Below are 144,179 nucleotides of genomic sequence, written 5' to 3'. Positions count from 1 at the left end.
ATTTTTTTTATTTCATATGCATTTGAACTATTTGTAATAGATTTTTGATTGCCATTGTATTTCCATTGTGCAAAACATTAATGAACCAGAATGAAAGAGCACTTTTTGATAACTTTATAGCTGAAATTATAACGAGCAATGTTTATTTCTATCCTCATGAATTAAGAGAATTACAAAAGAGTTGAAAAGAAGAGTGTAAAAAATGTTTTGTCACACATTTCAGGTAAATATTTTCTTGTTGTTGTTTTCGTTGATTTTACTTCTTTTATTTTAAAATATGAAGATAACGCAGCGCAGAGTTTAAGTTTTGGTTGAAAAAGTAGAATAGAGGCTATTGATGATCAACTGAGGAAAATATGAAAATCGTCCCCACAAAATCATAGAACAGAAAAAACTAGGCGTTAATTGAACACATAGTAAAGCTTTCCAATAAAGAAAGTCACTATGGTGTTCTTATCTCGAAAAATTGTCTTAACTAATTTAAATATTAAAACAATATACGAGTTATACAAAGTTAATATCCGGATACCCAAATTTCATTACAACACATCTAAGCATTTTCATACTGAACACAAACTACGATTTGGTTTCCCCAAGAGGTGATATCCCTTGCAAAGGAGTTTGTGGCAAGTATTTTGATAGTGCCGCTAATGGAACGATTTGAAAATATTCAAAGTAGCGACAGCTCAGCACGAAACAAGCTTAGATAAAGCATATGCTCAACTTCGAGATAATTCAGCATGGCAAAATTCACCAAAATACCGTAGTCATATGTGTCGATATGCAGCAAGCGATTTTCACACCAGATCTCGCACATTTTCTGATGTATTTATCAGCGACAATATTCAATTATAATTTTGCTGTCCATAATATCTCAAAAATACGGTCGATATGTGCACGTGGCGCGAACGATTGCTAAAGAGGGCTGCTGAAATAACTTCATGTATATAAACACATTACATCCAAAATTCGGTATTCTGGAAGCTCATCAGAACAGAGAATTGATTATATGGTCCGATAGATGATGGGACAAAATAACAACTGGACTATGATTGCTTTGTGCCACAGCAACTACGACCAAATACTTTTCTGAAGTGAATCAAAATTTCTTACTAGGGGGCACAGCTTTCTGCCATGACCGGGATTTTTGCACTTATCGAAAAAAAACAGCTCAGCTTTATACGCAGCAGATGTGTCATTTTTTTATACTCTCGCAACAATGTTGCTAACGAGAGTATTATAGTTTTGTTCACATAACGGTTGTTTGTAAGTCCTAAAACTAAAAGAGTCAGATATGGGGTTATATATACCAAAGTGATCAGGGTGACGAGTAGAGTTGAAATCCGGATGTCTGTCTGTCCGTCCGTCTGTCCGTCCGTCCGTGCAAGCTGTAACTTGAGTAAAAATTGAGATATCGTAATGAAACTTGGTATACGTATTTATTGGCTCCATAAGAAGGTTATGTTCGAAGATGGGCAAAATCGGACCACTGCCACGCCCACAAAATGGCGGAAACCGAAAACCTATAAAGTGTCATAACTAAGCCATAAATAAAGTTATTAAAATGAAATTTGGCACAAACGATCACACTAGGGAGGGGCATGTTTGGACGTAATTTTTTGGAAAAGTGGGCGTGGCCCCGCCCCCTACTAAGTTTTTGTACATATCTCGGAAACTACTATAGCTATATCAACAAAACTCTATAGAGTCGATTCCTTCAAGCATTTCAATATACAGTTTAAAAATGGAAGAAATCGGATAATAACCACGCCCACCTCCCATACAAAGGTTATGTTGAAAATCACTAAAAGTGCGTTAACCGACTAACAAAAAGCGTTAGAAACACTAAATTTTACGGAAGAAATCACAGAAGGAAGCTGCACTCAAGCTTTTTTTTTAAATTGAAAATGGGCGTGGCGTCGCCCACTTATGGACCAAAAACCATATCCCAGGAACTACTCGACGGATTTCAATGAAATTCGGTATTTAATATTTTCTTAACACCCTGATGACATGTACGAAATATGGGTGAAATCGGTTCACAACCACGCCTTCTTCCAATATAACGCTATTTTGAATTCCATCTCATGCCTTCTCTATATAATATATACATTAGAAACCAATGATGATAGCGGAATAAAACTTTACACAAATACGGTATTTGAAAAATATGTAAATGCGAGAGTATAAAATGTTCGGTGACACCCGAACTTAGCCCTTCCTTACTTGTTTTTTATTAAAAAGAAAAAAAGAAGAAAATGAGTGCAAATCAATCAGGTATGTTATCAAATTTTTCTAAATTTTTAATTAAGTATTCTCTGTCTGAAACTTCCACCAGCCGCGGTGTACGTAGAAGTGCAACGAATGTTCTCACCGTTGCAGAACTAAAAGAAATGTGGAACATCATTCGAGTTCTGGAAACGTTTAGCACAAGGGAGAAGTTCATTGCATTTTCGGAAGAAGAGGACTTAATTTTAAGCAGTAAATTCTGCCGTAAACGTAAAACCCCCATGATCCCAACTCTAGCGGGGAATAATACGGTGGGCTCGTTTAGATGCCGTAAAGGTAATTGCCGTTCGCTGGCTGCTATATCGAAGGCCAAAGGTACCTGGTTTGAGAATGCGAACATACGATTGTCTTAAATATTTTACCTCATGTTCGCCTACGCTTCACACTGATGCCAAACGGAAGTGTGAAAAAATAGCTTTACAGCAATTTTATCAACAGTTACCATCTGTGATTGGTACAGCTATTGTCGGGAAGCCGTTGTCTTGTTCCAAATAGACCATAAAGAGATTGTCGGGAAAATTGGTGGTCCCGGAAAAATTTTCCATAACAAAGACAAAAACACTTACATAAGTATGTATATATATAAAATTTTACGTACTCACTTATTGTCTCATATTTCAGGCAGGAGAGTGAAAGGTCACTTTGTGCTGGGTATGGAGGAGGATGGGAGCGAGGACTTAACTTTGGAAGTGTGTCCCGAGAATGTCAGATGTGCTGAGGTGCTCATACCGATTATAAAGAAGCACGTGGCGCAAGGGTCAATTATATGTATCGACTTTTGGAGGGCATATAATTGCCTTTCCAATCATGGGTATGAGCACAGAAGGGTCAATCACAGTGATCCCGAAAATCCTTTTGTCGCACCAGACGGGACACGCACTCAAAGAATTGAATCGCAGTGGCGTGTTATTTAACGATTCTTTCTAAAAGACAATTATTGTAATCAGCAAAGTTTCGTATACTTATGCACATATAAGATATTATTGAATATCTGTGGCGTAAAACTATTAAAAAAAAACGTGAAGATCCATTTGTCAAGCTTTTACGAGGAATAAAGCATACGTATAAGCCTTGAATTTGTTTTTTGCAGAATTTTGCAGACATGATAAGTCAGCGTAGCTGCAGGTAAGGGGGTCCAGGAACTAAACCGAAGTTTGGCTTCCTTGACACCAGAGGAGCGGGCGCTGTTTAAGGAGTATGACAGTCAGGATGATGACGAGAAACCCTCATGCAGCGGCGCTCTGCAGGCAAAATCGACTACGGCCACTGAAAAAGTTGCAAGCACCACCAAGGCCAAGCAGTCTCAGCTGCTCGGACTCGGGGGAGTCACATCGAGTTAACACCGAAGGTGCTCGTCCGCTCTACCACCGGCAGGCAAACCCGGCGGGGACGATGAACCTCGTAATAAGGGCATGACTGGTGACAATGGTGGCGGAGTTCCGGCAAGGAACAAGAAGCAGTGTCTCCCCTGCGAAGGAGTGGAGAAACAAGACCGCGTCCACACGTGCGCGAAGCAGCGGGGTGCCAAGCCGCTGCCCCGCAACTCCGACCGCCCTGCAACCACCCAGACACAAACCATGAAGCGGAAAGCGGTCAGTTCAAACCGCAGTGGATCCCCAGTTCTAGAACGCTGGGAGGAGAGACGACGCAGATATGCGGATGCTCTAATACTCGTAGGCATCCAAATTGCGGTGCTGCCTCTCAGCGTAGTGCGTCCATCGCGACCACTGCGCGAACGCCACCCCCACAACCCCCTCGAGCAGGATCGACTGCGGAGAGGAGGGTGGTTTCACAAAAGTGGAATCAAGGGGCAAACGGAAACGGCAACGAGGGAACATCCCATGTACCCCGGAACCAGGACGCCCCGGAGGTCACGACGACCCACGAAGAGCGGGAATGAGTGGAGCCACTCTCAAGTGGTACCTCAGATTCCTTCAAGACGGCATGACACTGGGGACAGCTGAAAAGCGGGCTCTGAGTAGGAGCAGGGGGAGCAACCCCTCTCCAAACGAACGGTTCGCCTGTAACAAGACGCAGAAATCAGAGGCGGCGCCGAACCAAGCAGCCTCGTCAGAGGGACGGAGCGAAGTTAGGCCGGCACCCTAAGCTGTCCATACCAATGGGATGCTTCCCAAGTATCTTCCAGGCTGTAGTTTTTGCCATATGTCAGTGCGCTGAAGTCAACCACAGCCGCAACTATCGCAACCAGCGTATAGCTATTCTCAGTGATAGTCAAGCGGCACTAAAGGCGATCTCATCATCTGAGACCAAATCACTTTTAGAAAAGGAATGCAAAGAAAGGCTAAACCGCCTGTCCATGTGCAACCGGGTGCACCTAATTTGGGGGCCAGGACACAAGGGAATAGAAGGAAACGAGAGGGCGACGAACTGACCCACGCTGCGGCAGCGTCCAAGGTGATGGGACCAGAACCATACATAGCGGTAGGATCCCACACTGGAGTGGAGAGAGAACGGCATTGGCAACAGGCATCAAATATGCGCCACGCCAAGCTGCTCCTAGGAGGGTACAATCTCTCCAGGTTCAAGGAACTTATTCACCTCCCCCGTGACAAATTCCGTCTCCTCGTCGCGATCTACACAGGGCACTGCAGGCTCAGGAAACACTTGTCCAACATGAGCATAGTCTCCTTTGCTAACTGCCGGTTCTGCGACCTGGAACAGGAAACACCAGCACACCTACTCCTGGATTGCACAGAAATCTGTGGAAAAAGGCTTAAGGGCCTGCATTCCATTTATATCAGCAGGGATCAGCTCAGCAGCGCCCGGCAAACTCCTGGAACTATTCAGGTTGATGGGACTCTGGGAGGACATATGATATAGGAGAGGGCACAATAGACCTTAGGTCGCGGTGCATTACATCATAATACTATCTATCTATCTATCTAAGACTTAAAAATACAAAATAAAAATTAGAATGAATAAATTCTAAGTGAAAGTCCCCCACCAGCGGTAAGGTTTGTTAGAAACTACGTTGAGGTAATAACACCTTCCACCGGGAGCAGAGGAGCAAAGAAGATGTTCGTGGATGAGGTTGCCACTCAACTCAGCGATAGCATGGCAGAACAGGCTGCGACTGTTGTAACGTTTAATGCAGGACTATAGCTTCCCATTTTTCTTTAAGCGCTTCCTTAATAACTTCCTTGCTGGTAATAGTTCAATTGGATTGTGGTGAGGTGACTGAAGGGTATATGAAGTTATTTTAGAATATTATACAGCAACCACAGCTTTACAATTTCTGCTGTGTGCTTCGGGCGTTGTCCTGTTGGAAAATAAGCCGTTCACATAGTCCCAGTTTGACTGCACTTTCTTTCAAATTTGTTTCTAAATCATCAATATAATCATCATAACACCACCACCACCATGCATTACCATATGTACTAGATTTTGCTAATTAAATGCTATTCCACTTATCCTTCAAACAATCTTACGACCTTGCTACCAAAAATGCAGAATATCTCTCTCTGAAAATATAACGTATTTCTAAAACTCTGTGGTTTTTACTCAAGATCAGAACTATTTATGAAATTCGCTAAGTTCACTCATTAGCAGTTTTATTGAATTTTGTTGAGCTATGGCTGCGGAAGCAATCCCGCAGAAATCCCAGCCAGAGCATAGATTGTACATAACATTTCAGTAAGAATGATGAGATAAAGTGGTTTACTTTATATTTTATGGCAGTGCTGTTGTTGTTGTTGTTCTAACGGATATCTAATCCCCGTTAGGATGATAAGGATTATCTAGGTTGTCGTCGACGTCATCGGGAGGCCCAGGAAGCGTGCTGTTTCGATGTAGTCGGACCAAAAGAAAAAGGGTGTAAGATGAGTAGTATGTCAGGGTCTCTTTTGGACAAGTGGGAGTTTAACCTGCTACAATATCCAGAACGAAGCTGCGCAAGGTGCTTGGAGAGGAGTTCATTATGCTCCTTAACTGGGAGCATAAGCGACTCACTATGTAGATGTTCGATGGGAAATATCAAGGGCATCCCGTCGTGGTTCAAAGTGCAGTGTTCTGGCAGGTCTGAAGTTTCTTCATCTGCATATCACTGCATCCAGGCGATCATATTGGTGCGGCGTAATTGAGAACCGGCCGGCCGATTACCTTGTAAGTTGCAACAACGTTTCTTTGTCTTTTCCCGATGTCCTGCCGGCTAGCGACTTGAGGATTTTGTTGGGGCTCTGTACTTTGACGATAATCGCGGTCATTTGAGAAGGGTAGAAGCATAGGCTATCAAATGTTACACCTACAATCTTAGGATTATTGACAGTAGGAATCTTGACGCCATCGACAGCAATATTAAGCTCAAGTCTATACTCCTTTAGCTGTTTACCTTTGAAGACATGCCATCGATTCCATTGCCCGACGTCAATATTGTGCAATCATCTGCGTACGAGGTTATAGAAACTCTCTCTGGTGGCTGTGGGAGTTTCGAGATGTAGCAAATAAACAGTAGCGGGGAGAGGACACCACCCTGCGGAATCCCCATTTTATTTCTTCTCAGTTTAGATTTTTCACCTCGAAATAGTACCGATAACTGCCGACCGCTCAGATAGTTCATGGTTCACCTCTTCAGTCCTGGAGAGAGCGTAGTTTTTTCGATGTCCTGCAGTAGCGTTGTGTGATTGACAGTGTCAAAAGCTTTTGACAAGTCCAACGCTACGAGGATCGTTCTGTCACAGGGTGGTTTCTGGTTGAGGCCACGAACTATCTCAGCGTATATGACACTAAATACTATGATTGTTGAGGACCTTGATTAGGTAGCTTACTCCCGTGGAGCCTAGATGCTTTAGCATAACATGTTGATTCCATCAGGGCCAATGGATTTGGAAGATTTCGCTTTATTGATGACATCCTGAACCTACTCATCGGTGAAAGTAAGTGGCGCGCAGTCTTTTGGCATTTTTGTTTTGTCTACCGACAGGACTTCAATTACTCTATCCGTTTCGTCCGTTTGTGCTGGTTTACCAATCGTCGAATCACCAAATTGAGATCCCTTATTCGGAAATCCCCGGGATCGACATGGCGCAAGGTGTCGCGCTCATTAGCTAAGCCGGCTGCTTCGGCTGGGAAATTTGGGTGGAGTTCTGCTATTCTTCCAGCCGGAATGAAGCGAGCAGTAGCTGCTGCGGGTGTTCTCAGTAAATTCTGTGAAGCTGACCCAGTTAGCTTTGTTAAATTTAACGAAGGTACGGTTGTTCACAGAAACAAAATCGGGAGGTTTTTCGATCGAAATAATTATGGGCAGATGGTCTGATGCGAGAGTTAGTATAGGTCGCCAAGTTATGCTATTTATCAGACCACCACTAGCAATGGTAATATCGGGCGAGCTGTTACAAGTGCTCAAAACTCTGGCGGAGGCTTCGTCATTCATTGTGCAGAATGTCGAATCGTCAATCTGTTCCACCAGTTCCATCCCTCTACGATCGTTCCACAGACAGGAATGTCGTGGTGCGCGTTAAAGTTGCCTAGTACCAGTCGGTTTTCACCACCAAGTAGCGCACCAATATATGGGTGATATCCTGTAGGGCAACATGTAACGGGGGGGATGTATATATTAAATATTCCCATCCATTGCATGTGTTACACCTGACCGAGGTGGAGATTGGATGCAGCCTGCAGAAAATTCCACCGTGTACAATTTTTATTTAATGCATACTTCTCGGCTGAGAGTATTGAAGACATCCCATATTTTTCTCAAAAGATGACAGAAAATTATTAATATTAATAATTTTATTAAGTTATAGAAATACAATTTCGTCTCTATATTAAAAACAATAGAGGAAATAATTTCCATGACTTCCGGTTGTACGTTATTGGAATTGACCCAGATTTTATCCGGTCAAAGGCTGTTTTTCGGCTGGAGAGACCATTACTGTCAATGGAGTCAACGGAAAAAATACTCGAAAATTGGGTTCGTTTCTGCAAAAGAAGTCGTGGAAGCCATATGAATTATGTTATATTCAGAACTTAATTGTATCGATTGTACTTCACATTAAGAAAGCCTCTCCAAAAATCTATTCATAATAATTTTTTTTCATTGAGTTATAAAATTCATAAGAAATAAAAAAGTTTCCCAAAAATAATCAAACTTTAACTGTTAATATCTTTTAAACGTTTGGGTTTACGAAAAAGTCATAATAGACCTTTTTTGTAGAGCATTCAATTTCCTACAAAATCTAAGGAACAAGATATTTTTTTAAGTAGTCGGAAACGAGATATAAATTTTTCTATCTGATAATAAGAAAAAATAGAAAACTGTATGTAGGAGTACCTTCCCGTTACAATTAAAAACTCATGTTTGGAGAGGCTTTCTTAGAGGAGTCTAGGAACCTATTTTTCCCAGTACCAAACAAAAAAAAAAATTTTTTTTTTTTGAATCACTCTATTGTATGTATATACATATGTACATATACATACATGAAGGATGTAGTCATGTGTAGAAGTTCACGTAAGTCGGGAAAGCTCTTTGATAGTCATTCACTTAGAAGGCGAGCTAAAGTGAAAAGACGAACAATCCGTCCCCAGGGTTATGCGATGGATCTGGGACCCGCCAAGTAAAAACGCCCCAATGAAAATAGAACCGCAGCCACGGACGAGAGACCTCCGTTTGATGACGACCATGGCAAACGCATTAAGGATTACGATTTAAGGGCATGCACCTGGAAAGTCCGGTCCCTTAATTGGGAAGTTGGCGCTGCCCAGCTGGGTGATGACAGAGGGTGAGGGACAGAGACGAGTAGGTCAGTTATGATTAGTATTAAGATATGTATACATATATGTATATAGTATGTATAACAAAACTCTGCATGTGGTACATACATAATTCGTATAAGAAAAATATATAAATAAATAAGCTCTGGGCAACCAGAACCCAGTATTACTTGAACACCGAAACCCAACGCGTCTTATTTAACAAATTGGTGACTCCGATTTAGTTTGAACACGCGAGTAAAATCATAAAAGATTAGTGCGTAAAAGACACATAATAACAAAAAATACTATTATTATTATTTTTTGAAACATGCGAGTAAAATAAATAATAATTTATACAAAAAAAATACAAAAAATAATATCTACTGAAATTTCAAGGTAAGAAAATTTTTATTTTTTTCTTGTCTTAAATATAATCGTTTTTTTTTTTAATAAAAGTAAAAGAATGAAATGAAATTACCAGAAGAATTTAAAAACTTCTTTTTAGAGCCATGAGTATGGATCTAAATAATGAATTAATAAATTTAGAGAAACACCAGGAAAGTTTGGATAAAACATTTTCAGTAAAACAATTATTTTAAAAATAATGATGACATGGAAGGTACGCTTTATTTGACAGCGGAGTGCGGAGACAGCTAAGAGATCATAGCAATCCTTTGGCACTGTTGAATTAAGCGTAAATAAAAAAAAATTATGAAACCTCATTAACAACATTTTCTTTGCAGATTTTTAAACAGATTTCGTCTAACTAAAGAGGCTTTTGAATATGTCATACATAATATAGTATGTTTAACGCAATCTGACATCAGAGCGGTGCCTCCAGTGTTACAATTGGCAGCCTCACCGGAATCGGCCAAACGTTAGGAGATCAAATTAAGTATTCTTTATAAATTTTAATTTAAAAATGTATACATATGTCTTTAGCCTTGTAAATAGTTTTTTTTATTCTAAACTGAAATACAAACCAAGAACCAATTGAAAATTGTCATCGGATATGTCGATCTTAAAAGACGAAATATTCCTGTCGTATTTGAAGTTATATTTTCGGATGTCAGTATCGTCCGTTTTTGTTTTTACGAGATATAACATAAAATATCAACTGTAGTATCCGTAGCAAATCTTGAAATGAAAATTAACTTCTTTCGCAGTATCGAAAATAAATTTTTAGAAACAGACTTAGAGATTTTAAATGACCGTTATAACTTTCTCTGTATTCTGATCATGAGATGATGCAAGCTTGTCTCCTTTAGAACAAGGGGAAGAAAGATTAATAAGGTCAATATTGGGAGGCATTATCATTATCGTTATAGGACGTTTACGTTCAGAGGAAAATGTCGCATTATCTTCTTGATCATTAAGGGATGTAAATTATTGAAATAAAATACAAGCTTCGAATTCAGCTGCTTCAATAAAAGTTCTTCAGCAGTAGTGATTATCTTTTCGCTGTAGGGCCTTCCATCAGTCCAGTGTTTGGATGCCTTTTTGAAAGAAAGTTTTTTCTTCGTCTGATACTTCTGATCTGCAAAAATCTAAAAAAAATCATAAAGAATAAACATTCTTAAAAAAAAGTTTGCATATCATTTCTATTCACACTTTCCTCCACAACTTAGCTCCTTAAACTGGTGGCCCTACAGCATTAAGTTGTTTTTCCTCCCAAAGTTTATTCGACGCAGCTCTTCCTTGTAGACCAATGGCTCTTGGATCAGCAGGATGCCCAGATTATCCGATGTGAACCTGCTCGCGATGACAGCCGAGACTGACGTCGCGTGGTGCAGGTTCACCTAGGCAACTTCCACGGTGACGGCTACTACCGGATCGGTTCAACAAAGAGCCGGTCCATCCATCGGATCCCATATCCTCCCCCAAAGTTCCTGCTTGGAGGGTTACTCCCCTCCTTGAGCGCATGTCCTCATGTCAGGGAATTCCTGCTTTGACGTGCTAGTGCTAAGTTGAGTGGCAGCCTCACCCACCCGCATCTTTCCTGTTTCTCCGCTCTCGGTGGTATTTTTAGGTTTATAAGGCCTCAAGACCAACAAACTCAACCTGTAGTTCAGGTAGAAGCTTGCTATCTGAACGTATTTGCACGACTCGGGGCTCAGTACTGAGGGTTGGCCTCCAGCTACCTTCGTGCTATTTCTTTTAGAGCTGGGCATAATTTGCTTACTCTTCCACTTCGCGGTTTGTGTTTGGGTAGTCGAAGGCGCTGCCTTTCCGCTAGCTCGACAGGCTGTCGGGATTGCGAAAACGAGGCAGCGACTTCGAGCCTCGCTACCTCGGCCGCGAGCGGACTCAGGTTTACCTTTACGCTTCTTCGCAGTGGAGACACTACTTCCTCTTCTTCCACTCCCTCATGTCCACTTCATAATGGCACCGTCATGCTCTTCCTACGAGGATCATCGTCCCTGCCGGGTGTACCTGCTAGTAATAGAGGGGCCTCCGTTTAGTTCTTGTTTATCCCTTACCTGCAGCTACACCGGTTTTATCGTCCTTTTCATCTTCCATGGTTGTTCCTTGGGTCCGTTGCCTTCTTTTGACTCTTATCTCAACACGGTAAGCTGTTGGCTCTAGATGAGAGAGAACGAGTAAGATAATTACACCGACGTGTAGTGAAATAGGAGCGGCTACAACTAAATTTACCTATCGGATAACGAATTCATTACTTCAAGGGCACATCTTGCGAAAAATTTTATTTCGTTATATTAATTGCTTGACCACGTATGCTCGATTTCGCTCATTTTCGCACTGTGACATTATAATGTAAGAAGAATGTCAGGTACTAATTTTAGTCGAAATTGGTCGGTCGTTCCGTGATTTTACTTAAGTGGGCGGTGTCACGGCCATTGTACAATTTTGATCGGTAGAAGTTCCTATAGTATTTGCGGTAGGCGAATTTGGCTGTTGTAGCTTTAGTGGCTTATAATTATAAGGACTCGAGTTCACCTCATAACCAAAGAACTGAAAAATAAAACTCCCTTCTAAGAAATAGTATATGACTATTGAAGAAGTTGGGCAAAAACGGACTAAGGCAATGTAGAAAATGTAGACGCATGGACAAGCTATGGCAGATCGAAAAGAGCGATGCATAATGTTTGTCCTTTTTCCATCGAAGAACAAATAGAAAAATTACCAAAAGAGAGAGGTGCGATCGACTCGACCCAAATGACAAGGTTTAAAAGAATATAACCAAATACATTACTTTCACTACCAACAACATACAAGTGCTGAACACATAGAGCGCGACAGACTGCAAACGACATCTGTCATTAAAATACACACGTTCTTACGTACACAGTTATGTAGTTGTGCAGCTGTCCCTAAGAACTTGTGTATTTTAATATTTGACAGATGTCGTTTGCAGTCTGTCGCGCTCTATGTGTTCAGCACTACACTTTACTTTTCATAGTTGCTTTATCACACCTAATTATCTTCTCCCATTTCTTTCTCATTTCGTAATTTTCTTACTAGCTAACGGATTAAAACAACGGGACTAACCCATTAACCATGAGAGGGATCATAATCTTTAATTACAAACCATATTTTACCTCTTCCACTTACTTTTAAGATTGTTTTTGTTAGCCTCCCCTTAGTTGTAAGCATTGTAAAGTGTATCATGAATACAGTTAGGGCACTTGTTATTTCGTAACGATTGGCTATGCGAGGACTTTGTTGTAATTTATTATTTTCATTAAAATTAATTATTGACGATCATTCCTGTCGCGGTTTGAAATGTGTATCCAGCGTAATTTTATTCTTTATCTCAATTTTTTTATTTGAATACTGTCTATTTCAGAGCTTCTAACGCAGGATCTGAACGGTCGCCGGGCAGGTCAAGCATTAAGGGCGGTCGGATTTAATTTTTGTGGTGACGTACTCCCAGGAGGGTCTGTGCCAGCCGCAAACTTGGACAACCTCTCAGAATACTGCAGGATAAACAGGTTTACCTCCATTTGGGGTGCGATGCCTACGCACTTCATACAGAATGGGACAGCTCTAACACCAACGCGCGTTTCTTTTTGAATACATTTAGAATAATAACCTGAGTTTAGAAAACTTAAAGGGCATTCTAACTATCATGACGAGCATGCGGAAGGAAGTACTTTGACGACCGTGCGATTGGATTGATCTCATAATGAAGATTTCTTATCACAGGATCATAAGGTTCGCATTGGGAGATGAAGTGAAGAAGCCCACTCAAATGCGTAGCCCTAGGGATATTAACAGGATTATTTTAGAGACACTTTTGAACAAATTATTGTGTTTATGAGGTATCCAGGGCTTTGATTATGTCTGCCCACTTTGCCGTGTTGAACGCATTCTTGACATCCAGGGTGATCAGTGCGCAGTACTTTTTTGTGCCACCTTTCCTTCTTTGATCACTGTTTGTGTGCACAGCGAATCATTTTCAACCATAAGTCAATTATGGATCTTTTATTCCCGTTTTGATAAGTGTTTCGATTTCCGGTTTTCATTATTGTTAAAGCCGTTTGACTCAGATATTCATGAATTAACCGCAAGCGGTGGTTTGTACGTCTGCTGCCCCATGCAGTTGACCAAGCAAGCAGCCGCAGAAAGGTTGCTCCATATCCTCCTGACTCGTATTGAGTCCAACCCGGGCCCGGAGGAATTTTTCTGCTGCGTTTCTCCCAATTACATATTGCCCTACAGGATATCTCTCGAATATAGGTGCGCTAATTACGCGCATCATAATATTTTACTTTCCTGGCAGTCAAATGATCGCAGGGAAGGAGGCTACAGATAGACGATTCCGCATTCTGCACGATGAATGACGAAACCCCTACCAGATTTATGGGCACCTGTAAAAGCTCGACCGATATTACCATTGTTAGCTGTGATCTGATAAATAACTGGTGACCTATGCTAAATCGCGCATCAGACCATCTGGCCATAATTATCTCGATCGAGAAACTTTTCTGTGGACAACTGCACCTTCGTTAACTTTAACAAAGCTAACTGAGTCGGCTTCACAGAATTAACTGAAAACACCTTTACCGCTTTACCCATTTCTACGGACGAAATCGCAAGATAACGTCAATTCTTCATCCCGGCTGGGAGAGTTGCGGAACTCCACCTTAATTTCCCAGCCTAAGCAGCTGTTGTAGCTAACGGGCGCGAAACCTGACGCCATGCCGATCCCTGTGATCCCCGAATAAGGGATCTCAATATGGAGATTCGGAAAATGGTAAACCAACACAAGCCGACGAAATGGATAGAGCACTTGAAGTCCTGTAACCTCTCCACCCACGTGAGTGAGCTTTGGAATACTGTCAAGGTTTTTTTTTGATGACCGAGTTGAAATTCAATTCATTGGCCATGCCTGTTCGGACCCGAAGAAGTGCGCGAGCTATTTTAGTCGCCAATTTACACTGCACCTTCATCGTCAAAACCAAACGATGATAACTCTCCTCTCTGCAGTAGTGAAGACACTAAAGGCCTTGCTACTCCCGACGTTCACTCACCACGTGAGCCTAGCCAACCACCAGCATGGCCTCCGTGCCTATGTGCATAGTGCCACCACAGCACTTAGCGTAATAAACGCCCAGATGGTTCGTGGCCTTAACCAGAAACTGCCCTGTGAGAGAACGATCCTCGTAGCGTTGGACTAGTCAAGAGCCTTTGACAGAGTCAGTCACACAACCCTACTGCAGGACGTCGAAAAAACTTCGCTCCCTCCAGGATTGAGGAGGCGGACCATGAACTACTTGAGCGGTCGTCAATCATCCGTATAATTTCGAGGTAAAAACTCAAAACTGAGAAGAATTAAAAAGGGGCTCCAAAGGGTGGTGTCCTCTCCTCGCTATTGTTTAACCTCTATATTTCGGAAGTCCCAGAAGCACCAGAGGGAGTCTCTCTCATTTCGAACGGTGATGATTGCACGATGTTGATGTCGGGCAATGGAATCGATGGCTCTATGCACGGAACTTAACACTCTCCCCACTAAATCCACAGCGACCATGTTTACAAACTGAACGAAGGAGTACAGACTTGACCTTAATATTGGAGTCGATGACATTAAGATTCTCACTGTCAATAATCCTAAAATTTCAGATGTGACTTTTGACAGTCTGTGCTCCTTTACTCCCCATATTACCGCGATTATTGCCAAAGTACAGAGCCGCAACAAACCCTTAAGTCGCTAGCCGGCGGCAGATGGGAAAAGACAAATTTGGCAATATACAAGAAAATCTACTGGCCAGTCCTTAAATACGTCGCACCAATATGGTCGCCTAGATGCAGTGAAATGCAGACGAGGGCTACGACTTTATGCCTCTTGATGTGTTCCATCGAACAGTGCATAATGAACTCCTCTTCAAGCAATTTCAGCTGGAGTACTTTCGCAGAAATCTTCCTTGCAGTCATCTCCTTGGAGCGGAACCGCCTACTAGCAACATCAAGAGGCCATTCCTCAACTACGTCGACAACATCAGACAATACGCCGACCAGACTTCGGACGCAACTCACTTCCGACAAGCACTGACCGTCATTTACATTGGAGCTATCAACACCTTCAAGTTCACCGGCTTTCTTTGAGTGAATGGCGTACTTGGAGTCAAACCACATACAGTTGCAGACGAAACTATCCAGAATAAACCACGACATATCCAATATGTGTCCTGCGTGCAATAAGTCTCCGCATGACCACCTCTCATCTGTCCACCTCTTTGCATGCCCTACCAACCCCACTCATCTGACACGCCTCTCTCTTTGGTCCGACCCCGTCGAAACAGCACATTTCTTGGGTCTTCCCTTAGATGACGTCGACGACAACTTAACTAATACTTACCATCCTAACGAGGATTAGGTGTCCGTTAAAACAACAACAACCCTATGCAACATGTTACGAGAGTATAAATATCCAATTGCTTCCCAAATAGTTATTCTTTAAAGTTAAATGGCAGTTAAAAGTGTGACTCTTTCGTAATTGTGCCAGCGACCAATTGGTGAGTACATTTACATTTTTTAGTTATAATTTTTAAGAAATCGAATTATATGCTAATATTTTGTAATAAATTTTACTGAGAGTGACTGGAAACAAAATATTAACATGCATTTGAACACATACCTCATGTTATTCTTATTCTTCCCTTTATAGAGTTGCTCACATGCATTTTTGGGGCATATGCTGTTTTACCCACGCACCATCAGTCAAACTAAAAGGTCTGTCTAAGATTCAGATCTCAAAGGACGAAAGCCAGCGGAGCAAATTTACATACGGCGCTGTTAAAGCTAATTCTCGTTAAATATTTATTTCCGAAGCCGAGTAAATTGCTTGACAGTTAAGCCGAAGGAAGCGGAAAAGTTGTCCCTATATTTACTTTTCTGCCAGGAAAAGTTACTTTTATTTTCGAATTTTAGTTGTATGACCAAATTGAGGGGCGAATTGTTTGACGGGCGGATTGACGGTTGGAGTCTTAAATAAATTAGATGATTGACTCCGCACGCATAAGACAATAACAAGGGAAGTAAAGCGCACTACGGCATGGAATTAAATATCGGCATGGCGGTCTAAAAATGAAAATGAAAAAAATTAATCCAAACAAATGTAAATTTATTTTATTGATGGAAAAAGACGAATTTCAGCTATTTGCATAAATTTGTAAAGGAAGATTACTCAACTAGCGGGTACATTCGAGTTTAATACACAGTTACAATCTTTAAAAGAAGCTTAGTTTTCCATCTAAGATAACCAAAGCGAAGTTATTACGAATCGATATATTTAAAGCAATAAAAATAGAATAATAGTTTGGAAAAACATTTTGTATTTTACTTAACTTTATTGAGTTGAGAATTATTTCCATCTGGGTTTTATTTTGTTTTTCAAGTATTTGTATACAATTTCTTTAGAACTATTTTAACTAATTAAATGTATGTCTATGTTTGTATGCTAAATATATGATATAACAAATACAAACTTTTTTTGAATAGGGAAAGCATCAAAAGCGGACAGGACATTTAAGTCTCCTCTATTGTGCGGACTGACGGACGGATAATCTGTTGAAAAAGTCTCAGTTTTATCATTATGAAAGCAGACGCTTTCCATTTCTAAATCGACTGACACATGAGTGTCGTCAAATTTTCGACCGTAAAACAAACCCGAGTGTGGTTTTAAGTTTTTCCCTTGTATTAGAAAAGCGAAGGCAATAAAATAAATGGTCAGAGTCTTCTATATACTCTGTACACGTCGGACAAATGGCATTGTGGAATCTGTAAAGGTAGCTTTTAAAGCACCCTTGTCCACTAAATATTTGGGTCAGATGGACATCCAGGTCCCATGTCGTCTTTCTATTCACGAGTGGATGTTCGGTATAAGCCTGTGGGTCCAGCGCTCTTTGGATGAGGATTACCACCACTGCTGCCACATTTTGGTGCTCTTGTTCCTCTCCCATGTCTTTGGGTGGCATATTGGCTTCGGTTGATATAGTCAGGAAAGCACACATACAATGTACATATATTTTTTTTTACTTTTGTATCCACGAAGGCATCTCTAATTCGTACGTAAACATTTATTTCGCTTGATGATGATTCGATGTCTTTTGTAAATGAACTGAAAGTTCACCCTGTATACCCCAAATACGGTAATCAGAAATATAGTTAAAATAAAATATAAATTAATAATTCCAATTTAATAAAAGAGAACTGAATTTAACAAAGGGATCTGCGTGTATATACGCAATATTCTTTCGCCAAACATATTCAACCAATCAAACCAGCAAAGTTTTCCGGATTATTGTAGTTCTCTGGCAAAAAAAATGTTTTTTAGCCCTCACTGGGATTATATACCTTGCGTATGTGCTCCTCTGCGAATGGCAGGCACCTGCCAGGGTGTTATGCGACTCCCGTGTCCATTGGATGATTTGCAGGCAGGAGGTAAATTCGGCTGTATTCTAACGGAGCCTTCCCAACCCTGGGCCGCATTGGGAAATCACGGTGGTCTTATTGCGTCATGAAGCTCTGGCGCGACTGATGTCCTCCTTACCCTCAAACAGCATAGACCCGACAACTCACCGCGTTGAGCCAAGGACCGTACAAATAAGATGACAAAAGAACCCAACAACAATAGTACAACAACAACGACTATCACAACAAGACAACAAACACGGATAACGACAAGAATAACCGTGCAAGGGCTAAATAGAAGTTTAGCTTCCTGGATGCCCTTTCGCCAGAGAGCGAGCCCTGTTTGAGGAGCATTCCAACGACGACACGCCCGCATACAGCGGCTCTCAACAAGTGAAATAGACTGCAGTAACTGTAACTGTAGCATGTACTACCAAAACTCCTCACAGCAGGCCTAGCTGCTCAAATTCGGGGAGTCGCATTTGGAGGATACCCAAGGTGCCCACAAAAAGAAACGGAAAAGGGGGGCCGAATGCCCCATCTACCTCCCGGCAAGCATGATGACCCTCGCAGAAAGGGCATGATCGGTGCCTGCCTTAATTGTACGAAACAGGGTTGGAGGTAGTAGTGCTTCCCCTGCATCGAAAGAGCGTGAAGGTGACAAATCCGCTTCCGTTGGCACACAAAGTAGCGGGTCTCGGAGCCATTGCCCGATTAACGCAACGGAAAAGCGGATAAATAAGGTCACAGAATCCTTCTAACTCTAAAAGACTGGGGGGCAACTACCCACAGATGGCCGGCCAACCATTTGCACCAAATCCCTCGGGGAGAGGGGGGACAGCGTATATATTCGGATGCTCTTAAAGGTCACGGCTAAACAGGCTACGACTGCTGAGACCTTGAAAATTCCTGGCGAGAAGACAGGCGTACCAGGAGAGGTGCTCCAGTTCCTCATGGAACCGATCCTGTAATGGCCGTGAACGTGGAAGTTGCCCTGGTGAATCTTTACTGCGCGTCGTCTACAGAGACCTCAAGACCGTCACCAAGAAGTTAATATGTGATTTCTTTTGTATTTCAGAGTTCCTGACACGGAACATGGTTGCTATCCAAGCCAGTGAAGAAGGGGACTTTGTCGTGGCAGCTGCCAATTTTCCGGAAGAGGAATCCACCACAGAAGCTGTGGACAGCCTGGTAAACTATTGCAGGCGACAAAAGCTGCCGCTGATCCTGGGATGTGTTGTAAGCGCCCATCACTCGGAATGGAAAAGTATGGACTGCAACACTCTTCGAATATAAATATAGAAAATGTGGGTTGTGAACCCGCTTTGGATACAATAAGCAGGAGGGAGGTTGGACATCACTTTGACCAAGGAGCCAATGAACGGAATGATCTCAAAATGAAGGGTATCATCAGAGCTCTCCATGTCGGACCATAGAATCATAAGGTCGGCGCTAGAAGTAGTTGTCAATATTTGGTGTAACGATGTTTTCACGTGCTCTTACAAGTGCACATATTTAGAAAAATACATATTTTAAATAGTTGAAAACTATAGATTTCCCGCGACTTTATTTGTATACATTTTCGATTTGTAACCTCTATCCGCTCACACCCATTTTATAAACAAAATCCTGGGACAGGATTTTTACGATTTTTTTTTTAAATTTATTTCTTTCATAACAAATAAAGGGTGATCCATTTCGGGGTTTTTTACTTTTTAAAGAAAAACGCAGAAACTTCAAATTTAATGGCGAATGTTTATTATCATTCGAAAGAACATGTTTTGGCATTTATTGAGACCAATTTTCTATGACTCGTTCGAGCATTTCGACTGATAACTGGAGAATGACATGAGTGATGTTTTGTTCCAAGGTGTGAATCGAAACGGAGTTGTCCGCATAGACTTTAGAGATATGCTACAGAAAAAAGTCTAACGGTGTGATATCACACAAATTTGGTAGCCAATCGACCGGCCCAAAATGTGAAAATATCTGCTCACCGAAGTGTTCTCTCAATAAATCCATTGATTGATACGATGCGTGGAAAGTGGCGCTGTCTTGTTGAACCAAATATCGCCGAGATCACGAGCTTCAATTTTAAGCATCAAATAGTCGGTTATTATGGCGCGATAACAGTCGCCATTGACGGTTACGTTCTCACCGGCATCCTTTATGAAGAAATATGGACCGATGATTCCACCGACTCACAAACCACACCAAACTGTGTTTTTTTCTGGTTAAAATGTCAGCTCTTGAATCTTTTCAGGTTGCTCTTTGTCCAAAATGCGGCAATTTTGCTTGTTTACATACCCATTGAACCAAAAATGGGCATAACGCTGAACAAAATTTGGCTCGAAAACGTCGGATCTTCATGGAACTTTTCAAGACTCCATAATACAAAGCGATTTCGTTTGGGAAGGTCGAGCGGCTTCAGTTCTTAAATAAGGTAAATTGCTGGTGGTCTATTCGGTATTTGCTAAGAACAACCCACGGCAACTTTCATCCGCGTTTCGAATTTTAAAAAGACTTTTTTGCAAATCGGTTTTTTTGTTTGTTGCGCAGCCGCTGCGAGTTTATTAATTTTAAATCGGTTTCCACTTTTTGCATAGGTAATTTTTTAAAAATATCATTAGGCAATTAGTGTAGGTATGTATATGTATGATACATACATTTCTTGTGAAAAAAAATTCGAATCAAAATATTTTTGAACGCTAAAATAAGTTTTTCAAATGCAAAACTACTATCACCTTTGGTACAAACTATTATTAATTTCTTACAAGTATATTATCAGTTTATAGCTTTTTATAATTAGTATTTCAGCTGTTTTAAAGATAAAAGAATTCAAACTTATTAAAAAGAATATGACAACCAACCAAGTTTTCGATGCAAAAAATCTATGCTTACTATTTTCAATTTTTTTCAACACTTTGGTCGCGATTAACCTGCGTCATCGGTGATAGTCACAGCACAAGCTTGTTATTACCTCGAATATTCCTACAACTCTTTCCATATTTGCCAAATTGTACAGTGGTTTGTCGAGTCAAAACAATAGTACGCCTCATTCGGTATAAATGTTAAGGTAAAAGAAATAAGGAAGGGCTAAGTGCGGGTGTAACCGAAAATTTGGTATGCAATTTGTACGGATCAAAGCCAGAGAAATACTTTCAAAGTTTTTTAAAAAGCAAAAGGACATAATCTTATTCCTGTCACCATCCAGCTCCTGCAATGATTTAATAGGGATACAGCTCTTCACTTCTGAGAAAAAGGTGTACAAACTGAAGCAAAAGTGTAGCAGCAGAATGTTTCAAAAGGCGTAACAAAGCAATTAAGCAGTACTCTCGTCGATGAAGAGCATTGGGTCACTCGACAGTGGCTTAAAAGCAAGGTTCCTAGTTTCATGGCTGCAGATGATTGGCAGTCTGGAAACCCGGATTTGAATTCATTGGTTTGTGGTCAGAGTTGGAGAACAAAATCTATCAAACACACCACAGGAATTTGGAGAGTTTCAAGAAATCTTTTGTTCGAACAACATCATCAATACCAATAGAAATTGAGCGTGTGGCTATTGATCAATCCGCCGAGTTTTTTTAAGGGCTTGTGTGATAGCAAAAGTTTACTATTTCGAATAAAATTTTGCACATCGCGATTTTAACATGAGCATTATTAATTAACTTTTTTAAAAAACATATTGTAGTTTCATTTTCATAACGGTCGGAACCTGTAACAGACCTTATGGCAGAAGTTAGTATACAAGTATATGTATATGTATCTACCTTGATTAGTTTTAGGTAAAACAAACAGCTGGGTGAATACAACTATTATACTCTGCAGCGGCATGTTGCGAGACTGCAAGATTATTGAAAATATTTTACACTTTGGCAAAGTTATTACCATTGTTGTTGTAACGATTACAAGCCCGAAAACAATTTTTCACTTCAGCGGATGTTATGTTGTTTGCAGCATGCGAAAAGCCTGACAAGCTTTGCACACCAGGCGGCAATTGTCATTGGAAACAGCAGCAACAAGCGCCACAATAAAGGCATCAAAAAATGTCAGAAAAAAGGGAAGAAAAGTCAGTAGCCGCGACAAATATTCAAATTAGAATGTCAATTTAATCTCTGCATCACCGTATTGTGCCTAAACAATAGCGAATTTGGAAAAAGGATGAAAGGGGTTGTTTCAGATTTTTCAAGCTGACGTTGGGCAACTTCGCACTCGAACTCATATTACACATGTTTGTGCAAATGTATGTATATATGTTATTTAAAAACACCTAACAATTTCATAGAAAAAGTCTCAAAATTAGGCATTCAATTGGCTTTGATAAGATATCCTCAACATATGTTGGTGTTGGTGTTGTTGTAGCGAGTATCTAGGCGCTGCTAGGGGAAAGTAAGATGATAGCTATCATCGAAGTCACTTAATGGTAGGCCCAGGAAACGAGTTGTTTCGACGGGTTCGGTCCAAAAGGAAAAGGGGGTTAAGTGAGTTGTTTTCATAGAACAAGCAAAGAGATGATTATTATCATGCAGGGACTCATAGCATGCAGGACATAAGTTGAATATGTCGTGGTCTATTTTGGATAAGTAGGACCTGCTAGGATAGCCCGAACAAAGCTGCGCTAGGTGGTTGGGGGATTTTGGACTCCAAATACGCCATCACGCCAATGTTATTCCAAAAATTCTTAAAAGGGTTTACCTTCGGAATTTTGACCCCACCGAATAAGTAAAGAAGCACGAAAGTTCTAGGGATAGGCGTTCACTTTTGAACACCTACCATCATCATAATTTCCCGACGCCATTATCGTAGAATCATCTGCGTATGAGGTTACAGAGATTCCTTCCGGTGGTTGTGGGAGTTTCGATACATATTGATTAAATTGTAGCGGGGAGAGGACACCACCCTGTGGAATCCCCTGCTTAATTATCCTTAGTTTAGAAAGTTCACCTCGAAATAGAACCGATAATTGTCAACCGCTCAGATAGTTCATAGTCCACCTCTTAAGTCCTGAATAGAGTGGTTTGTTCGATGTCCGCAAGTAGCGTTGTATGGTTTACTGTGTCAAAGGCTTTCGACAAGCCCAAGCATTGGCTACTAAGACAGTCCTTTCACATGGTGCAGTGGTGGTGCTATGATGTTTCCGGAATTCAAGTAAGTGTTTGGTTAGGCTCAGTGTCAAGGCCGAGAGTAGCAAGGTGCTTGTCTAGACTCAGGTGGTGTGTGAAAGTCCGCCTTCAAGTATGTTCACAACTGTGAAAATAAGAGTTATCAGGTGATTAAACTCCCCTAGAATGGCAGACTCGCCGGTTTTAGTAGTGCTACTACCCTTCCGATTTTCCGCACATCGGGTATGTGGAGGATGGTCATTGAGATATTGAGGTTTTATATAGATATTTGTTACTGAGGTATTGCACCGCGACCTAGGGTCTATTGGGCCCTCTCCTATATCACATATGTATGTTCACCAAGGTCCAGCAACCTGAATAATACCAGGAGCCTGCTGGGCGCACTGAGGTGGCGTGTTCCAAGTCTATATAGATGGAACCCGGGACCTTAAGCCTTCTTCTGCAAATTGATGGAAAATCCGGAATTAAGTGTGCTGGTGCCGCAGAACCGGCAGTTAGGGCAAGAGACTATACCCATGTTGAACAACTGCTTCCTGAGCCTGCAGTGCCCTGTGTAAAGCGCGACGAAGAGGTGGAATTTGTCACGGGAGAGATTAATTAGTTCCTTGAACCTAGAGAGGTTGTACCCAGCATCTTGCCATGGCGCATTCCTGCTGCCTGCTGCCAGTGCTGATCTCTCCCCGCTCTCTCCTCCGTGATCCCAAATTAGGTGCACCCGGTTGCACAGTTCAACCTTTCTGGGCATTCCTCTACTAAAAGCAATTTGATCTCACATGCTGAGATCGCTTTTAGTGCCGCTTGACTGTCGCTAAGAATGGCGATGCGCTGGTTGCGATAGTTGCAGTGGAGGTTGATTTCTACGCACTGACTTAAAGCAAAACTTCTGCCTGAAATATACTTGGAAAGCGTCTCATTGGTATGGATAGCTTGGTAGGCGGTCCCGTAATGCCTGCTCCAACGCCTTCCGGTGTTTTTGAGCCGGCAGTGTACCACTGGGTAGTACTGTCCCTCAGCAGTATGTCAAGCGTGGAGTCATTCCACTCTGTCGCTCCATATGCGACAATAGACCTTACAATCATGGTATGCAGCCATCTAATGATACCTGGCTTGCATCCCCAAGATCTCCATCCCCCTGCGTCCAATTGTTAGGAGCCTCAAGCCCGGTAGAGATCTTCGCTTAGTAAAAGGGATCACCGTAGTTTTTTGGTAGGTTGATACTTAGCCCTGTGCTACACCATCCCTTTGCTAGGCTTGAGCCCCTTTGAACAATGTCAAATTTACCCCACGCCATTATGACAATGTCGTCCACGTACCCCTGACAACGAATTCCATTGCTAGTGAGCAACTCAAGGAGCTCATCTACTACCAGGCTCCATAGCCGGGGGGTAATGCTCCACTCTGTGGGCAGCCCCTTCTAGTGCCAAGACGAATCTTGCTCTCTCTCAACATCGCCATTCTACATCGAATTCTGCAGTTCAGATGTGAGTTGGCACAGAGCAGTGTTAGTGGATCTGCCTGCTCTGTACGTGTGCTGTCTGGCATGTAGGGGTGCGATTTCCAGCGCTTCCGAACAGATATGGTTCGAGTAGTCTCTCCTACCTACCTTGGGGATGAAGATTACCTTCGCAACTCTCCATGGCTCTGGGATATACGACATCGCCAGGCTATCTCTCATCAGCCCTAAGGCTGTGGAAAGAGAATTTGCATACCTTGCTGCAAAATAGCTGGAAAGATGCCATCCGCTCCTAGTGACTTATAGTTCGAGAAGGAGGCCAGGTGGGCACCCGATTAAGTCTGCAGTGAACAGATTCCTTGCAGTCAGCCAGTCCAGGCTATCTGTCTTGCTTGCTACCGATGGTGGAGTTTGGTCAGCCTGAACCGTCTCCGTGAAGTGCGCTTATAGGAGTGTCTCTGCCCTCTTACCCACACTAGTCGTATAAGTCCCGTCCTGTCTTTTGATGGATAATACCGTGGCCGTCTTGCCTCTTGACAACGCCTTGTGTAGCCTCTGGGATCGAGGAGACGCTGTCACAGAATTTCCTAAAGCTATTATACTGCGCACCGTTTGCCTAAGTACCGAGAGTTTGTTAGTTCACCAAGGACAGATTTGTTTCCTGGTGGCCACCTTTAGTGGACAAGTACAATGATAGGCGTTCATTATAGTCTGGTTTATAGCAGTCAGCCTGCTCTCCAGTCCTGTTACAGTGGACCTACTATCTGTCTGTCTCACTCAACTTATATTTTGCAATAGAATTTCATTGAAAACATTCCAGTGATTCTGTGATCAGACATTGAGATCTTTCGACACCCGCCACTGCGAGATCAAACCGGTCATGTTGTCATTGCTTAAGGTAATGTCAAGGACCTCCCTACGAGCACTGGTTACGAATATGGGTTCACAGCTACACAAGAACGGGGTCTCTCGCTACAGAGATCACAAATTACCTTGTTGTTTCTCGAATTGAGGCCTCGTACCTCTCCTCTGTAAACCCATGGTGTCCTGGATTAAGAGGATGTCCAGGTTATCCGAGATGAAGAGGCCAACTGGGCAACTTCTATGCCGGCGCTGGAGTTCACAGAATTGACTCGATGAGAGACAGGTCCTCGTCTCCACCATGCTCACCAATCTGCATGTCCAGCCCTTCCAGGAGCTTTTAAGTGGATGGTAGCGTCCCATCCTGCTCATTGGGAGCCTCGTGTCGTTTTCCCTCATCCGCAGCGGCAGTTGCAACCTGAGATGGTGTCGTTGAGGGACTCGTGCCGCTCTCCTGCAACCATAGCGGTAGTCGCAACCTGCACAACTGAGTTGGCGCCGGAATAGCCGGAACCCTTTCTGCCGAATAAACTTATTTGACTCATCGTCGATCGTGATGTTGAGATTCCACGCTGTCTTCTCAACGCTGCTCGCTACCACCTTCCACGCCGAGGTACTTAAGCCCTCAAACCAAGCGTGAAGTCGTATGGTTTGTCTGCACTCCGGGGAATGAATACCGTCATGCTGTCTGCTCTTCAAACCTCAAGACCTCTGCCGGGTAGTTGCGGGGCAGCACCGCCATCCGAATGCTTTTTAAGGCCTCCGAGTACCTGCGCTGTACCGGTCCCGCCGGCGGCGTACTTGGGGTGGAGCGTCTTCCTCCGACCTTCTGTGGTTTGTTTTCCTTGATCCTCTTTGACCGTGGTGGCTCCTGAGGAGTTATCTGGCCACTCTTCCTTTTTGCAGACCGACTTGTTGCATCCTGGGTTGACCTTTCGGTCGTCTCTCCGACGCGCATGGCGAATGAACGTCCAGGAATCTGAAGTTGCGTTTAGCCCCTGGGCCGCTCTTACCTTCGTTACTCATGTTGCAGCCAGTTCAAGTCATTGTTTTGATTGTTGTTGTCGACATGGTTGTTGCTGTAGTTGTTTTTGTGTCGTTCTTTTCCATCTGTTTCGTACGACCATTCGGTCCATATAAGTCGGTCTACTGGTCTATTCTTTTAAAGGGGAACACAAAGGTTCCGGCCCGATGTTGGGAAGGCTCCGTTCGAATACAGCCGAATTAACCTCCTGGCTGCAAATCATCCAATGGGCACGGGAATCGCATAACACCCTGGATTAAGAGATGGGAGCTCTTGGTCGCCGCATACATGCGTCTTCTGAAAACCCCCAGGAGAGATACCATTCAGCACCGCTCATGAAGATTGGGAGATGCCGTAAATGCATTGCAGTTTAAGCTCCTGCATCACGCCTACCATTCGCAGAGGCTATTACACTAGTGCGTTGGCAGCATAGGGCCACATACCCTATGAGTCTTAAGACCTGAACAGCTCTTAAAGAAGCTCCCACCATTGCATGAGTTACATCTAATCGAAGTGACGAATTAGGAGGATACGGAGCAACCCTGTTGATGACAGTGTTAAAATATTATTTATCGACCCAATAGGGTTAGATCGTCGAAATGGCAACAATTGGTCGTATAAAATCCGGGTCAATTCCAGTTTCGTAGAACCGGCTATCTTGGGAATTGATATACATATATTGTCTACTTACCAGTAGGTTTAAAATCTTATATTAAGCTAGAATTTGAATAAACCCAATTATACCTTTTTCGGCGCGAGGATAGACAATTATGATAAAAGATACTGGATTTCTTTCAAGTAACTCACATATTGAAATTTTTAAACATAGTTTATAACCTACGGGTATAAAAATATATAAGTCGTGAAAATAATATTCTCTATTAAAATGTCTCTTAATAACTTATAAAACTCAAGGCTCACGATGGAATGAATTAAATGTTCATTAAATCTTTGGATGAAAGAAAGAAAGTGAACCCATTCTCTTCAGCAAATGGCTATTACTTTTTTCTAACTTCTTTGCTTCCTCACTCCCGCTTACTTCAAATGAAATCAGTTCCTTTTGTTTGTCATCGCCTACTAATAAGTGGGCGTGTCATAAGCTGGAATTGGACGCAGTCGGAACATGGACACGTGTCAGTCGCGCAATGAAGCCAACAACAACAAATCATCATCAACTATTCAAGAGCAGTACAACCGCCGTTTCAGCCACCAAAGTCGTGTCGATAACCGAGCGGCGCTCGCCTAAATCATTTGCGTCAATTTTAACGCTTCCCTTTAATTTCAAATATGCTCAAAGGACCGCCAGTCTTGAAGCTTACATAATATACATATATACTTGTAGTATTCGCTGGCGCACCCACCGCGCCTTAAACGGCACCCTAAAGCAAAACATTTAAATAAACATACTTTCGCATTTGTGAACTTAACTCAACGAAAATGCTTCTTGCGCTGGCGCGTGTTGCCAATGATTTCTACTCAATCACTTCCGCTTCGCTGCATTTCAACTTCATGATTTTGTTGAAACACAGCGTCTCGTTTAAATCACTTTATAACATAAAATTGTTCCGCAAACATTTTGTCACCGTTGTTTTGACTGCTTAGCAGCGTGACGTGTAATACTAATCGTTCGCAAATGATGGCCAGTTAACTGGGCAAATCATGGGCCTTGTTTGGGAGAATTAATTCCAGCGTTTCTATATCAATTGCATGAAAACCTGTAAATGCAGGAAACTGGGTCACAAAACCATGGTGTTGTTCTAACGGCGCAATATGTAAAAGCATGGACGAACAAGCTCTCTACTCTTGTTGTCGACTGAAAATAAGAAAAAAGCATTAACTTTGAATGCACCAAGCTATAATACCCTTCGCAGCCACAAAAGTTTTCATACAAGAACTTGATTTTGATCGGTCAGCTATATGCAATATTGAACCGATCTGAACAAATTTGAAGATTACAACGTTGTCTTGGGCAATAATCTACATACATATGTCAAATTTTGTTAAGATATCTCGTAAAATGTATGGCAGCTTGAAGAAGAAGACATCTCATTTCATTTAGATTAGTTAAAAAAAATCATCTTTTAATTGATGGGCATACTTGCATTAAAAAAAGGAAATTTAATTTATCCTTAAAACAGGTATGGTAACAGTCTATTATAGTACATTTGAATTTGAGATTGGATTAGGTCATCCACTGAAGGCTACACTCCTACAAACCTCTTCCTTTGTAATAAAAAAACTATAAACCAGAGCAAGTATTTAACTTTGTTAATTTGTGAATTACCCTAAGCTTAATTTTAATCCTCATGTCAGTAAAAAAGTTTTTAAAGTTAATGTGCTTTCAGTTTTGTTAAACGATGGTTTCTTTTTTACAACTTTGGTTAGGCCTATATTGGAATCTAAGGTATGTATATTGGCTCTGTGAAATTGAAGTTTTCGATCTTGACGTTTAAAAACTTGCCTTTCATACTCGGCTATGTCGGCACACAGGCGGATGGTGGTTTTCATTGGGTTATTACTAAATGTCGTCAAAAAATAATAAGAGTCAATTATCCAACCCATTAAGATTCTAAGTAGTGCTAAAGTGGCTAAACTAATTTGACAATGTAATTTTGTTCTTACATAAATCAATTTATTTTATTCAAAATAGTCTCCTTCTGCTTCAATACAGCTTTTTGTACGGTCCAAAAGCATGTCGAACGAGTGTTTTAGTTCGTTGGCCGGTATGGCCGCCAGTATGCTGGTGCAAGCCTTTTGAATGGCCTCTACGTCTGCATAACTCTTTCCTTTCAAATGCAAATGCATTTTTCCGAAAAGGAAGAAGTCGCACGGTGCCATATCAGGTGAATACGGGGCGTAGTTAATGGTTAAAAATGTGATTTTTGGTCAAATAATCGGTCACAATCGTCCTTCAATTTTTGGTCGTCTGTCAATTTGTGCGGAACAAACCGTGCACACACCCAAATGTCCGGGCCAAATGTTCAGTCAAAATGCGATAAATCGATGTTTTAGAGATGTTCGATTCCATTTCCATGAATTTCAATGATGATTTCGGCTGATTTTTGATGAATTCATGCACAGTTTCGATGGAAATTCCGGTGATCACGAATTTTGATTGGTGCACATCTTGATCGTCATTTGAAACGTTCAAACCAATTGTGCACTCTGCTACAGGATAGGCCATATACTTGTTTCATCAATTGAAATGTTTCGGTAAAAGGCGCCGTCTTGTTGAAACCAAGTGTCGATGAGATAATGAGCTTCAATTTCAGCCATAAAATAGTCGACGGTTCAACCGGCCCACAAACCACACCTAAACGTTGGTTTTTTTTTTGGATGAAATGACAGCTCTTGAATCTCTTCAGGTTGCGGCAATTTTGCTTTTTGGGTATGCCATTGATCCAGAAATGGGCCAGAACGTTATCCAATAATGAATGCTGGGTCTCAAGATGGGTGACGGTGTTGCGGTAAATTGAGCAAAGCGCGCGAAACATATTGGGGGGATTCTCTTGCTCTTGCAAGTTTGCAGATTGCAAAAATCCTATACCGAAATATACAAGGGCACGAGACCACCCATTGCAGAATCTAGTGATATATGAAAGGTTGACTCGGTCAATTTATTGTAAATGACTATTGTGCATTGCTATTGTGAATTAGCGCACCTTCTGCATTCATTCTTAACAAAAAAACTGTAAAAAATCTTTATAATTTAAATAGAAATTATAAAATCTATTTAAAATTCACCTTTCTCAATAATTGAACGTCAAAATATGTATTTAAGTAAAATGACAGCTAGCACAGGGTTGCAATTATTTATTTACGTGTACACGAGAATAAACATAAGTTTTGGTCTAACATATTTCAAAGCTATTGCAAATAATTTTTTGCGTGTTTTTATTGTTGTACCAAGAGGAAATATCTACAAATCGTGCACCGTGCAAGGGTTTTGCAAGAGCAAGAGAATACCCCTATTCTTTACAGAATGGGAATTTTCGTAATAAAGTTGAACGATTAGTAAGCGTTGTTCAAGCGGAAGTCTTACTATGATGAAATGCCAAACAATACTGAACAAAAATTACAAGACAACACTAACGCGGTATCTCTCAAAAAAAAAAACCATTCAAAAAAGTAACTCTACTTAGTTAAAACAAAAAAAAATTTCGGCTTAGATTTTGAAAATTCAGTATTTTTCCCATGGGGAAAATTTTTGTATCAATCATTTTCATCTTTACATCTCATGTTCTATATTTTGGATCCTTATATTGTCAATACCACTTTCATCTTAAATAGTTTATTACAAAAATATTTGATGTATACAATAGCCACAGCAACGCGTGGCCGGATCATCTACTATGTATGTATATATCCTCCATTATTCGTTTCAACTGACCGACGAAATCCATCCCTACACATACGTCCCATATATTGTAAATTTATGCAAGCAAGTAGGTGTGTGCATTGCATTCATATCCATTCAACTTGGATACATTGCCTATATCATTGCTTTTGTTGATACTTTATTTATTACATATTAATAAATCGCATAATAATGAAGTGACAAACGTTACAAATCAAAACACACGCCACGCGCCGTTGCTACTTTGGCTGTCGCTAGCTCTGCTGGTAGCCTTCTGCTCAATGAACGCCAGCCACCACTACCTCCCTCGTGCGAACGCACTTCCATATGGACTTCTAGCTCAATGCCGACCATTCCACGAATAATCGGCACTATGCTTGTTACGATTTTTTAACGAAAGAAGTTTGTCCATCTCATAAATTACAGAGATGATTGCGCGATGACATTAAGCTAGCGGCAGATATTTGACAGTCAATCCCACCCCCACGCTTCGAGCCATAAGCATAGACATTCCACTCATACACACATGTTAGAGCTCTATTTTTTAGATGATAATACGAAATGGGTGTGCTTTTGTCAACCGCAACGGAAGCAGTCATGCTTTACTTTTTTCTTGCTTGGCCTTTAGTGAAATCGTTTCGATAGATGCTCGTAATTGCCATTTTTCTTTTTTGTATACACAAATATCGCACATATATGTATACATATGTAGTTGTAAAAGTATGGTAACGCTCCAAGTGTGGAAATGCTCCAAACTGGTATGTAAGACTTCTAAGTGGTGACAACGAAAAGATTATGAAAGAAGTATCAGTGTTATAGATTAAGCTAATTACTTTTTCTACTCTGTAAATCTCTTTAGTAGTATAAAAAAGAAGATATTGTTCTTCTGAGATGCTCTCTTGATAATTATCAGGCAGGTTCTGCGATTCACTTCCGAATGAATATTAAGCAAATTCACTTTCAATCCGACATTTGGTGTTCTATGTTCCACTTCCCCCGATTCATTTCCACATTTTCTTCAAAAATGAATTTCGAGTGAATATGCGTGTTCTGGAAAACGAATTCACAAGAAATTTTGTCGGTTTGCATTCACTTCAATTCAAACTTGGGAATTGGTTGCGCGAACATGTAAGTGTAATTAAATGTTTAAATTTTGCACAAAAAAGGATTAAAAATAGTTAATTTTGATTATAAAAAAAATTGTTAATTGAAATGTGATATTTTTAAAAGGGAAAACATAAGAATGCAGAGCAGGATGCAATAATTATCCAATTCATGGAAGCCCATAACGACATCGCCCGTGGCTTTGTAAAAGGCGATAAAGTCAAAAGCGATGCGCTTTGCAAGCAGTTTGCAGCGGAGCTTAACAAACATGGCCCACCAGAAGAAGATATTTCCGGCTGGAAAAAAGTGACACAATACATTTTCTAATTCTTAAGAACTTTTCTAAATCTAATATTTCATTAGGTTTGGATGGATTGGAAGTCCTTTATCAGGAAAAAAGTTGCCCACAATAATTCCGAAGCTAGAGCAACTGGGGGAGGGCCGTTTAACAAGCACACGTTAACAGCAACAGAAGATAAAATTGCCCAGTTGTGTGGCATATATACAGTTGTGGGCGGCATCGATAAAACGGCTGACTTTGGTGCTCCTCAAAATTCTGAAGAGATGACAAGCAATTCAAGCGAGGATGAAGACGCAGAATTGCCATACACAAGCAGTGCCGTCCTCGCAATGCCATCTTACAGACGCCCTTGTGCATGGGCTAGAGGGAAATGTTGTCGCCACGAGTGCGGGCCTTAAAAGCGTGTGCGATGCCGTGAAAGAATTGACCATAGCCGTTAAAGAAAGCACGGCCGAGAACATGCGTCACCACCTACAACTGGAAAGGCTTAGATAAGAGGAGAAAGAGAGGAAAATGAAGAAGTTTGAGCTGCAAGAGCTCAAAATGTGCTCAAAGTACAATCGCGGCAACAACAATTAATTTTTTTTTCAATGAATTTATGTGATTTTTATTTTGTTTAGTGAGCTAAATTCACTTTTTTTATTCAAACTGAACTACACTTAATGTGATATTTTTAATTTTAAATAAATGAAATATATTTACATATGTATGAACTTGAAATCCATTACTTAATATCTATTTGCATTATATCAACGCGCACTTTATTTTCAGGAATTCGTATGAAGTAGGTTGGCTATAGTATCTCGCATTATTGCAGCCTCTCCATCAAGCGTTGTTTCGTTTGTTATTTCTACATTAATACTGTGTTCGTTTTCATCATCTCCTGAGGCAAACTCTACCAATTCTTGCACTTTATAGTATTTGCAAATATTATGCAAAGCGCAGCAAACAGTTGTCATCTGCACTACTTTTTGAGGTTGGTACTGTAGGAGACGAGAAAGACATCTAAATCGGCTTTTTAAAACACCTATAGTTCTTTCTATAATATTCCTTGCCGAAGAGTGTCTTTGATTAAAAGTACGTTGTGATGTTGCAACACTTGGATCCCTAAACGGAGTTAGCAAATATGGTTGCAACGCGTAGCCAGCATCACCCAAAAGCCAACAGCCACGTTCACCGCCTTCGTAGTTGCGTTGGAAATACTCTTGAGCTCAGCTCACACTCCATATTAAAGCGTCATGGCTTGAACCAGGGCGACGGGCATCTATTGCTCTTATTGTCATATTATAGTCACAAATCTAGAAGAAAATTTAAAAAAATTGGTTACCAACAATAAAGTTACAAGTATGTAGTTATATTTGGTACTTACAATCATTGCGTTGATGCTGAAATATCCTTTTCGGTTGTAGAAAAGGCTTGGATCTTTATGTGGCTTTGTTATCCGAATATGTGTTCCGTCTACACATCCAACCACGCCAGGTATGCCGAAGTTTTGTAAAAAATGTTGATTTGATGCGGCTATTTCGGCCTCCGTCATATTAAGTTTAATCCATTGTGGACAAATGTATTTTTCCAAAACATTAAACAGCCGCTTAAGAACTTTCGCAATTGTACTGCGACCCATTGCAACAACAACATCCTTCCCTACTGATTTTTGAAAGCCACCTTCGGCTAAAAATCTTAGTGTCGCCTCCAACCGCAGTCGTGCCGGGATGCTACTTTCCTTGACATGCGGAGCTACGACGCTTACCAGCATTTCAAAAGCACTTTTGTTTACCCGGTAGCTTGCCACAAACCTTCAAAAGAGATTTTTTGCATGCACTCGTTAATATTTTTTAACCGTTACATTCTTACTTGAAATCCGGCACATCTAATGGATTTGAATGGTCACGTAAAATCCTCCTGCTAACAGCTTCCTCTGCATGTAATTCACTTTCTAAAATAATTGAGGAAAATATAACAAAAGCACTCATTTTTATTTCGCCCCGTTTTAATTTTTCTTGTTGACAAATAATTTGACAGCTATCAAGTTCATTTTTACATTTGACAGATGTAAAGTTCATTTATAGGGTGAATACAAAACGAGTTCTAAAATGAAAAAAAACTCGGATTTCAGAACACCAAAAGCAAATTCACTCGTTTTTGCATTAATTTTGATTTCCACTATCACTCGGATTCTAGAACCAGACTGTATATCATAAAGATCATCATATGAAAATATATAGGGTCTAATTCTTCACAGAAACTGAACTTCTTACAATAACTTCGCTGCTAGAACGGGTCACGCCTCACTGGAAAATGTAAGTGTCTAACATTTGATTTATTTTTCAGAGGTTCATGATGTGCCTATTGATTCACCCCTCTATGCAAAGCTTCAACGCTCTAATGAATTTATGAATTGCCCTCTGCACCTAGACTAATTTGAATATTAAAAATACTCATTGACACTGAGATCTACTATGTTCACGACATCGTTTTCTTATGTTCTTGTGCCACAAAATTTTGGTATCTTTAACAGCAAGTTCCTTTTAAAATTAGTGCCCTTGAGGAAATAGATTTCTTTTCAATTTGAGATTTGCTACTCGACTGTAATCAGCAAGACCCTCGCCTTCAGAGGGAGACCTATACCTCTTTGGGATAGTCACTCGTCATCCAAGGTAGTCCAGGATAGTCAGCTCTCCCAGTACGAAATAATGCTGTAGTACAAAGTACACCTCGTATTGACGCTGCCACGTATCTGTTGTTGTTGTAGCAGTTTTCTTACTGCAGTAGTGCTGGAAAAATTTCGTGGTTTGAGCGTACTACCGAAGAAGGCGGTTTATGTTCTTCAACTGGTGGATTTTGTCCTAATGGGTGGCTTGGAGGAAATGCGTGTGAACATTGACAGATTTCTGCCAGTCGTTAAGTCCCCATCGAGTGATCTAATCGCCATCGTGACCTCGCTCATTTGTCTACCAAGAACCATGTACAGCCTTGCCACTTCTCGTGTTGAGGAGCTGTTTTATATCTGCTTAAAATCTCTCATTCCAACATAAAGTCCTTATTATAGGATGTGAGATTACACCTGTATTGCTCCCAGTCACTCCCACACGGCTATTCCGGATAATGCCTTCCGTGACGCCTTCTTCTTCTTTACTATCGTAGATACCGCTAAAGCGATAATAGCCGAGTTAACAACAGTCGTTTCTTCTTTTCGCTACGTGGCGCCAATTGGATATTGCAAGCGAAGCCAGGTCCTTTTCCACCTGGTCTTTCCAGCGGAATGGAGGTCTTCCTCTTCCTCTGCTTCTCCCGGCGGGTACTGCATCGAATACTTTCAGAGCTGGAGTGTTTTCGTCCATTCGACAACATGACCTAGCCAGCGTAGCCGCTGTCTTTTAATTCGCTGAACTATGTATGTCGTTCCATCGAATGCGATATTCACCGTGGCCAACGCGCAAAGGACCATAAATCTTTCGCAGAACCTTTCTCTCGAAAACTTCCAACGTCGACTTATCAGTTGTTCTCATCGTCCAAGACTCTGCACCATATACATAGCAGGACGGGAATAATAAGCGACTTATGAGTTTGGTTTTTGTTCGTCGAGAAAGGACTTAACCTCTCAATTGCCTACTCAGTCCGAAGTAGCACCTGTTGGCAAGAGTTATCCGGCGGTGGATTTCCAGGCTGATCAATATTATCGGCATACGCCAGCAGCTGTACACTCTTATAAAAGATTGTACCTGCTCAATTAAGTTCTGCAGCTCGAATTATTTTCTCCCGCAGCAGATTGAAGAAGTCGCACGATAGGGAGTCGCCTTGTTTGAAACCTCGTTTGGTATTGAACGGCTCGGAGAGGTCCTTCCCGATCCTGATGGAGCTTTTGGTGTTGCGCAACGTCAGTTTACATAGCCGTATTAGTTTTGCGAGGATACCAAATTCAGACATCGCGGCATAAAAGCAGCTCCTTTTCGTGCTGTCGAAAGCAGGTGGTGTGTGTCGATTCTCCTTTCACGGGTCTTTTCCAAGATTTGGCGCATGGTGAATATCTAGTCGGTTGTTGATTTGCCATGTCTAAAGCCACACTTATAAGGTCCAATCAGTTTGTTGACGGTGGGCTTTAATCTTTCACACAATACGCTCGATAGAACCTCATACGCGATGTTGAGGAGGCTTATCCCACGGTAGTTGGCGCAGATTGTCGGGTCTCCCGTTTTGTGGATTGGGCAGAGCACACTTAAATTCCAATCGTTTAGCATGCTTTCGTCCGACCATATTTTACAAAGAAGCTGATGCATGACTTTATCAGTTCTTCGCCGCCGTGTTTGAATAGCTCGGCCCCCGCCGCTTTGTTGTTCTTAAGGCGGGTAATTGCTATTCGAACTTCTTCATGGTCGGGCAATGGAACGCCTGCTCCATCGTCATCGATTGGGAAATTGGGTTCGCCTTCTCCTGGCGTTGTACTTTCACTGGCATTCAGCAGGCTGGAGAAGTGTTCCCTCCATAATTTTAGTATGCTTTGGGCATCGATCACTAGACCACCTTTCTGAGTTCTACAAGAGTATGCTCCGGTCTTTAAACCTTCTATAAGCCGCCGCATCTTTTCGTAGAATTTTCGGGCATTACCGCTGTCGGCCAGCTTGTCGAGCTCTTCATACTCACACATTTCGGCCTCCTTCTTTTTCTGTCTGCAAATGCGTTTCGCTTCCCTCTTCTACTCTCGGTATCTATCCCATCTCGCACGTATTGTGGTCGATCGTAACGTTGCGAGGTAGGCAGCCTGTTTTTTCTCCGCTCCAACACGGCACTCCTCGTCATACCAGCTGTTCTTTTTCATTTTCCGAAAACCAATGGTTTCGGTTGCAGCTGTACGTAAGGAGTTTGAAATGCTGTCCCAAAGTTCTCTTAAACCGAGTTGTTGACGAGTGATCTCAGAGAGCAGGAGTGCAAGTCGAGTAGAAAATCGTTCTGCCATCTGTTGTGATTTCAGCTTCTCGACGTCGAACCTTCCTTGTGTTTGTTGAGGCGGGTACGCATCTTGGCTGCAAAAAGTTAGTTGTCCGAGTCGATGTTAGGACCTCGGAGCGCACGCACATCTAAAATACTGTACACGTGTCTTCCGTCTATCGTTTTTCGATCCGGAGACAGCCAGGTGGCTTGATGAATTTTCTTATGCTAGAATTTAGTACTACAGATAACCATATTTCGGGCCCCGGCGAAGTCGATCAGCCTCGATCCATTTGGGGATGTGACGTCTTCAATGCAGAGGGAGCCTATTTTGAAAGTTTTTAAAGAATTGTAACGATTGGTTCGTTTAAATGTTTTTTTAACCGACTCAGACCTATTACTTTATAATTTTTCAAAATGTTTTCAGTTTTACATGCCTTTGAACCAATCGTCGAAGCTCTTCTGTCTAATTGAGGTATCTTCGAAACATCCGTTCGGAACGCAACAGCCGCCTCTTCAGGTGTTGAAAAACGTTGACTACTTAGTTTATTTCTTCATACGGAAAAGAAATCATTCCGTACCTAGTCAGAACTATATGGCGGATGACAGCATCAATAGTTTCTGGAATACCAACTGATTTTGAACAACCTTCACGAAATTCGTCTTGGAATGATGTACGACCTCAAATGAATTCTCAATACCATTGAAAAATACTGTTCCTTGATGGAGCTTCATCGTGAAAAATTTAATTAAGTTCATCGATGTGCTGCTGCTGTGATAATCCACGGCGAAAGTTGTAAAAAGTAATAGAGCGAAAAAGTTAGCGTTTTAATTTCCTTTTTTTAGCCGAAAAAAATCTTTTAAGTTACTGTAAACAACACAAATAGCGGTGGTGTGTCAAAACGTTCTCAGTATGTGCAATATGAAAAATACTCACGATGAATTTGTGAGCTGCCAAATTCCAAATCCCATAATATAAAAAACAGTTTACCTTATACGAAATCGGATCACAAATTACACCAGCTCGAATATACTAGATATGTACATACCGGGTGATCCAAGTAGAGGTACTTTTTCTAAATAGACATTCTTGACAAATCACGCGTGAGTAGTGTCAAGCTGTCATGAACAAGTCAGTATTGTTTGGTATTTAATCATGGAAAGACTTACGCCCGGACAATGTTTACGAATCGTTCAACTTTATTATAATAGACCACGTCCAGAACGCATTGAAGAAAATACAGCAACCGTAGCTGAGAGTGTACAGAAAGACCGTGGAGAGTCAATTCGGCGCCGTTCGCAGCAACTCGGCCTAACGTATGGAACGACTTGGTGCAGGTTTTAAATTGAAGGTGTACAAAATAAAGCTAGAGTAACAACTGAAGCCACTTGACCTTCCCAAGCAACATCGCATCACTATATGGGCTCTTGAAATTTCCAAGAAGATCCGACGTTTTCGAGCCAAATTTTGTCCAGCGATGAGGTCCAATATTGGCTTAGTGGGTATGTAAACAGGCAAAATTGCCGCATTTGGGACGGAAAGCAACCTGAAGAGATGCAATAGCTACCATTTCATTTAGAAAAAAAGTGCTGGTGTGATTTTGGGCCGGAGAAACCATCGGCCCATATTTCTACAAAAATCACTTCACTTTGAATTCTGCCACCAGTGTATATTATCACAAGAAAAGTGGTAAACTGGTAAACACCTTCATTTTGTTACAAAGCCACTGGGCTAAATATAGATTTCACTTGTTTTTTGGTACGGTTCTCCGCTGGAGGTACAGTGCTTCCTAAACTGTTTAGCTGTGTCGCGCACCAATCATAATGTTTCCGGAATGTGTTTAAACTTGCTTCTACATTCACCCTCCCAGTGGCTCTGCAATGTCGTCAATGGATACCAACAATTGTGAGGACACGTAGAGTTCACCACAACTTTCGCCTAAAAACAATGAGAAGTTTTGCTTAAACTAAAATAAATCCGGCAATACATGTATTTTGATAAGGATTAAATTTCATAGAAACACCGAAATGTTTCCCTTACTTGTATATACTTAATTTAAATTTTTAACAATAAAAGAAAATCAAACATTCAGGTTGTAATTATAAACTGAATCGTATAGATTTCGTTTGGTCTCAGACTTTTCACTTATTTTAGATACATTATTCGCGTTATATGAATTTATCCGTTTTTACAGTCTTATATAATGATATGAATTTATTTATAAATGAATAATTTTAGTTTTCACTCAGTTCTATATAAAATTACGTGGGCTTATCAGACCGTACATTCTTGTAAACGGCTATTATCAAAATTTCATCGGCATTTTTTCGGCCGTATGTGGAAATGGATATGCTCAGGGATCTTTGAAAACAATAAATAAAAACAAAAACAACGCCGACGCCGACGCCGACGCCGACGCCGACGCCTTTCACAAATCAATAAGTTTATCATATAAGAAATTAATTTTGAACGGTAACTTTGTAGGGCAGATAATCTGATCTCAACAATTTGTTCGAAGATTGCACCAGTGCCGCTGAGCAATAATCCATGGCATTTTTTTAAGGATATCTTTGTCTTCCGACAAATGAGCAGTTCTTGGGGAGAAAAGGGCGTTTAAAAAATTTCACCTCAATATCTCAAAAACTGAGTTAGTGGGCGTATATACGGACAGTCTGACTGACATGGCATGTTTACTTACACTACTATGAGGAAAAAGGAATAAGATTTACTTCATAATTTTGAAGTTGTTAGTTTATTCTTCAAAATCTATGTCGTCCTCCTCAAAGTAAACCCCCTTTGCGCAAAACATAACCTCAATTTTTGACCTGCTTTGCGTGGTTTTTTCGGCTTCGACTCACCTTTGACACGATATTCGTGCGAGTGATCGTCTGTTTCCGGGTCGTAAGCATAGATCCAAAGATACAAGACTCATCGCCAGTAATAATAAGCTTCACGACATCCTGGTAGTCGTCAAATACGGCGGCGAAGAACTGATAAGGAGCATGCATCAGCTTCTTTGTAGAATATGGTCGTGCTCTGCCCAATCCACAAAAAGGGGACCACACAATCTACTACTGTGTGTCTATCGAGCGTATTGTGTGAAAGCTTAAAGCCCACCGTCAACAAACTGATTCGACCTTATCAGTATGGCTTTATGCCTGGAAAACCATTAACTGACCAGATACTCACTTGAAAAAGACCCGTTAAAAAGGATTGACACACACCACCTCTTCGTGAATTTCAAACTTTCTTTTGACAGCACGAAAGGGAGCTGCCTTTACGCCGCATGTATACGTATTGGTATCCTTGTAAAACTAATACGGCTGTGTCAGCTGACGTTGGGCAACGCCAAAAGCTCCGTCAGGATTGCGAATGACCTCTCAGAGCCATCCGATACCAAATGAGGTTTCAGACAAGGCGATTCCCTATCGTGCGACTTCTTCAATCTACTCCTAGAGAAAATAATTCAAGCTGCAGATCTGAATAGAGAAAGTACAACCTTCTACAAGAGTGTACAGCTGCTGGCGTATGCCGATGACATAATATCAATGGCCATAACAACCGCGCCTTTAGTTCTACTTTCTCCAAGTTCGAAATTATTTTATAAAAGTAATAGCAGAGCTTCTCTATCAGAAAAAGTATCTTCTATCATAGTTCAAGAAGTCAAATCAGCGAAAAATTATGCGATTATTGTAGATTCCACACCTGAAATATCTCATGTCGACCAACTTTTGTTTGTTATCAGATACGTGCAAAAAGATGGAACGCCTGTTGAACGTTTTCTGATGTTCATTGAAAATTCTGGGCATAAAACTGAATGATCTTGCAGAACATTGCTCCTTGTGCTGCTCATTCTATGAATTTAGGTGGAGTTCACGCAGTAGAATGCGCGCCAGAAGCTGCTTCTTTCTTTAATACTGCACAAACTTTATATAACTTCTTTATTGCATCGACGCACCGCTGGGAAGTTTTACAATTTCATGCTGGAAAAAGAATTGCGTTACAATCTTTATCTGCAACCACATGGTCAGCTCGTTATGAAGGTGTTCATGTACTCGTACTAAATCAACATTTCGACGAAATAATCGAGACTTTAATTATTATTGAAGAAAATATGGAAGAAAATGCAAATACAAGACAAGAAGCTAAAGGTTTACGAATTCAGTGGGATCGACTTGAAACAGCATTTATGCAGATACTTTGGCATTTTTTACTCTCACGATTCAATGCTGTTAGTCAAAGATTGCAGCATTGCTGATGTGATCGACGATTATCGTGGTTTGATCAAAGTTGTTGCAGATACGAGAAATGAATTCGAAATCTATAAAAAAACTGCTTTAAATATTTCAGAGATAAAAGAATATAAAGCGACAGTTTCTAGAAAAAGAAAGAGAAAATTACATGTTGATGAATCACGGGACGGAGAGGTACAACAGTCAGGTCGAGACCACTTTAGAGTCAACACTTTTAATGTAATTCTTGACAATCTAGATTCTGAATTGCGAAAAAGATGTGTTGCATATGAAAAGATTCATGAAAAGATTCATGAAAAGATTCATGAAAAGTTCTCAGTTATTATTGAATTTGGCAATTTGGATAATAGAGAGATTCGCTAAACGTTTACAAAATATTTATTCTTCAGATCTTGAGTCCTCATTGGAGGACGAATTTGGGCACTTCCATGCTTACTGCACTGAAAAAAAATGGAACAAAATTCACCTTCCGATATTCCGAAACTTTTGCGTGCAAACGACCTTTATACAGAGTTTCCGAACGTAGAAATTGCACATCGAATATTTATTACTTTAGCTGTAACAAACTGTAGCGCAGAACGATCGTTTTCTTATTTGAAAAGAGTTAAAAACTGCTTATGTACGTTCTACAATGAGTGCAAATAAACTCAATAGCTTCGCTATTCTATGCATCGAATCAGATGTACTTCAACGTTTAATTGTGAAGATTTAATCGACCAATTTGCAATTCAAAAAGTCCGGCCAGTTTAATTTTTTAAAAAACATAATATCAAATCTAAATAATTTTGAGTGATATTTCAGTGACAGGCGGCATTTTTTCCAGTGCCCTAGAGCGGCAAAAATTTAAATCCGGCCCTGTATATACAACAGATATTCCAACAGTTACTAACGTATTGACATCCACTTTCGGGGATGACACAGCTCTAGTAAGCCGTAACAAATGCTCCATCAGAGCATCAATAATATTGGAGCAGAACTTAACTTTTGTCGAAGAATGGCTAGCCAACTGGCGTATAAATATTATAAATACGTGTCGGACAGTTAAAATAAACAATGTTTTAGTACCCCAAGCGAGTGAAGCAACTTATCTTGGGATTCACCTGGATCGAAAGCTGACGTGGCGAAAGCATGAAGTGTAGCGAATAAAATAACTTGCATGAAGTTAAGAGCTGCAAATTCAAATTGGCTTTTAAACAAAAATTCTAAACTTAGCCTAGACAACAAAGTCCTGTTATACAATGCAATCATAAAACCAATTTGGATGCATGGCATTCAACTGTAGGATACGACCTGTGCAACTAACATTGATATAATACAAAGGTTCACAATCTAAAATGCTTAGAGCAATCACGGGTTCACCATGAAACATGCATAATGAAAACATTAATTACAAGAAAAAACGTTAACTTCGGTTGCACCGAAGCTAAATACCCTTCACAGGTGCATTTCTGTTAGTAACTATGTGTTCAGTTTGTATGGAAGCTACATGCTATAGCAATCCGACAATTTTTGGAGATTATATTGTTACCTTAAGCGGTAATCCATGCCAAATTTCGTGAAGATCCCACGTCAAATGTGAAAGTTTTCCATACAAGAACTTGATTACGATCGTTCAGTTTGTATGGCAGCTATATGTTATAGTGGTCCGATATCGGTCAGTTCCGACAAATGAGCAGCTTCTTGAAGAAAAAATGACGTTTGCAAAATTTCAAATATCTTAAAAACTGGGGACTAGTTCGTATATATACAGACAGACGGACATGGCTAAATCGACTTAGCTCGACTTACTGATCATTTATACATATGTATATATACTTTATATAATCAGGTGGTTCCGTGGGAGAGTCTGGAGTTGGGAGTAGGTTAGGTTTAGCGGATTAAAGTTCCGCACTCCGGCTTTTGATGCTTCCCCCTACTTTAAAAAAACAAAAAAAAAAATAGGGTCTCTGACCCTTCCTTCTGGGTGTTACAAACTTCGTGATAAATTTAATATACCCTGTTCAGGGTATTCCTATGATAAAGAAGGAGATAGAGGACAGAAGAATAGATATATCACAAAACTTCGCGAATATCCAAACCTATTGGCTAATGCCTTGGTAAATTCCTGCAATCAAACACGTTTAAAAAGAAGTGATCTACCAGCCTACTAGAGACCAACGTTCTACCAAAAAAGCTCGATCACATTGTTCAGCTTCTTTAGTTTTAAGATTTGAATACTTATTATTAGGCTTCACCAAGCAGATCCAATAAATAAGGAAATATAGAAAAAAAAAAGTAAATTACACAAAATATTCAGTGAATGGGGTAAAGTCATCAAAAACTTGCCTCATCTGTGTCGTCCATCCTTCTCTGTTAATGACGATAACATTGAAAAAGTTAAACAAGCAATGCTTGAAAACAGTCGTGTTCGCATCACAGATAGATAGCAGAGGATCTCAACATCTCTTACAGATCGACTCAACAAAACTTTGATGAACGATTTAGATATAAACTTGCCAATGCTAGGATTGTACCAAAGAACCTGACAAACCTGAGTCTTATAACAAGTGAATTTCATTAATCTTATACATGCTTGAATTGACTCAGGAGCATGTTTTTTCGGGCAAATTTGAGTCGCGTCAAGCTGTCATGTTATTTTTGTCAATATTGTTTGGCGTTTGATGATGGAAAGACTTACGACTGAACAACGTTTACAAATCGTTCAACTTTATTCACGTTCTGTAAAGAATGTATTTCGAGCTCTTCGCTAAACTTATGGTCAACATAATCGGCCTACTGAGCGTACTATTCGCAACACCATCACCCATCTTGAGACCCAGCTTTCATTATTGTTATAATATTCGAATGAAAAGACCATGTCCAGCACGAAGTGAATAAAATATAACAGCCGTGAGAGCGTACACGAAGACCGTGGAGAGTCGATTCTGCAACGTTCGCAGCAACTCGGACTGGCGCATTTTACTTCGAGATCTTAAATTGGAAGCTTACAAAATACAGCTTGTGCAAGAATTGAATCCGGTGGAACTTCCCTAGCGACATCGCTTCGCTATGGGATCTTGAAAAGTTCCAAGAAGATCGGACGTTTCAAGCCAAATTTTGTTCAGCAATGAGGCCCATTTCTGGCACAATGTGTATGTAAACAGAAAAGTTGTTGTGGACGAAGAACAACGTGAAAGATTCAAGAGCTGCTATTTTATGCAGAAATAAACACCCGTGAGCACGTAACTGCCAATGCCGACCGTTATCGCGTCATGATAACCGATTATTTGATGTCTGAAATTGAAGCTCGCGATCTCGGAGACATTTGGATTCAACAAGAAGGCGCCACTTCCCACACATCTCATCAATCAGTGGATTTATTGAGATAACAACCCGATGAGAACCGTTTGGGGACGGCCGATTGGCCGCCAAGATCGTGTTATATCACAACGGACAATCCCGCTTCGATTCAGACCTTGGAGCAAAACATCACGTGTGTCATTCGCCAGTTACCAGCGAAATGCTCGAACGAGTCATCCAAAAATGTACTAAACGGGTGGACCATCTGTGACGTAGCCGCGCTCAACATTTGAAGGAGATAATCTTCAAAAAATTAATGGCAAAAAACGTTCTTTCGAAACATAATAAACATTCCCCAATAAGTTAAATTTTTCTGTGTTTCTTCTTTAAAAAAGTAGGGAACCTCAAAATGGATCATCCTTTATTTCCTTATTCGATTACTTTGTGGTAGGCACAAACTCGTTTCAAAACCCAGCAAATAGACACTTAGCGTATTAGGTGTTAAAATCCTCAAAGCACGATTTTGACACTCATTCTAATTCCACTTTTAATTCTGAAAGGTGACTCGTTTCACGCATCGCGAATGCTGTAGAACCATGTTCAATGGCTTGCCTTCCATAATTGAATGCAAGGGAATTGGAGAACATGTGGTTCAGTTGGTTGATATCAAAATATAAACATCGAATGAATAGGAATCCAAAAAGAGACTGAAGTTGTTCATTTATAAATTTATGAATGTCCTAAAACGTATGCACATTTTCATTCCATTTTGTATATATGTACATACATACAAGAATATTTCAAGAGCTGTGAAATTGTCTCATTGTGATGGGTATCTTTACGGGCGGGTATTCGGACCAACGGAATTTGAAGTGTCAGCACATGAAAAGATAGTCAACGAAACAGTAATACCGTTGTACGCGGAACACTTTTGTAAAAATAGAAAAATCAATTTTATGCGACTGCACACCCGAACAGCAAATACTATGACAACGCCGACGCCGACGCTGGCGTTGACGCTGACACCGATGCCAACGACGATGAAAGCAACATTGGCACTACGAAAAAAAGATAACAATGAATTGGTGTTGGCGACAGTACAAGCGCCCAACTGCAGACAGGAGTCAGTTGCCAGTTGCCGACACAATAAGAGTATGAGAACATTTTAGAGAGCGAAACGAACTAAAGATTGTTGAATGAATAGAAATTTGAAAACGGCAAAGAAAGCTTTTAAGGCTGTTTCCGGAGCAACGAAATCAAAATACCGAAACCAGTCGCGTTCGCTTCAAAGCAGGCACTTGTGGACATCCCCATTTATTGCGTTTATCCCATGGTAGACTCTCGTCAGCTGCTGACGACTCATAGCTGGCCAAAAGCCGAACACATGCGCTCTCATTATTAAGGGTGGTGAGTTTCTATGACGTATAAAGCTTATTTTTGTTGTGAAGCTTCCGGATTTTCCTATGAAGAAACGAACCGTTCCATGCAAGCACGAATTGTTCAGTTTCGGTTAGATGCGCGTAGAAAAATACGGAGAAAAACGGCGCAGTGCATATTTCTTGCTAAAGGCGCGTGTGAAAATTGTGTAAAAATCCAATGAAAACCCAATGAAAATGCTAAATAAAATGCAGGAAATAGTAATAACAAGGATAATTACAAAATCGAACACAATCAGTGAATAACAATAATTGAAAATTTGCTTTTGAAAGTATTACGAAAAGTGTGAAAACCATGATACAAATTTCCAGCACTCGTTTATATTTTATATGATAGTGTGTGTGTATATGTGTTAGCATGTACATATGTGTGTATATATGTATGTATGTTAGGAATAAAAGCAAGTGGAAGAATAAGCATTAAGGGTATTTTAAAGTAGCAGTATTGGAATCGACGAAAGGAAGCAGGAAAAGCGTATACGCTAGTCCAATAAGCCAAAACGGGAGCTACAGGAAGTAATGGTGGATAGAGGAATGCAAAAGTTGAATATCTCTGGAAGTGGAAATTTTACAAAGGCGTGAAAAAATCGGCAACGAAGATCGAAGAATACTTTAAACTATAGACAACGGTTACCTAGATGGTGTTTGCCTACAGACTACTCACTACCTGGCCGCCATCTTTATATGAGCGATTGGTATTGACTGGCCAGCTCACCAACAGCTATAGCGTCGGCGTTCAAAAAGGAGACGCGCCCTGCTTTTGTCCCCAATAAATTTAATGTCATCGTCAATCGTGTTGCTTTCACCAATACTTCATTCCATTACACAGCATTTAGAAAGCGTATTTTTGAAGTTGTTGTTGTTAAGTTTATTGGCTACCGACGGCGACGACGACGACATTCCTTTAAACATAACAGGGTTCGTACCGCATACACCAACTGTGGTTGCTTCCCATGGGAATCGCGCTACACTTCATCAGACACTTTGACGCGTTTATATAAAGCATAAAAAATGGCGAATTCCGCACAATAAAAGTCGAAAATAAAAAACAAAAAACAAAAAATAACACACGGCACAGGTGTTGAATTTTCCATACGCCAACGCTAAAACAATTATGTGCGTGTTATGGAAATAATCAACAAATACAGCAACAACAAGCTAACAGAATAACAACAACGTTCATATATGTGTATATCAGCATACATACATGCATATGTATGTATGTATATAAAAGTGATGACTACAGCCAACGTCGCGATATATAGAACGATTCAATATTGGTGAATATCGGCATAAAAAATAGAAAATAAAAGTAATAATTGCATTTCGGCTGCACCCGTGTCAACTTTCACCTCAGCGGTAAATTAAACAAAAAAGGAAAAACAACCACCATCACCCAGCTGCAAAGCAGAAAAGAGGCGCCGCCGAGAGGGGCGGTATCAGCTGTCATTCAAGTATGTGTCATGTTCGCAAGCACATTACACTATATCGCCACAAATGTATGCAAATTGTGCGTAAATACCCAAAGACAAACATATGCATACACACTTGTCCATATTTATGTATAGATGTATATACTATATCACCTCCTATCACAGTTCATTATTGTTTTGATATTTTACAAGCATACATACATACATGTGCACTATATATTCACCTCATTGCTGCTTTCAAATATATCTATGGTATCTTAGGCATGAGCGTGGTGAAAAAATCGCCAAAACGTTCTAAACTAAACATATGCATGTCTGTAGATATGTATGTATGTGCATATGTATGTAGCAGATTAGTCTGATAGTGCGACGACCAGAACGGATAAAAAACACCGCCATGGCCTCTACAATTGTTCCTCGTCCCTCTAAACCAAAATATATTTTTCCACAACTACACCATCTATTTGTAAATACATACATATGTATATATTAGCATGTATGTATATAGCAGATACTTTAAAATATGTGTTTGTTAATTTGTATGTTCTTGCTTATGAATATTTGTGTATATGGTAAACTTTCTTGAATTAAAAGAGAAAGAGCAAAAATACATTGTTTATTAACGACACGAGTGTTTTTGCTCAAAGAAAGCTATGAATTGAGAGCAGAATGAACATACCTACATACATATGTACCTATTTGCTTTCTATATATGTATACTAATAAAAAAGTATATGCGTATGTAAAAATATGCACATAATTCATACCACACGTACACACATATTACATACATATATACATACATACATGCATATGTACCTACACATCATAGGGAAAACAAATAAAAATGCGAGAATGATTCCTTTGATTTTACGAGCAGATCTGTTAAAAGGATTATAGGCAACTTTTTGTAGTAGTTATTACAAGTAAATAAGTATACGAAAATTCTTAGTTAGTGTCCAAACATTAAACATTAAGAATTGTCTTTATAAGTGTTGGGAATGCAAAGAATTTTAAATTTGTTGAAAAGCTTGATCAATCTTTGCCATGATTATAATACAGTTTGACAAAAAAGTACCCGGAAATTGTAAATAAATCAAATAAAACACAAAATATACAAATACACTTATGGCAACGAACTTTCTAATCCTTGAAACACTTTTCATAAGCACTTTTTAGTACGGCCTTCAGGTCCTTCAGCGAATTTTGTTTTAACCCTTCGTTCAACTGAAAACGGGTTCCATGCCGATGATTGTTGACTTATTTGCATGCCAAACTCACAGACACATGACTCATCGCCAGGTATAGTGCTCTGCATGAAAGAGGGATCGGAATTCGAACGATCAAGCATGTCCAAATAGGACTGTTTACGGTAATCTTTTTGAAAAAAAAAAAAAACCAACTTTATCGGGACGAGTCGAGTAAGAACGCGTTTCATACCCAAAATATCCACCAAAAACATAGCCTGACGATTTTCAAGCAACATATCTTTCATTTTTTTAATATTTTCATCAGTTGAAGAGGTCGAAGGTCCCCCAGAACGAGGCATTCAACGATCTCTCGACCGCCTTTGAAGGCTCGTAAGCATAGTAATTAGGGACAGTCCCACCAATTTAGCAAAACACATTTTTTAATATCAAATACCCGTTGAATTTAATGACAATTTACGAGTGATTTTTATCGCATTGTAGCTTTGCTGATCTGTTTGTATTTTACATAGATCCATTAAAATTAAGCGAGTTAAGGCACTATCAGAAAGCTAATATTACAGATTGACGGCTGCAATATTTCCACGCCCACAAAATGCCGTTTATCAAAAACCTAGAGTATTAAATCTAACCCTGTAATTTGGCGCAGGAAGTCGCAGCAGTTAGCGGCCTCATTGGAAATTTTTAAATATATCTAGATATAGATATCTCTCAAACCACTAAGGCTAAGTCAAATAAACTTGCTGAGTACAAGTTCTTCTAGCACCTCTTTGTACACTGCGAAAACACAGACGTTAAATTTTAATAAAATCTATTGGACATTGGCTGCGGTAACGCCTACTTCTAAATGAAATTGTGTATCTCAGGAATTTTTCAACAAAATTCAAACAAATTTGATACGTAACATTATCCTGTACTTCTTAGGTTTTACTGTGAAGATGAACGAAATCGAACTACCTACTTTTCATATAATACAATTTTCATCTGATTCTTTCGCTTTACGCTATATAAATAGAGAGCCAATCACGTAATCAAAATAAAATAGAGCCCTTAAGACATGCCATCTTATATCTAAAACTTGCGAAAATCGTATCATAACTTTTCAAGCCCCCAGCTACGGAACATGTGGAAACCACTGCCTATGGCTGACTTTGTATCGAAAATATCGGACAATCCGCGAAATATATTATTGAAATACAGAGAAATCTTTGTTGGTTAATAGTGTATCCTTTTGTCAAAAATGGGTAAAATCGGGTCAATATTTCCCTAAGCGCCTATATACCTAATATAAGGATTGTGAAACATCCTGTTGACTTTATACCATATATATCGGTCAGTGTGTGGTTATATTAGAGAAATTCATAGGGCGTCTATTTCGTCTAACAGTGTATATTTGTACCTAAAATGGATAATATCGGGTCAATATTACTCCTAGCCCATATAGCTGATATAAGAATACATCCGATTGAATGAGTGAAATCGGTGCGTGAATTGTCCCAGTTCCCATATACATAGTAAAGAATGTAGTTTAGTAAGGTACCAAAAGATGTCAATGCATTCATCATTTCTTCGAATAACGAATATTTTATTTTTACGCAACAATTTTAAATAAACTCGTAAAGTTTTGGGAACACCTAAAGTTTTTCCTCAGCTTTGATCCTTGCAAATTGCGAAAGTACAACACTTTCGTTACACCCATTACATTCTAACTCTCTACGTTGTAAAAATATCACTATGGCATTTGAAATTAGGTTCACAATAGGCTAAAAATAAATTTTTAAATATGTTCCAAATATCTTGCTGACACAATCTCCTATTCTTCGTTGCTGAAGGCTGCCGAGTTGACAATAGGTTTTAGATATGGAATTTGTTGCGAGAGTCGTGGTCAGCAGACAGAAAATCCGAGAAATTAGAAGGAGAGTCCTTTTAGGATTGTTCACATTTCAAATACGACAATTACAGACAAAAAATATTTCTAAATCAATTTACACTACCTCATTCAGTTACAACCATTCTGTCGCAAAGAAGATTAAAAATAAGGTTCTTGAGATTCGACTCAACCCAAAAACTGTCCAAACCTGATAAGAGTAGTACAGAAACCTTTGAAACCTATAAAAAAAATAATAATAGTAGATTGAAAACCGTTGGAAACGAAAGAGAAAACAATAAGCGTTAAAGGAAGATCTGTGATCGGGAAAACGGAGAAATCTGACGTGGTTAAATTTTTTAGAATGTTTTTTTTTATCAATTTCAAGCAAAAAAGATGAATGAATTAAAAAACGCAGGTTTTAATCGATTTTAGTTTGAAATTTTTTACCAAATTATTTACTACAGTAAAGTTTATATTTTTTATACCATTCGAAATATATAGAACCTACTGACTTTTTTAAAAAGTCTGTAGTTTTGATTTGAGAATTTATAAATTCTCCGTAAATTATTTTTCCCTTAATGTGTGTTATTTTATCTTTTGTTTTCGATAGCTTTCATCCTACTATAATTTTTATTGTTTTAAATTTTAAAACTTCCAGTAGAGCGTTGTTGAACGCTCCTCGCCATTTAGAAAGGTACCAACTATGAATTATTTAACCTTGACGGCTTCTGCAACCAAGCCCCTATAGTATGCAAGGTGGTATCTACTGACCAGTGGCGTAGCTACAACTTCGGGCGCCCGGGGTCAAGGATGTTCTGCCTACCCCCTTTATCTACCTACCTACAAGTTTCATGAGGTGGTTCAAACAAAATTGAATTTTTACAAAATATCTTCGGTATTAAGTATATAAAACGTCGCTAGACAAAGCTAGAAAAGTGCACCTATTACTATTTTTAAGAAATATATAAGCCAAAAGATATAAGAAAAATTCAAAAACTGAAGAGTATTCGAGTAAAAATTAATATTTTTCATTGTTATTCAGATTATTACATTGTGAGTGTACAACTCTTTATCTTTTATAATAAATTTTGTAAAAAAATTTGTTGAATTTTTCTGAATATTAAAAAACAGCGAAGATCGTTTTGCCCCCAAGACGTTGCGCCCGGTGCAACGGCCTCCTTCTTCGCCCCCAAGCTACGCCACTGCTACTGACCTACCCTTACTTCGAGCGTACTGGGCTCCTAAGAAACAATTTCTCGGAATGCAACCTCTTATGTGCAAGTTAATTAGTCTCTCAATCAGTAGGAATAAGAATCGACTGGTTAGCCCAAATGTCCTTGATCTTACCGGCGTTCGGGATGAACGTAAATCTTACAAGCCTCCGGAATATATCTCAAACACATATAGTTCGCACAGATGCGCATCAGCCAGTTGCACGTTCCCTTAACTACTTGTTGTAGCTACCCTGGCATGAAGGGTTTGAATGAGTTGATCGCCACACATTCAGAAGGTCGACAATCTTCTTAAAATACTCGGAGCGGTTTTTTCCATCACCGTAGTGGTTGTATTTTTCGGAGCGGGAGCAACAAGTGACAGCTTAAGCGTATCTCTAACGCTCATACCCCACTTTTCACTTACTTAAATATGATAACTCATACAAATGGGGTTCCTGGTTCTGGTTTTGCTTCGCGTCGCCGAAGACAGGATAGCGTCTTCCTTCGCAATATCAGGGGTGGTTCTATCTTATTATCGCTTGTCATACAGCCAGAATTCTCCAACGTCGCTTTTTAACTATGCCGTAACGACATCACTTAGGTTAAAGAAATTATTTAAAACCCACAAACAGCTCTAGTTGTACCTGTAGAGTTGTCTGCTAACAGCTTAAGAATCCTTATAGCTTAAAGCTACCTTAATATCATTGAGAAGACCAAGTGACTCCGTAGTAAGCTTACCGATAAGGTTCTTTAGTTTTCTCTAGTCGTACTACCCTGAGGGCTTGTAAAACCTGATTATTTCCTAAAACAATACTGATTAAGAGGAATCTTCCAGGTACCAAACGCAAAACTTAGAACTTAGCGCAAGGTCCGTTTCGCCCACTGATTTAACCAACTCTTTTACCCATTAGACTCTTAATGATTTCACTAAAAGTTTGCCCGATCGTTGTCTTTTAAAAAGGGAGGCTTCACTCTCGTGCGACTTTTGTCTCCCGCTTTGTTGCAATAGCGGCCGATTTTACCCTTTTTTCATCACTCTCACTCAGCACCCTTTTGGTCCACTTTTGAATGTTAGTACTCCAATAGTTGACTAACTGAATTATCCCTTTTTATTCAGTAAAAAATTAATATTAATATGACTTATGTATTCATTTGAACCTTTCAGAAATCATAGGAAGGGTGAACAGGAAACAATAAGACCCAACAAACAGCCGGCTGCAAATTCTGTTTGAAGCAGATTAGAAAACAGAAGCAGCAAAAATAGCAACACCGGTAATAGCAGCAACGCTGCTACACGGATTATGGGCTGTGGACAAAGCAAAATCCATTTATATCCCAGAAAATCAAAGAGCAAAGCCAATGGAAAGAAAGGAGGTCACGGTAAGTGTCGGAGCTTCATATTAGATATAAGAAACGAGTATGCATATAGTATGTAAGTTAATGTATCGAATACATAAATATTTGGGGAAGCCCTCATTTGTGAAAATCCAACAACAAAACGATAACGATATGTTCTAGTTCCTTCCAAAAAATTTTAATAGTACAAAAAAAAACATACTAATTGTTAAGGAAAATCAAATGTTTTTTTTCATTTAATGTGAAGTATAATCTGTACAATTAAGTTCTGAATATAACAACATTCAAATGGCGTCCACCACCTCTTTTGCATGAACGAACTCGATTTACCCAATTTTCGAGTACTTTTTCACTACATCAAGTCGTATGTCATGAATGTCAATTTGTCAATATAGACTTCTAAAGCTTGAAAAGAATCTGCTTTATTGCTAAAGACCAATGACTTCAAATAATCCCATAAGAAATAATGGTGTCTAATGGAGTTAAATCACAACTTTTTGGAGGCCATACGGTGGCAGAATTTCTTGAAATAATAGAATCTCCATTCCTCGTAATAATTCGATTGTAGCACGTGTTCAGTGGCACGTAGCCTCTCTTGTTGGAACCAGTTGTTGTCAAGATCAACTTCTTCCTACTGCGGCCACAAAATCATGGTTATCATCGATCTATAGCACTCTCCAGTGACAGCTTCACTGCAAAAGAAGTACGGATCGATGATTCCACCTGACCAAAAACCACACCAAACTATCAATTTAGGTAAATGGTATGGCTTTTTATGAATAATTTGCCGATTTTCTTTCCAACAGAATCGACAGTTTGTTTTATTTACCGCACCACTCAAATAAAAGTGAGCCTCATCGGAGAAAATGATTTTCTTAAAAAAATCGTTATCGTTTTTAAGTTGTTTCAAGGTAAAATCAGCACAAAGCTTTTCTACCCATGGAACCCACCAACCAGTGACATTTTGAGGATATAACGGAATTCTTCAATAAAGGTTGTTGTTCACTCAAAATGTGACAATTTTGTTAATTAACGTACCCATTTAACCAAAAGTGAGCTTCATCCCTAAACAAACTTTCTTGTGAAAATCGAGATCGGCGGCCATCTCATTTTCGGCACATTCACCGAACTTGAAATTCGCTTGATAGCCATTCGGCTTCAATTCTTGCACGAGTTGGATTTTGTAAGCCCATTATACAAGATCCTTCTGAAAAATATTCTATAAATTGGATGGCCATAATTCCAATTGTTGCGAGCGATGGCGGATGAATTCAGTTGGGTCTTCTTCTATACTCTGAGCAATAGCGTTTACTGTGTGCGCATTGTACGACGCGTCTGAGGATGCGAATTATCCACTAGATTAAATGTGGTGCGATACCGGTCCATGGTTGCTCCAATTACCGATTCTGCGGAACGACTTGTCGACCGAATACCGGACCCATTCAAAAAATTTACCAGAGACTGAAATAAGTATTGGACCGAAGGTGCCAAGTATGGAGATAATGATTGGTATGGTAACACATCCCATTCAAGCAAAAGCTTTTGGCGTGTCATCAAACTTGTATGAGGCCTCTAATTTTCCTGGTGGAACATTACACCTTTTCTATTAATCAATTCTCGCCTCTTCTGTTTGAGTGCATCATTCAATTTGTTCAGGTGTTCACAATAGACTTCAAAATTATTCGTGGTATACTCGGGTAAAAGCTCAAAGGAAACGATCCTTTCGAAATCTTACCAAACCGACAGCATAACCTTTTTTGTTCACTATTGGCCTTCGAAGTAGTTTGAGCTTATTTGAAAATTTGGGACGACTAACGACTTGATTTTATTCACATCGGCTTCACGAGTGCATACAGGACGTGGTATATTCTCAAGGTCGAAATTGCCGGAAGGAAATTTTGCAAACCTATTGTGGCATTGGCGTTCGGTCAAGATATCTTCTCCGTACACTTCACTTAAGTTTCCTCTTGCTTGAACTGCATTTTTACCCTTTTTTCGATCGTCCATCTTCGATAGGGCACTGAACAAAATCTATTCCAAAAAATTTGTTCAAATATATGTATCCGAGTTAAATTTTCCAAAAGAATTTTACTAAAGCTATTCAATTATAAAGTTTGATGGAACTTTGAAAATTCATCATCTGTTTTCCAGTAGTGCTGAAAACTTAAAGGACTTTATGTTTGCCATAATTTACAGAGAGTCACATACGAGTATGTACACAACTATATATACATATGTATATTCTGATTACATTATATGGTCCAGCGTAGGAAAGTTGCAGTACCCATTGCAATGCCAATCAGCATCATTACCCCCCATCGCTAAGAGCGTTTCCAAACAATTTGCTTGCGTTCCTTCAGCCGTTATGACGCGGTAAACTTTCTTCAATAACTTGTGGTCATACATCTACAGAAGCATAAATACATACATATGTAGCTATATACAATATGTATAACTTCTGAACTAACTAAATCAAATCAATCAATTTGTCCACACATCTCTGCCACCTGTCTACAAGTACTCGTATATGCGCATTAGAGCGGGTTGATTTACAGGAAGCCAAAGAAACGGAAAAGTCGCGTGTGGTGGAAATATTATATGGACTATTCTGAAGAACTTTACCTAAGAAAATTTGTAAGATATTCAAATGAAATTTAATACGTAGGTGTATTGATCATTTATCGGAATCGGTCAGATCAGAAACGATTATTCAGTTTTTTTAAACTTCGCCTTAAAATTCCCTGGCTTGAAACCAGTTTTCAAACCATGGTTTCTTAGGCAAAGTTGTTCAGAATTATCCATAGCACATATGGTATCCGCATACGCGATTTTTTCGGAAAAACATAATCGGACCGCTCTAATGTACAGCAATATGCCAGTGCAATTTGTCTCAACATTATTGCAATAATAACACAATTAAGAAAGCACAACTTTATTTTGTGGTTTTGTATCTTGTCAAATAAAAATGATTACCATACAAAGGATTGATTCTATTGAATCAGTTTGTATGGTTCCGACAAAGGAACAGCTTCTTGCGGAGAAAATAGCGTGTTAAATTTCAGATCGATATCTCAAAATCTGAAGAACTAGTTTACGTATATATAGAGACAGGAGAAACGCTCGTTGGCTTTTCCCCCTGTGGGTAGGGGGACCCCCTTGGGTTCGGGGGAGAAATCGAATATACCCGTGGTAAGGCATGCCTGTCGTAAGAGGCGATTACGATCCTGGCCACCAGTCCAGAGCTGTATGAAAGCTCCACTGGTTGTAGCTTCGGTTACAAAGTCACACCAAAGACTTTAACCTGGTACCACGGGGAGCAGTTAGCCCTTGAAGGTAACTCCAATCTGCTTATTGGGTTTGGTCCTTTGTGGAGATTCGTGGTGGTTGTGGTTAAAACCCAAATGCGGAAGAACTGACCTTGTCAGTTGAATGTGGAGTTGCATTGCAACCGGGTGCCGGACCCAAAGTACGGCAGAGGTTTTAGATGGGTCTCGAACCCTACCAAAGTGGTTAATATGTCCATGCCACACTGCCAATTGGTACTGAAAATGCTTAGCATTCCCAGGGCGCTGATCAACGCATTATATTGATCCGCTGTGCTTTTGAGCGCCGTGGAGTAAGGCTGTCGTCAGCAAGTACCCACGTTAAACACACCAGACGTTGTCCGTCCGTCCATACAAGCGATAAATTTAGAAAAAATTGCGACATCTGAATGAAACTTGGTAGACTAGTTCCTTTGCTTTGCTACACTCTCAAAATTCTGTTAATCGAAACTTATAAGATGCAAAAACTAAACCACAAGATAAAATATAAAACTGTGATTGTGAGTTTCACCCTATAAAGTTTTATTTATTTTTTTAACATCCCATAAACCAATAAAGCTGTATTAAACATTTCTTTCCCTGGGAAATTCTCCTTCGATATTATATATATATATATGTACATAAATTTTATATTATATATATCATTATATTTTTAATAAGTAAGAAATATTGGTATATTTTTTCTCTCAGCTGACTCAGATGCAGAAACAGATGAGGATGAAGGTCATGTTGAAGATACTGAGAAGTGTCAAAATCGAGAACGTGAAAAGAATGACGAAAATGACGAGCAAAGCAATAAAGATGCACAAGATAGTGATGAGGATGTCTCAGTGTCACTACTACGAGCCAAAAATCTGTCTTTACTTCAAAGCCAGTAAGATATTAAAACAACAAACATTTTCTATACAGATGCCTTAATATCAATTCTAATTCTTACTTTCTACAGGGAAATTTCCACGAGCCAACAAAACTTTTTTCGAATGCTCGATAAAAAAATTGAAGAGGTAAGCACAAATTTTATATGGCTAGTAAAATTCTAATCAATTTAATATACTTTATTGCTAGGGACCCGACTACGATTCGTCCAGCGAGACAGAAATCGCACTCGAGGAGGCACGATTGAACGCTTTGGTGCAACATTGGGAATCAGCCAGTTTGACTGCCTCTATATGCTCCTCCGCTAGCCGCTCGCTGCAAACGACGCCGATTCGCCAAGCACCCATTAAACAGCTGACAATGCCCAGAGCCATGCTCCAGCCCACAGTCGCTGTGCCGGTACCAATATCAATGCCCATTCAGCAACCAGTGCTGGCAACTGACTACCTTGCGCATGGGTCATCACCGGCGGCGACTCAGTTGTCGACGGCAGCGGTGGCGGCCAGCGGTGCGTTGAAACATGCCCAAGCGTCCCAACAGATAGTTATTTCGCATATGAACACCAAAATGTTGCAGCAAATGACCGTATTGCCACAAATGCCCCTAAATATGATGCCTGAAACTTCCGCATCTTCCGCTAATTCGTCCAACGCTCTAACACTAATGCAGGCACCTAACCCAACACAGCAGGCGCAATTCACCCAACATTTACTTGTAAGTGGTTCACCGCAACTATTGAGTGGCATGAAGACGAATGTTAGCCCCAAACGCCTAATGGATGGGCGATTGCTTATGAATTCCAGTCCGCTTGCACAACAAATGCACACTGTATCAACTCCGCTATCCAACGCATACATGATTGGCACAGCACAGTCAACGGCAGTTGCAGCGGTGTCAGCTGCCAACACTTATGCAAACGGTGGCACCGGTAGTAGTTGCACGCCACAACCTACAATGCCCATACAAATGGCATATTATGGCCAACCAACGGGGCAGCAGCAATATCAACAACAGCATCAAGCAACTACTGCGGCGATGGCGATGGCCACAATGACAATGACGGCAGCGCAAAACGACCAACAGACTCCACAAGGCCAAAGTCAGCCGTATTACGGTGACCAAATGCAAATGCACACGATGCAGGTAATTAACATAAACTTAGCATAATATTAAAAAATTCTTATGGGCGTAATTTGATTAACCCTCAGGTTAGGTTATGAGGTCGATCATCACTTGAACATCCATTGTGTTAGTTAAAACTCCTATATAATAAATCATAAGACCCTTACAAATAGCCAAAGCTCTTTGAACCCATCACAAATATGTTGAGACGGCTAATGTCAGATTCGGCTATGTCTCTAGTTCGCCGAAGGTAAGGCTGCCAAGATGTTTCAACTTTAGTCTTGCAAGGGTTGAACAACAGTGGAGAAAGTGTCAGGATGTTTCTATCTCACTTTTCTCCATATAACTTGACAACTTGCGCCAAGATTTTTAGTTTTGCCGTTTGATTGCCTATTGGGCAATGTCCAGTGAGAACCTCTCAGATTGCGGCAAGATGAAATTTGCTCAGGGCAAGGCCAATCCATCCAGATAGCCCTCATCGGTAAGGAATCAAAAAAAAAAAAAACAGGTGCCACCAGTGGTCTATACGACCCAGTGATGCAAGCTTTCAAGAATGCAGTTCAAAGAAAATATAATTAGGTCTTTCTTTTTGGGACCCTTCATATGCCCAGCTTCACTGAGCCTTAACGCGCACTTCATGCATTGCTGCCGGTAATGCTTTTAAGCAAGTGTATCCTTTTCGAGAGCCCACCATAAGTCATTATTGGCTTAACTATGGTTTCGTAGAACCAAAACCAACCTTCGCCAGCGTAGGCTGTCAATCGACATCCTCATTCCTCGGATTCTTTAAGTAGGTCGTTAACCACCAAGATCCAAAGCAATTGAGAAAGTACCCGTCTTTGCAGAGTGCCCATGTTAAGATTTTAAGATGTCTTTACACTACCTCACTCCACTACTGTCGCTCCATCTTAAAATTTTCGAGGGCTTACTCACCGCCTCCAGCCGCATAGCAAATTCTTTGTACATAACAGCTCCGTTCAGCTATGACACTAAGTCGTGCAAAGTACTGTTGACCGACTACCATTTGATATAGGCATGCTGGGTCCTTAACAATTCACACCTCGGGGCTCCTAATGTACAGATTCATCATCGAAACATCCCCAAATGGGTTGAGGCTGATTGACTTCGCCGGGGCCCGAAATATGGTTATCTGTAGTACCAGACTCCTCAAGCTACCTAGCTGTCTCCGGATCGAAAAACTACCAACCAGATCGATCATGTTGTGATAGACGGAAGACACGTCTCCAGTGTTTGATAATGATATTGATATCATCGGCCTCAACACCCACGCCGTTAGTTCTGCTTTCTCCAGGCTGGAAAAGGAAGCACAGAAAATGGGTCTGGCAGTGAACGAGGGCAAAACGAAATATCTCCTGTCATCAAACAAACACTCGTCGCACTCGTGACTTGACTCCCATATCACTGTTGTTGTAGATAATTTCGTCTATCTTGGAACCAGCGTAAACACCACCAACAATGCCAGCCTGGAAATCCAACGCAGGATTGTTCTTGCCAACAGGTGCTACTTCGGACTGAGTATTCAATTGAAATGTAAAGTCCTCTCTCGACGAGCAAAAGCTAAACTCTATAAGTCACTCATAATTCCCGTCCTGCTATATGGTGCAGAGGCTTGGGCGATGACAGCAACCGATGAGTCGACGTTACGAGTTTTCGAGAGAAAAATTCTGCGAAAGATTTATGGTCCTTTGCGCATTGGCCACGGCGAATATCGCATTCGATGGAACGATGAGTAGTACGAGATATGCGACGACATTGACATAGTTCAGCGAATTAAAAGACAGCGGCTACGCTGGCTAGGTCATGTTGTCCGGATGGATGAAAACACTCCAGCTCTGAAAGTATTCGACGCAGTACCCGCCGGGGGAAGCAGAGGAAGACCTCCACTCCGTTGGAAGGACCAAGTGGAGAAGGACCTGGCTTCGCTTGGAATATCCAATTGGCCCCACGTAGCGAAAAGAAGAAACCACTGGCCCGCTGTTGTTAACTCGGCTATAATCGCGTAAGCGGTGTCTACGCCAATTAAGAAGAAGAATATAAACGACCAACCTTCAGACCATCGAAACTTGCCCTAATCTAACACCACAGATGAAGCCTAACAAACTATAATTAATTTCGAATACATAGCTGTTCTCCCTAAACTTATAAATATATGAGATTTTTCTAGTTGACCTAACGAAATGCAAGAATATTGTAAACGGTTAAGTAACCAATGCCCTCTATGAAAGTTCAGATGGTCCCAAGAAAGTTGTCAAGTTGTAAACTAGAACCCCCAACTAATGTGGTGATGAAGTCGAACAGATATTTTCAAATAATTGTCAAAATCAGCTTTAGACTCTCTTGCGAGAGTACTTTTGTGAAATTTTGCCATGGAGAAACAAACCAATGTATTTTCAGAATTCGAAAGCAAAGCAAGAGGCGATGAGGTTTATTTTTTTACCTGGAACAAAGCACAATAAATGGGATTGTAAATCGTTATATAGTATTAAAAGATTTGTTGATATTGAAAAGTATGAACAGAGCTGACTTAGAGCTCCAATTATTTATCCTTCCTTCGTGGATTCTTCATTCAGTGTAGAAATTATTACGTTTTACAATTTAAACCCTTTTGAAAGTCAATCCTCCAGAAAGGAGCATTTATAAACATCAGTATTTGTTCCTTCGTACGATCGTTTTCTTTTTTACGAAAAAAATCAATGTACAACCCGGTTCTTTGTGGTTGAAAAGGGATAATTTGAGATACCACTGCATCACGATTTTTTTTTTAGCTCAAGGTATTCTTTATATAGATTCTATTTGAAAAGTTGTACAGAATATTTAAAGATTCCTCAATCTTCCCATAGTCCATAGCTTTAATGATAGTCCACAGAAAAGAAACATAGCTCTCCACTCTTACTATAACGTATGGTACCATCATATTAACTCTCTTTGTGCCTTATATGTCAATTGTTATGAGTTTCTTTCAAGTTTTAGCATTTAACGCCAGAATTTTCTATATTTATTTAGTGTTGAAAATTCTACGGTCTACCAATTGACGGCTGACAAAATCTCTCGAATAAGTCTATTTGCGTTGTGACCAGTTTTTTCACGCACTCGCTAAAAAAAAACAAAAATAATTTTAAAAAATCGCCGATTCAGGATGAAACCAGGGAATCAGTGCCGAAGGTCAAAATTCCCTGACAAATCAGGGAATATGGTAACCCTACTCAAGGAGAAATGAAAGTTTCTCTAGGTATGAGAATAAGAATCTTGCACATAGTTTATGGGAGAAATTCACTCTTTTGCGTAGGCCGACTGATTTCGTTAATTTTTTTCTTCTTTAATGGCGTAGACACCGCTTACGCCTTTTTAGCCGAGCTAACAACAGCGCGCCAGTCGTCCTTCCTCTTCGTTATTTGGCGCTAATTCGAGATACCAAGTGCAGGCAGGTCCTTCTCCAGCCGATCTCTCAAATGGAGTAGAGGTCTTCCTCTGCTTCCACTGGTGGGTACTGAATCGAAAACATGGCTCTAAAACCATAAAGCCTTTCTCTCAAACACTCCTAAGGCCGACATGCCTCCACACCAAATAGTAGGACGGGAATAATGAAGGACTTGTAGAGTTTGGTCTTTGTTCGTCGAGAGAGAACTTTACTTCTCAATTGCCAACTCATTTCGAAGTAACACTGTTGGCAAGAGGTATTCTGCGTTGGATATCGAGGGTGACGTTTGTGTTGGTGTTGATGCTGGTTGGCTGGGAGGTGGTTCGTTTATTTAACTTATTATTTTTTCGGCAGCTAGCTTCCTGTGTATTTTCATCTTGCTAATAAATTGTTTATTGTCGCTGCCACCCGTAACTCTGAATTAGGTAAAAGATTGTCATTATTTGATGAAATATTATTGTCCTGCACACGCCTTAAACTTAAATTTTTTCATAGACAACCAAATGTATAATAATATTATATAGTTGATTAACATATTTACATATAGTTATATCAAAATAATTACATATACAAATATATAATTTTAGCCGCCGACGGAATACAAGTTCCCACCGGCTATCAGCGTTCAACGCCTAGCTCCACAAGTTCAGCGACAACTACGCGAAACACAAGAACTGATAAAAGACTCATGCCCACAATTGTTTGCAGCGGGTTATGGCGGCAGTCCCGGACCACCGATACGAAACCAAGCCAAAAATCCAAACCGAAGACCCACCCTGGAGACCCAATTCTCACAGGAAAGCTCGTGATATCTATCTAATTAAAAGAAACTCAGCGCCAAAATTAACGTAGACGTTCGCAGCAGCAGTTAAGCCCAGCATTCAGTGCCCCGAAACTACGCCACTTGGAAATCGTCCAAGCAGTCCAAAGAACTAAGATATATAATACATACTATATCAATAAGAATGATTAAGTAACAAACATAGTTATAATGGGCGGACTGCGGCGCCAACACAAAATGACTCTCACATTCTCATTTCGACGTTATTAATCCTATTCATAACCAAAAAAAACATACATACATACATATAAAAAGTAATGATATATTGAAAAATATATATAGAGATACATACATACATATATACAAATGTATAAGAAAAAGCTGAAAATAAATTTGAGAAAAATTTATTTGAGAGCAAGAACTACATGTATGCAAATCGAGTCAAATTCGAACAAATTAATAAAATATGAATAAAATAATAACAAATGTATGCTGGGATGCAAAAGAAGTAAAGTAATTTTTAAAAATATTTATTTTATGTATTGTATTGTACTTAGCATTATTTTAGTATATCATAATTTGGTGTATAATAGTTTTTCTTATAATAAAACTGATTACGTTTAGAGCAAAACAAACAACATACAAACAACACACAAAATAAATGCACTAGTTTTTTTTTTGTTTCACTCACCGGGAAGCGGATGTTTGTGTCGGAAATGACAAGCATGTTGAAACATAATAACATCTTCGGTTGTACGGAAGCTGTAATACTCATCACAAATAAAAAAGTTTCAATGCAAAAACATGATTTTAATGTATCAGTTCGTATGGCAGCTATGTACACGTTATAGTGATCCGAACTGAACAATTTCTTTAGAGATTACTGACATCGTCTGAATATCGGAGGGATTAGTGAAGACCATTTTGAAAGATCGTTTGGGCTTAAGAAAAGTGAAACAGAAAGAACGATTGCTTCCAAAATCACCAAATTTTTTCAAAAAATAGCGTTAAAGCCATGCTTCCGACTACTGGGAGGTCACGAAACGTATTATTACTGGCGATGAGTCTTGGATCTATGCTTACGACTCGCAAACAGACGATCAATCGGCCGCATATCGTGGCAAAGGTAAGCCGAAGGCGAAAATACCACGTCAAATCAAGCTAAAAATTAAGGCCATGTTGAAAGTTTTCCTCGATTATCGAGGTGTGGTCTTCCTTCCGACCGCAGACGATATACATAGATTTTGAAGAGATAATTAAGAATATTAAAATATGAACAAAAGTCTTACCATTTTTTACTCAAAACTCAATTTTTTTATAGATATTCAGTAACCCAGTTTTCCATGCAATAACGTGAGTCCGATCGTTCAGTTTGTATGGCAGCTATATACTGTAATAATTCGATATCAGCAGTTTCGACAAATGAGCAGCATCTTCTTCAGAAAAAAATTAATACAAATTATTTTTGATACCTATTCTTCCCAAGAATGGTACACATAGTTTATTGGTTATATTTACTTAACCTACGGCTGAGTGAACCTTAAAAGGACACTCAAGTTTCTTTGAATATATTGAAAGTTTTTCGGAGACAAAGTTTTTATTAGCTCCCGTATCTATAAGGAACTTGACGATATCCCCGGTTTTAAAAGTTAAAAATTTATTTCTTCGTCCTCTGTTTGGACATTAAATAATTTTTGAGTTTTTCTATGGATATTTGAAGAATAATTGGATGGCCTTACCATAGGCGTATTATTCGGTCGATTCATATAGTTTATTCTTTGTGAATGTATTGAAGGGTCCACCTGCATCGGGAATGGTGATTTAGGATTGGTTCCATTGGAACAAATATTGGTTTTGGTTTTTTTGCATATGATTTTAGTTACCTCTATTCTTAGCGCAGATTGAATAATTCCTTAGGTTAATGTTTTGAATTCCAAGGCAGGAAGCGTAGGCTTTGGCGATTGATTCTTGTGTAAAATTGCTCTTCTTCTTCTAAAGTCATAAGGTCGCGTTTGTCTGCATAGTGCAGTGACATACAGTTTTTGATTGTTCCCCAATCATCTTTAAATACATTGAAATTAAGGCCGTATTCGCAGGGTCTTTAATTTTCTGTTTAATATGTCGTAGGATGACTCTATACAATGGCATTGTTCTGACTACTTCGTAGTCCTGTAAGACAGATTCGACATTGTGGATCCAGGAAATGAATTGGATCGGATCTCCTTCGAATATTGAAATTCTTCACGCTGTCCGGTAATCTACTAATTTCTATTAAGTCTAACTCAGGACGTCATGAATAAGGTTATTTGAAATAAAACTTTCGTTATGGAGACTTATTCTACTTTCTAACTGGTTTATCCTATTGCTCAATATTTTGGATTGTTCGATCTGTGCATTAAGAGCACCTGTTAGTGTGTGTAATTGCTTCCTGAATTTGTTCTATTTCTGAGGTTGACTATGGTTTACAAAAAATTTTATTTTACCGACTATATTTATCGCTAATAACAATTTTTTAAGATTTTTTATATATCGGGTAGTTATAAATTTTATATTAACTTAAAATTAGCATACTTACAGGAGTGTCAGCTTCTGCTTTCTCTTCGGACTGTCCACTGGATCCTTTTTGAAGCGTTAGTCCTCTACTGGAGAGTGGGTAATGTCACTGTAGGCGTTGATTTGGTTATTTTTTTTTCTTTTGGTTGCCCACTTTATAAGTGTTTTAATGAAAATATTGATGTTTCTTTTGCGTTTGCCAATTAATAAAACATTTAATTTTTGGCTTTATTGCTTAAAAGAAGTTTTAAAATATGTCGCAACACTTAACGCGCCTTTGTTCTGCGGCGTGTTTTGTGTTTGCTTATTCAAAGTATACTTTTGTTGTAGGCAACTTCAAATTTTTGAATTCTCGGGTGCCAGTTAATGGTCGACCACCGTCCTATCGAAAACACGCTCTTTTAAATGCAAAGTTTAACTCAATTTTTTTTTATCGAAAAAATTTATTTTTATACAAAATTTTGTTTATTTACTATAAACTTACATATGCACGAATTCTTACTTACGAGTACTTATTTCAGTAATATTAACGTAAACAATAATCATAGCAAACCTCAGTTTCATCGAGAAACGGCTTACACAGCGGCGGCACGGCTTCCGCTTGATACTTGAACTTTATTGAGCAACAATGATATTGTTTATTTGCAGAATATTGCAGAATTGAGTTTCTGAGTATAGTTGCAACATTTTTGTCTGTATATTTTACTAGCTACAACAACTTTGTTGTTGGTATATTTTACTAGCTACAACAACTAGCCGTCAACAACAGCAAAACGTCGGCATTGGTGTTAGTATATTTTATTTGCTGTATTTGATGCTGGGAGTTGTCGTATCGACTATAGCCAAAATTATAATAGAAACATGTACAGCCTTTTGAAATGGTATATGTATATATTAGTATGTTGTTGTTGTTTTAACGGTTGTCAATCCCCGTTAGGATGGTAAGGGTTATCTGTGTTGTCATCGACGTCATCTAACGGGAGGCCCAGGAAACGTGCTGTTTCGTCGGGGTCGGACCAAAGGGAAAGGGTGCTAGATGAGTGGGGTTGGTAGGGCATGCAAAGAGGTGGTCAGTGTCATGCGGAGACTCGTTGCATGCAGGACATACATTGGGTATGTCAGGGTCTATTCTGGATAAGTATTAGTTTAACCTGATACAATATCCAGAACAAAGCTGCGCTAGGGTCACTCGCGTTTCTCCACGGCAACTCGTGCTCTTCGTCTGCGATGGGTAGTGGTTTGACTCCAAGAACGCTATTCACGGGAAGGGAGTCAGTGAAGGTATTAATGGCTCCACTGTGAATGGCTGTCAGTAACTGTCGAAAGTCAGTTGCGTCCGAAGTCCGGTCGGCGTACTGTGCAACGTCGTCGACGTAGTCAAGGGAAGAGATTTTGATGCTCCTAGCAGGCGGTTCCGCTCCAAGCAGATGGCTGCAAGGGTGATTTCCACGAAAACATCCTAGCAGGTACTGCTTGGAGAGGAGTTCATTATGCACCTTAACTGAGAGCTTAAGCGTCTCACTGTGAAGGTGTTCGATGGGAGACATCAAAAGGAATACCGTCGTGGTCCGGAGTGCAGTATTTTGGCAGGTCTGGAGTTTCCTCATCTGCATACCACTGCATCCAAGCGACCATATAGGCGTTGCGTAGTTGAGGACCGGCCGGCCGATTGCCTTGTGTGTTGCCAACAACGTTTCTGTCTTTTCCCCATGTGCTGCCGGCTAGCGACTTGAGGATTTTGTCGCGGCTCTGTACCTTGGCGATAATCGGAGTCGTATGAGGAGTGAAGGAGCATAGGCTACCAAAGTTACGCCTAAAATCTTAGGGTTATTGACAGTCCGAATTCTTACGCCATCGACTGCAATATTAAGTTCAAGTATATACTCCTTCGTCCAGTTCGCAAAAATGGTCGCTGTAGATTTGGTAGGGGAAGTGTGAGGTTCCGTGCAGTGAGGAAACGAGAAAGATCGGAGAGGTAGTTGTTTACTTTCGAACACATGCCATCGATTCCATTGCGGGAGTTTCGAGATGTAGAAGTTAAAGAGTAACGGGGAGAGGACACCACCCTGCGGAACCCCCTATTTAATTCTTCTCAGTTTAGATGTTTCATCTCTAAATAGTACGGATGATTGACGACCGTTCAATTAGTTCATGGTCCACCTCTTTAGCCTTGGAGGAAGCGTGGTTTTCTCAAGGACCTACAATAGCATTGTGTGGTTGACTGTGTCAAAAGCTTTTGACAAGTCCAATATTAGTATACACATTCTTGGTAAAACTAAACGAATATGACTAGCGGGAAATACCCAATTTATTTTATCTCAACACAGGAATGCCTCATGTTGTGGGAGCTTGCAAACACATGCAAAAGAAATGTCCACCAAATCCGGATCATAGTACTAGAATTACAAGCAATATTTCAAGATGGTGGAGTTTTAAGAGTCAATAGTTTCGGTAATAAAACGTTTATTGGAACAATGAATGTACCAGAAGCAGAAAATCTTCTATAGAGTTCGATAAAATTCCCATCTTATTATGTGGAAAACCCTACTTTTCCTTTGGCGAAACAATTGATTGATTTTTAGTTCCATCAAACAACTCTTTGATTGTTAAATTTGCTGCATCCGGTAGTAAAGCAAGCTCTTCAAAAAATAAGTGCATCCTAGATTTATTGCCGACACCCATCACCACATTTCCCGCTAAATTAGCAATCCGTTTACAACCGTGACTAGCGTTTTCAATAATGTCTAGTTTGCTGTTTGTGTTTCGCCAAAGAAACAAGTCATCTAGGCTTTTCATAAGTCCCTCATAATTACCGTGGGTGTTGAAAATATTAGCAATACATCTGTTGACTATATTAATATAAAATATCAAATATACTTTAAATTCTCCATATCTGCATCTTTTAAAACCACCTCCGCTTTCTATGTGACGACTCATCAACACTTTCGGATGATTTCTTTTTTTTGTGTCCTCGCAAAATATATATCTCAGAGTGCGCCAAAGAGCCTAAATTAACTTTCATAAATCTATGTACTTTGTGTCTCGGAATCGAAAAATCGGATCACTATCTTGTTATAGCGAAAATACTCGCCCACCCCTTTATAGGAAAGCACGCCCGTCAGCAAACACAGCTGTAATGAACACTTCAACCGCCTGCTGAACGGCAGTAAAAATGTAACATCTGGAGATGGGGAACAGATGTTCTATTGCCCGACTATAATGAGGTTCGAATAGGAATGACTCGCATAAAGAACAACAAAGCGGCTGAGCTATTCAAATAGCCCCCTTTTGCTGTACACAAAGTAAAAAATAGACGATAAAAATATTTTTCACATGTCGGCATTTTGATGGGTCACCAAATTGCACTTCGGTATTTTAAGTGTATCCCCTGAACAATGCCAAAAGTTAATGCAATTAGCCAAGACCTTTCTCCCAACATACCTAAAATAGCGATTTCCGACTTTTTACCTAACATTAAACCGGGGTTGGTGAAAATATGTGTATATTAAGGAAGTTGGAATTGGTCTATCCGTAATAAAATTTACAGTTTACGTTTTCTGCATAAACTCAATATATAGTATGTACTTATGTATATAAAAAATAGCTTCTTCAGTTGACTTTATATCATAAGTAAAGTAATATACAAATCTCCCTAATAGGGTTGTCCGCTTAATAGGTTGTCCTTAATAAACATCAAAAAATGTTGATCTCCGCTTAACAGAGCTTTCGCTGTATAGCAATAATAGTGAATCTATGACCTATAATATAACTTAATGAGGTATAACTTTGATTGTAGTCCATTTGGTTTTCTCGAATAATTAATGTTAAGTTCTCGCGCTACATTTAAAAAATAAAAGTTTTGCCAACACCCGAGAGTATTTTCCCGGCTTTGATTCTTGCACATCGCGAGAGTATAAAATGTTAGGTTACATTCGAACTTAGTTCTTCCTTGCTGGTTCTTTATTTTTCATTCCATTCCGATAGAATAAAACGGCATTTACTTTAGGGCTTTAAAATATACCCCATTTGGTTGCAGTATATTTAAAAGCATGAATGCAATTTCTTTATTTCACTTTTATATTTGTAAGTATGTATAAGTCCATTTAAAATTCAAGAAATACAATTCACTTCAGTTATGTTCTATTATTGTAATTGCTAATATTTATTTCCAAGTAGTGATGAATGTAAGAACTAATGATGGAATTTAGTGAATATATAGAAGTGGTGAGTGAACAAATTACTTATTTTAATTTGTATAATTTCCACAGGAACGCAAATCAGATAAGATTATATCAAAAAAATTTCTTAGGGAAACACAAGAAACATAATTAAATAAAATTATTCTTTTCAAGGGAGGATAGTTTTTAGTAACTATGACTAATGCCACCCGCGAGAACTGAAATATTGTATTTGCTGCATTAGCAATACAATTAAATAGAAAGAAATAAGAGAAATTTCAATGCTTAAAAGTACATGGAGGATTAATAAAGCAACAAAAGTATCAAACAAAGAGAACAGTATGGTGTTCGGTGCGTTTAAATGAAATAATGAATTGCAGCATTGCCTTGGCCTTTACATCCAAGCTTCGACCAGGCTACAGAATACTCGTAGTAATACGACACGATGGACATTACTACGCTACACTCTAAATGAACAAAAAAATTTAATCTAAACAAATGCCAAATGCAAAAGTTATTTCAATATGTTTTAAACTACTGATGATATTAATATTATATTAATGTTCTCTTAATTCTGCACGGGTAATGGGGGTGGAGGATAGGCAAACATGTTGCCCGATGCGGCACCAAATCCGGAGGGAACGGCATAGTGAGCGCCTACGGTCGAATGATGATGCGAAGGAGGTGCATGAGTATACATAGCTGAAGAGGCACCCGCAGCTCCACTTACTTGTGGTGGGCCACGATGGTTTGGAGGTGGTTGATGGTGGGCATTATGACTCGGGTGACTGTTTGCATTGGCCCCATAAGGTATGCGGGGTTGTTGCTGATAGGCCGAAGCTTGCTGTGGCGGTTGTTGCTGTGGGTTAAATCGTGGACGTTTGTCAACGCCATCAGCTCCGGCATTTGTATAGGGTTTATGTCCACCGGCTTGCTGATTACGATCATATGCGCCCTGAGGTGGTGCAGCTGAGAAACGAGATGGCGGTCCATTCGGACGTTGATACATTTGATTGCCACCATTCGGCGCTTGTTGTGGGCGCTGTTGATACGACTGTCCGCCGCCCATTCCTCCCATATTATTGTTACCATAACCACGATTGCCGCGATTACCATAACCGGTGCCACCAGCCATATGATTGCCACCGCGATTTTGATAGCCACCACGTGAGTTACGTTTATGGTTGTAGCCTGACGATGAAGCCATTTCAACTAGTCGCGGATTGATGACCTGTGGTTGTTAACAATCAGAAAGAAATTTACATTATTAAGTATTAAAAAATCACAATAAAACAGCAAATAATTTTATTGTATGCATAAGACTTGTACGCTTACCTGATTTGCTTCGCGCAGCACTTGTATCAAGTCATTAGCTTTGTTGGCATTTGAAGTGGTGAATAAGGTGTATGCCGTTCCCGTATTGTTCGAGCGTCCTGTGCGCCCAATACGATGTACATAATCCTCCGAATTCGAAGGATAATCGTAATTAATTACGAATTTCACATCATCAACATCTGTTTAGGTTGATGGGAGTTGTAATTTCACGTTCGTTCGTTGCAAACGTCGAAAATTAAAGATATTTAATTTAGAGATTGCACAATGGCACAATATAAATATAAGTACATTTTATCATACAAATTGAACAAAAATCTCTTCAACATTGCAAGTCAAGTTAGTTAAAATATTTTAAATTTTTTTAAATTAAGTAAATAATTTACTATTGGAGTTTTGCATTACGTTTAAGTGGACCTCGACCTTTAGCGATTTTTTCTTTATGTGTGTTCTTTTGTATTTTTATTAATTCTAAATATTTAGAAATGAAAATTTGATAAAATGCGTAGGCAGTAAGTCATACACGATGTTGGAAGCTTAATTCATATAGTATACTTAAGAGACTAACAAAAAATAAAAAAAAATATTGTTTTTTTCGAATGATTTTAATGAGAAGATAAAAGCAATGTACTTACCGCAATCCGGTACAGACCTGAACTGACAACTAATGGATGTGGGATCAACGCAAATTTTAGAGAAAAGAAATACGGAATAGATGAACAAGCAGACAAGCGAGCACATAACGTAAGTACAATGTATATGCCCTTACATACAGTTGCCTACATATACATACGAATTTTCTATTGATTTTAATGTGCAATACAAGAAAAGCTCCACCATCAAATATACAGCACGCGCATCGGTAGAAGCTAAACTTTAAAGCACAGCATTTGCTCGCATGTTTATGTATTTTTGTTGTCACGATCTCACTGCCATTTTAGCTTTAGTTGTTTGATTAATTCTTTATAACCTAAACATACTTATTACTACTTTATAAATACTAAATTTGAATTCAGCTTTTTTATCACGTATGATTAGTAATTCTTCCATCAAAAACAATCTGTAGAAACAGATTGAAGTTTTTGTCTTATACTCCATATTTTCGCATTTAACAAATATAAGAAAAAATCGAAGTCCATTTGAAAAAACGGTTGATATTTTTGTTCACACTTAAATTGTAATAAGAGCTAAAAAATTCAACTGCCAGTCAAAAATTATTTGGCGCAAATTCTGAACAATTCGTGGTATTTTCAAACCTAACCAAATGTAATTTTCTTCCTCCCTTCTACTTAAGTATACAAATATTATCTTTAGAAGACTTTAACCTTACAACGCTGTCAAGTTTAGTATCATATATAGAAATATAAAAGTCCATATTAAACACGATTAGTTTCTTCTTCGGATTTCCTTAAAGCCCGCACAAAAGAAACGTCATTAAAATCTAAAGCACTTTAAGTTTTTTAGACTTAAGATCGAATTCACTTTAAAAACTGTCTTAATGCTACAAAATAACAAGTGTATATGACAAAACTTTTCTTGCTCGACTATGTTGTACTTATATTTTGATTAAATTGAAACAAAAAGTCTGTAAAGAAATTTCCCCACTTTCTTTTTTCTTTTAAGCAATTGTTTATACGTTTGCTGTTCTATTCAGATTTTGCGGCCACAGTTTCCTTGACTGACACTAGTCTTTTTTGCATACATATATTATAAAATATAGTTTCAATCCTAAGTTAATTAACGTGAACCGTAACCTCTTAGTAATGTATGGAAACACAAATTCCTCATTATTTACCCACACCTTTTCAGTGAATCGTCCGCAAAATTGTTGCATAGTGTTTTCGAAATCTTATCTTAAATTTTAACTCAGAACTTCACCCGTTTTTTAAGTGAACTTATAATTACACCCCATGTTATCTTTAATTGGACGCATTCGAAACAATTTAATTAATAAGGCGTTGGGTTTCGCTGATTCGCATTATGACAAAAAATAATATTCGCCAACGAACCAACAAAATAATAATGAAAGAATATTCAGCATTTTGTCCACAGCATCACTCGCAGCTACGATCAAAAAGTCAAGTTACTGCCGTAGCCGCATCTATAAAGCGGCAGCGGCAGCGGCAAAATACGTATGGAAAATTAGTCTTACCTAGGCCGCGGGCAGCCACATCTGTCGCCACCAAAATTGAGTGGCGTCCATTACGGAAAGACGACAAAACAAAATCACGCTCTTGTTGCGATTTGTCGCCATGAATGGCACATACGCGCCAACCGTTACGTCCAATAACACGAGTTATTTCATCCACGCGTTTTTTGGTCTCAACAAATATTATGGTCTTAGTTTCTGATTCGGCCGAAATCTCAGATAAAAGCTTAATAAGCTTATTGTCTTTCTCATTTTCTTCACACACATCTACTATTTGAAGTATATTGTGATTGGCTGAAAGGGTTAATGAACCAATATTAATTTGTATATAATTATCAAGAAACTCTTCGGCCAGATTGCGCACTTCTTTTGGCCAAGTGGCCGACCACATCAAAACTTGTCGATCTGGGCGGATCTGCTTAATTATTCGTCGTATTTGTGGTTCAAATCCCATATCAAGCATACGATCAGCCTCATCTAGTACAAGGTAAGTGCAACGTCGCAGATTAGTAACACCCCTCTCTAAGAAGTCGAGCAAACGTCCTGGCGTAGCAATCACTATTTCAACGCCACGTTCCAAGTCACGAGCTTGGGGTTGTTTTGGTGCTCCGCCAAAGATGCACGTATTACGTACATGGGTCTTAGAACCAAAGTCGTTAGCGACTTGCTGTATTTGTTGAGCTAATTCACGAGTCGGCGCCAAAATCAGAGCAATAGGTCCATCGCCACGCTCCAAACGAGCCTGATGGCTGATATGTACTACAGCCGGTAGTACATAAGCAAGAGTCTTACCCGATCCAGTTTGTGCTACGCCGACCATATCTCGTCCGCTCAGAGCGATTGGCCAGCCTTGAGCTTGTATAGCAGTGGGCTTAGCAAATCCCATTTTCTTGATCTCAGCTAAAACGTGTTCTGGGAAACCAGGTTCACTAAACTCAATATTGGGCGATGGTATACCGTCACCTTTCAATGTTACTTCATTAGAAGTAAGAAACCCATCCACGTCATTCTTCGAGCGTTCCACAACAGTTGTACTTGGTTGATAAAAATTCTTTTGGAATGGCGTCAATTTTATTTCAGACCAAATTATAGTGGGCAAACGATCTCCGGGTGTGCCAGTATTATTGCCGCCATCCATTCGACGATCATTATTGCCAGCACGTGGAGGTCCGCCGCGAAATGGAGCACCATTACCACCAACCCCACCGCGAGCATAAGGTGCAGGACGTGGACGTGCAAGCCCATTGCCGCGCATCGGACCACCACGCTGCTGATCACGATACACACCACCGCTGCCGCCCATAGCGCCCATTCCACCAACTCCAGGTCCAGCACGATCACCGTTACGTCTATCGAACCTATAAATACGTAAAGGTTTTTGTAAATAAATTTTGTAATTTATGTACGGACGTTTAAAAGCAGAGCATAATATTGTCAAGTTTTCTTTTTAAAATATTATTATAGAACCCTCAAAAATATACTTTAGAAATATTCTTGGCATAATTTTTGTGTTGTAGCTGCAGAATCTCACTTTCATAAGTCCGTACCCACGACAGTCGGATCTACGTAATCGGAACGGACCCGGACTTTTTCATCTGGACAAGGACTGCCAACCGGGCAGAATTCTGCACCACAACAACAATAACTCATAAGTCCTCTTTGTTTCTGATTCATATTAAAGTCATCTATAAATTACTAATCTTCCTACTCTTAATCCGACTAAACTAAAAAACAAAAAAAAAACCTAATCTGAACTGTCTCAGTATATTCTGTTCTCGGAACTCTTATTTTGGGAATCTGCCACTACAATACAACTACAACTATGGACAATGGAACTCATTATACTATATATTCTAGGTCTTGGCAAGCTAATATACATACATATATGGATAAGTTATTAAAAAATGTACTCGTATAGCAATCCCTAGTATGTGGCTACAAATAATTAATATGGCATCTTTAAGTCTTTTATTACTTATGTGTTTGTTATAAAACTTTTCAGATTTTAAGTTTGTGGCTATCGAGTTTATTTGTGAAACCTTCTCCCTTTAATCAGAAAATTTCAAACTTTTTTCAATAATCTGTAACAATCTGGACCGTTTTGATGAAACATATTATTAAAAAGTTATTACAATATCTAACCTCATTACAGGTACATTTATCACAATTCAACCAATTCATAGCGTGTCAGTATGTGTATACTGTATGAGTGAAATCTAGAATCTAGAAGCTGTGTTTAGTAAAAATTTTAAGTCTTTTATTTAATTTACGCTCACACTATTTTATTTTATAACATATATTTTTTGTAATTTACATAAACTTAGTTTATCGTAATGCCATCGGATGTACAATATTTTTGGTTAATCCTTATGGCGTATAAACAAACAAATTCGATGGTTTTCCAACTCTGGAACATGCAACATATAATTGATCGTGAGAGTAACACGAATTTTCTAAATCTAAGCCACAAATTTTCATTGTTTGGCCTTGTGATTTATTTATAGTCTTAAGGTATTAGCAAGAAGACGTTGAGTACGTTGCCCTGAATTTTCATTTGCACGTGCAACTTGATTTCTTAAATTTATATTATCCGCCGATTGTTCTTCGACGGATCTATTAAATCGACGATCATGAACTAATTGCGCGTTCCGAGTACGTCGACCAATATTTCTTGCTCTTCCACGAAGACGTGGCATTTTTCTATAAAAAATAAGAAACTGTTAAATAATACACAACGAATATTAGTTACTTATTGAAGATAACATTTTATTTAATTAACTAAAAATATTTATTATAACAAATTTTGGGTAATTTTATTTATTTGGTTTTTTATTTAATATTTCCAAAAATGAATTTTAATAAAAACAATAATAAAAAATAAAAAATTCGTTATGATATCAATGAGCTACACAAATTAATTTGTAGGTTAGGGTGATTGTTAATGAACGCTCGTGTACATTTAATAAACAAATTTATAAGAAATAAACTCACTTCGACTCCGCACTAAATTCGCAAAATGTATAGTTTTTTCTGCACACTTCAAAACTTTTCGAACACTAATTATATTTTCATTAATCAATCTCACAATAATAACACAAAACTACGAAATATTTTTCTCAATTTGATCGCAGCACCAACTGTCGGGATAAACTAAGATTAAAATAGAATAATATTGAATATTCGATACTGCGATGGTAACGCAGTCTGCCGAATTACTTTTTCCAACGGTACATTCAGATCGCGGCGCAAAAGAACTCGGAATTGTGCCATTTCGGTATATACTTGTAATTTATGCACCTAAAGTTGTATTTTGTCAAAAATGCGTAATTTATTTTGATGCTTACCTCGTTATTACAATAATGTGCAGCAACAATAACCAAATAAAACTTCTGCTTTCCGATATTTCAACACTTCTTTAAATATATACTGATATTTAGCATAAAAGAAAACTTATCGCAACACAACTATTTAGGAGAACAGAAATTATTCGCTTTGCGGCTCACGCTATAATGAAGCTAACACATTTTTCTACACTAGTGATCGTCATGCCGTTGCTCTCTTGAGTCAGCAAACTCATCGGTTTTAAGGACAGTACCAAAAATGATCACAGCCGGCAAGCTAACCTGCGATGGCGCCGCCTGGCTAACGGCGGCTCGCACGAAAATAACGGTGCACTGGGTTATTGCGCGATTTTTAGATATGTATGTACATACACTCGCCGTCAACAGGTTAAATAGATAGATACTTGCGTTAGTATTTAGATAACAAATTTGATCAAATTGTGAATCTAAACCATCCTCGAATCTCCTTGAACACACACACACAAAAATTTCATCAAAATCGGTCCAGTCGTTTAACAGGAGTTTAGTGACATACACACGCACACAAGAAATATATACAGTGAAGAGCATAAGATACCCTTCTATTTTCCAGTTTATTATTAAGATATTTCACACAAGTTTAAATTTTTAAGCAACTTTCGCAATAATTTAAAAATGTAAGTACATTGTACTCATTCATAATCGAATGGAAACAGCAAAATTTTACGTCAATAGAAATAAACGGCTGCATTTTGCAAAAACGTATACTTAAAGGGTGGAGGAAGCCAAACGAAGAGTTAAAACCAAAAATACAATTAAGAAGGTCAAGCATGGAGGTGTCATGGTATGGGGCTTAATATCCACATCGGGTGTTTTTATCAATGAAATTATGACAAAAGAAGTGTATTTGAAAATTTTTCAAGAAAATGTATTACAAAATGCGGAAAAAAATCGGACTGTTTGGCGGATTGTATCTCCAGCATAACAACACATAGTGAAGATGTGATTAATACAGTACCCCATTTGTTATTAACACCTCCACAGAGTCCAGATCAAGCATTTTTGGGATCATTACGCCTTTTTATACATTTTCTCCTTTTTTGCAGGAGTATCAACACTTTGAGAATATCCTTGGTTTTTTGATTTTTTTTTTTTTTAATAATGAAAATACTTTTTATATCTAATTTTTTGTATTTGTCACATCAGAAAAAATGCATTTATTTAATTTTAATTAAAAAATGAAAATATTCAAAAATATTTTGTGATATATTTTATAAAATGTCTTCGAAGTGGCTGGGTATCACAACTTATATAAGATAGTTGCCGCTGACATATGGTTTTTGAGATATTTGCATTTAAAGTTCAATAAATCAACTATTTAAAATGCGTGTTTCTCCGATTTATAACAAATTTCACACTTATATTTTTAACTTTTATATACACTAACACTTCACTAATTCGTTTCTAACCATTTATTTTATATTAAATAGTGCAAAAATAACTTTAATTGTATATTAAACTTTATTTGAAATTCATTTATTCATACAATAAGAAAATGGTTGCAAACAAGCAAAAAATTAGTATTACCAACGCAACGTAAAAAGGACGCGCAGGTGTTGGTCCGACCAGGGTTATGTTTTTGAAGCGCGGCCGAAGGCCCCCAATGCAGAAGGGAATTCTTTGCGGAAAACTAATGTGTAATTTATTTCCTGTCATTGGGGTATTCTTTGTTTTCTTTATTTATTTTGGTTCTTCTGTAAAATATGTTAGTTAGAATGCAATCCTTTTGTTATTGTGAGAACAAAAATAATTGCACAAAAATTAAAAAATAAATATTGATTACAAGTTATTTTTTCACTATTTAATGTAAAATAAATAGTTAGAAACGAATAAGTGAAGTTTTAGTGGATATAAAAGGTAAATGTTATATTCATTATAAAAATTTTGAACTTTAAATGCAAATATCTCAAAACCCATAAACAGTGGCAAAAAAAAAAACTGTGTAAAACAAGAAGCGTTTCCTGTATTAAAATGCGGGAAACGTTCCATATCATCTCAAAGCCGTGTAAGATGAAATAAAGAACTATATTTACTTCGAAACACTGTATAAAAAATGTTGAAAACTATAAAATTTCAGACATGCATACAAATTGTATCTTCATATGTTTATTGAGCATTAGAACTTAAAATACATTCATACAGGTGAAAAAATGGTAGATTAAGCAGAAAACAAAAGAAATCTGTTAATCTAGAATTAAGAACAGAAAAATTTTAATAGAAATAAGAAAAAAATATTTACATATAATTCTTCGTCGCTACTTGATAACAAGCGCAATTGTTTGCGACGAACTGGACTTAAGACGGCATCATCTCTGGAGATATCCATTTCAGCAATGTAAATATCATGCGAGCAAAATGTGTAGGTAATGGTTATCAAATAAGTGGATTTCACAGTTACTGTCGGGATATGTATGTTCATTTTAGCAATGTTGCTAAGTGTGGTAAAAACAAACATAATTACAAAACAGTGATTTTGAAACCGTACTAGATTAAAAGTTTTTTACAAAAAAAAAAATTTTTTTCAACCATGTAACTTCAAATCCGTGTAAAAAGAAACCGTGTAAAAAAAAGAGTTGGCTGTATATACATATACATATATTTTCTTGATCTGGAGGACCTCCTCTATCCGTACATACCCATTTTAGCCCCGAAATCTGGGAATGCTATTCTGAAATTTACCCCGATTCTTCCAAAAATGTGTTTAAAAGCATTGAACAAGAGTTATTATGGTATTCTGAAAATTAACCCAACGTTTTTTCTGGTTGTTAACTCATTGACAGTTACATACTTGAAGTGGAAGTACTTACATACATATTTAAAAACTTTATTTCGTCAAAATAATAAAAGAGTAAGTTGAAATTAATTTTGATAATTAAATTGGTAAATTGAAATAGATTAAAAGGTAACAAAAATTTTTTCCTGATAATTAATTTGATAAAATTAAATAGAAATTCTAATAATTTTATTCCATAAAAAAATTCCATAACCACGCCCATTTTTACCTTTTTCAAACCTAATGCGCCATTTTCTGTATTTGTGCCATTTTTGACAACAAAATCGATCGATAATCATTTTCGAAGTTTCTTTTAGCCAATATGCGGATTACAATATTGTACATGAACTTATACGTATACATGGTGAGTCATCCAAACATATGTATACTTGATTTTTATTTTTTTTTTTCAAACAACTAAAAAATTAAATCATAAACTTTGATTAATATAAAACTACGTGGCACAATTAATAAAGTTGTACATAACCTCATAATTAATTTGATGCATATTCCTACAACGTTCCTAATAAATTCAATAAGGTACCAACAAAAATATTAAAAAAAGGACATAATTTCTATGTTATATTAAGATATTAACATCAGACATAAGTCAGTTCTTCACAGTCTTCATAAATCGCCGAGTAGACCATTTATTCGCAATTCCGAATAGATACACGACCACAACCAATTTATACGTAACTTATTGATTTTTAATAAAAAAAAAATAATAAAATTCGTTTATAACTACATTTTCACAAAATTTTTATCACATTAAGATACGAAAATAACAAATGGGTGAATACTTACATGTTTAAAAGGTTTTGATGTTGTTTTCAGCAAAAATAACTATAAATTACTTTGAAATTCTCCTGCGAAAAATTTTCTTGTTCCTCTCACAGAGAATATATATGCTGATTAAATATTTTTCGTGTAAGCAGTCGTAACTATAAGGAAATAATCGGTAATCAATTTATATTTTCCATCTCTTATAAAAGCAAAGCTGTCTACACTATCAATAATAATTATCTCAAGAATTTTAGTGGTCGTTCACACATTCCAGAAATAGTCCGAAAAACTCAACACACTCACATTTTATAGCCCTGACAGACGACAGCGCTAATTTGCATTAGCGGACTTAATTTATACTTACTTGCGCACTTGACCCACGTTAATGCAAGTTAGTAATGCACAAAAATTTTTGTGCATTTAGCTGAATTTACCAAATTTGAGTAGACAACACTGCCCATAAATGGTGAGTTTTTCCTCTAGTTTGGCAGATGTCGCTTGAAATCTGCCGCCTTCTTTGTGTTTACAGCATCAGATGCAAACTGGTTTTATATTGCTAATTAAATTATGTGCAATTATATTAACAAAAACAAATTTTAATATTTTTAGAGGGCAGAAAATTATCAACGCACTGCTTGCTATTCATTTTTCCAATATTCTTAACTTTTTCGCACACTTTTTTCGTTAAATTCATATTAGGGGTATTCTCTTGCTCTTGCAAACCCTTGCACGGTGCAAGAAATGCATATATTTCCTCTTGGTGCACCGGCACAACAACAAACTCACGCAGAAAATTATTTGCAATGGCTGGAAAATATATCAGACCAAAACCCATTTTTATCTTCGTGCAATCACGTAAAAATATAATTGCAACCCTGTTTTAGCTGTCATTTTTTTTAAAGACATATTGCGCAGTTAAATTGTTAAGGAAGGTAAGTTTTAAATAGATTTTATAATTTCTATTTCAATTATAAAGATTTGTTACAATTTTTTGTTAAGAATGAATACAGAATGTGCGCCAATTCGCAATAGTCGTGCACAATAGTTGTGCACAATAGTCATTCTCAATAAATTGACCGAATCAGCCGTTCATATATCACAAGTTTCTGCAATGGGTGCTCTCTTGGCCTTGCATATTTTGATATAGGATGTTTGCATTTCGTGTCATCGTACAATCTTGCAAGAGCAAGAGAATCCTACTATTCTTTACGTGACAGTTTTCAGTACATAACCTATTAAATTAAATATGTTAAAATCTTCTTTTCTCTCTTGTTAACATTTAAGCAATGGCAACAAAAGCAAGTTAAAATTTTTCATAATGTAAAAGATCAAAATTAATTTCCAACTAATAAAACTATTCTAGCTATTTATAAATAATAATAATATAAAGTTAGTTTACGAAAAATGATAAGCGCTGGTGAATGTCCATTTACATGGCATTTACAGAATATCAAAGATTTCGTATCCAAAAAATTTGTGAAAGATGTTCAAATATATAACTATAAAGCCTAGAAATTTCGCTTGAATCAATTATTTCTTTCCCTCCCAAAAAAATCCTCAAAAACATCGATTTTTTGAAGCCTCGAAAGCAGGCTCTCCCCTTAACACTTGCCATTGTCCGCGATCTTCACTGTTCGGCGACACGAGAGAAATGAGATTTTGTGCACCGACGACGCCATACGCGATAAACATGTTCGCGCACCGATCGTAAAAAATCAAACATTTTGGCGAACATGGATCGGTACGCGAACAAGCCCATACACGATAAACCGTAAGCGCACACATACCGATCGAACGCACTTGTGTGCTCGTGTATGGGCGCTTTAACTGAAACATAAATGACGCTCTGAACACATAGAAAGCGACACGACATGACAGTACGGCAGTGAACTGTAAATGGCGTCATGAATCATCGTACATGAACATTTGTAAGACATAACAATGGCCGTCATGTGGTCACTATTTCCCTTGAAACTTCGACAATATTTCGAATTCCAATCTATAATTTTGGGGAAATATTGTTAGATAATTTTTAAAGAGATTTAGCAAAAAAATCGATTGTTTGAATAAAGATTTCGTATCAGAATTTATTGATCTTATAAAAAATGAATTGACAATTTGGCAAACGAAAAGTGATAAATATAAAAATAAAACTGAGAAAAATAAAAGTTGGAATAACTTATTAACGAAATACAAATAAATAGATAAAAGTGCCACATTAGAAATAGATTCGATGAAATGTTCCGCTTGCTGTTTAAATAACTGTGTTCATAAGAATGTCTGTATTTTAATATTTGACAGATGTCGCTTGCAGTCTGTCGCGCTTAGCGTTAGCAACTGCGATCTTCTTATGGAAATGGCGGCTTCCAAATTTAGCATCCACAGGAGAAAGGTGTTTTCCTTGTATTTTATTTTAAATCTTAAGTTTATAACTTAAAAAAAAAATGTCATTCTAATAAATATTTACATGCTTTTTCACATATATTTTCCATTTGAGTCATTCTAAAATCAATTTAAATTATTTATCTAAAACAAAATTTGCAAGCATTGAGGATGGCGAGTTGTAGCCTTTGCAAATAATTAATTATTTAAAACAAGTTGTTTAACATTAAAGATGGTGAGTTCTACGCGCTTACTGTGTTATTGTCAACATATATGTACATGTACATTTTTGAAACCACAGTAGCAGTGAGCGGAAAAATAGTGTTTATAACATTTGATGAATATCCTCAAAATAATACAAACTATTCTGTCGTCTTTGAACACGCTACCCAGAGTTGCATTCCGGCTTTAACGTACATAATATTTTTAATAAGTTCAAACAGCCGATCATATATATTAATCAATTTCTACAAAAATTAAAATGCCCGTGTCCTCAAAAAGCGTACATTGCAGAACAAGGATGAAAAAACTGTTAATACAATAGGCAACAAAAAAGCATTTCCCCGATTACAAGCAACAAACGTTTCCGTGTGTAACCTCAGACTGAGAAATTTATCTGAAATTGGACATAACAAAAACAATAAAGAATGTGAGTGGCAAGAGGCAATTAGTCAACAGAAAACAAAGTGTGAAATCTCGACCAGAATTACGCCCAATAATGAATAATTTGGATAGCTGCGGTCAGGCTTTCCACAAATTGGAAAAAGAAACTTCCAATTTGTCTTTGTTAAAAGACCGTGTAGAAAAGTATCATGATTTGTCAACGCAAATGTCAAGCATTCTGACGGTTTTTGAACAACGCCTTGGAAAATTGGAAGAAACTATTCTACCGGTATACAAGGAAACGGAACAACTCCAAAAGCGACAACAGAGTAGGAGTGTACCATTTTAAGCTTTAGAGTAACATAATTTAGTATTGTTTTTATTTTATATCAGATTTGGACGCTACTTTAGGTTGCCTTGAAACTGTGCTCGCGCACTATGATGTTTCTCAAGAGGTGTGCAACCTTATCCATCAAGGACCAATAGAAGGTAATGTGAGTAGCTTTCTTGAAGCCTTGGGAAAGTTACGTGCTGCTATGGATTACTTTTTGCACCATAACTCTCAAAGTGTGGAGCTAGAAAATGTCACAAGCCTTTTTAATACGGGCTGTGAAGGTCTTAATCAACATTTCCGATTATTGTTAAAGAAACATAGTGTCCCGCTAAAACCAGTTGACCTATTAGATCTTATTTACATAGAGGATGATTCTAGTGATGAGTACACATCGTTCCGACAGTTGTCACAAAACACTAGAGAAGAACTTGCTACGATTGCCCATTGGTTGGAGCAAAATTTGCGGCGAGAGTACACAATAATTTATGCGGCAGAAAGAGGTGAAGTGGTTTTACGTTCACTCCAAAACTTAAAAGATCACCAGAAAAGTAGCAGTTGGGGTCACGAAGCTTTGGTGTGTTTATGATATAATTATTAAATTTATGGGTAAAATATATATATTCTACAGAAACCTCGACATAGCGGACGACCAGATGTGAAGAAAAATACGTCGGCACGACTGCAACAAATGTAAGGAAATCACCATAAAAAACGTTATTTCTTATCTATTGATAAACTTATTTTTTAGTTTCGAGCGAAAAGCTAATAAATTGTATCTGCGTGCGACTCAGACACTTGAACAGTCAACAGGAATATCGATAAAAAAGGCATCATCGCACTCTGAACACTTGTCCGCCGAAGAGTTCATGGATGGAGATCAAGAACTAGACAAATATCTTGTAATGCTATTGGGACTGCAACGCCTTCTAAATTGGGAACGCGCCCTAATGACTGAAATTGTGCCTGCCTCCAAACATGGAGAAGTTTTTTCCAAATTGGCTTACAATTCCATAGAACTTGTGGTTAAAGATGCAGAAGCAATTACAAATCGCATAATGCGTTGCATTTCACGAAAAGAGTGGACATCTGCTTTAGGCATATTTTCCGCACTTAAAAGGGTAATTTTGCTTCAACCAGACATTGAACGTACCTACGATCCACAACAACGCGAACAACTTACTAAGGTCCTAAATAAACTTCAAGTTACGGTATGAGAGAGCATTAATCTGCATATAACATATTCATAACACAAATTATTTAAGGGGGCGAAAGCTTTAGAACATTTTCTTGATGTGGTTAAAGGTGAATCTGGCACGAATATAGTTGGTATGAGTTCAAGTACACTTGGCTACGGTTACGTAAATGTCCCTAAAGATGCGACAGTGCATGAGCTCACTTCGAATACTATTTGGTTTATAGAACATCTTTATGAACATTACGATGTAATTGGAGCTATTCTACAACAGGATGTTCTTTACAGTACTCAATTGGATACAATTCTAATGAAAAAAGCTTTGCCAGGTGAAGAGCGCAATAAAGCATTGTTGGCGATTTATATCAGTAAGCAAATCTAGATGGTAAAAAAAAAAATTCATTATCTTATATAATAAATCCGATATTTTTTAAATAGAAAAGGCTTTAGCGGAATTGAACCTTTCCATAATGAATAAATGCGAGCAGTATAACGACCAAGCCACGAAACATCTGTTTCGTCTTAATAACATTCATTACATTCTTAAATCTCTACAGCAATCAAACCTAATTGATATTGTTACATTAGCGGAGCCCGAATGCGAACAAAGCTATTTAGACATGATCCGCGAACTAAAATTTTCTTACCAAAAGACTTGGTCGAAAATGCTAATAAGTATAGGTGTAGAGGAATTGCCTCGACCCTCTCATGGCAAGGTGAAGGATAAAGACCGCAGCATACTAAAGGAGCGATTTTCGGTGAGATAAGAAGGTTGTCATTTTCATTAAAATGGTTTCTTAATGGTTGTTTCATTTTAGACGTTCAACAAAGATTTTGAGGAAGCTTGCAAAGTGCAACGAGGAATTTCAATTCCAGATGTTATTTTGCGAGAGGGAATAAAGCGCGACAATGTAGAGCACATACTTCCAAAATATAATAAGTTTTATGAAATGTAAGAATTTTAAATGAACGTAACTAAACTCTAATATCAACATATATTTGTTTTAGGTATGCGTCCGTGCAGTTCAGCAAAAATCCTGATAAATACGTAAAATATCGTCCTCATGAAATCAATCAAATGCTAAGCAAACTTTTTGATGATTCTGCTTGAAGCAGCTTACTATAAGTATTACAATGATTCTTTAACTTACTTTGTTCTTTTTAATATTTTTTATTATTATTTTTATTTAAAAATATGCATATAAAAATTTAATAAATATAAACACAGTTTCTATTATATTTTCAACTACATTTTAGAACTACAAAAATCATAAATATTACGCATAACTGTTTGTGTAACACAAATAAATAAAATGAAATACATAAATATAAATGCAAAAACAAAATTACAAACTATGTTGAAACCGAAGCTAAGCGCTGCGAACGCGCGTCCCTTGTTAGTAAAGGTAGTTCGACGAAGGCGCCTCTGGCCGTCCGCAGGCTCCATAGTGACTAACTTTTACGGTGTTATTCGTTCGACAATTTTCGATTTCTAGGAAGCATTCATTCAGATATGTCATATCATCTGTTCCGCAGATCGGTTCAAATTCTCGTGGGCAAATACGAGAGCAGCCTTTAAACTGAATGTTACTGAGGCAACGCTTTAGCGGCACTACAAACACATGTTTACCGCAGTTTTCTTTTCGCATGTGACACTCGGATTTATAAAATTTATTGTCGGATCCACATACGAAATTCGGTGGCTGTGCATCACAGTCCGACTCACAGTCGGCAGTGAGTAAACAGTTCTTCAAAGATACGGGAACCACTCGCATGTGACAAGTTCGACGTTTAAAGTCACACATTGAAGGGAATGTATTACCATCTGAACCACACACCGGTCCACTTTCGATATCGCTGCGTGTACAACGCTCACCACAATCTTTACTTTGAGCTTTCAGGTCCGTGCATGGACCTATATGGGCCAGATTTACTCCACGCCTGAGAAGATCAAAAAGACAATAATACATAATTTAATTAATGCGCTTTTTATAAAAAAAAAACATAAGTATGTACATATGTTTAACCTATTTTTATTATTAGTATAACATGAGTTGACTAGTGTCAAAAACATGTCCTCACATTGTCTAAAGTATGCAGATATGAGAAGACGGTTGGGTTGATTGTGAATGGATTATAATCATGTTTGGCATCATCTTTTAGTTTTATTATTAAATTTTGCTTCATGCTTTATATAAAAACTTTATCTAACTAACCAAATTAATGAATTAATATACAAGGGATCTAAGTTGTTTGCCTTACTTGTAGTAGAATAACGAAGTCTTACGTAAAGGGTTAAGTCGTTAGATACCAAACGAGGTTTCAGACAAGGCGACTCCCTATCGTGCGACTTTCTCAATCTACGCCAGGAAAAAAAAATTCGAGCTGCAGAGTGGAATAGAGAAGGTACAATCTTCTACAAGAGTGTACAACTGCTGGCGAACGCCTATGGCATGAATATCATACCACACCATACCAAACATCATAGCTGGTTCTGCTTTTACCAGGTTGGACAAATAAGAAACGCAACGGAGTCTGACAGTGAACGAGGACAAGACGAAACATCTATATCCTGTTATCAAACAAATAGGCGTCGCACTCGCGACTTGGCTCCAACGTCACTACTGATAGGCATAACATCGAAGTCGTAGATAATTTCGTCTATCTTGGAACCAGCATTAACACCATCAGCCTCGAAATCCAACGCAGAATAACTCTTTCTAATAGGTGCTACTTCGGACTGAATAGGCATTTGAGAAGTAAAGTCCTCCATCGATAATCAAATACCTAATTCGACAAGTCACTCATCATCCCCGTCCTGCTGATAAGTCTACGCCAATAAAGCAGAAGAAGTCATGCAGCTACGGTCACCTAATTAACAACACTGCTGTGTGAATCATTGGTGAAATGAGCGATTTTGTACAATCGAACCTTCAATTTCAATTACTCTCAGAGATTCTCAGTGGGATTCAGGTCTGGACTGCATGAAGGCCAGTCTTATAAAGAAATCATATTTCCAGCCATACATTGTTTAGTTGATCCAGGCGGCATATTGAAGTATATTGGTGCTGATCCATATGGCTCTCAATTTTTGTTACACGTCCCACACAATGTCATGGAAGAGTGTTGGACGTGTAACAACCAACACACTTCCATGACATTGCGTGGGACGTGTGTATTTGGGGTCAAAGTCTTTACATCGCGGACGCTGAACGCAAGTTTTTCCATCTAATGACTAACTTATTTCGGCTCCATCCGAAAATAGCACACTTTTACACTTCTTTAGAATACAATTATTATATTTTGTGGTCAATTCGTTTTTTACGATTTCGCTCTGATGGCAGTGACTTCTTCCGAGAAACCCTCCTAGTGAGTATTTTTTCCCTTAAACGTCTTTTGACAGTTTAAACTGATGGTGTATGATAATTTTTCCTCAAAAATTGCTGACGAATTTTATTTGCTATTTTTTTGGGGATTTTTTTTTTGATTCGCGCACGATTCGCTCGTCATCTCTAGCGGTGGTATACAGGGTCTTTTCTTGAGTGGGTCTTTTTCTGGGGGGTTTGTGGTTTTTAAACGTTGAAAACCATTATTTAACGATTGCGAAATCTCAAAATAGGACCTTTCACCAATTCCCTTTCTAAATAGATCTCGAACTTTCGTCGTCATTTGCTTTTGACCGACGGCTTGCTTGAGATGATTTTAAAATTGAAATCAAGCAAAAAGTATTAATAGATTAAGGTATATGTAGTATGTATTTGTGTTGGGACAAAAATATAGTTGACCGTAGCTGTATATTGTGAAATAAAATAATCTGATGGAATCTAAAATTGTATTAACTGGAAAGTATAAGCGTTTGTATTCCTATTGCAATATAAATATGTCAACTATGCATCAGATGTGGTCGAAGAATTGCTACAGTCGTTCCTGATCCTATTATCCAATTTTTTTGTTAATGGCGTTGTGGTATAAACACTTGCACTTTTTTAGTTTTGACCGAATATCAACCATATTATCTAAAATTCTCATTTTTATATCATAGCACAAGGTGCTGAAATGCAATGTTTCCACTAACTAGATAGCTAAGCCATGTTTTAACGGGTGATCTAAGTAGCGGTACTTGAGTATGTTTTTGACACATCACGCGTGAGTCGTATCAAACTATTATGTTATTTTTGTTTAGCATTGTTTGGCATTTCATCATGGAAAGGCTTACGCCTATCAACGCTTACAAATCGTTCAACTTTATTACGAAAACTGACGTACTGTAAAGAATGTGTTTCGCGCGCTTCGCCCAACTTATGGTCAACATAATCGGGCCACAGAGTGTACTATTCGCATCACCCATCTTGAGATCCAGCATTCATTATTGGGTAATAATCGACCGAATAGACCATGTCGAGCACAATCCCCTTGGAGCGAAATATCCCGCGTGTCATTGGAGTGACCATCTGAGACGTAGCTGCGGCCAGATAATCTTTAAAGATAAATGCCGAAGAATATTCTTTCGAATGATAAGAAACAGTCCACATTTAATTTGAAGTTTATGTGTTCTTTCTGTGAAAAAAGTAGAAGACCTCGAAATGGATCATCCTTTATAAGCTTGGGATATACAAAGGTGATGTTATATGGGGAAATTGCTGCGCCGATTGTAATTATTTAATTTTATTTAATTTAAGTTTAAGTTTAAAGAACTAGAAAGCTATTCTTTACTAAAATTTAAAAATATATATTTTTTTTGAATTCTGATAATTGTGGACATTCGTTCGAGTAAACATTTGATTAATATAAGACATGTAGGCACAGATGTGTTTTTACGGCTTTGTTGTATCAGCTGAAGCAATTTATTATCAATTAGAAGATTGATTGTTGTTTTTTCACTTTTTTTTATGAATATTTTGATCTAAAAGACCAGCATGTTAAATTGTTTCACAAGGTGCAAAATCTTATTTGATGGACGCCTAATATAGTCCAGTCATTTAAGCTTAAATTAGGTAAGAATCTCGGAATTCGGTATACCCTACCATATGTAGGTTTTAAGACAACTTTAGGGTGTCAATATACAAGTATTTACAGACATATAAATGGGTTTATCGAATTCCGAGGTGAACTTACCATAATGACTGGACTAATATATGTTTTTCCATCAGAGATTTTACCATTTTGACCTAAGGTTTGACACTAAAAAAAAACTGTATTCAAGTAATGTTGGTATTTTCCAATAATTTCCATAACAACGTTCTTTTAAATTGTTTATTACACGTCCTGGTTCTTATGCATTAGGCTAGACTCCTATAAAAGTCGTCTTATCGTTTACTCTCTGAATCATGCGAAGAAAAAATTTAAATATTTCTGCGGATCCCACAGTAACCTGTAGATACTTTAAGCTTTCTTTTTACTCTGAGCTCTTTGGCTGGGGTTCCAGATTTCTTTGAAAGCTGAATTATCAAAAACATACTAACAACATAACTCTTCTAATAGTGATGATATTTATTTCTAAGCGACGTTTCGGCCATTTTTAATTTGTAATTATCAGGAATTTTTGTGTATTCAGCAATGTTTACAATTTCATGGAAAGATATACGCAAGAATAACTTTTAGAAATTAATTAATTTTATTAGCAAACTACACGTTCTCTAATTGTAACTTTTCGTGCAGTTTTGCCATTTTATGGTCGTAATAATCGTCCAACTGTGCTCGCTATTCGTCGAATTGTCATAATGTTCAAGTGCCAATAAGACAAAGAACCGCTCGAAGTAATGAAAATATTGCTGCCGTTGCAATTTCCATTTCCAAGACGTTTTCAAGAAATGGGGCTGTCGCAAACCACAACTCGGCGTATTTTGAGAAAATAATCGGGCTTGTATCCGTATAAAATTGTTCTCCTTCAAGAATAGAAACCATTGGACCACCGAAAACGTCGTGACTTTGCTGATTTTGCCTTAAAAACGACAACGATGTTTGTAAGAAAATTATGTTTTCCGATCTTTCCGACTTTCATCTGAGTGTTGCAGTAATTAAGCAATACTGACGATTCTGGTACTCAGTTGGATCATTGATCCGTACTTTTTTGGAAATGAAGCTGGTTACACCGTCACTGTCAATGGTCAGAGGTATAGATCGATGATAACCAAGTTTTTATGGCCGCAATTGGTAGAAGTTAATCTTGACAATATCTGGTTCCAACAAGGCGAGGCTACGTGCCAGATTCGGTTATTTCAAGTAATTGTGGCATTGAATGGCCTCCACGAAATTGTGATTTAACACCATTAGACTACTTATTGTGGAATTATTTGAAGTCATTGGTTTTGAACGTGCTATAACGTATGACTTGATTTAGTGGAAAAAGTGCTCGAAAATTGAGTTCATCGAATTCGTTCCTGTAAAAGAAGTCGTGGAAGCCATTTGAAGAATGATGTTATATTCAGAACTTAATTGTATCGATTGCACTTCTCATTTAATAAAGAAACACTTCCTTAACCAAATTTTTTTTTGTTTTTTTTTTTTTGAAAAGAAATCATATCGCTCTTATTGGATATGTACTACATATACAAGTAGTACATCGGTGTACAAAATTTCATGATGATCGGTTACGTGGTTCAGCGTGAAAACGTGACAAACAAACATGCGTTCACATTTATATTAGTATGGATTGGTGGATTATACATAACGTGATAAAGTTAATTGTTAGTTGTTAGACATTTATTATGGGGAGGGTGTAATAATTGACCTTGCATGCTACGGTTGGGTTGATATTGAATAATGTTATGGGCGGTAATATACTATTGAAATAGAGTGCCAAGTCCCACGAATTTTAATTCAAATTAAGGATGTCGGGAAATGTTAAAATTAATTCGTTTCACTAATCGAAATATATCGGCTGAGGCTTTTCATGAATACATTTATAATGTTATTTAGCTTCTCCTGAGGGGAACGAAGAAATAAAGTTGTTGTTACAACTTTAAAATTCGTTAAAATATTTCTTCCTGTCTGAACTTGGTTGCCATAGAAATGACAACGGTAAAAAGTGGTAAAATTTTGTTTCAGGTCGACCCATACATAGTATTTGTTAAGGATGTGGGTATGCACACATTTCTAAGCAAAAAGGAGGTGGTTCGTGACTACAAAATTAATTTCGGTTTCAAAAAGAAGATTGGTCAATAAGCGATTTTTATAAATTACTAGAGGACCGTCCACGCTTCACAGTGGCTGATATATAGATAATACTACTACTACCATCTATATGATTTCTATTAGTCGGATTATAACTATTAGTTAATAAGATATAGCAGTCCAATCGACTGTCATTCTAGTGAACTGCACATGATTAACCGGTTCTCAGACGTGGAAAGACGAAAAAGTCGGATGGAAAGGTTATGACATCAGTTTTTTGGGATGCACGTGGTATAATACACACTTAACGACTGATTACTGACCCATAATCCATTGCACTTATTTGGTTGCAGTTCTTTTCTACTATTAGATATACTTAGCAACTGTACTATTTTTGAGGAAGAATCTGTTTAAAATTGTACGCATATATTCAAATGATTCCTACAAACATGAATTTTGAACAAATGCTTATTATTTGAAATATAAATTTTGTATTTGTGAGTTGTATTAAATTTTGACATAATGAGATAAGAAGTATTCTATGTCCTTACCGTGGTTCAAAGCTACTTCTCCACCAATTTTCAGTCAAATAGGTTGTTATAAATGGTGTAACTAACACAACTTTCTTTTATATACATACATACAAGAAATATTATATGGAAATTCTGAAGAGAAATGTAAAAAAAAGTGCCGAAAAATTGAAATTGCCAGAGTCATTCACATTTCAACACGATAATGATCCGAAGCATACCGCTTATGATGTACACATGTGGCTGGCACATCACATAAAACATACATTACCACATCCCCCTCAATCTCCCGATCTTAACCCAATAGAACATTTGTGGGAAGAGGTAGATAGGCGCGTTAAGAAGCGAACAATATCAACAAAAGCTGAGTTGAAGGTGGCACTAATGGAGGAATGGCAGAATATTGGCACAGAAACGCCACAAAAATTAGTTTCATCAATGCCAAACCGGCTGGAAGCAGTCATCAAGCAAAAGGGCTTGGCCACAAAATATTAATTTTATATATAGTTTACTGCTTTGTTATTGTTTTTTTTTGTATTTATATGGAGTGTGCCAATACCTTTGTTTCGCTAAAATTAGCACTTTTTTCTTTTTATAATTACTATTAAATAAATATAAGAGATAATTAAATGAATTAAAGGAAATATATTTGATAATTACTCGTCCTAACTAAAGAATTTTGTTTTTATTCAAAATTTATTTTATAAGTGGTAAAGTCAAGGTATCTTGCTGTGCCAATACTTTTTGCTTTAAGATAAAGTTTACAAAACATCGCAACTGTTGTTTGAAAAGTTGTCCTCTGACATCGTGGCGATCGCTTGCTGATTGCCCGCGATCCATAATTTCATTCGTATGTCATCGCATCCTGGGAATACTCGGTCATGTGCCATGGGCTGTCAATATACATACTTATGCTGATGCCAAAACGAACGCGACCTCTTCGTGGCATCGTAACAAATTTCAATCTGTAATTGAGCACTTTGTGTGAAACACACATAACGTTTTCACGGAATAAATTTCAATAATTTTTTTTTGAATAACCGGAATAAAGAAAGCAAACGACAAATTTGACAATTGAAAAACAAAAGGAAAAAAGTTGTAAAAAAAATTTTGTATGAAAAAAGGTTATTTTTTTGGAATTGTCCAACTTTCCGACTTTTCCTCACGAAAAGCATACAGTTTTTTTTATTTCTAAACTTTCCTCGATCCACAGCGAATAATCTCTGATCAATTTCATCAAGATTTGTTCAGCTGTTCTCGAGCATTAGCGTTACTAACAGCATTCATTCGTTTGTATGGGAAAAAGAAAAGGGCTCTTTTTAGGGGTTTTTCGGCAATTATTCAAATTTTTTTCGCCATAAAAACCATCCTTGAGCCTCAACGAACATTTTAAAAAAAGAATTGGCAAAATTGGTCCAGGCGTTTTTGAGTTATGCGCCAGCATTTAAAATCATGCTCGTTTTTATTTCCTTTTTAAAATCGTATTTGAAAATTGATTTTCTTCATAATTTTTTTTTTCGGAAAATTTTCCAGAATTTTCTTAAGTATTCTCCTTGTTTGGGCGGAGGCCTGTCCGAATTGGTGCTAATCACCGAAATCGGTCCAGGCGTTTTCCAGTTATAAGCCTAGTAACTAACGTCACTTTCTTTTATATAAGTATATGTACATATATGTAGATTGAATATTCAGTACAGATACAAATTTATGTCATTTAGACTTACAAGCACGTTGCATGCGCAAGCTCACATTCATTGTTGTAGGTTTTTGCATCACTGCCACAGAGTTTGTCATTGCGATTTGAGGAAAATATGGATCCGAATAAATTATTAAAGTCTTTGCAAGGCGGCAGCTGTTTGCATCGATTCAAACGGGTTTTACACTTGTCCATGCTCATTTTCTGTATAGATTTTCGTTGAGGACTACAAGAAATAAGAAACATTAAAAAACACGAGAGAAATTATCGACATTATTTTCATTGCTTGTCTTATGTGCAGCACAATGAACCAATTACCGCCTACTTACCCACAGTTTAACATTTTCAATTCACAAAGCGATGAATAAATATTGCCATCGCTTCCGCAGACATATTGTGATGGCGCGTCCGAGGTAGGAGGACATTCGGTGGGACAGTTATCCGCTGATTTGCTGCCATTTGTATTTCGCTCTTGAGACATGCAAAATGCTAGCGGTACTTCGAAAATATGCTTGCCACAGTTGTATGCTCGCATCTTGCAGGGGCTGGCGTACAAACGCCCATCAGAACCGCAGGTGGGCCGCGCAACACGCCAGCAAGACTCACGGCACATGCGCGTCGATTGGCAGTGCTTCCGACTGGTCTTCACTACACCTTGGCTGCACGTCAGCAATTTCATCTCGCATGTCGAATTGTATACATTGCCATCGGAGGCGCAGATAGGACCGTCTTTGGGAGCACTTTTACAATCCACTGGACAAGATTCACGTATGGCACTGATGTTACTGCAGGCGCCCACATGCGACATGCTAACCGCAGCCAAACCAACACGACACGCTTGCACGCGCAACATACAGCGATTCAAGTAAGTATGGCCATCAGTGCCGCAAACTGGGTCTTTCTCTGTAGGACACCGATGCTTGCATTCGGAACCCCGCGCGCGTTCACAGCTGTCTTTAACTGCCTGTAAATTTGTACAAAACCTACATTTCAGTAAATATTTACATGCAAAGGTTTGAGAAGTGAAAAAGAATTTTATGTTTTCATATCTGCCCTTGATCTTACTATCGGCTTTGGTGTGTGTACTAATACACTGAAATTACCAATTTACAAGATAAAAAAGAAACTAAATATGGATTTATTTTCATTGTACATTCTCATATGCTTGTACACAATGGTCTTACCTTCACTGTGTTTGACCCATTTCGAGAGCAAGTCTTTTTCTTCATTTCGCAGAGATTCGCATAAATTAAACCATCAGAGGCGCAAACCGGTACAGCGCCCACAGTTGTGCTTGGCGGGCACGATCTAGGGCAGGAGTTGGCATTGCCTCGTTGCTGCCTTTGCACTGCATCCTCGTCCAAACTCATTGTATTCATAGCTGCGTTCATGTACTCGGAATAAAGCAAAGCAGCACGGCTAAGAATCGGCGTCGATGTTTCGTTTTCAATGATATCAGATGGAGTATGGTCCTTACTATTACGATAATTGATTATCGGCGAATCATCTTTGCTCTGGGTATAGTGGATTACTGGTGCTTGAGCTGGCAATTTAATGAACTTAATCGGTGAGTCTGTGGCTGCTTCTGAAAGAAGAAATGTGCACTAAATTATTATAATTATAAAGATATAAGAGAGGTATATACATTACTTTTATACTTAAGCGAAACTAGAAGAAATTATATGTAAACAAATCAAAAAACACGAAAAAGCCTTCACTTCGAATACTTCGGTTATATGTGAGGTATATGTTATAGTAGTCCGATTTCGAAAATGGTATATATATAACAAAATGCACATCTGTTTTAATTTTCATTCGGTCACCGAAAAACACATTTTTATAATCCCTAAGGACTAAACTTTGTCTTAAAAATCGCTGGGTCGAAACCATTCAAACTGATCCGTAGAACATTTTCCGCTAATGCGAATTCTCCGTTTTGAAAATATTCATTCTAATCTAAAATAAAAAATTGATGTACGCAAAATATCAAATTGATACCACAAAAACTGAATAACTGTTTCGCGTATACCATATAAAGGGTGATTCAAGTAGAGCTACTATATTATATAGCCTATTTTTGACAGCTCACTCGTGAGTCGTGTCAAGTTATCATGATATTTTTGTTCAGTATTGTTTGGCATTTCATCATGGAAAGACTTACGCTTGAATCGTTCAACTTTATTACGAAAATTCACGTTCTCTGACGTATGGAACGAGATCTTAAATTGAACGCATACAAAATACAGCTTGCGCAAGAACTGTAGCCGCTCGACTTTCCAAGCGACTTCGCTTCGCTCCATATGCTCTTGAAAAGTTTCAAGAAATTCCGACGTTTTCGAGGCAAATTTTGTTCAGCGATGATGTCCATTTTTGGCTCTGTGGGTATGTAAACAAGTAAAGAAAATATTCAAGAGCTGCCATTTCATCCAGAAAAAACAGCGGTTTGATGTGGTTTGTGTGCCGATGGAATCATTGGTTCATATTTCTTCAAAAATGATACTGGTGATAACCGACTATTTGGTGCACGAAATTGAAGCTCGTGATCACGGCGACATTTCAGCAAGACGGCACCACTTCCCATACAACGCATCAATCAATGGATTTATTGAGAAAACACTTCGGTAAGCAGATAATTTCACGTTTTGGCGCGGTCCATTGGCCACCAAAATCGTACAATATCACACCTTTAGACTTTTTCATGTGGAGATATGTAAACTCTAAAGTCTATGCAGACAATCCCACTTAGATTCAGGCCTTTGAGCAAAATATCACGCGTGTCATTTGCCAGTTATCAGTCAAAATACCCGAACTAGTCATCGAAAATTGGACTCAACGGATGGACCATCTGGCCGCAGCCTACATTTGAAAGAGATAATCTTCAAAAAGTACATGCCAAAGAATGTCATTTCGAGTGATAATAAACATTCCCCATTATATTTGAAGTTTCTGTGATTTTTTCTTTAAAAAAGTAGGAAGCCGCGAAATGGTTCACCGTTTATTGACAAACAGAAGGACATGGCTAAATAGACTCAGCTCGTCACGCTGATCATTTATATACTTGTATGTACATATGTACACATATGTAAATATTTCCTGGGATCGGTGGAAATTTCGTGGCAAACTTAATATAACCTGTTCAGGGTATAAAGACAACCTTTTTTTTTCAAATCATAATAGAATTTTAATTAAATGTCATTAATTGAAATCAACGAATTAAATAGCATTTTTATTTTTCGGCATATTCGCTTAAATTTATTGTTATAATTTTGGATTTAAAAAATTTTAGAAAGTAGTGAGTAAAAATATTCGAATACATGTACGCATTTTCATATAAAGTATCAGGTACCACGCCAGTATCAGCAAAAATGTTTTGCATTTGTTAATTTTTGAAATATCATAAACGAATTAGCCATAAAAAACTTACGACACATCTAAAAGTAAAAGTATGCAATTTTACTACTTATTTTACTGCGAAACTTTGGTGGAAATTTCACTATCATTGCTGCGAGCAATGAACCGGCTAACTAATAAAACGTATAATTTGCTAGTCAAGCGAGCTGCTTGCACCATAACTCTCCTCTTCGGTATGCTCAAAGTGTTACCAGGTTTTTAATTATTTCGTATGCCTGTGTGCAAAAGTAGCGGTTGTTTGGGAGATAAGCAGAACGAGTTGGCGTTGCAGATGATGACTTTGTGCATTGAATGCGAAGTGATTTTACGAAAAATTTCTATTGTATAATAAATATCAAAAATACAACAAAAGTTTTCCATTAACTCAACATAAAGATTACAGCTATTAACTGCGCGGGCAGTACTGCTGCAAATAGCTTTTGTTACTGTCTTTATTGATGTTTAAAATTAACAGAAAAATTATTATACAATGACTACAGTAGATGTTTAAATATTTTTCAGTTTCACCCACCAGACTTAAGGCTAATTTACTAATTTATTAACATATCTCTTGTTTTTAAGATACAACATTTGATACCAAAGGAATTATTTATAAGAGAGCAATTTTGCAACTCGCTAATTTTCTCTAAAAGAGGAACTTTTTAAATGATTTTAACCGTGTCCATAGCAGCGTGCCAGTCGTTTCTTCTGTCGCTAGAAGATGTCAATTTAAAACAACAAGAAATTAAACCAAATTTGGTTTAAGAGGAGAGTATGAATACTTCATGCAAAAATAGACATGTTTTTGAGAATTTTTATGACAAAAAGTTAAAATCTCTTTATTTAAAAAAATCTTATATGTATATAGAAATGAAACGCGCATTACGCCCGAATCACAGCACAGAAAGACGAGAAAATTTGCACGGGTATTCTTTTAGCCCTGAAAAAGTTCCTAACAGTGGCGTTTTTTGCAAAATCACCCTCGATTTCGCAATTTACGTCTATATTTATAACTCAAGAACGATTGATGATATTGATACCATCGGACTCAACACCCGCGCCGTTAGTTCTGCTTTCTCCAGGCTGGACAAGGAAGCACAGAAAATGGGTCTGGCAGAGAACGAGGGCAAAACGAAATATCTGCTGTCATCAAACAAACAGACGTCGCACTCGCAATTTGGCTCTCACGTCACTGTTGACAGTCATAACTTTGAAGTTGTAGATAATTTCGTCTATTTAGGAACCAGCATTAACGCCACCAACAATGTCAGCCTGGAAATCCAACGCAGGATTGCTCTTGCCAACAGGTGCTACTTTGGACTGAGTAGGCAATTGAAAAGTAAAGTCCTCCCTCGACGAACAAAAGCTAAACTATATAAGTCGCTCATAATTCCCGTCCTGCTATATGGTGCAGAGGCTTGGGCGATGACAACAACCGATGAGTCGACGTTACGAGTTTTCGAGAGAAAAATTCTGCGAAAGATTTATGGTCCTTTGCGCATTGGCCACGGCGAATATCGCATTCGATGGAACGAAGAGCTGTACGAGATATATGACGACATTGACATAGTTCAGCGAATTAAAAAAAGCGGCTACGCTGGTTAGGTCATGTTGTCCGAATGGATGAAAACACTCCAGCTCTGAACGTATTCGACGCAGTACCTGCCGGGGGAAGCAGAGGAAGACCTTCACTCCGTTGGAAGGACCAGGTGGAGAAGGACCTGGCTACGCTTGGAATATCCAATTGGCGCCACGTAGCAAAAAGAAGAAGCGACTGGCGCGCTGTTGTTAACTCGGCTATCATCGCGTAAGCGGTGTCTAGGACAATTAAGAAGAAGAAGAACGGCTGAACCTGTCAAAATCCGTGATCACCGGAAATTCCATCGAAACTGTAAGTGAAGTGATTCATCAAAAATCTGCCGAAATCATCATTGAAATTCATGGAAATGGAATTGAACATCTCCAAAACATGGATTTATCGCATTTTGACCGAACATTTGGGCTTACGAAAGATGTGTGCACGGTTTGTTCCGCACAAACTGACTGACGACCAAAAATTTTTCAGAATCCAACATTCGAAGGACAGCATTGTGACCGATTATTTGACCAAAAATCAATTTATTCCATCATCAATTTTAACCATTAACCACTCCTCGTACTCCTCTATGGCACCGTGCGACTTCTTCCTTTTCGGAAAAATGCGTTTGCTCCTGAAAGGAAAGCGTTATGCAAACGTAGAAGACATTCAAAAGGCTTACACCGGCATACTGGCGGCCATACCGGCCAACGAGCTGAAACACTCGTTCGACATGCTTTTGGACCGTGCAAAAAGCTATATTGAAGCAGAAGGAGATTATTTTGAATAAAATAAATTGATTTTGCCGAAAAAACATTTGTTCTGTTTTTTTTTTAAGTCCTGTTTACTTTGGAAAGCACTTAGTAGTTCTGAAGCCTTGCACAGAACAATGCAATATTTAAAAGCAACGATCAAGTCTGTGTTTTCTTACGAGTAGTGTCTGGGTTTTAGCCGTCGATTTTGCAATTACATTCGATGAATGTTAAACAATACATTACCATATGATTAAATATAGGGCGTGAGACCCTCTTCTACTTTGCTCCTGCACTGTTATTCGCTATAGAAAGTAGCATATACAAGTATGTATGTATGTAATGATATACGATGCAGATGCAGAGACTGTGAAGATGTTGTTACATCATACATATTTATGTATATACTATTCCTTAAGTGATTTACGATGTCAATAAAAAATGTAGATTGTCAATTTAACTGCTCTATTATATTGTTATCACGACAAAAAGGAGCGAGCGGAGCCGCGGGTTTAGACTAGTATTATATTAAAGTAAAACATTTGAAGAATGATACGTAAAATTTTTAGGAAGAAATGTTTAAAAAAAAATACGACATTGGCAGCAATTCTCCAATGTGTCTCGAAAAATGAGAATTGTGGGACGCTTCTTAAGTTGCTTCTGTATTATCCGATATCGATAACTCAAGGTCTATTCGTTAGATAGTTGTTTTTCACAGGTAACGTGGAGATGAAGTTTTTAATTTTAGTTTTCACTCTTTTGGAACAACTTGAAGAGAAAAACGCATTTTTACAAAAAACGGCCAATTCGTTATCTATAATATAAAATTGACTTTATCTTGAGCAACGTATGGTATATGAATATGGTGCTGTTAGATGCTGCATGTACTCTGCTGAGTTGCAAAAAAGAGGTTTACCGCACGCGCACATTCTTCTTTGGATGGTGGTTGGTGATTACACCAGATCAAATTGATGAAATCATTTCTGCGGAAATTCCTGATGCAGAGAAAGATCCAGTATTATAAAAGTGATGAAAACTAATATGATTCATGGACCTTGCGGACATCACAATCCCACTTCGGTTTGTATGTCTGACAATAAATGCACGAAACACTATCCACGTGCTTTTCTTTCGGAAACGCAAACTGGAAATGATGGATATCCACTCTATCGGCGTAGCTTACCAGACGACAATGGCAGAACATTTGGCATTCAACTTAGAGGAATGAATATCGAAGTCGACAACACATGGACGTACCATATTCGCCACTATTGTCTAATTCACATTTATAACTCATATCAATGTTGAGTATTGCTGTTTGGTGAAATCGATCAAATACGTTTGCAAGTACGTCATCAAAGAAAGCAACATGGCGGTTATTGGCCTTCAACGAGATGAGATAAGCAAGCGCTTTTTAGGATATTTACTTTTGCATTTGGAGAAGGCCAAAGAATATATTTCAACCCAGAGAATACTGTACAGCCAACGGAAATACCGCCAGCAACAAATTTGACATTAACGAGTATTTTCTCGAGTTGCGTCAGTGATCCGTTTGCGAGAAAATTGCTCTATTCGGAAATGCCTTGATATTATACATAGAATGCATCGTCGATGAAATGTTTACACAGAAAACAAAGCCAACCAGTAGATGGACATTCAGCTGTGTTCTCAAGTAATGCATTAGGATCAGTGGCGTAGCTACAACTTCAGGCGCCCGGGGCCAAGGATGTTCTGCCGCCCCCCTTTATCTACCTACCTAAATATCTTCGATATTAAGTATATAAAATTTAGGAAGGCCACGCAAATTCTAAAGTTCCAAAATTCTCACAATACGGTTTTGGAGAAATTGATAGTAAATTTATAAGACATCTTATTAAAACCATAAAAAAAACCATTTTCGCCCTATATCTTGTACACTTTTGACACAATTTTCAGGAATTTTTGCCGGAATTGGAGTTTTAAAAAATAGCGAAGATCGTTTTGCCGCCCCCAAGACGTTGCGCCCGGTGCACGCGCAATTTTAGCTGTCAAAAATACCGATGTTGTTGACTTAAACTGGAACATTCAAAGTCAAATGCCAGGAGACTTGCGCTCTTAAAAATCGATCGAATGTCTTGACAATGAAGACGACGCCGTGAATTATACAATGGAATTTCTAAAATCTTTGGAGAGGCTTGGAATGCCGCCGCATTATTTGTGTTTCAAATTTAGATCTGCCATTATTATGTTTTGCAATCCTCAGTTTCCAGTGAAAATTGGATTTGCGATGACAATCAACAAGACACAAGGATAGTCGCTAGAAATGTGTGGCATAAATCTGGAAATGCCATGTTTTTCACACGGCCAGTTATACGTGGCGTGTTCACGAGTTAAAAAGCCATCTTCTCTGTACATTTACGCAGCGGAACAGAAACAAAAAAATGTTCCATTTCGAGACTCTTTACTTTTATAAAGAAATAACACAGAAACTGCAATTTATTGGGAAATATTTATTATCATTCGAAATAACATTCTTTGGCATTTATTTTTTGAAGATTATCTTTTTTCAAATGTCAATTTTCGATGACTTGTTCGAGCATTTCGGCAAAGACAAGCGAAATGTTTTGCTCCAAGACCTGAATCGAAGCGGGATGGTCTGTATAAACTGTAGATATCCCCACAAGAAACCGTACACTCTCAGCTATGGCTGCTATATTTTCTTCACTGCGTGCTGGACGTAGTCTATTTGGTCGAATATTATCTAATAATGAATGATGGGTCTCGGAATGGGTGACGGTGTTGCGAATAGTACGCTCAGTAGGCCGATTAAGTTGACCACAAGTGGAGCAAAGCGCGCGAACCACATTCTTTCGAGAACTTGAGTTCTCGTAAAATCGTTGCACGATTCAAGCGTAAGTCTTTCCATGATGAAATGCCAAAGTATACTAAACAAAAATAACATGACAGCTGGACACGACTCACGTGTGATCTGTCAAAAAAGACTATTGAAAAGTATATCCACTTGGATCATCCGTTATATAGGTAAATAAAAAGCGCAAATCAGTTAAATACTAGTGAAGATGCACTTCCATGTTTATATAGCACTTATGGCTTAGAAGTAGCCTTCTGGCATATATGTATGTACATACATCGTTAAAGTTTCTTCCAGAATGTAGAAAAAATCTTATTGGGCACTTATAATATTGTATTTCGTTAACGTTACGACCTAAATTAGGTTTTATTGTAGGAACTTTGATATAAAAAAGTGAAAGGTAATTTTTAAGTGACTATGGAGATGCCTTTGGAAAACTGCGATGTAAAGCAGAAGGAAAGAGCAGAGTGGAAATGTAACAGTTCAAGATTATGCAGTAATATGCAGGTGTGTGTTCCAGCATACATATCTGAGGCTTTTGAGAAATAAGTGTAAATAATGTGGATATGATACTACAAAAAAAGAGAATAGGAAGCAAAAAATAATTAATATCGACATCAATATGAAATTCAAAAGTCGGTAATATGTATACCTTTTCTTACTAGGGGATCTAACGTACCGCAATACCACTTGTGTAGACATGTATGTGTTGTACATTCCTATGTGTCCCAAATACATACATATATGTACATACACACATTTGTGTTCATATACATATTTATATTCATATTTTTACGATATGATCTTGCAGCACGTTAATAAAATTTCTCCGTATAATTGCTGTGCAGTTGAATTGGAGCAGAGCAAAGTGGCGTAAAATGAAATACACATACTACATACAAAGATACTAGAAGACACCGTGACTTTGAATAAAGAAAAGCGGCTGTCATTAGCTCATATGGAGCAACAGCGTTTTTTGTCGCCTTCGAACACAATGTTCGATATTTTTTTGGACAACTTTGAATATAAAGCAATTCTAAACAATTAAAATTCAATTAAAGATTCTCAAATTCACAAATCAATAATTCATGAACACAAGTACAGCTATTGGCAATGGCTTTCTTCAAAATTGATAAATTGAAAAGAAGAATGAGTGAATATGGCAATCAATAGTATTCGTATACACGCTGCATGAAAATTTCAATCAGCGTAAGTGAGAGCCTTAGAAGACCTCTCACAATGCATTACAATGCGGTATGTTAGCAGTGGAAAAAATAATTATTTTGAGTAATAAAGAGATAAATGGAGAATGAAGTTTGATTTGAGGTGGATTTCTAGAATAATTGACAGAGTTTTTTGTGTATAAATCGTTGGTAAGGTCTTATATGCATCTTATGCCCTGTCGAAAATTTAATCCATGCATCCTGGTACAATAATTGTAAGTTTTCTTAAATATACTATGGGGAAAGAATAAAATTATTCAAAAAAAAGTTCCATTAAATTTTGTGTGCGGAATCAAATTTCTGGTGCCGATCATTCAAAATGTTGGAAAAGGCATTCGGTGATAATTATTTGTCGCGGGCAAGGGTTTCTAATTGGTAAAAATTATTCAAAGAGGGTGGAGAACGCGTTGACGACGAACCACATCCATCAACATCAACTGCATATCAACTCGACAATAGAATAAAGGAATTGGTGCTTGAGAATCGAAGATTATCAGTCAGATATCTTACTGCCATCGGTGGAATATCGGAAGGATCAGTGAAAACCATTTTGAAAGATCATTTGGGTCTAAGGAAGTGAAAGCAAGATTAGTTCCAAAATCTTTCAATTTTTTCGAAAACAGCGTCGTGTTGACGTTTGTGAAAAAATTCTTTACTTCCCAGGATGTCATGAAACTTATTATTACTGGCGATGAGTCTTAGATCTATGCTTACGAACCGAAAGCAGACGATCAATCGTCCGAATATCGTGGCAAAGGTTAATCAAAACCGAAAAAACCACATCAAAGCAGGACAAAAATCAAGATTATGTTGACAGTTTTATTTGTTTATCGAGGTTTGGTGCACGCCGGTCGGCCAAACTATCCACAAGGAATACTATGTGATTGTTATGCGTCGTTTGCGTGAAGGTATTCGTAAAAAGATGTCGAAATTATGGGCAACAATTCTTGGTTTTTGCACCACGATAATGCACCGTCACATACTGCATTGATTCTTCGTTAGTTTTTCGCCAAATTTTCAACCAACATCGTACCGCAACCACCGTATACGCCTAATTTAAGTAGCTCCTTGTGTCTTCTAGCTATTCAGCCAGAATTTGACATTAACAACTATCTCGAGGATTGGGAAAAACGTAGGCACACGGGGGCCAAAGGGTATTACTTTTCGGGGAACGACATAGATTCTGAGGAATAATTTAAGAACAAGTTTTATTATTTTTTTGCTCATGATCATTTGCGTTATATATAAACCAAATTTGCTAAGCTCGAATAGTATAAGAACTCCTACCGACGGCGTGAACACGGATGAAAAAAAAACTAAACAAAAAAAAACAAGAAAAAACGTAATCTTCGGTTGCACCGAAGCTAAATACCCTTCACAGGAGCATTTCTGTTAGTGTTCAGTTTGTTTGGAAGCTATATTCTATAGTTAACCGATCTGATCAATTTCTTCGGAGATTCCATTGTTGCTTTAGAAAATAATATATACCAAATTCCGTGAAGATACATTGTCAAATGTGAAAGTTTTCCATACAAGCCCTTGATTCCGATCGTTCGGTTTGTATGGAAGCTTTATGCTATAGTGAGGTGATCTGAACAATTTCTTCCGATATTACATTATTTCTAAGAACAATAACTCATACCAAATTTCGTGAAGATATATCTTCAAATGTGAAAGTTTTCCATACAAGCATTTGATTCCGATCGTTCAGTTTGTGTGGCAGCTATATGTTATAGTGGTCCGATACCGGCCGTTCCGACAAATGAGCAGCTTCTTGAAGAGAAATGACGTTTGCAAAATTTCAAAACGATATCTTAAAAACTGAGGGACTAGTTCGTATATATATATATATACAGACAGACGGACAGACAGACGGACATGGCTAAATCAACTCAGTTCGACATACTGGTCATTTATATATATACTTTATAGGGTCTCCGACGATTCCTTCGGGGTGTTACAAACTTCGTGACAAACTTAATATACCCTGTTCAGGGTATAAAAAAAATCAATAACTAATTACGCTAGATACATTAAATTAAATTGCTCCGTATGAGTGTTGCTTGTATGAGAGGTACCTTAATGAAACCCAAGGAACATGTGGCATAATTATAGTTAATGGATAAAATCGAGTTGATACTACCTCAGCTCCCATATACGACATATAATGATTTTTGTTTTTCTAACAAATATTACTTGTATATATAATGTATTTGTATATAAAATTACTTAAATTCCGATATCTTGCTGGTTGACATTTTTCATCGTAAGGTATTTCCCTGGGGTTGATTCCTGCAAATTGCGAGAGTATGAAATTTTCGGTGGCAACCGAACTTAAGCCTTCCTTACTTGTTATATATGCGCACGCGTATGTGCATCCACACGTACCGTTAGAACTAATCTTTGAATTATATGCTATAATTGTAGCTACCTTACGATCTCTTCAGTTCCGCTAATGAGTAATTCACCGGTTATGTAATTGACGCTTCGTAAGCAAAAAATAGTTTATGCTAATCCTTGCGTGTGTACTGAAATAACGGAATCCGCATGAAATCTCTTAAGAAGCATTCGGAGTTATGTTTCGACGATTTTTTTTTAAAACAGTTCCTCTTTAGGCACATTTAAATAAAATATTTCTAAAATCAATATCACAGGTACATGAGCTTGTGGGAGAGTTTGTCAACGACAAGCTTTAGAAGTGAGTACTGAATGAATGTTAGGCTAAGTTTATAAACTTTCAGTTTTCTCAAAAGAACATCTCGCAGCAAGATTCACTTAAACTTAAGAATGCTCCAGGACATGTTTGCTCGCGGTGAGAGATATTGCGTCGATTTACTAGAACAATATCACCGATCTACCATTTACAGTATATCCAAAATTATACACTCACTAAATTTTGCTAAGATATCTTACATATTGATCGATATATACCATTTAACATCAAGAGAAGGATTGTAATCATGTTTGGTATAGGTGGCTTGGGGTATTGACCTGTCTTTATTTGTTGGCGCCAGGAAACAATATTATGGATTGACCGATATTTTCGGTAAAATGTCAGCTATGGATACTGAGATTTACATATTCGCTATTTGTGGGTCTATTTCTACAAATTTTTATTCAATTATCTATAGTACATATATTGGTACTTAATTTACGTATCGCTAGAGGGTTTTTTGACGATGATTTTGAGGTTGCACAGCAAAACTTTTTTTATTGAGGAACTTTTTCAGAAGCACGTGGGGTACAGAGAGAAGACAATGGACCTGGTGAGAGGCCTCCTAACGCCTACGTTCGTCGCCAAATAACCTAGTATTTAAAATTAAATCGTACTGTGTACGATTTCTATGTTAATATTCCTAATGTACATATGTAAAGAGGAATTTTCATCATTTCCACATTTACTATACATACACAATTTGTCGAGAGAAACTCTGACTATGACGTGTTAATAAGGCCTAGAAGACATAAACAAACACTTACTGAATAGAGGTCAGGTTTCTACAAATATGCAAATGAATAAACGCTACGGATATTACAGCAAGACTATAATCTCGTTTTCACTTTTCAGTGAGTGACCGTTGCAATTGAAAATACTGTTATACTATATATGCAAATCTGGACACATAGGTATGTATGTACATACATATGTACATAAATGCCTTGCAGGAAAGTGCACTTGCTCCGGCTTTCTACAAGTACCAAATAGTTACAGACTACTGAACTTGCCAATAATATGAAACACTAGACTAAGCAAAGAGAAAGTCGTAACTTCCTTTATGATCGTGCTTTTAATTAACACTCTTCGTTAATTAAATTTTCAATTTTAAACTAAAAGGGCTTAAACCCGAAAGAGGGAGTTTTACAGCGTCTTTTACGACGCTATCTTTTTTCTTATTGAAACGTAAAAAATAGGAAATAAACTAACAAACATATTTTTCAAAATTTATAAGGTAAGAACTATACGCCTTTTTATGTGCTTTTTTTCAGAAAATTGTTTCTTATTTTGTTATGAGGTTGTGAAACGCTACTCGGGATTACAAAAAAAAAACACAATTTTTTATCGCCATATTTAATTCTACAACATTTCTGGAATACTGTTAGAAGTTCTTGAGTTGGTCCTAGCAATAGTTTTGAATATACAGCCTTGAAGACACTTATACATTTTCACCCAAAGTTTTCATTTTATTGAAAAAACGTCTGCCAAAAATACAAATTTCTTTTATTGTTTTTCCTTCGTCCAATACCTAGTTTATGGCCTTAGTTATTATTACTTATAACTTAAGTAAAAATTAAGATATCTGGATGAAATTTAGCGCACATGTTTCTTGGCGAAAAAATTATAAGTTCGCAGATGGGTGTAAAGGGAGCCGGGGAAAAATTTGCCGATGATTTTTGATGAAACACATAACTCGGGACCCGAGATACAATTTTACACTAGTAATTCCTTTAGAGTATGCCATCGTATTACCACAAATTTTCCAAATCCAACTAAAACTGTTCAAGTCCCTAAGTACCGAATATGTGGACATTGGCATCTATAGTTGATTTTTGACCTAAAATATCGGTCAATGTGTGAGATATACAATTGAAATTTAGAGAGAATACTTTGCTGACAATAGAAATTCTGGGTAACAAAAAGTGGTTGAATCGGATCAATACTTCTCTAAGCCAAAATATACATAATATAAAGATTTTTGCTGCTTCCAGGTGATTTTATGCTGCATATATCGGCCAATATTTGAGTTATCTCAATGAAAACAAGAAAAAACGTTAACTTCGGTTGCACCGAAGCTAAATACCCTTCACAGGTACATTTCTGTTAGTAACTATGTGTTCAGCTTGTATGGAAGCTATATACTATAGTAATCCGTTCTGAACAAGTTTTTTAGAGATTACATTGTTGCCTTAAAAAATAACATATACCAAATTTCGTGAATATATCTTGTCAAATGTGAAAGTTTTCCATACAAGAACTTGATTACGATCGTTCAGTTTGTATGGCAGCTATATGTTATAGTGGTTCGCTATCGGCCGTTCCGACAAATGAGCAGCTTCTTGAAGAGAAAATGACGTTTGCAAAATTTCAAAACGATATCTTAAAAACTGAAGGACTAGTTCGTATATATACAGACAGACGGACAGACGGACAGACAGACAGACGGACATAGGGAAATCGACTCAGCTCGACATACTGATCATTTATATATATATACTTTATAGGGTCTCCGACGATTCCTTCTGGGTGTTACAAACTTCGTGACAAACTTAATATACCCTGTTCAGGGTATAATTACAGAACATCTTTTATTCATAATAATAACTATTATCAGGATTTTTGAACATCCGGCTGACTTTACTCCATTTGATTGGTGATTGTATATATGTGAGGTACCTTTATGAAACCCAGGGTACATTTTTAGTATGAGGCATGATAATAGTTAGTTGATAAAATCGGTGCGATACTACCCCAACCGCCATTTACTACGTACGTATAAGGATTTTCGTTTTGCTAACAAACCTTGCGCTGAAAATGTCGTGTATGAGTTATATAGATATTATATGTATACTATATATAAAATTGCTTAGATTCCGATTTTCTGGCTAACGTTTTAGATCTTAGGTTTGATTGTATGAGTACATCACACATCACATGTTTTTGTTTAATTAATTTGTATGTATAATTATTACATAAAAACAAAATACAGAGATGCCATCTAATTTCATTAAATATAATTTTCCTGTTAAAAATATAAGAAAAAATCGATATGCTCTCCGTAAAGATAATAACGATAATTTTCAAAGCTAAAATACTATTAGTTACAAAATAGACGGCTCATTTACCAATTTCACGACTAATCTTCACAGTTATAAAGTCAGTTATATCTGTTTGTTGTTATTATTTTAATTTTTGTTTTTAGTTTGCTTGCGTGCTTAGTAGGTGAAAATTAACTATGATTGCGCCCTTTTATTAAATTATTAACTCTTTCAAACAAAATAGCTCAATTATCGATATCAGAACACAGGTTTCTAATTTGTGAGAGTCGATTGCATCAATATATAAGTATGTATGTATAATGGTTGTAATAACGAAACCTTCTATACAGTAATATATTTAATATTTTTCAAAAATATCAGGGACATACAATTTAGTCATAAGTAGCGAATTTGATGTTATGAATGAAATCTGTTCATCTCAGCCCTATGTGTCGAATATGGAATATAGTGTAAATAATTAAACGTGTGAGGTATATATCAGTAATTTTCTTTAAGATCATTCCGCATAGAGTTACATGGACGCAAACATTTATCAAATTAGTCCATAGCTTCTCCTAGCTTCAAATAATATAATGATTTTTTTCTTTTCAGTTAATCTTACATCATAAATATCAATTGTGAGATACCTAAAGAAATGAAGCCAGAAAAGTATAAATCGGTATATAATTATAAATATAAAGGTAAGTCCTCACAAAATCATACATTCTATGATTTTAGCCTTGGGTAAACTTTATATTTTATAGGTAGTGTCAACAACTTCGTCACCCTGGACTTTAACAAAAGTTGTCGTTCCGTTCGCAGAGTTGTCGATAACTTATTAATTCTTTATAAAAATACCTGTGATAATATTTAATGAAAATTTTCAATTTTGTAAATTAATAATTGGGTTTTGTTCATATTTCTCTATTTAATTTTCATTTTTCGTTTTTGCAGTGTTAGTTGAAGTATAATTTATTTGCAGATTAAATTTGATGAAAAATTGTATTGCATAGAACTTTTGGTGTATGTTTTTCTTCGGGAAAACAACAAAATGGCAAATTGGCATTCAGTGGCGTAGCTACAACTTCGGGCGCCCGGGGCCAAGGATGTTCTGCCGCCCCCCTTTATCTACCTACCTACACGTTTCATGAGGGGTTCGAACAAAAGTGAATTTTTACAAAATATCTTCGATATTAAGTATATAAAATTTAGGAACTAGAAGCCACGCAAATTCTGAAGTTACAAAATTCTCACAATACGGTTTTTGAGGAAATTGATAGAAAATTTACAAGACATCTTATTAAAAGCCATAGAAATATTTGTACACTTTTGACACAATTTGCAGGAATTTTTGCCCGAATTGGAGTTTTTAAATACCATTTTTGAAAATTTGGAGAAATAAAAGTATTTGTTACATTCAAAGCATAGGGTAACTGTGAGAGTGACACGTCGCTAGACAAAGCTAGAAAAGTGCATTTTTAAGTTCTATCACTACTTTTATGAAAGATATAAGCCAAGAGATATAAGACCAATTCAAAGACTGAAGAGTATTCGAGCAAAAATTAATATTTTTCATTGTTATTCAGATTATTACATTGTGAGTGTACAACTCTTTATCTTTTATAATAAATTTTGTAAAAAAATTTTTTGAAGTATTTTTTTGAATATTAAAAAAACAGCGAATATCGTTTTTCCGGCCCAAGACGTTGCGCCACCTATTAGAAGGCGAGGCTACGTCCAGTTTTTTTAAATTTTTCCCACCGGTGCACCTTGCTAGTGCAATCTTCTGTGACAAATTACAGTTCGATATTTTATTTTAATATTCAGTTATCGCGCTTTATAAGTTTTCCTTTAATGGCGTTTTGTGAACGTGGCAGTGGTTCGATTACGCCCTTCTTCGAACTCCACCTTACTTTTTTGCCAAAAAACATGTGCTAGTACCAACAAATGGACGGACAAACAGCAGTCACCCGGATTTCAACTTTTCTCGCTATCCTGATCATTTATATACATATATTTATATAACCCTATATCTATCTCGCTTAGTTTTAGGTGATACGTACAACCGTTAGGTGAACAAAACTATTATAATATGTAGCAACTGGTTGCAAGAGTATAAAAATGGCCTATGCTACTCCCGATTATATCAGCTGTCTGCCAGCGAAAGTCCTATCAAAATCGGTTCAACCACCTTAGAGATTAACCGGAACAAACAAACAGAGAAAAATTGTAAAAATGTTAGTTTGGTTAGTTGAGTTTATCACTATGCAGTTAACAAAAAAATGGATGTTCTAATATTACAAACAGATACTTCAATTTCATGTATCTATATACATAAAATCTGCGACATACACAAATGTGCGGGTGTGTTATTCCTAATGAAGGTACTTAGAAAATATTTAAGAAAGGCATTTTCAAATAGAAGCATAGATTTCTGTAACGACCGGTCTCTCACGAACCGAACTTTGCTTTATTTATGTTAATCATAAACACCTTTATACCCGTTACTACGGGGAAATAGATTGCTAACTCATTTAGGCACTTAGCTGTATATGCATGTACATACATACATATGCACTTACATATATGTATGTTTAAAGTACATATTCCACTGGAAAATGACTTTAGCTATTACTTTAAGAGCTCGCATAGGAAACCGAAAAATAAACTCTCTCAAATATATGAACATATAAGGCAATTAATAACTCGACTTCACTTACCAACTGTGTTTTCGCTCTGGCTAAGCGTCAGCAAAAGCAGCAGCATAGATAACAGTAACCGTTGCAGCATAGGCGATGTTGCTGCAGTCGCGTGGAACATCTGTTGTTGTCGGCGGCGTTGATAGCGGACCGGAGCGGTTATTGTAGGGGGCGGCGGCTGCGTGTTTCTGGCTTGTTGCCGTTTAATGGCTAGCTTGCGCAGCATTTTCACTACAATTCACTGTTTATTGTATACTTTCAGTTTGAATCTCTGATGTGTGTGTGTATATGTGTAAGCTTTTTGTGTGATTATGGGCAGTTTGCTTAACCTTTGATTTACAATTTTTACCTTTCTTTTGTTCGTAACGCTTTCGCTCGTTTGCAACAATCAAAGAGCAGCAGAAGTTCCGGCGACAACAAAAACTTTTGCTTTAATCGTATCTTCACAAGTCAAGTAAGCTAGAAGCATTTACAGTGGCAGTATTTTGATTGTATTACCAATAATGGGCGTGTACACACACATGTGCGGTAAAATGAGATTTCGAAACGTTTTTTTGTTTTCCGTTATAATGACACGGTGTGGCAAAAATTTACAAAGATTTCTTTCTTTCTTTTTCAAGGATTACAAGTTTGTATAATAGTTTCTCTTTAGATTTGTGTGTATGACATTGCTGTTAATAAGGTAGCAGTAGATTTACTGTTTCGGAGTTCAACCTTCCCCAGTGAAGTGACTATGACAGGGCGGCGTTACTAGCCTCGAGCTCACTAACCACGTAGCGCTGGTTAAGAAATGTTTAACCTCGTTATGAGTAGCATCGAGTCACTTTGTGATGAGACTAGTATGGATGCCAAGCCACAGCGGAATCGCAAACAACTATAAAGCTGATGGGCTGGCAAGTAGAATGGTGCGTACTGTCGCAAGATTCTTTTGGCCCAAGATTGATCATTAATCGCAAGAGACCAGTAACTTCTTTTCCCTCAGTAGGGCTAGCTTCAGTTCTGGAAATTCAAACAGGCCATTGACCTAATGGTATATACAATAAGGTAGGGATCTTATCGGTCGCCAGCTTCAGAAGTTGTATGGAAGAAGACGAGATAGAAACATTCCAGCACTTCCCTCTTCACATTTGCGGGATTTTCTGATATCTCACCGTTGCAGTGGGAATAAAAATTAAACTTTTGAACAAATTTTTAATGCTCTCTTAGGTACTTTACATGTTCGAATCACAGGAGTTCTACTTTAATGGCTTCACAAAGAACTGTATACAGTAGTGCGATCTCTGGATTAACCGTCAAACCTAATCAAACTCCTAACCTAAGTATATGACAGATGCTAAAAACGACCAAAGTTGGATCTCCGAAGAAAATAAAAATTTTATAAAAGCCTGACAGAAGATTATTATTATACCTCATTGAAATAAGAAACAAGAAAGATGTCTATATTTAACTTATTCTTTAACTAACATATTATAATTATTAAGGATGTTACCAATAAGCTAAATTTTGAACTTCAAAGGCAGATATTTCTATATCGAAAAATGTAGAAATTACTCTTTTACTTTAATTCTCGCAAAAATTAGTTTGGTTCAATGCCCAGAGATTTTTTTGTACAGTGTTATCATTTATATACATATGTACATAAGTATGTATTTTGTGTGAATGTGATTTTGAATATTGTCACGATTTGTATCAATAATCTTCGCATTAGATTTTGCTGTACTTTTCCTTTTATTTAAACACAAACAATGTATTGTTCGCTTACTCAACTTTATACATACATACATATGTAAAGAGTTACATACATATGTATGTATGTATGTATGTATATAGAGGAATGTGCATACATTTATGTTGCATGTGGATAATAATCGCTTGTTGGTTACCGTAATTTTGTTACCTTCGAACGGAAAATCGTTACTGCACATAATTTGTGCTGAATGATTCATTTGCTATTGTTTGCTCTTAAAAGTGCAAAAGAATGAATGAAGAACGGCGACTCTTTAAGTCGGCGCATAATGTTCCTCTGGCTTGAGTTTGCGGCACAAGCGACACAATTAGAGAATAAGTACCCTCAACAAGAGCAGAGAAGCTTTCTGCTACATATGTACTTACACATGCATGTATATATGTATGTATGTATATACACAACCCATGCATAAGCTATATGCCGTATGTAATATAATAGAGAGATTCAAAAACATTCTTCTTTTTAAGTGAAGTTTTCACCATTTATTTCGTGAGGTACTATATACCGAAGTATGATAGAATATCAAAGCACATCGTGGTATACTTGCCGAATCTTGCGCAATAAAAAAATAAAAGCTGATACTATTTGTGTTAAATTACGAAATAAATAATTTATCAACTTATGGCAATAAAGAACTGTAAATAAATACATATGTATATAGCGGACATATTGTATACAAAAGAAGTGATATTGCTGAAAAAATTGATATTCCCTTCTTTGCTCGGAATTAAGACAATTCAGCATGTAAAATTTCTGAATAAAGTTGGGTATGAGGTACTGCTTAGGGATAGTACAATCTAGTGGTACAACAACGGCTCGAAAATGTCGGAGGGAATTGGCGCGGGGGTCGCAGGACCACGCTCTAGGCTCTCCATACCTATCGGTAGTTTTCCGAGCATATTCCAAGCACAGGTCTTTACTATAAGTCGATGCGTAAAGATAAACATCCAACGCAACTATCGCAATGAACGTATAGTTGTATATACTAAGCGATTATCAAGCGGCACTCAAGGCGATCCGGTGCATGAGTGTATAAAACGACTGAACAGTCCATCAGATCGTAACCAAGTGCAACTTATTTGGGTGCCAGGTCACAAAGTTTGGATACCATCTCACAAAGGTATAGTCGGGAATGAACTGGCTGATGAGTCTTTCATTGCGGTTGGTCCCCATACCATTAGGGAGCTGCTCCGCAAGTATGAAGCAGTAGGTAGGGAGAAGTATTGGTAACAACACCTAGAGATGCATCATGCCAAGTTGCTAATGGGTGGTTACAACTTCACAAGGTTTAAATGAGTAATAAATCTCCAAAGGAAAAGACTCAGACTACAAGAAGCACTATTATAACAAGGGTCTTGGAGTCTGAAACTCCAAAACTCTTGCCAATTGACTGCACAGCAGTCTGTACGCGCAGCATAAAGGCCCTTGGATACATGTTTCCAAATAGGGATCACATGGCCTCAATATCACCTGGCAGTATACATGAATTTATCAATTTGCTGGGGCTAGTTGAGATGTTGTGACTTGGGAGAGGGCACAATAGACCCTAGGTCGTGGTGCAATCCTCACTTATTTATATAATCTAATCTAATCGAGTATGAACTATAAATATGTACAGGGATCCTCAGGGGTTTCACTCATTTATAATTAAAATAAAAACATTTTGTTGATTTCCCAAACTTAAAGAGTTACATACATGGGTTCGCCGAGCATAAAACGGTATATTTTCAATAATTTTTTCATATTTCAAAAAATTAAATATTTTATTAAAATTTTTTATTATTCTACAATTTTTGTTTGTCAATTTTTCAAAGAAAAATATAAAAGTTAAAATTGTATTATTTGCAAACGATTTTACAAAAAAAAATGCGTTTTTGGAAAAAATCTCTCGAAGACCTGTGTAAAATTTCATTAAGATCGGTTGGGTAGATTGCGAGAAATCTTGACAACCGACTTTGAAGACACAGTTTCAAGAAAAACGCATTTAAATTCTTAAGTGTCTGCATGTGATATAAACGCATTGGAGCAAAATAAATTCTTAAGTGTGCAGTTTATGGACCCGATACAGTTTCCATTTCCACCGCGCACAACGATGGTGTAGAGGTGCATGAAGATGCAATAAAAAAAATCAAACTTAAAGAAATAACGTTTTGTTCTGGTGTAGAGGTGGTCGAAGATAATATGTATAGATGAACTTAAAGCGCCTAACTTTTCGAGACTGTTGCTCCAAAACTATTACTCGGATCAACATGAGAACTTATGACAATATTCTAGAGATGTTATAGAATTAAATAAGACAATAATTTTTTGTTTATAGGCGTGAAACGCATGTAATACCTTAAATGTTGCAAGATATCGTGTTGAAGGAAATTATAAACAATAACAAGTTGCAGTGTAAGCAGACATATTTTTTAAATAATTATGTCAGGAAACAAAAGGTCACTTATTGAAGGAGTGCTGCACGAGTGGCCAAGTCCAATTTGTGTCTAATGCAGCGAATCTCTGGGTTTTTGACAACACCTCTAATGATATATTTCGACGAATAGTTTTTAGCGCTAAATTGAAATTAAAGTCTTATTATTTTTGCCTCTAGTAGTATGTGTGTATAATCATATCATTGTTGTTTTATGAGAAAAGTGAAACGTTGCCGTTATTTCCGTTTACTCTTTAGGCTAATCTATGCAAATACTACGAGTTCTATGAGTTTTTGGCACTTATGCTTAGCTAAAGCACTTGAATATCTGTAAAATGACAACTTGCATTCGAGAGGCGACCTATTTAGGAAAATCGTTTCCGATAATTTTGGATTACCCAAATTAACTATTGGTTACAAATTGCAAACACTTCTTAAGTATACAAAGGTGTGTATAATTGTTCTTTTTTAATATATTTGTATTCTAATTCATGAAAGTTAATGTTGTTGTGCCTGGAGCAGTGAGTTGAATTGACGTCTCGCACTTATTGAATTGAAATCCAAACAACACTGGATTATTTGCCGGACTGCTCCACTTCTTTTTGTCATTTCAACGGACTGAATGTTTAAATAATTACTTCAATAGCAGACATGCCACACACTAGGCACTTCAATTGGCACTGCCTTTCAGCAACTTGATCTTTCACATTTCTTCTTTTTGTACATACATACTTAGTTGTTGTAGGGAGTGACGATCAGATATATAGCACTTATTTTTTTATTTTTATTTAACACCTTTTGATTTGCACTATTTGCTTATGCTTTGAGAAATTGTAATTCAGACATGAAAGCATAAATCTACATCTGTATGTATGTATGTATGTATGTATAAATTGCATGTACACATAACGTACATTGAGACGTTCAGTTATGTAGCGATTGCATTTGTCTTCTAATACCGATAGAATAAAATTTTCACTGGACTAAAGTTAATTCATATACCGTTATTATTATTCACAACCTTAGTTTCCCGATAATAAAGAGACTTCACAGAACCAAAATCTTAAACAGCAAGAAATGCACTGGTTTTAGTATATTCTTGCACCGTTAAACGCAGACGGAATGTGTGCTTAATTGAGGTCTCACTGGAAAACACTGCATTAAGCGCAATATATTTGCTATTACACTCACAATAAAGAGCTGTGCAGTTGGACTCACTGTATATGTGGAAATTTGTCTAATATAAAATATGATGTGCGCGCGCGCGTTTGACTTTATCACTGCTACCGAAAAGAAAGGTTCGAAATGCAAAGGCAGAATGGCTTCGCTACTTGTTGCGCATACGATTTTATAGAGTGAAATGCTGCCTCGTGTCGCGAGTTGTGAGCGCCGACGTTAACCCTGTTGAAGCGCCGTATTTTCAGCAACAGTTGCTTATGCTCTGGCAGCTGCAACATAACGTACTTGTAAGTGGGTAAAGATGTGCAAATGCCCTGTAGGGAAATAACAGTACTATAGTGGTAGCCAATAAGTAGAGCAAGGGTCTGGCGCGTAAGTAAGGAGGCTGAGATCAAGCATCTACTCCTTAAACTAATTTTTAGTTCCAAGTCAGAACATACTTTTGAAATCGGTGTGATTGATTTGCTATTGAAAACAACTTGAGCCCAAATATGACCTAAATGTTATGATATGTATGCGGACTAGGGCCCTGAAGCACTGGAACTACGATGCCGGCGAACTGAAGCAAGAGACAGAAATAACAGCAGAAATAAATTGCAGCAAGGGAATATCCGCACCGGGTTATGGAGCTGATGGTGATGAATGTTCTAAGGGACCAGCGCGCGAATATTTCCTTTCAGGTTAGCGACTGTTTTCTCTGCAAAAAATCGCAGCTCGGTTAAAAAGTCGAAATAAATACTTTCTGCAACTTTCATACAATTTCATAGAGGGTGTTGCGTTAGGGGATATATCACTCATGTGGAGTCGATGAAATAGTGAAATATAAAAACTTAACCTGGTGCATTGAGTTTACCATGTTTATATTTTCATTTGAGTATAATTCACATTGACAATGCCAAACTTCCAACATTGTCCACGTGTTTGTTCAAATTAGCTTTAAATGTGAAGCTCTATTTCTCATAGTTTCAAACAGATGGAAATTGTCCTATATATTCACGAACATAAATGTGCACCTATGTGCGTCTAAGTAAGTACATACTTTCAGCAAAGAAAAGTGGCTGCGGTCAGCTCCAGCCGACGTGAATGAGAGTAGCAGTAGAAAATGAAACTTCGGCTTCAAATGCAATTGCAGTGCAACAAACGTGCCACCAACTTTTATGTTCTATGAACGGTGTGACTCTGCGAAACGCATGTCCGAGATGAAAATAAAATTTTCCAGTCTGGGGCATCAATATGAGTATTATGTGGAGTCACAACAAAACACAAATAAATTCAGATATGTAAAAATACCTGTAAATGTGTTGTTATACTCTGGCAACACGTTGCGACAGAGTACAATAGTTTGGTTCACCTAACGGTTGTTTGTATCACTCAAAATCAAAATACGGTTAATCGAAAACTTATGAAGTCCCATAACTAATCCACATGTTAGGAATATGAATTTACATCTGTGGTTCAAGACTCTTTTAAATATTAGCTTTAATAAATTAGTCTATTTCAACTAAACTCGCTGAGAAGAAGTCTTCCAAGCGCAGAGTGAAAATAGGTGAAATCAGATGATAATCACCACCCCTCTCAAATATAATAACCGTTAAGTTGGAACTATTAAACGTGTGATAACTTAATAAGTAAATGCGTCAGTGGCTTCGGGTCGTTATCCTGTAGAAAATAGTAATCACTTCGAACACCCATTTCTTTCGCTCTTTGTTTAAAATTTATTTATGCATATTTGTCCATAGTACAGATTCCATTCATTTCACACAATTACTAGCTAGGGCTGCATACTCCTATAACATAGCTTCTTCATCACCGTTCGTCACAGTATGCGTCAAGATTTCAGGTTGTGGCAGCATTTTTGGCGGCCGAATAGATATGTTTGTAGTTTTCTTATTACTCTTTGTATGTATGATCCAAAAATTGGGGCTCTTGTAGGGTATGTTTTTACTTCTTCGCAAAATTTAAACAATATTTCCCTTTTAAGGGGTCTAAAGGGGCCGAGATTCGATATTCTAAACTTAATAACAAACTGATTAAACCAAAATCTTTTAAAAATACTGCTTTTACGAAAACAAGTTAAACTATAACTTTCCGACACTTTAACAAAACTATGGTGACAGATTTTCCAGAGTAAGAGAGTTCCCGAACTTAGCCTTTGCTTACTTGTCATACTCTTGCAACACCTTAACCTAACGATCGTATGTATCACCTTAAACTAAGCGAGACAGATATAGGGTTATATACATATAAATGATCAGGATAACGAGACGAGTTGAAATGCTGGTTACTGTCTGTCTGTCCGTCCAAGCTTTAACTTGAGTGAAAATTAAGATATCTTGAGGAAACTACATGTGTCCTTTGGCGAAAAAGTAGGGACGAGCTCATAAATGGGTATAACCACACCACACATGGGTAGAATTGGGTCAATACTTCTTTTAGCCTCCATATACCTAATATAAAGATTATCGAACTTCAGGTATAAAGTCACCGCATATATAGCCAATATGTGAGTTATCTCAATGAAAATGGAAGAGCATGTTTCTAAAAGCGATAAAATCACACAAGAACTTGATCTATCTCTCATATAACTAATATCAGGATTTTTGAAAATCTGGCTAACTTAACTCCATGTGATTCGCTATTGTTGGTGAGACATCTTAATGAAACTTTTGAAACATTTTATTAGTATGTGGCATGTTAATATCCGTAATATGTGGTATTGGTATTCATTACTCTAGCAAGTTTAATGTTGAATATATCGGTTAGTGAGTATTATTTATATATAAAACTGCTTCAAACGATATTATCGTGTATACCTGAGCAATGTCAAAATTAATTAAACGTTCATGTTGGTCAAAATTTATGAAATTTTAATGAAACAAAATGGACAAGTTTTTTTATTAATTATTCCTTGTTGACCGCATATGAGGTTAAAGCCCAGTTTACAACAATGAATCAGTCGTTCTTCCTTTTAACTGTTTGGCGTCATTGGAGATTCCAAATGTAGCCAGGTCCTTCTCCATCTGGCCTTTCCAAAGGAGTGGAGGTCTTCCTCTTCCTCTGTTCCCCCGGTGGGTACTGCGTCGAATACTTTTAGAGTTGGCCTAGCCAGCTTAGCCGTTGTCTTTTATTTCGCTGAACTATGCCAATGTCGTCGTATAACTCCTACAGCTTATCGTTCCATCGACGACGCTATTCGCCGTTTCGAACTCGCAAAGGACCATAAATCTTCCGAACCCCTCTCTCGAAAACTCGTAACACCTACATACTCATCAGATGTTGTCATCGTCCATGTTTCTGCACCATATAGCAGGACGGGGTGAGTGATTTGTAGAATTTGTTTGTTAGTTGAAGAAAGTGGAACTAACGGCGCGGTTGTTAAGGCCAATGATATCAATATCATCGGCGTACACAAGTAGCTGTACACTCTTATAGAATATTGTACATTCTTTATTCAGTTCTGCAGCTTGAATTATTTTCTCCAGGAGTAGATTGAAAAAGTCGCACGATAGGAAATCGCTTTGTCTGAAACCTTGTTTGGTATCGAACGGCTCGAAGAGGTCCTTCCCGATACTGATGGAGCTTTTGGTATTGCTCAACGTCAGTTTACACAGCTGTATTAGTTTTGCGATGATATCAAATTCAGACATAGCGAAAAAAAAGTAGCCCCTTTTCGTGCTGTCAGAAGTAGCTTTGAAATCGACGAAGAGGTGGTGTCTGTCGATACTCTTCACGGATCTTTTCCAAGACTTTGCGTATGGTGAATATCTCGTCAGTTGTTGATTTTTCAGGCTTAAAGACACACTGAATCCACCAATCAGTTTGTTGACGGTGGGCTTTAATCTATCACAAAGTACGCTCAATATTTATGTATAGTATATTAAATTTAGCCTCTTCGGCCGAATTAATATCACAATCTCAAATGAATATATTTTTTATATAATCTTAGCTGACTCGAACTAAAATATAGCAATAAAATTAAGTCAAAGTTAATGGTCTTTACTATAAGTCACGAATATACACAACACAATTTCTTCAAATAATGAATATTGAGTTCTTTCGCACCATTTTTTAATTCAGCACCTGAAGGAATTTCCAGGGCTTTAGTTGCAAGAATAAAAAATATTCGGTTACATCCGAACATAGTCTTTCCTTACTTGCTTTTTAATACTTTCGCAGCGGCATTATATGAAGTTTCCCCTTTTTGTGTAAAGTATCTATTATGACGCGAGATTTTCCGTTTTCTTTTTCGTATACATACATACATATGTTTGCAAATGTGCGTATATTATAACAAAACTTATCTGCATATGGCAAACATACTCACCCTCAAGTGTATATGTTTTCGATTCTTTGTGAGTTTGTGTTTCTCTCCTCGCACTTTCGTTAGGCTTTTGTTTTTGTAGCTGACATTGAGCTTTTAATACCCGAAGTGGCCATTGCTATTGTATCTTTAGTTTCCAAAGTGTCCATTAATCGGAGCAACTATTACCGCCCCATTTAAAAACTCGAACAAATAAAAGTAACTACACACTTTCGATTGATACCATTGAAATAATTGCAATATAATTTTTTAGTATCAATTTCTAATATGTTAAGAAAAATGTGTTCTCCTATTTTTAGTTCCTTCCCGCATGAGTCTGACCACATCTTTCATGTTTAATGAATTCCGCTCAGCTAACACCCCTTTCCCTTAGATTCGACCGCGTTGAAACAATACGTTTTCTGTTACATGGCTTCGATGATAATCAACCTGACCCCTACCTCCCAAGCTGGGATGAGATAACCGCTAGGAAAAAAATGGAATTAACGATATTAAATACATATATGTATGTTAACAGGAAAAATTTACGGACTAAGAAAAGACTTGGAAGAATGATACCTTATACTTAGAATACTGTTTGTACAATTTTTAGTCCCTTGGAGCAAAACGATTTTATGGGTACTAAGCTTTGTCTTATGGAGTTTTTTAGGTTCCCCAATTTTTTAAAGAAGAACACAGAAACTTCAAATTTAATGGGGAATTTTTTATTACATACAGCATTCTTAGCATTTATTGTTTGAAAATTAACTCTTTTAAATGTTGGCCGCGGCTATGTCGCAGATGGTTAAACCGTTAAGTCCAATTTTCGAAGACGCGTTCGAGCATTTTGACTGGTAACTGGCGAATGGCACGCTCAATGTATTTATCGAATAGCTGAATCTAAGCGGGTTTGTCCGCTTAGACTTTAGACTTTACGTATCCCCAAAGGAAACGGTCTAAAGATGTGATATCACCCGATCTTGGTGGCCAGTCGACCGGCCCAAAATGTGAAAATATCTGCTCACCGAAGTGTTCTGTCAATAAATCCATTGATTCGTTCTCACCAGCATCATTTTTGAAGAAATATGGATCGATGATTCCACCGGCCCACAAATCACACCAAAGCGTTGGTTTTTCTGGATGAATTGGCAGCTCTTGAATCTCTTCAGGTTGCTCTTCGTCCCAAATGTGGCAATTTTGCCTGCTTACATATCCGTTGAGCCGGAAATAGGCCACCTCGCCGAACGAAATTTGGTTCGAAAATGTCGGATATTCTTGAAACTTTTCAAGAGCCCAAGAGCTTAATCGACTCCATGGTTTTTGTGTACACTCTCAGCTACGGCTGATATATTTTCTTCACTGCGTGCTGGAAGTGGTCTATTCGAGCGAATATAATCCAATAATGAATCCTGGGTCTCACAATAGAAGATGATGGTGTTGGGAATAATACGCTTAGTAAGCCGATTATGTTGACCGTAAGTTGAGCGAAGCGCGCGAAACACATTCTTTACAGAACGTGAATTTTCGTAATAAAGTTGAGCGATTTGTAAACGTTGATAGGCGTAAGTCTTTCCGTGATGAAATGCCAAACAAAAAAGTACCTATACTTGGATCACTTAAAGAACAATTATAGACCCAAGCGGAAAAAATTAAATATGGGCGATCTGTGGTCGGAAGAGGAAGGGCAGGGGCGTGGTTGAAATGGTTTTAAATGGCTTATCCCGATTTCCAGCTAAACTACGAGCGAAGTTTTAGGCACTAAAAAGATCTTTTTATACCGTAACTTTTATATAGCATTTACACCTTTTTTATATAACCTCAAAATTTATGTAAAAAATTCAAATATCTAAATTTTTGAGTTATATTTTTTATTTTGTATAAAAATGTTTTTTTTCACGAAATTCGGGTAACACAAACACACATTGAATTTTATTTATTTAAAATATTAAGGATTTCGACTTTTATGTTTGTTTAAATTTCTACTTTCTGATGGTATGAAAATAAAATATAATATAGATATGGGAAAATTAACTCATTAACGAACATTTTACCTCTTGACATAATAACCAATACAGTCATATGAATAACCTAATAACGGAAACATGAAAGCCAATTGGAAAAGTAAAAAATATACACCCTACTCTTATTTTTATCTATTTCTATTTTACACACGAATGTGCAAAGGTGCCAAGTCCGTCGCTCACTTGCTTAGAGTGAAATTTTTATACACATTTTTGTCACAGAAATGTCTTATGAGTCCGAGTAATGGCAAGTATGTGATGATAGGCATAGTACGGATAACTGGTGTTAAATCACTTCACACATTCCGGCTAGAAAATCATCATGCCTGTGCGATTTTTATTGCTCATGTCATGGTGATCATGGAAAGCTTATGGTGTTGTTTTTGTCGAGCCCGCTTTCCGTAGACAAGCTGGCAAGAGATGGTTTTTGTTGTAGTTTCTAATGTTGTCGGCACTGCCACTATAGCCACTGTTAAAAGTTAGTTGTTTGAAACACTTGCATCTTGCCACGAATGGCACGCCACATACCATTTGTCGTCACTTGTCACACATAATTCAATGGAAACAGGTCAACAATGCGTTTCCATCTGGCCGCTCGCCAGGTAACAAAGCAGCACCCAAGAGTCGTTGTCCGAATCACTGACGTTGACTATGGTGGCAGCTGCATCTAGTGGCCACTACTGACATTAATTCTCCTCACTCCGTCATGCTGGCTGCTATCAGTTTTCGCCAACCATCTTACTGCTTGTGCAGATGTTTTTATTGCGGTATTTAAGCTACCACAATTGGTTTTTAGAAAATTTCAGTTTCGTTTGGCTTTTAATCTCATTTTATAGTTTTCTTGTTTGAAACTCAAGCGGAAAGATCTCTCTCTCTCTCTCTCGCGCATTGTGATTTGCAATAACGACTTTTCATTTAGCATAAGTATTTGCCTATAAACATGACTTAGGCTGAAATATTCGTATAGGAAAGACAATTTTTGAAAAAATTGGGATACTCTTTTCGATAGGAAGTTTGTAGTCTATAGGGGTTTTGCTTGAGTACCATATGTTGTCAGTCTCTGCGATTTATTTCTAGTGATCACTACTGTGCTTCTGCCAAATGCGATGGACTGTAAGCAATTTAAAGCCTAATTCATGTAATTTTGCCATGGTTTTCATTTATTTTTAACACCGTGAATCAGTCAATCCCTAGCTCCCACCGCTCTCGTTACGTCCTCTGCTACAAATAAAACTTTACTTTGCTATGTGTAGTCCTTTGTGAAGCCATAGAAAAGAAGAACTCCTATGTTTGAAGTTATAAATTAGCAAACGCCCAATAGGGCAATAGCCTATCAAAAGCTCCAAAACTTGGGAGAAGCTAGCCTTATTGAGGGCAAAGAGATCTTTAGCTCTCTTGCGATCTATCTTGGTATTTTGTGACAGCGCATGTACCGATGGAAGCCCAGCGCTGGCCAAGCTTTCGCGAAGCCCAGTAGTAGAACAGGAGAGGATACGGCAGCACCGACCCGCTCCCATTCTACCGATAGCAGTTCTAGGGTGCCTTTCCTTGCTAGCTCATCTTTCCAATTTCCTGCGATTCCTCGGGATCCATACAAGTCTTATAATAAATACACCCGATGCTGTTGATAGCGAGTTTAGACACTCCTTGATCAACCCTATGCGCACTGTTGACAAGTTCAAGGCTAGTATCGGCTGAACGGGACATCACCTATCATGTTAAAATCGTCGAAATAATTTCTCAAAGTCCTATAGACCACAGTGTATCCTTTTACCCCATAGAGGAAATTCTCTTGCCTACTTGTCGGTCTGACTGCTAGGTGGTATTGGCAGAAAAATATGATATATCGTAACGTAATGAATGAGGAATTGTAGAAATTCCCATCCATTACAATTAGAATTTGAGTATATACTGGGGAAGTGAAATGAATATATGTATAACCTCTCCTTACTCACTGTCCGCAAAGGGCTCCCTATTATCACTAACAAGACCCTGTCTTCCGGCGGTGTATCATTCTGCCCCATAAAGGAAGTTCGATTTGCTACGTGTCGGCGTGGAGGCTTGAAGGATTTAAGGAGTTTTGAACAAAACTATGTTTATTTGAATCGATTATAAAATCTCTTTTGCTGTATGGCATTATGGCTCTATGCATTTTGCAGTAATAACAAACCAAAACCTCTTTTGTCGCTTCTCTATATGCGTTTATGAAGTAGTGTAGCTTGTGCGTTAATGACAATATTAGTACCTTACGAAAGTCGCACAGTATGGAGTTGATCCATTATTCTCCCATATGTTACTATAAAACGCATAGCAGAGCGACCATCAGACACATAAACAGGCCTTTCAATTTAATCACGAACTGGCTTCTTAAATCTTATACGAAATACTGTAGACTTTCTGTTGCAATAATATATAAAATTCTTTAAACTTTATGCACTAAAATCTTCTAAACGCGTTACTTATATTTTCTGTAATTTTATACCTACGCGGCAACGTAGGCAAAAATTTCCCATAAGTGATAACGTACTGATTTAGTGAAATGAGCAACCCTTGTGTTTTGATGCAACTCTGAGTATGTATATTTTTGTCTCAGTCTATTTATATGAACTTTTTATAAAATGTAATGGGGAAGAGTAGCAAAGATGGATAAAACGGATATGAAGTAGTGGTAATTGTTTTTCATTGAAAATTCAGGTTCATATTCTTTGCAAAGAGCAAACGACGACGTCTATAATATTTAAAAAAGAACGTGAAAAGTAGAAAAATCGGGCAGCCAATTCCGCCCAACATTGGGAGGAAGGAGGAAAATTCATAGTGACCTTATTTGTGTAATAGTTAAATAAACGTGAAGTGAATTTTTTGAGATCAATTATATAGAAGGAAGCAGAATCGTAGTGGCAGAGGCAGCGGAAGAAGAAGAAACACCCGTCTGCAGTTATTGCAAGCAGCGTCAGCGTCGCTGCTGAGGCAGTTCAACATCCTATCCCCGACCCCGAAAAATTAGATCTGAAAAGATGGCGACCAGTCGCACCAGTCGCATACAACAAAATAAGAATATTAATTCATTCTTTTCCAAGATTCAAGGAGCCTTTTCTGAGGCATGTACACAACAGCGTCTATCGACTGATAAGAAAACCTTGGAGAAAACTTGGAAGTTAATGGATAAAGTTGTAAAGTTGTGTCAGCAACCGAAAATGAATTTAAAAAATAGTCCACCTTTTATACTGGACATATTGCCAGACACGTATCAGCGATTGCGTCTTATATACTCCAAGAATGAAGATCAAATGCATGTTTTACATGCCAATGAACACTTCAATGTGTTCATTAATAATTTGATGCGCAAATGCAAACAAGCCATTAAATTGTTTAAAGAAGGAAAGGAGAAAATGTTTGACGAGAATTCACACTATAGGAGAAATTTAACCAAACTTAGTTTAGTATTCTCTCATATGTTAAGCGAATTAAAGGCCATTTTTCCTAATGGAGTGTTTGCTGGCGATCAATTTAGAATTACGAAAGCAGACGCTGCAGAGTTTTGGAAACTTAACTTTGGCAATAGGTAAATAATTAAATTGAAATTATTTTTGGTATAATTATTGCATTTTTTTTTGAGTGCGGCTTGTCTTGAACTCTTTTTTTTTCTTGTTTTTACTACTTGAACAGACTATATTAAATTTGTCACTAAGTATCCTAGAAGGAAACGTCTGATACTATAAATAATTTATATAAATTATCAGCGCGATGAGATTGGCCGATTTAGCCATATCCATCCACCTGTGACTATAAGCGAACTTTAGCTTTGTGTGCACTGTCGATATCGGACCATTAAAGCATATAAATGCATATCAGAATAAAGTGATTGTATGTTTTTCATCTGAAGAGATTTATTCAAGCAATTTGGTACGGATTATTGTTTGTAAATGGTGCATCTCCAGAAAATTTGTCTCGATCGGATCACCATGCATAATGTTGCCCTACAAACTGACCGATCAAAATTAAGTTCTTTTTTGGAACCTTTTGTATTTGTGAAGTGAATTATACAGTAATCGAAGTTAACGTTCTTTCTAGATTCGATATAATACTATTGGATTAAAAAACGTTGCTGACAAATATTGTTTCCGTATTATGATACTGAAACTTATGATGAAGTTTTTTTAAAACACCTCCATAATTTTTTACTATCGAGTGAAAGTTTAATCAGTTTACCGTATTCCTACTTTTTATTTAAAAATTAAATAATATTCTGCAAAATGAAGTTGATCACAAATAATTACATATATATTTAACTATTGCTGAAAAATTAATGGAATATGTAATTAATTGTCGGATATTTAGACTAAGTAAATATGAAATATATTTTCATAAGTTAATTAAATCTGTTAATACTTACAGTACGCTGGTTCCTTGGAAAATATTTCGTATGGAATTAAATAAAGTGCATCCAATTTCATCTGGTCTAGAGGCAATGGCGTTAAAAACAACCATAGACTTAACATGTAACGATTACATTTCAAATTTTGAATTCGATGTTTTTACACGTCTGTTTCAACCGTGGGTGACACTCTTACGTAACTGGCAAATACTAGCAGTCACACACCCCGGATATGTTGCCTTTTTAACATATGATGAAGTTAAAGCTCGCTTGCAGCGTTACATCCATAAAGCAGGAAGCTATGTTTTCAGGTATGTTTTCAATATTTAACACTTTGCTCAGCCACAATTATTTACATATTCAATTAAATATATATTAGATTATCATGTACGAGGCTTGGGCAATGGGCGATCGGTTATGTGACCGCTGATGGCGAAATTTTGCAAACTATACCACAAAACAAATCTCTCTGTCAAGCGCTATTGGACGGGCACAGGTAAATAATTTGAATTACAAATGAAAAACTATTTTTCCAAACATTATCTGAAGGGGTATAATTTCACGCAAACAGATTTATGACCAAAAAATTACTCAAAGTTTCACCACCATTTGAATAAATAAACAATAATAACAGGTGGCGCAAAAATTACCTTCCGATGTGTTTTGAAAAAAGAAAAACTTTTTTAAAAAATGAAAAACTGATTCTGCTTGTGGATTATTTTTATTTGGTCTTTTAAATTTTTTTACATCAAGTCGAGAATATGATATGTAAATGGCCGCCGCCACAGTTGATTGTCATTTGAGCCCTTTATGGCATTTTCCATCACTTTGGCTAAAACTTCCGGCGATAGGTCCTCACATTCCTTACGGATATTGTCTTTAAGAGCTGCAAGTGTCTGAGGCTTTTTGACATAAACCCGCAACTTAAAAAAACCCCACTGGAGCGGTCAAATCAGGCGATCTTGATGGCCTGGTAGCGTACCATTGTTTATTTACGTGTATTTCGCATGTGTTTACTACACAAATGTCAAAACAGAACTGACATTAGAGGTCAATTGTAAAATTTATAGCATCTTCTGATCATCTTCTGGTTTTTGCGCCACCCTCTATAAATATATTTCCTATATTTTTTCTAAGAAGTCAAAATAACATCACATAGCTACTTTAAGAGTGTAGTAATTTTCGTAGACATATATGGAATATGCTGATAGTTGTTACTGAATAAGACGACTTCTTCCACAATTGCTAGATATTCGGAAATTTTTGTTGATGAAAATGAAAACGTAAATTATTTAGATATATCCGAAATTCAACTCAATTATACAACTGGTCACGTTTCGTAATCTAAAAGATTAGAGGAATAGTATTAATGGAGAAAGGGTCCTCTTGCCACGTCTTCCAATAGAATAGAGCTGAAATAAATTGAATTTGAAAATGTTTATAGTTAAAAACTAGAAATATTGTTTTTAAAACTAAAGAATTATCTACTCTCCTTGTCCCAAATGTTATCAACTAACAACTTTGAAAATTACTCATCATTTGAAAATTATTACATCATTAATCTGTACGTTGAAATCTGATCAAAAAAAACAATCATAAAACAGATATTTTTATATCATAACTTTAATAGTAACAAATAACATTATTTACAGGGAGGGCTTTTACTTGTATCCTGATGGTCAAGCCTGCAATCCTGACTTATCCTCAGCTGTGCAGAGTCCTACGGAGGATCACATTACCGTTACCCAAGAACAATATGAACTATACTGTGAAATGGGTATGTAGACAGAAAAACCAATAAAAAAAATAGTAATAACTATATCTTTTCTAATGTACTATAGGTAGCACATTTCAACTGTGTAAAATTTGCGCTGAAAATGATAAGGATATACGCATTGAGCCATGCGGACATCTTTTGTGCACACCCTGCCTCACATCTTGGCAAGTCGATTCAGAAGGACAGGTAAGCAACTTTTTATTAATTCCATAAAATTTTCAAAGACAGCATGTAAACAGAACGAACTAGCCTACAGCTTTTTTTCACTCGCGTCAGAAATAAAATTAACACTTGGCAAAGTACTCTCTACTCAAATCAGCTTTGTCCCAAAATAGTGATAGTCTATACTACTAGATTTATTCGCAAGCTTTCTTCTTAAGAATTAAGAGAAGATTTTTAATTATATTTCAACAGCATTGGGGGCATTTTTAATATATATAGATTAAGCTTATTACAGAGCCGATAGAATGTACGTCATCCTTCAGAATCGGTCTAATAACTAAGTCATGCATATAAAACTAAATTAAAACAAAAAAGGGATGACCCTTCACAAATAAAGAAGTTTCTATAGAAGAACTTGATTTTGATAAAAAAAATTTCCTGTTCAATATATGACATTATTCGCCGAAAAGAAAAACTACGTAAAAAATTAGTTACCTACTTCGGACGGCATTTATATAATTTTATGAAAAATTTTATAAAATCTGAAACATAATGTACAATTTTACTGTGTTGCAGGGCTGTCCATTTTGCAGAGCCGAAATTAAAGGCACTGAACAAATTGTGGTTGACGCTTTTGATCCGCGTAAGCAGCATAATCGGAACTCGACAAATGGCCGCCATCAGAACACCGACGACGACGATACAGAGGTATAAATAATAAGTAGGATATTTTAGACTTTTTTTAGAAGCGCTGCGCTTTGCAAATAACCCAATAAAATCGTAAAACAAAAGCCAAGCATAATATTAAGCAATCAATCAATACCCAAATTATATACCACTGCCAAACACTTGTACGCTGTAAGCGAGTTACGCTTTGGTGATTTCTTCCACACACTAATTCCGGCTTTCCATGTCATTCGCACGGCAGTAGTCCCCAGTTATGGCACATTAATGATAGTATATTGTTCAAGAAATATATTTTATTTCTATAATTTTTCGTTTTGTGTTTCGTTGGTAATAACTATTATTGTTAACAAGTTATGAATGTGATCGAAAAAATAAAAATGTATTTTCCGAAGATTTAAAATTAGAAAATGGTAAAAAAAATGCTTGTTGAACTAATGTTCTTGAAATACTAGTAATGTTGATTGGTTGTTTAGTATTCTTGTTAATAGCTGCCCTGAGTGGGAGCTTAGTTTTGATTGATGCTATGAAATACGCAGACGTTTTCATAAACCCTTCTGTAAATAGTTACTGTATTATCTATTTATTATGCATATTTATAATGTAGGCCTATTGCCTACAAAACTTCCCATATTATATTTATTATTGTTTCGATAGTACATTAATTATGTTTACATTTTAATTTTACTTTTAATATATAATTTTTATTTACATATAATCATTTTTATTTATACATACATACATTCATATGTGGCTAGTTCATTCACATATGTACATTCATAATCCAGCTGGATTATATAAAAACGCAACCAACAACAAAAAAGTAATATTTGAAACAACAGTTGTGGTTTAAAGGTGTAATTTTGTTAAGTACAGCTTACAGTTTTATACTTTTCTACGTCTCGATAAGAAAATTATGAAATATATGAATATAATTCCCAAAGCCTTCCAAAATTCCGTTTCCCGAATATTTGAGCATCGATATTTAGCAGTGTTATGAACAGCAAAGATGCAATGATTTCTTACGCTAGTGTACGTAGGTGTGTTTTGTATCAATACAATTTCAATACCGAATCGATACTTGGACCACAACTTTTATAACACATTGTATGGACACTTTGCATCTTTGTTGAAGTTTTGGAAATATATTTATAAATTGCACCTCTAATATTTAGAGCTAATAATACCTTAAGTAGACCATCTACAGGCGGATTTATTCGGGAACATGTTCATATATTTGTCCACCAACTAGTTCCAACATGGCTTGCGAACAACATTTATAGAAAATTATCAGCAAATAAACATGCCGGCGGATAATTCTTCTTTGATGACTATACATGTTTATTTTGAAAAAAATCACTCATAAATTCCAGCAGAAATTGCTTAGACATCTTGACAAATGTGTACGTTAAAAAATTTTTTCACAAATAGTGTCGTGTGAACATTGCCATCCACTGTAAATCTTGTTCGCACGATCACAGCCAAGATAGAAACGCAGCTATCTTTCGCGAACAAAATGTCGAACACGAAATGTGGACACGAACACTACGTTCGAAAATTTCGTCGAAACGAATACAATCGTCGAACGAATTCGTCTGTGAATGGCCTTTTTTACATGAAGAAGTCATAAAGATCAGCAAATAATTTGTAATTTTGAAGTTTTTTTAAATCAAATTTGGTAAAAAAAAGTTTATAAATACAGCATTGCAGCACTTACAATGCAAAATTCGTCTTGAGTTTGTTTACTTAATTATTTATACCTTGCATAATTGTCTCAAATTATAAAAACACAGCTGTTGCTCACTATAAAAAACTATATTGTTTTACATTATAACAAAACAGAAAGTCGTGTAATTTGCTTTGTATTTAGTTTTATGTATGTAGTTGTATTTTTTTACGAAAAAAACTCCAAAGATAAATAAGTAGTAATAAATTTACGTTACACAATAAATTAGAATCGGACAAATATTGTATACAAATCTGCATTCATATAAACTTTTGAACATAGGAACCGTAAATATGTTATGTAAATACTTATTCCACGCAAAGTTGCATGAAAGGTTGCTTCCTTCCTGCTTATTATTCATTTACCATTTTTTGCAATGACATATTTTATTTTATTTATTATAACTTTATGTCTAATGTCTCTTTACCTGTAAATTGTTTACAATATTGTTGTTTTATATACTTGTTGCATAATATGGAACATTGCTGCCTTTGATCAACTATGTTTATAAAAAAATCTATGATTTTTGCACTCATTTTAACTAAAGTTATCAGTTCTAATAGACATTGTTTAGAAAATCTATTATTTCATTTGGAATAGTAGAACTGATATTCATGCACAAGTATATATGTATATGTTTATATACATATTTTTATTTGCATGAATATCGCGTATCTACATATTCATATATGCTTTTGGCAGTATTAAGCAAATAAACAACCCAGCAAACACAAAATATAGTTATCTACTGGAGAACTATTAGATAACTAGTATCTTTTTAAAAACACTAATGTAGTATAAACACTTGAGAAACATCAGATAAACTGCTCCAATTTGAGTTTTCCAATCGGATTCTAATATAATCCTCTACTGCGATTCTAATTTCTATGCATACATTTTATCCAGATCCAATTAAAATCAGTTACCAATATTGTTGTTTTTTTCTTTTTTTTACTGTTCCTTTCAATTATACATAATATGGTTTGAAAACTACAGTTATCTAATATAATAATCAAAAACCTATAGCGTTTGACACTGTGTTTGCTGGGCGTGCACAACTTGGTGGATATTTGGTGAATGCTGTTATACAAGCATTATAACATTAAAAAAACTAATAAGACTGTTAATTCATTTTATATATATTTATTTTTATGATGAATAAAAGTTGTCATAGAATAGGTTAGAGTGGATCGCAGTCAAGTACAATAGTAAAATTCTTTTCGCATGCGAAAATGTTTAGATAATTAAGAATAATGAAATTTACTACGCAAATAGCAATACAATATGTCTAAAAAGTCATTTAACCAAAATAAAATAAATTAATTTTTCCACTTCATTTGTGAAAAAGCAGATAGTTTTTATGTTTTTAGTTCCTTTTTTATTGATATATGCGTTTCCACTCTAATTGAATGATATGTGGTAATATTAAGGGTGTTAAGAAATATTAATACACAATTTTATATATATATATACATCAGGTACGCTCCACGGAGTTTAGGTCCCAGTTTTGATATTATGGAGCTAACGTTTCTAATGTTAAAAACAACACAAATTAATTTTTCTTCCACTAGTGATTTTATGAAGTATTTTTTTATGTCTGACAACCTTTGTCGTGTTTTTCGTGGTGTGTTTTTGAATGCCATCGCCAACCAGTGTTGCACTAATACAAAATAAACTTAACTTATATATTTAACTTAAAATAAATGTCTTTCAATATGTACATACATGTAATTCATTTAATTTATTTTGCACAAATTAAAATTTGGCGATGTCTGTGCATAAATGTAAATTCATTACATATATTTACCATGTTTTCTTGCTTGAACCATATTTCAAAGTTTCGCAAAAAGCTTTCAGCTGTGGAGGCAGTGCCAGTGGGTGTATGTACATATATGTATGTGTATAAATATTTCTAATTGTGTTAATTTGCCTAAACCAAAGGCTAACTAATTACTACATATTAGATTTGTTGTAAAAATATTTGTATTTTTATGACTTTTGAACTTTTAATTGCAATAATTTGCACATAATCGATCAAAAAATAATTAGTAATTATTATTTATTTAAGTAAGGCTAAATTTCCTTATATACGACAACTAAATATATTTATATAGAGAAAAGTGCAGTAATTGTATATTTTGTCGGAAGTAAAAAAATAATAAAGGCAAATTTATTAGAATTATTTTATTTAACTGTATTGAAGCGATAATAATTATTTTTTAAGGACTTTGTTCTAGTAAAACGTACACAAAATATAATGCGAATAAATTTAAATGACGTTCAAAGTTTTTTCAACCTTTTGTTTTTGTCGTGATTTTCGCTTGGTTTTCTGCATGTATATATGTATTGGTTTAGATATTTTAGAGTTTTTGTACAATAAATGTCAGTAAAACCCGTGTTTTTTACATATGTTATTATCTGTTATTGTTTACTCTCCTATTTAATTTTTTATTCGTCTTTTCCAATAAAATAATAGTGAAAAGTCAGACCGCCAGGTATTTAATCCAGTGGTATACCTAAAGTTTTCAAAAAACAATAATAATAACTTCGAACAATAAAGAAACGATTCGCCTTGGCAACAAATTTATTGTCGATAAAATCTATACAAATATATGTAGCATAGGTAAATTTCTTACTAGTGTCAAGCGTTTCCCATTTTTTTTTTATTAACTAGACGAGTTGAGTTTTAACCTATTTTCTCTTTCCCAAACTCAAAAATGCAAACAGGTGTTTTCTATATTGCAGAAAAATCTTTAAAATGTTTTTAATAATTGCAGTAATTTTCATTTTTGGAAGTAATCTTCGCTACTACTCAATATTTCAATATATGTACCTCAATAAAACAGCAAACATCAAGATAACGCTCAACTAAATTGATCAAAACATTTCTTATACTTAGAAATATTTGCCGCCGCCTTCTAGTCCAGCATGATGGGCTCCATAAATACGGAAATATTTATGTAATATACTATCTGTGTTACTGTGGCATGCTGCTTAGTTTTTCGGTTTATTTACTGTTAAATTTTTAAAATAGGATTTCGTTAATTTTTGAAATTCTGTCGCTTGCTCGTGCCTTGCTAATTCTATTCTTGTTTAATCGTTGATTACTTATGTTATATTTGTTAAATTTCAACCATATTCCCCAGCATGCGACGCAACGCCTACCCTTAAACTCCAAAGTCAAAATCATTATAAAGCGCGGTTACGCAAAAAACACAACTTAAATATTGAATATTTTGAATGCATCACCCAATTTTTTCTCTCCCCAATTTGATTACCTCTCTTCGTTGGTGTCTGTCCACTTTTTTCGTAATACATCATAGGATGGCGCTGATTTCAACATTGCCACCTCATCGCTTCATGCATTAAGCAACAGTATGACCACAACCACACCTGCCACGGACAAGCAGAGCCCGCATACGTCTCCACGTTTCGCTCGCCGAAGCACTACTCCTAGCTTACTTGCAGTACAGAACGACTTATATGCAGGCCACATACCGAATCTTACATTGGTGAGCTCTGGCGGCAGCAACTACATCGTGGCTGCTAACGCATCGGCTATAGCTAACGCAGTACTTTCACCACAGCCCACGCCCACTGCACCACCTATACATGCCGCCAATGGCGGTAGTAGTAGTACAAATGTAGCGAGTGCTGCGCAAAAATCGACACATCGGATGAGCGCGCCTCTTATGGGAGCTACCTCAGCCTCGAACGGCAGTAATCCCAACAGTAATTATGTGACGAGAATGGCGACCAGCAAATCCGAACATAACGACAATTCCTCGTATGCCATACTACAAGGTCTACAAGATCCTTTGCAAGCAAATACACAACAGCAGCACACAGCTACACCACGTCATGTTGCCCCTCCGTTGCCGCCGCGAAAGGCATCGCCTGGTGTTGAGAATAGTGCCACAACAATTATAGCTACAAGTTGTACTGTAACTCCAGTTATAGCTAAATCATGTGAGACAGCAACCGTGAAACATAAAGGGCAAACTGCAATGGGTGGAGGAACTCCTTCAGATAGCTTAGCGACGAATACAGAAGGAGCTGCTGCGCCACCGCAAACAACAGCTCCACCGATACCTCCACATGGCAACTTGATGTTGGTAGACAGTATTGTTGAAGATTTGCGAGCACAACAGATCAGCGTGACCACATCGACGACTTCCACTCCTCATTCACTGACAACACAGTCAACAGCGGGTTCTGGACCTGCTTCTACGCCTACACGCTCAATACTCGACGATGACATAGTCGGACCGGCCGAAACGATTATGGGTGTAATTGACACTCGGCCCTTGGAAGCACGATTGGCAGTATCAGCTCGCATTTTGGAACCAACAACCGTAAAGCTGCCACCAGTAACTGCTATTAACCCCATGGCGTGCACTCCGCATTACACACAAATATGCAATGCGACTTCATCAACACAACCACTGGCAATGGCATCTGCCGCAACCACGGGAGGCTCAGTAGTAACTGCGTCAACGGTGGCATCGCAGCGAAGTCAGCAGCAAGCCACGCAATCACTACAGCAACTACAACAACAGCCGCTTCTATACGAGAATGTAGCGATCAATCAAAAAGACTGCAATGTACCATATGAAAATATCAATCTTGAATACATTGCACGGCTTGTGAAGGAGGGCTATACCAAAGAAAACGCTATTACAGCGCTGGGCATTTCTCGCAACAATATTGAGATGGCATGCGACATTTTGCGCGAGTTCGTGTCGAAGAGTACTGTTTGAGATGAGCGGCCGGCAAGTATGATACCTGAGATATTATCAAATCTAGTAAGCATTGAATGCAATATTACATACATAGTTACATATATCAGGTTAGTCTAAAGAAAAATTTCATGTTTGCCCTTTCGAGAAGCGTTTGGCATTTTAAATTCGACATAAGTAAAAGTAAAAACTGAATTCCAACTTCTGAAAAGTCTTACATCAAATAATAATGCATACATTTTTATTTAAACCTCGATTTAAGTAAATTGTTTGAAATAGTTTATACGAGTATAAGAAATAAATTGAATTCCCCTTGAAAAGGACATAATTTAAATATAAAAATACTTAAAAATTTGTATGCCTATTGATTTAAATTTAAAGGAATATGTATAATTTTACCGTATATCCGAGATCGTATACTCACATACATACACATACATGCATATGTATGATCTGCAGCTTATATTCATAAATACAAAGGCAGTAATTAGCACGTAGTGGCAGAATGAACAAATAATCAATCCTTATTACTCAAAATGTAAGAAAAAGATCGAAAAGGTAGCAGCAAGCTTCAATTTATCTACAATTGACTTGAAGCTTAAATCAGTACTATAAACAATCCATAACGATTTTAGTGTTAAGATTCTTATTAATATAGCATACATATATGAACTCGAACCAGTATACACACACTTATATACATATACATATTTATTGCAATAATATTTACAGGAACAACTCAACTATGACATTATGTACTCTAAAAACTGCTTATATACATAAAGTAAATACGAAAACAAATTTTCTATAGATACTCCAATATCAACAACGAAAACAGCAGAAACCAATTACCAACTCCCAATTTTTTTTCTAACAATTAGGGGTGTCCTTAATTAACTATACTATCACGGGAGAAACTTTATAAATAAGTGTGTTTTAACATATTTCAATTCGAATTCATTGAAAAAGCGCAATGCTTAGGAATGTTGAACAAATTTCCCATTTTGCTTTCATATTTGGTTGGAGATTTTGTAGTTTATTATTGCAAAGCCAATTTTACTGAAACAAAACAGCAATACTATTGCAAAATGTTGCGTAGTATAAAATGTACAGGACAGAGCCATTTTTTAAGTTCATTGAATCGGAAAAATATTAACGAAATGGTGCGTAAATAGTATTGCCAGTAGAAAATATTGAAATGCCAAACTGCAAACAAGAATTTTGTGTCATTGTGTCACTCTTCTTAGCAAACTCGAACGTTAGTGAAAGATTTGAGAATAACACAAAATCGTAAAATGATAATTCATATAAAATCCACAAACAAATTGGGACTTAATCCTCCAAACTAGTAACATGGTGGTTAATTTATAAAAGCTATTCGGACCTAACTAAAATTACAACTTACTTGTTACACATTAAAGTATATTTGTAGTATTTCATTTATCTAACCAGTCACCAAATTGGAGAGTTGCTATAGTAATTCTGTTAGCCTGTGTATGTTGGGTTTACCAAACAAAGAGAGAGATCAGAAAAGTAGATGGAACAACTTACTATATTTGAGAAAGTATTTTTTTTTTTTCAAAATTCAAGATCTCTTCACTTCATTATTTTTTAAATTACAATGTAATATCGTAAAAAGTATTATGAAAGAAAACTTGATAGAATTAATTTCTACGTATGAACGTATCCGTATAAAAATTATTATGGAAGAAATAATATGGGTAACATTTGGTTTTGGCAACATGGTTCTCATTTCACTGGTTCTAGCTGTCCCGTATGGAATTAGTTTCCACATTCACTATTGTGGATAACTGTACAGGAAACCTGTCTCATATTTTATTTGTATAAATTGTGTAATTTGTGCACCAAATTATTAATTTTTAATCCATAATATTGGGATTTTTATTTCTAGAATCAGAATTAAAATATAAGTCGTTTGATTGTGTAAGTTTCCCGGCCACTGCTGTAGAGTATTATGGATGAACTGTTAATTTTTAAGAAATTTGAAATGCCATCAATATACTATGCTCGGTTGAACTGATTATATTGCTTTGATCGAAGCTCAGAGAAGACTAGTCAGTTTTTACAAAAATTATCGAAAAGAAGGTTTGCTGAAAATGTTCCACTAACCACCATATTGCATCTTATAACTGAACTAAATCTGTAAGTTCTTTTGCCATATATCATTCCATGGTTACATAGTGGACATTGCCAACAGATGCTTTTTCAATGAATGTATGTACATACATATATTTACGTCATTCGAACCTTTCATAGTCCGCAGAAGATATAATGCAAATTCTCCATGCCGAAGAAGCAAGCAATATTGTAAACCGTATTTTTTATCCGGTCAAAGACAGTGAACTCGGCAGAATTCTGCAGCACAACAATAACATTACCATTGTCTTTTTGATTCCTTTTTGAAAGGAACTGACATTTCTCTGAATCACTTGAAACCACGAAACATTGCAATATAATAAAGTTAATAATTTGATTGTATTAACGAATGCTTCCTATTTTTCACTATACATATACTTAAGTATAAAGTTGGTTGTTACCAGACGGTGCTAGACGTTACAACTTCTATTTGTAGGATACGATTTGTGTGTCTACTGTGTCTACAAATCAAAAAACCTATGTTAACGGTTAATGGATTTTCATGAGAGTTTCTTTTCATGTTACTTTCATGCAATCGAAGGTTTATCATTACACGTAATGAAGCAACCACTGTTGGCAGCCACGACCACATAGAAATCATACGAGAGTAATGTTTCGAGTTAAAAACAAAAAAAAAATCTCAATTCATAATTTCTATACGAACACTTGTTCTTTACTGAATCAAATATAACGTTTGACCTTACCTTATATCACTACCAGACTTTTTTATACAATTTGAATACTTATGTTAATCGCGTCAGCTGTTTGCTTTTCAAGAGGCACTGTTTTATAGTGGAATACTTAATATTGATCATAAAGCACTTATTTTTCATTTAAAAATTTGGGCTACAAATGCTTTTTTTTGGATTTTGTGGTAGTTTGTTCAGCTTACCTGGGATGCGTGCACAGTGCATTTCATTACATACACATACATTCACAGTTATATTTTTAAAAACGTTGAGAAATCATTTCATCGGGAGGAGAGTTCCGTACTCGCGTATTTTACGAAGACGATTATTACTTTATTGTGCGTACACACCAGTGTAACAGAACCAGAGCTGGGCATTTAGAATTACTATTAGAATCTAATCACTTGTGCGATTGCGAATACTTTAATTGCAACATTTTTTACTGGTTTTTGCTGCATTAAACATAACCATAATTTTGTGGTTGCAGTTGCAGTAATTGAAAATTAAAAAATGAAAGGTTTAGAAATTGTATTATTTTAGATTCCAGTATAATTATAAGGCGACTGGAGTCATCAGTGATCACAATTAAAATAATCGCAATCGCAATCGAAATGTAATTTGCCTAGCTTTGTTTTAATGTATATTAATACAATACAAATACAAAAACTAAAGAAGATAAAATTAAATAAAAAACTGTTCATAGTACATAGGAATAATCGAAATCAATGAATCCGAAATTAATAAAGTTCAAGAAGACGACAGCAAGTATGTAATAAATAATACTATTACAAAATTATATCTCTGATGTTATGGCAATGAAAAAATAAATATATACATACATATATACTTTTTTACTAAAGGTAAATTTCTGTCAACTTCAAATAATCGAAAATAGTAATTAAAGTAAATTTTGTGTTGAATGATAACTTGAAATCCACCTGCATTGGGCGCTGTTGCCAAAACAGATTGTTTAAAATTTATTCAAAGCAATAAAAAATAGTTTTAGAAATATCAGAAAAGGAGCATTAACACATTTTGTCAATCAAAGGTAATACACATAATTTTAAATATATTCTAAAGCTTAGATCAACCTCGGAAAAATATTTTACAATTACATATGTACATACATATATGGCATGTCACGTAAACTTGAATTCATAATCTCGATCAAATCAAGTCAAAGAGCAAATTTAGGATTAGTGAAAATTTGTCCTAAAACAAACATACCATACCACAACTAAGTCGATTACCAGCATAATTCGCGTCGTGTTTTACTTTGTAATTATTGTGTACATTTAACAATTACTGTAACAGTCTTGATGTTTTTATAAGCACTGACTCCTTTTGAAGATTAGAAAGAACGTGATGGATCAAACAAGAACCAATTAAGATGATACAACTAGTATTGCATAATCAGCAAATAAATGCAATAAAATATACATACATACATACGTATACATATATATAAACATTAAATCATATACATACATATACATGCGTACATAAACTATATTTTCCATAGACATGCCATAAAAAGCTATTTAAGCAGATGCAATTATTCTTATAAATAAAAATATATTTAATAAAAAAGAAAAACTGTTTCAATTAAATACTTCCTGTTCGATGGTTAAATGTTGATATTAATTGGAATTGAATAAAGGATAAAATCTGGCTCACATAAAAGTTGCATATTCAGGTTTAAGTACTTTTGGTTGAATTCTATCGAAACGAATTTGATAGTTAGATTGTTAATAATGAAGCTTCGCCCTGCGACCTCTGATCTATTGTGCCCTCTCCTATATCACATATGGTCACAAAGGTCCAGCACACTGAATAATTCCAGGAGCTTGCTGGGCGCGATTGAGGTGATGTGATTCTAAGAAGCTACAATTCTAAAATGATTAGCGGTCATTAACGAGAAATTTTTCTACTAAATAAAAAAACAATTATTGTTAAACATTTTTTAATATTTTTTTTCGAAATCAACAAAAAACAAGTAAATAAAGACTTCGGTTATAACCGAACATTTCAAAGATTGCAAGTTGCAAAATGCAAGACAAGGATTAAAGCCAATGAAGTACCTTCAGGTACATAAAGCTTATTAGTTATATGGGGTCTAGGGCGAGTTTTCACCAGATTTTATTCGTTCTAAGCATAAATGCATTGTTATTAGGTAAACACGCTCTCTCAAAATTATTAAGATAACTCACATATTGGCTTGTTGTGTTGTTGTTGTTCTAAAGGGAACCTAGTCCCCCTTAGGGTGGTAAGGGTTAGCCAAGTTGTCGACGTCATCTAACGGAAGGCCCAAGAAACGTGATTTTTCAACAGGGTCGGACCAAAGGGAGAGGGATATTAGATGAGTGGGGTTGGCGGAGACTCATTGCACGCAGGACATATGTTGGATATGTCGGCGTCTATTCTGGATAAGTAGGAGTTTAACCTGCGGTATAAATCCACTCGGAAGTTCGAAAATTTATGTATTAGGTATAAAGGACGTATTCAACCCATTTGTAGCACATAGACAAACTACTAAAAGGAAAGGATTCTCTTTGAATTTCAATTATAAATCTAACACATTGAACAATAGTTTCGGTAAAAAGTCAACCCCAATACTCGGGTCCAAATATTCAGTACCTGAGGGGAACAGTTTTTGTTGGATTTGGACAGTTTTTGGTCGCATGCTATAAAGGTATTATTCGTGAAAAATTTTATTCCGTTATATTGATTGCTTCTAGATTTGTATTCTCGTAAATAAAGAATCAGATGGAATTTAGAATTGTATTGTATGGGAAGTAGATGTGACTGTAGTCCGGTTTCTTTTTCACACTTCAACTTCTAATAAATGTCATAGGAATGCCACATATCAAATTTGGTTCAAAACTGTCGAGCGGGTCTTGCGATATCCGTTTTCTCCTAAAAGTGGGCGGTGCCACGCCCATCTTCCAATTTTGACACCGGCTTCATTAAAGCCGTGTTATATCATCTCGGTGGTAAAATTGAATGTCTATAGCGTATTTATTTACCGTTATATGGGGAGTGATCGGGGTCATCATGCGACTTCATTCATTTTCTCACTTTCGATAGGAGTTTTTATAAAATTTGAGGTAGATTGTTATAGCTTATGTGGTTAGTGGTTTAGGAGATATGTACATTAAACTTATTAGAGGGCGGGGCCACGCCAACTTTTTAAAAAATTTTTACCCACAGGTGGCCGTAACTACTGCCATCCTCTGTGCCAGATTACAGTTCTATCTTAATTTAGTGCTTAGTTATGGCACTTATAGGCTTACGGTTAATGCCGTTTTGTGGGCGTGCCAGTGGCCTGAATACGCCCATTTACGAATTCGTATTGTTTTTTGGTACTAAGGAACCCGCATACCAAGTTTCATCAAGATATTTCAATTTTTACTCAAGTTACAGCTTGTACGAATGGATGGACAGACAGGCAAACACTCACACGGATTTCAACTCGTCTCTACATCCTGATCATTTATATATACATAACATAACCATGGTATATCTATCTCAATCAGTTTTACGTGATACGTACAACAGTTAGGTGAACAAAACTTTTCTACACTGTAGCAACAGATTGCAAGAGTATAAAAAGCACAAGCAATTGTTTTAAGCTGATAAAGGTGTGTTAACCTGGTATTACCGAAAATGTCTTATCGCAAATCAAGGGTTAAAGGCGGATAATTTCTTCAAATGTGATATTCAGTTACTAAATTGTGACATAACCTCAATCACCGTTTTCAAGTCAACTTGTGTATTGGTTGAAGTTTTTAAATTCCCTATTATAAACTCAATCCGTTAAAGAGAAGTCTTTTCAATTTCTAACTTTTTTGTGATAATAAGGATTTCAACTCTGTGTTGGTTTTGTTTTGCTCGTGGAGTAAAGCCCGCAATTGAAGAGGTGAACTCCAATTTGGAAACAGTAAAACTAAAACTAAGAGGCCATGGGAACATTCTTAGGAATATACTTTTTGAGAAAAATTAAGGCCCCTATTACGAGTTTCAACCCAACTGCATCTTGGTTGAAGTTTTTAAATTCGGTATTATGGTTTTCAACACATCCAGTCAAAAAAACTTCAACATTTTTTGGTATTACGGTTTTCAACTCTGTGTTATTGGGGTTGACTAGAGTATTAAAAAATTTCAACTGCTAAGGAGCAGTTGTAATATAGTTAAACATTAATTTATTTATTATTGAATTTATTTAGGAAAACTATTAATAGAAAATATAATTATAATTTCAAACACTTTAATCACTTATTATGTACAAATTCATTGAAAGGTAAACAATTTGTTGAACTCGGGGAGTAAAATCCCGAAACTGGATGATAGAAG

General features: G+C 37.3%; 5 protein-coding genes and 1 pseudogene across 12 annotated transcripts; 3 read left to right on the top strand and 3 right to left on the bottom strand.

The window, feature by feature from the left end:
- Positions 1 to 7,236: 7,236 nt before the first annotated feature.
- On the bottom strand, positions 7,237 to 7,720 carry LOC120778347 (annotated as a pseudogene).
- A 38,339-nt stretch (positions 7,721 to 46,059) lies between these two features.
- Positions 46,060 to 63,276, top strand: LOC120777814. Of its 2 annotated transcripts, none has more exons than XM_040109351.1 (6): positions 46,060 to 47,446; positions 52,883 to 53,097; positions 57,087 to 57,270; positions 57,343 to 57,400; positions 57,462 to 58,415; positions 62,421 to 63,276. In XM_040109351.1, the coding sequence occupies exons 2-6, from the start codon at positions 53,019 to 53,021 to the stop codon at positions 62,640 to 62,642; spliced, it is 1,497 nt and encodes a 498-aa protein (XP_039965285.1). In that variant the 5' UTR covers positions 46,060 to 47,446; positions 52,883 to 53,018; the 3' UTR covers positions 62,643 to 63,276. The 2 variants fall into 2 exon arrangements, with proteins under 2 accessions (XP_039965285.1, XP_039965286.1); XM_040109352.1 differs by having other exon boundaries at positions 46,060 to 47,502.
- Positions 63,277 to 69,168: 5,892 nt separating this feature from the next.
- LOC120776444 (ATP-dependent RNA helicase DBP2) lies at positions 69,169 to 79,895 on the bottom strand. Its single transcript, XM_040107101.1, has 4 exons — positions 79,787 to 79,895; positions 72,830 to 74,184; positions 70,681 to 70,859; positions 69,169 to 70,576 (listed from the first exon to the last, which is right to left on the bottom strand). Coding segments are annotated over exons 1-4 (2,199 nt in total). The 5' UTR covers positions 79,789 to 79,895; the 3' UTR covers positions 69,169 to 69,913.
- A 2,895-nt stretch (positions 79,896 to 82,790) lies between these two features.
- LOC120778257 (exocyst complex component 7) lies at positions 82,791 to 85,497 on the top strand. Its single transcript, XM_040110027.1, has 8 exons — positions 82,791 to 83,079; positions 83,144 to 83,658; positions 83,713 to 83,774; positions 83,833 to 84,292; positions 84,347 to 84,644; positions 84,715 to 85,034; positions 85,095 to 85,228; positions 85,285 to 85,497. The coding sequence occupies exons 1-8, from the start codon at positions 82,866 to 82,868 to the stop codon at positions 85,385 to 85,387; spliced, it is 2,106 nt and encodes a 701-aa protein (XP_039965961.1). The 5' UTR covers positions 82,791 to 82,865; the 3' UTR covers positions 85,388 to 85,497.
- A 60-nt stretch (positions 85,498 to 85,557) lies between these two features.
- Positions 85,558 to 117,325, bottom strand: LOC120777606 (agrin). Of its 7 annotated transcripts, none has more exons than XM_040109049.1 (6): positions 117,236 to 117,325; positions 111,879 to 112,316; positions 94,797 to 95,197; positions 93,942 to 94,576; positions 93,641 to 93,838; positions 85,558 to 86,217 (listed from the first exon to the last, which is right to left on the bottom strand). In XM_040109049.1, exons 2-6 carry the CDS (start codon positions 112,081 to 112,083, stop codon positions 85,674 to 85,676), a joined length of 1,983 nt encoding a protein of 660 aa, XP_039964983.1. In that variant the 5' UTR covers positions 112,084 to 112,316; positions 117,236 to 117,325; the 3' UTR covers positions 85,558 to 85,673. The 7 variants fall into 7 exon arrangements, with proteins under 7 accessions (XP_039964983.1, XP_039964981.1, XP_039964982.1 ...); XM_040109047.1 differs by having other exon boundaries at positions 117,209 to 117,317; XM_040109048.1 differs by lacking the exon at positions 117,236 to 117,325 and adding an exon at positions 117,020 to 117,199.
- Positions 117,326 to 126,174: 8,849 nt separating this feature from the next.
- Positions 126,175 to 137,042, top strand: LOC120776862 (E3 ubiquitin-protein ligase CBL-B-B). The gene is made up of 7 exons (XM_040107908.1): positions 126,175 to 127,079; positions 127,913 to 128,203; positions 128,272 to 128,388; positions 129,545 to 129,669; positions 129,734 to 129,855; positions 130,408 to 130,539; positions 135,565 to 137,042. Exons 1-7 carry the CDS (start codon positions 126,532 to 126,534, stop codon positions 136,999 to 137,001), a joined length of 2,772 nt encoding a protein of 923 aa, XP_039963842.1. The 5' UTR covers positions 126,175 to 126,531; the 3' UTR covers positions 137,002 to 137,042.
- The last annotated feature ends 7,137 nt before the right edge of the window (positions 137,043 to 144,179 follow it).

This window comes from Bactrocera tryoni, chromosome 5, assembly GCF_016617805.1.
Source record: "Bactrocera tryoni isolate S06 chromosome 5, CSIRO_BtryS06_freeze2, whole genome shotgun sequence".
NCBI lineage: Eukaryota > Metazoa > Arthropoda > Insecta > Diptera > Tephritidae > Bactrocera > Bactrocera tryoni.
The sequence above is the reverse complement of the archived record's forward strand: the minus strand, read 5'-3'. Positions and strand labels throughout refer to the sequence as shown.

Bases quoted from the DNA above. Each gene is read 5' to 3' on its own strand.
- LOC120777606 (XM_040109049.1), bottom strand. From the start codon at position 112,083: ATGCTGCGCAAGCTAGCCATTAAACGGCAACAAGCCAGAAACACGCAG. The intron at 95,198-111,878 runs GTAAGTGAAGTC...TTCTTCTTTCAG, and splicing joins CCAGAGCGAAAACACAGTTG to AAGCAGCCACAGACTCACCG. The intron at 93,839-93,941 runs GTAAGTAGGCGG...TATTTCTTGTAG, and splicing joins TTGAAAATGTTAAACTGTGG to TCCTCAACGAAAATCTATAC.
- LOC120776444 (XM_040107101.1), bottom strand. The intron at 70,860-72,829 runs GTAAGACTAATT...CAACCTAAACAG, and splicing joins TGTGGCTGCCCGCGGCCTAG to ATGTTGATGATGTGAAATTC. The intron at 70,577-70,680 runs GTAAGCGTACAA...TAACAACCACAG, and splicing joins TGCTGCGCGAAGCAAATCAG to GTCATCAATCCGCGACTAGT.
- LOC120776862 (XM_040107908.1), top strand. From the start codon at position 126,532: ATGGCGACCAGTCGCACCAGTCGCATACAACAAAATAAGAATATTAAT. The intron at 128,389-129,544 runs GTAAATAATTTG...CATTATTTACAG, and splicing joins GCGCTATTGGACGGGCACAG to GGAGGGCTTTTACTTGTATC. The intron at 129,856-130,407 runs GTAAGCAACTTT...ACTGTGTTGCAG, and splicing joins AAGTCGATTCAGAAGGACAG to GGCTGTCCATTTTGCAGAGC.
- LOC120777814 (XM_040109351.1), top strand. From the start codon at position 53,019: ATGGGCTGTGGACAAAGCAAAATCCATTTATATCCCAGAAAATCAAAG. The intron at 53,098-57,086 runs GTAAGTGTCGGA...TTTTTCTCTCAG, and splicing joins TGGAAAGAAAGGAGGTCACG to CTGACTCAGATGCAGAAACA. The intron at 57,271-57,342 runs GTAAGATATTAA...TACTTTCTACAG, and splicing joins CTGTCTTTACTTCAAAGCCA to GGAAATTTCCACGAGCCAAC.
- LOC120778257 (XM_040110027.1), top strand. From the start codon at position 82,866: ATGAATAATTTGGATAGCTGCGGTCAGGCTTTCCACAAATTGGAAAAA. The intron at 83,659-83,712 runs GTGTGTTTATGA...TATATTCTACAG, and splicing joins GTTGGGGTCACGAAGCTTTG to AAACCTCGACATAGCGGACG. The intron at 85,035-85,094 runs GTGAGATAAGAA...GTTTCATTTTAG, and splicing joins TACTAAAGGAGCGATTTTCG to ACGTTCAACAAAGATTTTGA.